This window comes from Rattus norvegicus, chromosome 6 (assembly GCF_036323735.1).
Source record: "Rattus norvegicus strain BN/NHsdMcwi chromosome 6, GRCr8, whole genome shotgun sequence".
In the NCBI taxonomy this organism is placed as follows: domain Eukaryota; kingdom Metazoa; phylum Chordata; class Mammalia; order Rodentia; family Muridae; genus Rattus; species Rattus norvegicus.
Window position 1 is genome coordinate 93081410 of NC_086024.1, and position 144179 is coordinate 93225588.

General features: G+C 42.1%; 1 protein-coding gene, 1 long non-coding RNA gene and 1 pseudogene across 4 annotated transcripts; 1 reads left to right on the forward strand and 2 right to left on the reverse strand.

Annotated features, from left to right (window-relative positions):
- Positions 1-4281: 4281 nt before the first annotated feature.
- On the reverse strand, positions 4282-5006 carry Rpl10al1 (ribosomal protein L10A like 1). The gene has a single exon (NM_001402095.1). It carries the CDS (start codon positions 4975-4977, stop codon positions 4324-4326), a length of 654 nt encoding a protein of 217 aa, NP_001389024.1. The 5' UTR covers positions 4978-5006; the 3' UTR covers positions 4282-4323.
- On the reverse strand, positions 8470-9532 carry Smim12-ps1 (small integral membrane protein 12, pseudogene 1; annotated as a pseudogene).
- LOC120103543 (uncharacterized) lies at positions 47154-115335 on the forward strand. 3 transcript variants are annotated; one of them, XR_010052704.1, is made up of 6 exons: positions 47154-47282; positions 58733-58848; positions 69949-70033; positions 83362-83453; positions 87809-87889; positions 110718-115335. It is a non-coding gene; the product is annotated as an uncharacterized LOC120103543 (long non-coding RNA). The 3 variants fall into 3 exon arrangements; XR_005505990.2 differs by lacking the exon at positions 47154-47282 and adding an exon at positions 48463-48550; XR_010052705.1 differs by lacking the exons at positions 47154-47282; positions 69949-70033 and adding an exon at positions 48463-48550.
- Positions 115336-144179: the final 28844 nt, after the last annotated feature.

Sequence of the window (144179 nt, forward strand, 5' to 3'; positions counted from 1 at the left end):
CTTCTCAGCCATTCCATATTCCACAGTTGAGAAGTCTTTGTTTAGCTCTGTACCCCATTTTTAATAGGATTATTTGATTCTGTGGAGTATAACTTCTTGAGTTCTTTGTATACATCAGATGTTAAAAAAAATATTAGCCCTCTATCAGGTGTAGGATTGGTAAAGACTTTTCCCAAACTGTTGGTTCCTATTTTGTCCTATTGACAGAGTTCTTAGCCTTACATAGGCTTTGCAATTTTATGAGGTCCCATTTGTAAATTTTTGATCTTAGAGCATAAGCCATTGGTGTTCTGTTCAGGATATGTTCCCCTGTGCCAATATGTTCGAAGTTCTTCCCCACTTTCTCCTCTAATAGTTTCATTGTATCTGGTTCAATGTGGATGTCCTTGATCCACTTGGACTTGAGCTTTGTACAGGGCAAGACAAATGGATTGATTTGCATTCTTCTACATGCTGGTCTCCAGTTGAGCCAGCACCATTTGTTGAAAATGTTATCTTTTTCCCACTGGATGATTTTAGCACCTTTGTCAAAAATCAAGTGATCATAGGTATGTAGGTTCACTTCTAGGTCTTCAATTCTATTCCATTGATCTACCTGCCTGTCTCTGTACTCTGCCTGACTGTCTCTGTACCAATACCATACAATTTTTATCACGATTGCTCTATAATACAACTTGAGGTCACAGATGGTGATTCCCCCAGAAGTTCTTTGATTATTGAGAATAATTTTTGCTATCCTGGGATTTTTTGCTTTTTCAAATGAATTTGCAAATTGCTCTAAGTCTATGAAAAATTGAGTTGGAATTTAGATGGGTATTTCATTGAATCTGTAGATTGCTTTTGGCAAGATAGCCATTTTTACTATATTAATCCTTCCAATCCATGAACATGGGAGATCTTTCCATCTTCTGAGATATTTTTTTATTTCTTTCTTCAGAGACTTAAAGTTCTTGTCATACATATCTTTCACTTGCTTGGTCAGAGTAACACCAAGTTATTTTATACTATTTGTGACTATTATGAAGGGTGTCATTTCCCTAATTCCTTTCTCAGCCTGTTCATCCTTTGAGTAGAGGAAGGCTACTGATTTGTTTGAGTTAATGTAATACCCAGCAACTTTGCTGAAGTTGTGTATCAGGCTTAATAGTTCTCTGGTGGAAGTTTTGGGGTCACTTAACTATACTATTATATCATCTGCAAATAGTGATATTTTGACTTCTTCCTTTCCAGATTGTATCCCTTTGACCTCTTTGTTGTCTGATTGCTCTGGCTAAGACTTCAAGTACTGTATTGAATAAGTAGGGAGAGAGTGGGCAGCCTTGTCTAGTCGCTGGTTTTAGTGGGATTGCTTCAAGTTTCTCTCCATTCAGTTTAATGTTGGCTACTGGTTTGCTGTGTATTGCTTTTACTATGTTTAGATATGAGCCTTGAATTCCTGATCTTTCCAAGACTTTTATCATAAAGGAGTGTTGAACTTTGTCAAATGCTTTCTCAGCATCTAATGAAATGATCATGTGATTTTTTTTTATTGTTTACATAGCAGATTATGTTGATGGATTTCTGCATATTGAACCATTCCTGCATCTCTGGGATGAAGCATTTTTGATCCTAGTGAATGATCGTTTTGATGTGTTCTTGGATTCGGTTTGCGAGAAATTTATTGAGTATTTTTGCATCGATATTGATGAGGGAAATTGGTCTGAAGTTCTTTCTTTGTAGGATCTTTGTGTGGTTTAAGTATAAGCAAAATTGTGGCTTCATAGAAGGACTTAGGTAGTGTTCCTTCTCTTTCTATTTTGTGGAATAGTCTGAAGAGTATTGGTTTAGGTCTTCTTTGAAAGTCTGATCTGCACTAAATCCATCTGGTCATGGGCTTTATTTTGGTTGGAAGACTTTTAATAACTGCTTCTATTGCTGGTGAGGATGTGGAGAAAGAAGAACACTCCTCCATTGTTGGTGGGATTACAGACTGGTACAACCATTCTGGAAATCAGTATGGCACTTCCTCAGAAAATTGGACATTGTACTACCTGAAGATCCAGCTATACCTCTCTTGGGCATATCCAAAGGATGCTCCAACATACAACAAAAACACATGCTCCACTATGTTCATAGAAGCCTTATTTATAATAGCCAGAAGCTGGAAAGAACCCAGATGCCCTTCAACAGAGGAATGGATACAGAAAATGTGGTACATCTACACAATGGAGTACTACTCAGCTATCAAAAACAATGACTTCATGAAATTCGTGGGCAAATGGAATAATCTAGAAAATATCATCCTGAGTGAAGTAACCCAATCACAGAAAAACACACATGGTATGCACTCATTGATAAGTGGATATTAGCCCAAATGCTCGAATTACCCTAGATGCACAGAACACATGAAACTCAAGAAGGATGATCAAAATGTAAATGTTTCACTTCTTCTTTAAAAGGGGAACAAGAATATCCTTAGGAGGGAATAGGGAGGCAAAGTTTAGAACAGAGACTGAAGGAACGACCATTCAGAGCCTGCCCCACATGTGGCCCATACATATACAGCCACCAAACTAGATAAGATGGATGAAGCAAAGAAGTGCAGGCTGACAGGAACCAGATGTAGATCTCTCCTGCGAGACACAGCCAGAATAAGGCAAATACATAGGTGAATGCCAGCAGCAAACCACTGAACTGAGAACAGGACTCCCGTTGAAGGAATCAGAGAAAGGACTGAAAGAGCTTGAAAGGGCTCGAGACCCCATATGAACAACAATGCCAACCAACCAGAGCTTCCAGGGTCTAAGCCACTACCCAAAGACTATACATGGACTTACCCTGGGCTCCAACCTCATAAGTAGCAATGAATAGCCTAGTAAGAGCACCAGTGGAAGGGAAAGCCCTTGGTACTGCCAAGACTGAACCCCCAGTGAACGGGCAAAGGGAATAACATTTGAAATGTAAATAAGAAATACCTAATTTAATTAAATGAAAAAATAACTGCTTCTATTTCTTTAGGGGTTATTGGACTGTTTAGATGGTTTATCTAATCCTGATTTAACTTTGGTACCTGGTATCTGTCTAAAAATTTGTCCATTTCATCCAGATTTTCCAGTTTTGATGAGTATAGGCTTTTGTAGTGGGATCTGATGATTTCCTCAGATTCTGTTGTTATGTCTCCCTTTTCATTTCTAATTTTGTTTATTTGGATACTGTCTCTGTGCCCTCTGGTTAGTCTGGCTAAGGGTTATCTTGTTGATTTTCTCAAAGAACTAGCTCCTAGTTTTGTTGATTCTTTGTATAGTCCTTTTTGTTTCTACTTGGTTGGTTTCAGTTCTGAGTTTGATTATTTCCTGCCATCTACTCCTCCTGGGTGTATTTGCTTCTTTTTGTTCTAGAGCTTTTAGGTGTGCTGTCAAGCTGCTAATGTATGTTCTCTCCAACTTCTTTTTGGAGGCCCTCAGAGCTATGAGTTTTCCTCTTAGCACTGCTTTAATCGTATCCCATAAGTTTGGGTATGTTGTGCCTTCACTTTCATGAAATTCTAAATGTCTTTAATTTCTTCATTTCTTCCTTGACCAAGTTGTCATTGAATAGAGCATTGTTCAGCTTCCAGGTGTATGTGGGCTTTCTGCTGTTTTTGTTGTTATTAAAGACCAGTCTTAGTCCATGGTGATCTGATAGGATGCATGGGATTACTTTAATCTTGTATCTGTTGAGGCCTGTTTTGTGACTGATGATATGGTCAGTTTTGGAGAAGGTACCATGAGGTGCTGAGAAGAAGGTATAATCTTTTGTTTTAGGATAAACTGTTCTATAGGTATCTGTTAAATCCATTTGGTTCATAACTTCTGTAATATTTAGGCTTTTAAATATACATTTAATAAGTGATCTTGATAATAAATTTCTTAGAATCACCCCACGACTGGTTAATCTCCTTCTAATCCCCAGTGAGTTCCAAACATACACCACATGTAGAAATTGAGTAAAGCACACACTTAGCTCTTTAGATCCTCATTCCCTTAAGATCATGGTTAATTAACAATTTCAGAGTTCTACATTTGACCTTTCGTGGGACAAGTTCAATCCCCTAGGGCATATGGAGAATGCCAGATGTGGCCAGATAGAATTCCAGCTTTGGGGAGCAGCAACAGGGGGTATCCAGGGCTTTCCAGTAAACTGTCTAAGTTTACTAGTGAGCTCCAGTCAAAGAGTGACTTCATCTTAAAGGAAATGGATAGTATCCTGAGGATACTCAAATTGTGGTGTTTTTGTTGTTGTTTTGTTTGTTGGTTTGTTTGTTTGTTTGTTTGTTTTGGCAGCACTGAGGTTTATTGGAGCATCCTAATACAGATGCTGGGGCTTGCCCATGGTGCTCTTGATGTACAGAGCCCGGACGTTCTGCCAGTTTTTCTTGAGTAAGGACACCAAGAAGTTGACAGCCAGGTGGATGTTGTAGACTAGCTTGTCATCGGTCATCTTCACGTGGCCGACCGCAACAGCCAGACACAGCACCTTCTTCATCTGGAACTTGATTGTGGATTTTACCTCATCCACTTTGGCCACCATGTTTTCATTGTGTGTCATCAGGGAGGGGAACTTGCCCACCTTGTTTAGGCCTGGGCCCAGGATACGTGGGATTTGCTTGATCAGAGACTCAGAGGCCAAAAAGGCATCATACTTCTTGGCCAGCTTTTTGACCAACTTCTTGTTCTTGTTAAGCTTCTTGAGCGCCTCGATGTCCATGTGGGGGATATCCACGACCTTGGCTTCGTCACAGTGCTGCTGGTCCCCCAGGACGCACACGGAGAACTTGGGGCGAGGGGTGGACTTAAGCCTGACGGTGCCCGAGAAGCGTTTGTCCTTCTGAGGGTCGTAGTTCTTCAGGCTGATCTGCAGCTCCACTGTCTCCAGAAACTTGCGGCGCTTACGCTGGTTCCCGTGCAGGACTTCCCGCACCGCCTCGTAGAGGGTGTCGTGTGAAACTTTGCTGCTCATGGCTGCGGCTGTGGGAACCGGAAAAGAAGCAAATTGTTTTTGTTTTTTTTTAATTCATTCTCTCTCCTTCCCTCCCTCCTTCTCCCTCCCCCCCCCCCCTAGTAACACACACAGGTGATAGCTCTTGAAACAGCTTCTAATTCCCTTAGGTTACCATTATCTTCCCTCAGCAGCCCTAACAGTCTTCCCACTGGTGCTAGCACTCGTATGCCCCCAACTGCAGTCTCTCCCTCACACAGTCCCGTTGTCAGCATTGAACATCCCAGTCACTGTCCCCTTATGCTGCAGTAACAGGGCTGCATGTGGTTGTCTGAGATTTCTGAGCTTGTTCAGACAAAGACTGGACCTCTTGGAAAGGTAGAAGACCAAGAGAGCTGCTGAGAAAACAAAAGTAGCAGCTTTCACCCTTGAGGATGGGCGGAGCCCTAAGGTTAGGAGTCCACTGGATGAACTCCAGCTTGAGTGTTTTATAGGGCCCCTGGTCCCTCCCCTTCTCTTACTGGTCCTGTAAGATGACTGCTGTGTGCCTCCCTGCCATTTCTCTTCACAATGTCTTCCGGAAACAAGAAGCAGCCCATCTCAAAAAGCCTGCTTTTGCTTTCCTCATCTGCTATGTCTCTGTCATTCTCCCTCCATTCCAACTTTCTTGGCCGCCTGAATTGGGCTCATCAGTCGGAACGTGAGGCCTGTGTTTACACGGATCCAATCAAACCAACTGTCCATCCCCAGAACTAAAATTGCCAGAAACTTAATAGTGAATGTCTTTACACTTCATAAAATGCTTCATAAAATACATTTACTCATTTAACCCTTCTGGGAAAAAGAAGGGGCTGACACATGCCCGTTGTCATGATTTTAATTATCAACTTGACACAATCTAGAATGACCTGAGCAAAGGAGCCTCGATCAGGGAGTATCTAGATCTCATAGAGTTTCAGGCATTTCTCTGGGGTTACCTCTTGATTGCATAAACTGGGGTGAGAAGACCTGTCAGTATGGGGTGGTGCTATTCCCTAGACAGAAGATTCTGAACTTTGTTTAAAAAAAAAAAAAAAAAAAAAGGAAAATTCGAGCTGGGCACTACCATGTGCACACTAATCCTTTGCTCTCTACTCTGTGGACATAAAATGGCCACTTCTCTCAAGTTCCTGCCCCTGTGATTCCCTGCCATGATGGACTATAACCTGGGACTATAGGTCAAATTAACCTTCTCTCTATTAAGTTGCTTTTGTCAGAGTATTTTACCACAGCAACAGAAAAAAAAAAAAAAACAGAGAAAAAAACTTAAGATATCTACTAAAGCCACTAAAGTTTGTTAAAAGGGACCAGAGTATGAACAGATTAGCTCTTCCCATCCTCCGAGGTGTGAAATTATCTCCAGAGAACATGCTTCAGGCAGAAAGTACCCAGAGCTACTCCGAGTATCAACAAGCATGTCTTCAAGCTGAAGGCAGGTGATAAATTACAGAAGAAGCTGATTGAATTCTGCCAGAGAGATCTTTTTTTTTCCTAAAAAGTACCTTCAGAGACTTGTAGGTGATGAAGCTAGACCTGGGAAATTGATCCCCATTGCCTTCAACACGGAGACTTTGACTTACTTACAAGCCTCACTTTGACTGTAGGCTGATGAGTCAGGGTCATCTCACAGTAAAGAGAAAACAATCAAGTCTTTTTTGGGAATGACAATCTACCTTCCAATAAAGGAAACAAGGCTCTGTAGTATATATATGAGTATATATATTTGACTAAGTTATATATATATATATATATAGTCTAAGATATGTATATGATTAAGCTATATATATTTGACTAAGCTATATATATGACTAAGATACATTTGACTAATATATATATATGACTTATTTAGATATATAAAAGCTATATAATATATGTATTAGTCAAAACAGGATGGGAAAGGAGATATATGCATCTAGAGAAGAAATTTAGATATTTGCACACAGAGCATCTTTAAGTACTTAAAACACTTACTGTGGGAGTGTGGTAAGAATCAGAAGCCCTCAGAGGGACGAAAAAAAGTGAATTTAAAACAGCATGTAGGCCTAAGGAAACAGACCCAAAGGAAATGGGATAATATTTGAATAAATTGGCTTAATCAAGATTAATTCTGTTTATTAACAAGCAGAAGTATTGTAAAAACCGAGTAAGCAGTGGTCTGTAGCCAATTAGGGTGGATGACCTTCTGGGGGAAATGAGCCAGGGTGAAACTGGCCCTCGCAGAAAGGGGAGGGAGAACAATATGGGAGTGCAGCTAACTACAGCAACTCCGCTGATTTCCTCTCCTGCACTTAAAAAAAGAAGAAGAAGAAGAAAAAACTAAGTCGGGAGTGTGACACGTTTGGTTGATGTCCCGGGAGGTTTGCTCTTGTCTGAGGGGACACTGGGGGGGGGTCTAGGAAAGAGGGGGGACGGAGGCGAGAGACTAGGCAGATATGGAAGGAGGGGAAATGTACTAAGTCAGGACGTAATGCATGAGAGAAAAATTAAAATTAAAAAGAAAAAGGAATCACTTCAAGGGACAGAGGGCAGGGTGTTAGAGGGGTGGCTAGAAGGTTTCTTTTAAGTTGTTGTGGAAGGAGTGAAGAGTCTGCATGCTAACACAGTGGGATGTGAGTAGAGGCTTCTACATGTTTTGTTTATTATTAATCATTCCATTCATTTATATCTCAAATGATATCCAACTTCCCAGTTACCCCTTCACAAGCCTCCCATCCCACAATCTCCCTTTCCTCCCTCTCCCTTGCCTCTATGAAGGTGTTCCCCCACCCACCACCTCCAGCATGCTCCTATGGGCATCAAACTTCCACAGGACCAAGGGCCTCTCCTCCCATTGATATCAGACAAGGCCATCCTCTGCTACATATGTATCTAAAGGCATGGATCCCTCCCTGTACACTCGGTGATTGGTGATCTAGTCCCTGGGAGCACTGGGTGGTTTGGCCAGTTAATGTTCTTTCTATGGGGTTGCAATCCTCCTCAGCTCCTCCAGTTCTGCCACCAGCTACGCCACGAGGAACTGAGCTCAGTCTGAAGGTTGGCTCCAAGCATCCACAGCTGCATTGGTCAGTTGCTGGCTGAACTTCCCAAGGAGCAGCCACACCAGGTTCCTGTCAGCAAGTGCCTCTTGGCAACAGCAACAGTGTCCGTCCAGGTTGGTGTCTGCAGACAGGATGGATCCCCAGGTGGTACAGTCCCCAGATGGCCTTTCCTTCAGTCTCTACTCCATTTTTTGTCCTTGTTTTTCCTTTGGACAAGAACATTTCTGGGCTAAAAACTTTGAGATGGCTGGGTGGCCTCATCCCTCGACTGGGGGCTGTGCCTATCAACTGGCGGTAGTCTCTACAGGTTCTATCTCCCCTTCTCTGTTAAAATCATCTCCACTGGGTCCTGGGAGTCTCTCATTTCCCTGGCATCTGGGACCCTCCAGTGGCCATCCCCATTTCCTCATCCCCTCATGCTATGTATTTTTTTTTTACGTGTGCCAGGTGCCACTTTAATTGAGTCCTCACCACAGTGAGGAAGGGTGGAAGACAGTGATTGCTTCCAGGCTAAGCCCCATCGGCCCTGAGGTAACCAACCTCACTCTCCACAGTAGAAACATGCCTTCCTTCCCCTGAGATTCCCATGCCTGAGCCAACACAGGGAAGGATGCACACAGAAAAATAAGAGAAACTCATCAAGGGAGCCAGGGGCATTTCTGAAATTTTTCCAGTGCAAAGACTAGTTGACCTGGAGGTGTCCCTCCTAATGGCAATGATAAACCCCAATCATTCCCAGCCGAGGCCAAGCCCTTCCCCAGGGAGCCTGAGACCAGGGTTCATGCCCCAGGGCTCCTCCCTGCAGTGCTCCCAGGAAAGATCAGCAGCCTGCCCAGCCATGGAGAGAGCCCGCTGAGCAGATGCGTCTTCCTCTTTGCTGGCCCCTACTGCGGCAGGTGTACAGCCATAAAGGACCAGGCAGTACGTGTGTGGCTGTGAGTGCACAGGGGCCGGAGTGAGCAGCAAAGCAAATCAGATGCATGTTCTGAAGCTGGGTGGTGTGGAGGCAGGACATGGCATCTCCCTGTGCACCACAGGGACCTGGGCCCTCCATCAATTCTCCTCTGGGCGGTTTCTGTTCAGGACTGCCTTAGGGGCAAATTCTAGCTTGTCCTTAAGGCTCACCACCTGAGTGTGGTCCTTGCCTAGCATCTCATCCAGCTTTCAGTCCTCTCGGCGCTCCAAGATACTCTTCTCCTCCTCCACAGGCTGGGGATCCTTTCCCCTGATGAACCATTCCAGGTGGTAGCCCACAGCCCCGACCACAAAGGCCACAGGGAAGGTGACATAGGGGGCATAGGTACGCACCACGGTCCAAAGCACAGGCCACATGACATCAGGCAGCCTGGCACCTAATAAAGCCCCGCAGAGCAGCAAGCAGCCACTGTGCTTTGTGCAACAGTTGGGTCCCCGAAATACTCTGCGGCCCAGCCCGAACAACCCGGACCGGCCCCGCGCTGCGCCCGCTAGCCGGGAGCAACAGGAACGTCGGGGCTCCCAGTAGCCCGCGGGGCGCCGCCCAAGGCCCCGCCTACTGGCGTCCAGGCTCTCTCGGGGAACAGTGATTGGCTGAGCTCCGGCCAAGCTGGAGTACTCCCTTAAGTTAGCCGTGTCCTTTCTCAAGGTCATGGGTACTCTCATAGGAAGCTTCTTCAAGGCTGTACTGTCAAGTCAGAGACTCTTCCTATTTTAGATCAAAGGGCAAAAAGCTCAGCCTGAGAGCAAAGATGGGGAGGAAGAAGCTGCCAGAAATTAGCAGCCATAATTAGAAGACCTTGGTTACTTGTGAATCTGTGGGGAAGTGGAGATCAGAACTGTCTAGAACACAGACTGGCATTTATTTAGTCAGTCGTTCTACAGGCTAAACAGTTGAATGCAAATGGGGACTGCCATCGGGAATTTTCTGGATGAAGAGGAAACAGGTAGGCCCACAAAATGTCATGACAGAAGACACTGAGCGCAGGTCCCCTGGAAGGACAGATCCCTAAGCTGGATCTCAGTAGTGACTGGCAGTTCCCTCCAGCAGATCCTGGTAAGCACAGAAGCTCCAGCTTAAGTGGAAACGACAGCACTTGAGAAGTCCTGAGGCATAAGACCAACCTCCGCCAAGAGTCTATGTCAACTGAGGGAGGCAGAGGCAGAGGCAGGTGGGTCTCTGTGAATCTGAAGTCAGCTCTGTCTACTTAGCACTTCCAGATCACACAGAACTACATGCTGAGACCCTGTCTAAAAATAAAATAATATGGGGCTGGGGATTTAGCTCAGTGGTAGAGCGCTTACCTAGGAAGCGCAAGGCCCTGGGTTCGGTCCCCAGCTCCGAAAAAAAGAACCAAAAAAAATAAAATAAAATAAAATAAAATAATATAAAATAAAATACCAAACATTGGAATTAGTTGTGGATTCAAATCTTGACTCTGTGGCCTGCTATTCTGGGAAAATATATTTATAAACTTTTAAAAAGGATTTTAATGATGTGTATGGGGGGGGGAGGTGCGATGGTCGCAGGCACCTGTGGAGGTCAGAAGAGGATGTCAGATGCCCCGGAGCTGACAACACCAGGGGTTATGAGCTGTCAGACATGGGTGCTGAGAACCAAACTTGGCTCATTGCAGAGTGGTGTATTCCCTTAACTACCGAACCATCTCTAAAGCCCTATTTGTATTTTTTTAATAAGAAAATACCCTAGGGCTGGCCAGATGGCCCAGCAGATAAAAGGTATTTGCCACCAAGCTGATGGCCTGAGTTCAATCCTCAGGACCCACATAGTTGAAGGAGACTCTCAACTCCTGAAAGTTGTCCTCTGAATTCCCCCATAAGGTCAATAGCATGTGAGAATCTACTCACACACCCACACACAAAAAAAAGTAATAAAAACTGTTAAGACATCCTCTAAGGTTGCTGTTTAAAACCGTGTTAGTGTGACGAAAGTGCTTGCCACAGTTCTTGGCATCTGCTCAATCAGTGCTTGGTAATGAATGCTTCTGGACATGTTACGATCCCCAAAATCCATGCTTCTTTCTTCAATGTTCGTTCCAATGTTGGTCCATTCATCACTGTGCCATAGATGGATATTCACTCCTGTTAGAAATACGCTGAAATCTAACGACCATTGTAAGCATGTGAAGAGGTTGGAGCTTATTTTAAAAGGGAGCAGGCTGCAAGGACCCCAAATCTATGGGTGAGACTGTAAAGGAGTGTTGGTCTCCCTCAGCTCCTTTTCTTCCTCTTCTATGTATTTTTATTCAACTTCCTGACCCTCTGTATCCCTCTCCTGTCCTCTCTAGTACCTGATTCTGTCCCCTCTATTTCCTCCCCATCCTGTCTCTCTTCCAGATCCTCCCTCCCTCCACCAACCACTACCATTCTGTTCCCCTCTCAATGCAGGACTGAAGCATCCACACTCTGGTCTTCCTTCCTCCTAAGCTCCATATGGTCTCTGGATTGTATCTAGGACATTGTGAGTTTTGGGGCTAATATCCAGTTATCAGTGAGTGCATACCATGTGTGTGTTCTTTGGGTTACCTCACTTAGGATGATAGTTCCATCCACTTGCCTGCGAATTTCATGAAGTCATTGTTTTCAATAGCTGAGTAGTACCCCATGGTGTAGATGTACCACATTTTCTGTATCCATTCCTCTGTTGAGGGACATCTGGGTTCTTTCCAGCTTCTGGCTATTATAAATAAGGCTGCGATGAACATAGTGGGGCATGTGTCCTTGTTATATCTTAGAGCATCTTTTGGTTTTATGCCCAAGAGTGGTATAACTGGGTCCTCATATAGCACTACGCCCAATTTTCTCAGGAACCTCCAGACTGATTTTCACAGTAATTGTACCAGTTCGCAATCCGACCAACAATGGAGGACTGTTCCTCTTTCTCCACATCCTCAACAGCATCCGCTGTCACCTGAGTTTTTTTTGTTTGTTTGTTTGTTTGTTTGTTTGTTTGTTTGTTTGTTTTTTCGGAGCTGAGGACCGAACCCAGAGCCTTGTGCTTGCTAGGCAAGCGCTCTACCACTGAGCTAAATCCCCAACCCCCTGAGTTTTTTATCTTAGTCATTCTGACTGGTGTGAGGTGGAATCTCAGGCTTGTTTTGATTTGCATTTCCCTGATAACTAAGGATGTTGAATATTTCTTTAAGTGCTTCTCAGCCATGCAAGATTCCCCAGTTAAGAATTCTCTGTTTAGCTCTGTAGCCCATTTTTAATAGGGTTATTTGGTTCTCTGGAGTCTACTTTCTTGAGTTCTTTGTATATGTTAGATAATAGCCCTCAATCTAATGTAGGGTTGGTAAAGATCTTTTCCCAATCTGCAGGTTGCTATTTTGTCCTATTGACAGTGTCCTTTGCCTTACAGAACCTTTCCAATTTTAGAGGTCTCATTTGTCATTTGTTGATCTTAGAGCATAAGCAATTGGTGTTCTGTTCAGGAAATTTTCCCCTGTGCCCATGTGTTCAATGCTTTTGCCCACTTTTTCTTCTATTAGTTTCAGTGTATCTAGTTTTATGTAGAGGTCCTTGATCCACTTGGACTCGGGCTTTATACAAGGCGATAAGAATGGATCGATTTGACCCGCGGATCCCGGCCCGCAGCAGCTCTCTGCTCCCAGACCCGGTGAGAGAGAGACCCAACCGCCTGGTCAGGTGGGCACTCCTGAGGCTGCAGAGCGGAAGAGACCACCAACACTGCTCACCCCTGCCCACATCGCTGGCCCAAGAGGAAACTGTATAAGGCCCCTGGGCTCCCGTGGGGGAGGGCCCAGGAGCGGCAGGACCCCTGCCTGAGACACCTCCGGAACCTGAAAGAAACAGACCTGATAAACAGTTCTCTGCACCTAAATCCCGTGGGAGGGAGAGCTAAACCTTCAGAGAGGCAGACAAGCCTGGGAAACCAGAAGAGACTGCTCCCTGCACACACATCTCGGACGCCAGAGGAAAAAGCCAAAGACCATCTGGAACCCTGGTGCACTGAAGCTCCCGGAAGGGGCGGCGCATATCTTCCTGGTTGCTGCCCCTGCAGAGAGCCCGTGGGCAGCACCCCAGGAGCGAACTTGAGCCTCAGGACCACAGGTAAGACCAAATTTTCTGCTGCAAGAAAGCTGCCTGGTGAACTCAAGACACAGGCCCACAGGAACAGCTGAAGACCTGTAGAGAGGAAAAACTACACGCCCGAAAGCAGAACACTCTGTCCCCATAACTGACTGAAAGAGAGGAAAACAGGTCTACAGCACTCCTGACACACAGGCTTATAGGACAGTCTAGCCACTGTCAGAAATAGCAGAACAAAGTAACACTAGAGATAATCCGATGGCGAGAGGCAAGCGCAGGAACACAAGCAACAGAAACCAAGACTACATGGCACCATCGGAGCCCAATTCTCCCATCAAAAGAAACATGGAATATCCAAACAGACCAGAAAAGCAAGATCTATTTTCAAAATCATATTTGATCATGATGCTGGAGGACTTCAAGAAAGACATGAAGAACTCCCTTAGAGAACAAGTAGAAGCCTACAGAGAGGACTCGCAAAAATGCCTGAAAGAATCGCAAAAATCCCTGAAAGAATTCCAGGAAAACATAAATAAACAAGTAGAAGCCCATAGAGAGGAGACACAAAAATCCCTGAAAGAATTCCAGGAAAACATAAATAAACAAGTAGAAGCCCATAGAGAGGAGACACAAAAATCCCTGAAAGAATTCCAGGAAAACACAATCAAACAGTTGAAGGAATTAAAAATGGAAATAGAAGCAATCAAGAAAGAACACATGGAAACAACCCTGAATATAGAAAACCAAAAGAAGAGACAAGGAGCTGTAGATACAAGCTTCACCAACAGAATACAAGAGATGGAAGAGAGAATCTCAGGAGCAGAAGATTCCATAGAAATCATTGACTCAACTGTAAAAGATAATGTAAAGCAGAAAAAGCTACTGGTCCATAACATACAGGAAATCCAGGACTCAATGAGAAGATCAAACCTAAGGATAATAGGTATAGAAGAGAGTGAAGACTCCCAGCTCAAAGGACCAGTAAATATCTTCAACAAAATCATAGAAGAAAACTTCCCTAACCTAAAAAAAGAGATACCCATAGACATACAAGAAGCCTACAGAACTCCAAATAGATTGGACCAGAAAAGAAACACCTCCCGTCACATAATTGTCAAAACACCAAACGCACAAAATAAAGAAAGAATATTAAAAGCAGTAAGGGAAAAAGGTCAAGTAACATATAAAGGGAGACCTATCAGAATCACACCAGACTTCTCGCCAGAAACTATGAAGGCCAGAAGATCCTGGACTGATGTCATACAGACCCTAAGAGAACACAAATGCCAGCCCAGGTTACTGTATCCAGCAAAACTCTCAATTAACATTGATGGAGAAACCAAGATATTCCATGACAAAACCAAATTTACACAATATCTTTCTACAAATCCAGCACTACAAAGGATAATAAATGGTAAAGCCCAACATAAGGAGGCAAGCTATACCCTAGAAGAAGCAAGAAACTAATCGTCTTGGCAACAAAACAAAGAGAATGAAAGCACACAAACATAACCTCACATCCAAATATGAATATAAAGGGAAGCAATAATCAATATTCCTTAATATCTCTCAATATCAATGGCCTCAACTCCCCAATAAAAAGACATAGATTAACAAACTGGATACGCAACGAGGACCCTGCATTCTGCTGCCTACAGGAAACACACCTCAGAGACAAAGACAGACACTACCTCAGAGTGAAAGGCTGGAAAACAACTTTCCAAGCAAATGGTCAGAAGAAGCAAGCTGGAGTAGCTATTCTAATATCAAATAAAATCAATTTCCAACTAAAAGTCATCAAAAAAGATAAGGAAGGACACTTCATATTCATCAAAGGAAAAATCCACCAAGATGAACTCTCAATCCTAAATATCTATGCCCCAAATACAAGGGCACCTACATACGTAAAAGAAACCTTACTAAAGCTCAAAACACACATTGCACCTCACACAATAATAGTGGGAGATTTCAACACACCACTCTCATCAATGGACAGATCATGGAAACAGAAATTAAACAGTGATGTCGACAGACTAAGAGAAGTCATGAGCCAAATGGACTTAACGGATATTTATAGAACATTCTATCCTAAAGCAAAAGGATATACCTTCTTCTCAGCTCCTCATGGTACTTTCTCCAAAATTGACCATATAATTGGTCAAAAAACGGGCCTTAACAGGTACAGAAAGATAGAAATAATCCCATGCGTGCTATCGGACCACCACGGCCTAAAACTGGTCTTCAATAACAATAAGGGAAGAATGCCCACATATACGTGGAAATTGAACAATGCTCTACTCAATGATAACCGGGTCAAGGAAGAAATAAAGAAAGAAATTAAAAACTTTTTAGAATTTAATGAAAATGAAGGTACAACATACCCAAACTTATGGGACACAATGAAAGCTGTGCTAAGAGGAAAACTCATAGCGCTGAGTGCCTGCAGAAAGAAACAGGAAAGAGCATATGTCAGCAGCTTGACAGCACACCTAAAAGCTCTAGAACAAAAAGAAGAAAATACACCCAGGAGGAGTAGAAGGCAGGAAATAATCAAATTCAGAGCTGAAATCAACCAAGTAGAAACAAAAAGGACCATAGAAAGAATCAACAGAACCAAAAGTTGGTTCTTTGAGAAAATCAACAAGATAGATAAACCCTTAGCCAGACTAACGAGAGGACACAGAGAGTGCATCCAAATTAACAAAATCAGAAATGAAAAGGGAGACATAACTACAGATTCAGAGGAAATTCAAAAAATCATCAGATCTTACTATAAAAACCTATATTCAACAAAATTTGAAAATCTTCAGGAAATGGACAATTTCCTAGACAGATACCAGGTATCGAAGTTAAATCAGGAACAGATAAACCAGTTAAACAACCCCATAACTCCTAAGGAAATAGAAGCAGTCATTAAAGGTCTCCCAACCAAAAAGAGCCCAGGTCCAGACGGGTTTAGTGCAGAATTCTATCAAACCTTCATAGAAGACCTCATACCAATATTATCCAAACTATTCCACAAAATTGAAACAGATGGAGCACTACCAAATTCCTTCTACGAAGCCACAATTACTCTTATACCTAAACCACACAAAGACACAACAAAGAAAGAGAACTTCAGACCAATTTCCCTTATGAATATCGACGCAAAAATACTCAATATAATTCTGGCAAACCGAATCCAAGAGCACGTCAAAACAATCATCCACCATGATCAAGTAGGCTTCATCCCAGGCATGCAGGGATGGTTTAATATACGGAAAACCATCAACGTGATCCATTATATAAACAAACTGAAAGAACAAAACCACATGATCATTTCATTAGATGCTGAGAAAGCATTTGACAAAATTCAACACCCCTTCATGATAAAAGTCCTGGAAAGAATAGGAATTCAAGGCCCATACCTAAACATAGTAAAAGCCATATACAGCAAACCAGTTGCTAACATTAAACTAAATGGAGAGAAATTTGAAGCAATCCCACTAAAATCAGGGACTAGACAAGGCTGCCCACTCTCTCCCTACTTATTCAATATAGTTCTTGAAGTTCTAGCCAGAGCAATCAGACAACAACAGGAGATCAAGGGGATACAGATCGGAAAAGAAGAGGTCAAAATATCACTATTTGCAGATGACATGATAGTATATTTAAGTGATCCCAAAAGTTCCACCAGAGAACTACTAAAGCTGATAAACAACTTCAGCAAAGTGGCTGGGTATAAAATTAACTCAAATAAATCAGTTGCCTTCCTCTATACAAAAGAGAAACAAGCCGAGAAAGAAATTAGGGAAACGACACCCTTCATAATAGACCCAAATAATATAAAGTACCTCGGTGTGACTTTAACCAAGCAAGTAAAAGATCTGTACAATAAGAACTTCAAGACACTGAGGAAAGAAATTGAAGAAGACCTCAGAAGATGGAAAGATCTCCCATGCTCATGGATTGGCAGGATTAATATAGTAAAAATGGCCATTTTACCAAAAGCAATCTACAGATTCAATGCAATCCCCATCAAAATACCAATCCAGTTCTTCAAAGAGTTAGACAGAACAATTTGCAAATTCATCTGGAATAACAAAAAACCCAGGATAGCTAAAGCTATCCTCAACAATAAAAGGACTTCAGGGGGAATCACTATCCCTGAACTCAAGCAGTATTACAGAGCAATAGTGATAAAAACTGCATGGTATTGGTACAGAGACAGACAGATAGACCAATGGAATAGAATTGAAGGCCCAGAAAGGAACCCACACACCTATGGTCACTTGATTTTTGACAAAGGAGCCAAAACCATCCAATGGAAAAAAGATAGCATTTTCAGCAAATGGTGCTGGTTCAACTGGAGGGCAACATGTAGAAGAATGCAGATCGATCCATGCTTATCACCCTGTACAAAGCTTAAGTCCAAGTGGATCAAGGACCTCCACATCAAACCAGACACACTCAAACTAATAGAAGAAAAACTAGGGAAGCATCTGGAACACATAGGCACTGGAAAAAATTTCCTGAACAAAACACCAATGGCTTATGCTCTAAGATCAAGAATCGACAAATGGGATCTCATAAAACTGCAAAGCTTCTGTAAGGCAAAGGACACTGTGGTTAGGACAAAACGGCAACCAACAGATTGGGAAAAGATCTTTACCAATCCTACAACAGATAGAGGCCTTATATCCAAAATATACAAAGAACTCAAGAAGTTAGACCGCAGGGAAACAAATAACCCGATTAAAAAATGGGGTTCAGAGCTAAACAAAGAATTCACAGCTGAGGAATGCCGAATGACTGAGAAACACCTAAAGAAATGTTCAACATCTTTAGTCATAAGGGAAATGCAAATCAAAACAACCCTGAGATTTCACCTCACACCAGTGAGAATGGCTAAGATCAAAAACTCAGGTGACAGCAGATGCTGGCGAGGATGTGGAGAAAGAGGAACACTCCTCCATTGTTGGTGGGATTGCAGACTGGTACAACCATTCTGGAAATCAGTCTGGAGGTTCCTCAGAAAATTGGACATTGAACTGCCTGAGGATCCAGCTATACCTCTCTTGGGCATATACCCAAAAGATGCCTCAACATATAAAAGAGACACGTGCTCCACTATGTTCATCGCAGCCTTATTTATAATAGCCAGAAACTGGAAAGAACCCAGATGCCCTTCAACAGAGGAATGGATACAGAAAATGTGGTACATCTACACAATGGAATATTACTCAGCTATCAAAAACAACGAGTTTATGAAATTCGTAGGCAAATGGTTGGAACTGGAAAATATCATCCTGAGTGAGCTAACCCAATCACAGAAAGACATACATGGTATGCACTCATTGATAAGTGGCTATTAGCCCAAATGCTTGAATTACCCTAGATCCCTAGAACAAACGAAACTCAAGACGGATGATCAAAATATGAATGCTTCACTCCTTCTTTAAATGAGGAAAAAGAATACCCTTGGCAGGGAAGGGAGAGGCAAAGATTAAAACAGAGACTGAAGGAACACCCATTCAGAGCCTGCCCCACATGTGGCCCATACATATACAGCCACCCAATTAGACAAGATGGATGAAGCAAAGAAGTGCAGACCGACAGGAGCCGGATGTAGATCGCTCCTGAGAGACACAGCCAGAATACAGCAAATACAGAGGCGAATGCCAGCAGCAAACCACTGAACTGAGAATAGGTCCCCTGTTGAAGGAATCGGAGAAAGAACTGGAAGAGCTTGAAGGGGCTCGAGACCCCAAAAGTACAACAATGCCAAGCAACCAGAGCTTCCAGGGACTAAGCCACTACCTAAAGACTATACATGGACTGACCCTGGACTCTGACCCCATAGGTAGCAATGAATATCCTAGTAAGAGCACCAGTGGAAGGGGAAGCCCTGGGTCCTGCTAAGACTGAACCCCCAGTGAACTAGTCTATGGGGGGAGGGCAGCAATGGGGGGAGGGTTGGGAGGGGAACACCCATAAGGAAGGGGAGGGGGGAGGGGGATGTTTGCCCGGAAACCGGGAAAGGGAATAACACTCGAAATGTATATAAGAAATACTCAAGTTAATAAAAAAGAAAAAAAAAACAACAACAACAACAAAAAAAAAAAAAGAATGGATCGATTTGCATTCTTCTACATGCTGACCTCCAGCTGAACCAGCACCAGTTGTTGAAAATGCTGTCCCTTTTCCACTGAATGCTTTTAGCTCCTTTGTCAAAGATCAAGTGACCGTAAGTTTGTGTGTTCATTTCTGGGTCTTCAATTCTATTCCATTGATCTACCTGCGGGTCTCTGTACCATGCAGTTTTTATCATGATTGCTCTGTAATACAACTTGAGGTCAGGAATGATGATTCTCCCAGAAGTTCTTTTGTTGTTAACAGTAGTTTTCACTATCCTGGGTCTTCTGCCATTCCAAATGAACTTGAGAATTGCTCTTTCTAACTCTATGAAGAATTGAGTTGGAATTTTGATGGGGATTGCAATGAATCTGTAGATTGCTTTTGGGAAGATGGCCATTTTTACCTACATGCTTTTCTTAAGACAATTTCATCATCCATAAAAAGGGTCCTGAAGGGAATAGCCACAAAATATTGGTCAGACAACAACTTAGAAGAAAATTTCTTACCACCCTGCCCTCCATCCCTTGAAGTAATTCCTTTTCTTTTTCATGGCAATTTTTATTCTTCTCTGGTATATTACATCCCAACTGCAGTTTCCCCTCCCCCAAGTCTCTCACCCCCACCTCCCTCTCATCCAGATCCACCACCCCTCCTTCCACACCTCCCCTCAGACAAGAGCAAACCTTCCAGGGACATCAACCAAACACACCACAACAGGCTGCAATAAGACCTTGTACATAACATCACATCAAAGCTGGATATGTCAGCCCATTAGGAGGAACCGGGTCCCACAATCAGGCAAAGGAGTCAGGGACAGCCTACACTCACACTGTTCAGAATCCCACAGGAGCACCTCTGATTATATGTTCTGGTTGAAGTGATTCCTAAAGGCTGAATCATCATATCTGTCTGTCAGCAGGTGGAGCCGTTTTCCTGAAGGTTTTTAAAGCAGGAAGGTAGTGAGAATTGTTCAGCACATTTTTTTTAATGTATTATACTGCAACCTTAGAGACTGTGCTATATGGATCCAAATAGGAAGTCAGGAAAAGCAAGTTAAGGAAAGTCGTGTCCACATAACCAAGGAAATGGCAGCATGGGCTATAGACCAGCTATAGTGATGAACCATCAAGATGTACTGTGGGGGCAGGATTAAAAGACAATACACATCCCAGCACAGAGTTCTGTAACAGCAGTTGCACATTCTGGTCCTTTGTCTCTTTCTGCTTTGACTCTGACCTGTCTGTATTCACCAGTGATGGTTTGATAGTCTGGGATTCCTCAAAGCAGGGCATGGTTTCTATTAAGTTCTCAGGTTCATAAATGAGGTGGGGAAGATGCAGCTTACTCTGAAGGACATAGGCTCTGAACAAGGTGGGTGAGCGCTATCCTGGTGGAGTTGGAATCATCCTGGTCACCGTCTAGTGTCAGAGAACCTAGACCAGAATGTGGAGTGTGTGCAAAAAACAATGTTGATACCACTGAGCTTAGAACAACCAGTAATGTTGCTTCTGGGCCTTCTGGCTGAGATCAAGAGTAGAAGAGCCAGGACTGGCTACTATCACAACAAAAGAGGTAGGATATATGTAATGTAGGATATATCAGCCATAAGAATAAAGTTATGTCATCTACAAGGTGTAGATAACCAGGCTAAGTCAGTCCTAGAAAGTCAATATGTGTTCTCTCATCTGTGGGTCTGGTATATTATAGATACAGATATATGTACAAAGAGTAGAAGTGTCAATGTCTAGGGGAATAAAGAATAATAATAGAAGAGGTAGGGCCCTAGGGGAGAACAGCAGAAAATGGAGGGAAACATACCAATGTACATTATATATTACATTAAAAAGGCCATACATACACTGTACTGTCCATACGCACATACATACATACACTGTACAGCCCAGTGTAATAAGAGAAAAGAGTTGGGATAATATAGAGATGGAAATTGGGATGACTTAAAAGAACTCCATTTTATTCTAGGTATCCATCTTGGCAACCAGTAGCCATGTGTCTCTGACTCAGTTCCTTTAGAGATTAGTTTCTAGTAACGCTGGCTCAGTGACCCCCACCCAAAAATGTTTACCTGTGACCATCTACTTGTTATGATAGGACTAGCTGCTTTTTGTCCTCTGTAACCTGCTTGTCCAGACATTCTGGGACTATTTTAAGGTCACCCTGACTACCTAATCTTAGCAGACAGAACAGCCCTGGCTTGCTTGTGCAGATACTCAAGGACTTCTTGTAGGTTCTACCTTTAAATATCCTTCCCTCACTGCTTATTACTGTGATAGAATAACTCCCCCAAATATGTATCCACATCCTAATCCCTTAAACCAGTAACTGTTTTTGTGGTGTTTTATAAAAAAGATAAGGAAGCCAAGGGTATGTTTGGTATGTGTATGGTGCAGGGAGAAAGAGGGTGCCCCGGCAGGCCCATGCTGAGGCATCCCTTCCCCCTGAGGTACCAGCCATATGACTGATATAATATGAATTAGAGTTTATTTAGGGCATGGGGAGGGGAGTTGGGAAGATAGTAGAGATAGAGAAAGGTAGAGAGAGAGAGAGAGACAGAGAGAGACACAGAGAGAGAGAGACAGAGAGAGACAGAGAGAGAGAGACAGCGAGACAGAGAGAGACAGAGACAGAAACAGAGGATGGGGGAGGAAAAGAGGGAGGGAGGGAAGGAGGGAGGGAGGGAGGGAGGGAGGGAGGGAGGGAGGGAGGGAGGAAGAAGGAAGAGGAGTAGAGGCCAGCAGTGAGCATGTGGAGAGAGAGGAGGAAGGGGAATGATGAAAGAAGGGACAGAGTGGGAAGAGAGGAAGAGAGGAAGAAGAGCAAGAGAATGAGGAGGGGACAAGCAGTCCCTTTATACTGAGTTAGGCATACCTAGCTGTTGCCAAGTAACTGTGGGGCAGAGCCTAGAAGAAATGCTAACAGTAATACCTCACATAGTGAAAGTAAATTAAGGTTACAAGTGAAATTAATGTTGCTAACTGGCCTTAAAGTAAGTGATTATCCCGGATCACCTGGATGGGCTCAGTAGAATCACAAAACCCCTTGACTTTTAGCAAGACCAACCTTGAAGACTTCTGGCCTCCCAAACTGGATAGTGTGTGTTTGTTTCGCCCACATTAGTGATTATTGATTGTAGCAGCAATAGAGATCTAACACCCTTTGGGATGATGTAAATTAAACGAGCTAGCATGTAGGAATGTATAGGAATGCTCTAAGCATACGATAGGGACATCTATCTAAATAACATTGGCCATACCTGGGTTGGAAAATATACAAGTGGACATGTCCTTGCCTGCATAGTCCTCTCAGGTACTACTACTTCAATATCCAGTTTTATAAATTATAGTCAGCACACTGAAATGTAATTATATGCATATACCACTTAAGTTCAACGCAATGTTTCTGCATATGTACCAAGTCCCACTGTCATTTCTCTCCTGCCAGAACCCATCATCTGGTTAGGAAACAACTGAATTAACAACAACAACAAAAAAAAAATCAGAGTTCAATGACTGCAAATGCCACCCTGTGAAATGGAATTGTCATGAGCAGCCATACCATGTCCCAGAAAGGAAAGACTGTTACATTCATGGCTGAGCATCTCTGTTATTAGCAAATGCCATGAATCATGGGGGGAGGGGGGTGAGTCACACCTGTAATCCCAGCACTCAGGAGGCTGGGGAGGAGATTAATGTGACTCCAAGGCAAGTCTGAGCTACAGTCAGTCCCAAGCCAGCCTGAGCTGTAGACCTTGTCTTGACAAACCAATAAATAAATAGATAACCCGAGCCAAAACAAAGAGAGGAGCTGATACTTTAACTAATAACAGAAGGGCACACTTCATTATCAACCGTAATTGTTAGTAGGCTTTAACTGAAATCTGCAAAGTTTAATGAATTCATCGCTACCATTCCCTGAAATACATTCTGCTTTGCCAGGACACCCTTTCCTGTTCTGTACTGCCCAAGTCTCATTGGGAAGACACCCTCTAAGGCTCTCCCTGTATGTCAGGGCTCTCCCTCTACCTGGTGCTCCTCGCTAGTCCCTCTGCTCGAGGTTACCTTATTGATTATTCATTTTCTCTACGGACCCAACCTCAGGCTGTGAGCTCCTTAAGCACAGGAATTGTATCTAACTTGGTGTGTGTTGAATTTGTCAAATCCAAATATCTTCCTCGTGTCTCTTTAAAAAATATATTGAGCTCCTAAAGGGAGGAAATTAAAATTATGAGTCGTAGATGTGACGTGGGCTGGGCAGTGGACCCGGTCATCTTGCTTACACTAAGGACTGAGCCTGGGATAATGGTGATAACCTTGCAATAGACCAACCACTGTGAAAAACTGGATTCAAAGTTTAAAAACTAGCCTCCCTACCTGGGCAATGTGGAAGGATGTATGAGAGTGGGAAAGCTGGCCGTGCCCTTCATCTGGCAACATGGGAGAGCTAACTGAAGAGGTCATGAGGGTGGAGAGCTAGCCCCTCCTCCTTCCTGGCCATTTGGTAGTATGAATGTGGGATAGATTCTCCCAAACCCCTCAATGCCTGTGGCAGGTGGGAGAACTGGCCCAGTCCCCTCACCTGCACAGTGCTGGAGAGTTGGCCCGATGCATGACTGCAGGAGAGCCAGACCTGCCTCTTGCCTGCTGCCACGGGCAGAAAAGCTACCCCACCCCTCACCTGCACAAATCGGGGGAGCTGGCCCTCGTGGCATGGGGTCAGGAGAGCTGGCAGCCTGAACAACATAGCCACCAACCAGGCTCAGATCCAGGCGTTGAGCTGGAGCAGTTCAGTACCTACCTCATCTGTGAGCTACTGAAGCAGAGGGACCAGTCCTGCAGAACCAGAGCTGCAGGACCTCTGTGACACAGGGCAGCAACAAGGCATCCAAGAGGAGTTCTGGTTCAGTTTTGCTGGTGTAGCAGAAATCAGATGATCTCAAACCAGATCCATGAATCATTGCAAAGAAAAACTGGGCATACTGTGTGACACACTGTGAAACTCTGCAGCTTCCACAGCCAATTTTTTTTAATATTACTTTTTTCTCTTCCTTTTTGTTTTGTTGTTGTTGTTGTTGTTGTTGTTCTTTCTTTGTTTGTTTTCTAGGGAGAAGGTTGAAAGGGTGGCGGTCAGACATGGAGGGGCAGAGAGATGAGTTGGGTTGAGATGCATGATGTGAAATTCAAAAGGAATCAATAAAAAGTTAAAAAGAATTTAAAAAAATAATTTAGAAACGGGGTTAATTTCCTCACACAATTCTTATAGAAGGGTATGAATTTGTTTACTGGAAACTTGAACTCCTAGAACACCCACAAGCCCTTCATCACATAAGCAAAGTTTGACTCTCACCATACCTCGAGAAACAACTGAGTGTTGCAAACAGATCACACCAGCAGACTGATGACCCCAGCAGCCTGGGATGGGAGCTGTGCTGTCAAGCAAGGGGACCACTAGCCACAGCACAGCTAGTACACATAAATGTCCATGTGTGAAACACAATCCTGAATTAGAAAATGATGCCACCAATATTGGGTATTTCATGGACAACTTTATATTGATAGCATTCTTGACATGTTTGATGAAATTAAACATACTATTAAACTTTGTGGGGCTGGGATTGTAACTCAGTTGGAAGAATGCTTGCTTGGTGTATACAAAGCCCTGGGTTCAACCCCAACTATCACATAAAATGGATATGATAGAATACATCTGTAATCCCAGCATTGGGAAGTGGAGGCAGGAAGATCAGAAATTCAAGGCCATCCTTAGCTATACAGTGAGTTTCAGACCAGACTGGAATATATAAGAAAATAAAAAATAAATAAGAATTTGCTGGTGTGGTAGTTTGAATATTCTTGGCCTAGGAAGTGAGTGTCACTATTAGAAGGTATGACCTTGTCGGAATAGGTGTGGCCTTGTTGGAAGAAGTATGCCACTGTGGAGGTGGGCATTGAGACCCTCCTCCTAGCTGCCTGAAAACAGTCTGCTACTGGTTTCCTTTGGATGAAGATGTAGAAATCTTACCTCCTCTAGCACCATGCCTGCCTGGATGCTGCCATGCTTCCTGCCTTGATGATACTGGACTGAACCTCAGAACCTATAAGCCAGCCCCAATTAAATTTTTATAAGAATTGCCTTGGTCATGGTATCTCTTCACAGAAATGGAAACCCTAAGACAGCTTGTTCTTATGAATTCAGGGTGTGTGTGTGTGTGTGTGTGTGTGTGAGAGAGAGAGAGAGAGAGAGAGAGAGAGAGAGGGGGGGGGGGGGGAGAGAGAGAGGGAGAGAGAGAGAGAGAGAGAGAGAAATTTACATTACATTTTTGTCAGCTTTCACTGACACTAAGCAGTCGTCACAGACAGGTCACATAGCTTCACAAATCCTCAGTCTGTCAGCGCCCAACCTGGTCTATTTTTAAAAGTCCCACTCCTAGCCACTGGCTGCATAATTCTATAAATGCCTAGAGCACTTGGCACTAGAGCACTGTGTCAAGGCACACAGGAGACTTTGCATACATGTTGACTACACATGATCTACTTTATTTTCTCTACTACTGTACTCTATTACTCAGTAAGTGGATTCTTCTCATGTCCCTGGCTACTATTGAGTAACATGGAGTCCAGTGTTGTACTCATAAAACATGAGTAATTTTGTATTCCTTTTGCTAAATCCCGAGCCATCGGTTTTTATTATATAAAGTTAAGCCCTAAAGAAATATTTTCATTACACTAACATCAGTTGAGAGTTTACTTCCTTTAATGTTGTAAATTAAGAGAGGATTTAATGTCCCCTCTTATCCTATTCACAATTAAATGAATCTCATAAAAACTGGGCCATTCCTGGAATGTTCACAACTTACAAGGCTAAAGGTGTCACTGCCTTCATGACAACCATTTCCCCAGCAATTTATGGTGAGGAAGGCAATGCTTATTCCGGTCAGATTTTACCCGACCACTTAAAACTTTCTTCTTGCTTCTTGGTAATTGTTCCCATTGCATTTACTGAAACTCTTCATTATCTGATGTGTTCACCACAGAGTGTTATTTTTACTGCCATATAAAATGGAAAACATTTTTGAGTTATAATTGGAATAGCTGTCTGGATTCCCATTTGATAAAAAGTAATTTAATCCTGGCTAATAAGGCACATGTAACCCCCAATTTTCCCATGGAAAGGTTTATTCTGCCTCTGAAATATAGTTAATTGTCAAAGGCCATGGGCAGTGATTAATGAACACATCTCTTCCTCTTCTGCCCTTGTGAGGGAAACTGCAGTTTTCTAATGTGGTATTAGATGAGCTGTGATGGTTTCGCAATGCTCTATATTATAAAACAACATCCTGGAAGCCGCCGATCTTACCCGGCACTCAGTTCAAAAGGATGGCGGCTGCCTGAGCCACGACTTGGATTTCTAAGGAAACAGAAAGATAACCTAAGCCACTTTTTTTTCTTTTTACTGACAAAAAAAATAGTTACATCATTCTGTAGAATTCCAAGACCTGAGTTTATTCTCCCAAAGACTAAGCAGAGAGTTATACAGTGAAGATTTGTGTCTGTGCTAATTAGCAGTCTCTGCTTTGGCTCCAGTCTGTAAGCTATCAAATGACAATGAGGACAGAGGACCAGAGGGCTATGGAATCCTCGAAGAAGTGCTTCTTTGACAAATACAGATGTGTAGACTGAAGGATCACATCTGTTCTTCTGGCTATAGCCAGGGCCTAGGACATGCCAGACACTTGAGCCCCTCTCTAGCTCCTGACAGCATCTGCCTAGCTGGGTTTTTCTGATGTTGACTTCATGTAACCATTTTTGTCTTTTAGATTCATCTGCCCATGAAATGAAAAATGAGCGCCGTCCACATATTTTAATTCCTTTTCTAACTGCCTTAGCTATGGTATCTATTGCTGGGAAGAGATTCCATGACCATAGCAACTCTTGAATAGACAACATTTCATTGGGGCTGCCTTACAGGTTCAGAAGTTTAGTTCATTATCGCCATGGAAAGAAGCATGGTGGCACACAGGCAAACACAGTGTTAGAGAAGGAGCAGAGAGTTCTGTATCTGATCAGCAGGCAGAAGAGGGGGAGGGGACTGGGGCCTGACTTGAGAATTTGAAAGCCCAAAGTCCACCCCCTCCATGACCCACTTCCTCCAACAAGGCCATACTTTCTAATGGTGCCAATCCCTGGGGAACTGGTCCTATGAGCACAGGGGCCATTCCTATTCAAACCACAACAGATACAGCTCATTAATTTTTATATTTAGTTGTCTTCTTTTTCACATTGTTTGGTTGGTTAAGGTGGAGGGGGACATCAAATCCAGTTGGTTTTATTTTCTTTTTAAGAATGAAAAGCATCTCAGGAGCCATGTTTCTTTTATGTATTTATTTTATGTGTACAGGTGTTTTGTCGGCATGAATGCCTGTGCTCAGGCTTTCTGAAGGCTAGATCCTGGGCATTGACCACCAAATTCTACAACCTCATACTTTTACACTAAGCTTTTGCCTTTCACACTCAGGTGGGTTTGACCAAAAGCTTCATTTCTTAGCAAATGGGACTGACGTTCAAAGAGACCGATGTTCTGATCCACTTCTGGCCCCTGACAATATCAAAAGGCAGAACCAGATTCCCTATGACCAAGCCGCTACTCTCTCCACTGTGGAGCATCCCTGGCAACATTTCAGAGGTTTTGAGTGTCACTGGATCATTGCTGCGCGTTTCAGCACCGTATCCATAGCATCCACTCCTGTATGTGGAAAGATCACCAAGTAATTGATAGTTCACTAAAATGTAAACATTTAGAGGTTGCCAAAGGCCAACATTATTTTCACATAAACCCAAGTAACCTAGGATCTCGTACTAAAATGCTGTTCAGTCTTTTGCTGGTCACTCTCACCTATGGAGCATTTGGAATATGCACCATCATTCACATGTGTAGAGAACAATTAATCTCCTAGGATTCTCCAACCTGTCCTTGACCATGACAAACATCTGAAAACAGAGCCCACTGTGTAGCCATCACCACCAAGGAAGCTTTTCTCCATACAGTTAAGTCAAGAAAAGTATGTATTAAAAATAACTTTTCGGAATTTAGCGGGAGTCCCAAACCTGCAGATCCCTGCCCCCAGCAGCTCTCTGCTCCCAAACCCCTTGGGAGAGAGCCCTCACTGCCTGGTCAGGTGGGCACTCCTGAGGCTGCAGAGCAGAAGAGACCACAAACACTGCCCACCCCTGCCCACATCCCTGGCCCAAGAGGAAACTGTATACGCACTCTGGGTTCCCGTAGAGGAGGGCCCAGGAGCAGCAGGTCCGCTGGGTCTGAGACACCGCCTGAACCTGAAGGGACCAACCGGATAAACAGTTCTCTGCACCCAAATCCCGGGGGAGGGAGACCTAAACCTTCAGAGAGGCAGACACGCCTGGGAAACCAGAAGAGACTGCACTCTGCACACATTACTGATTCCAGAGGAAAACAAACACCAACTGGAACCCTGGTGCACAGAAGCTCCCGGAAAGGGCGGCACAGATCTTCCTGGTTGCTGCCTCCGCGGAGAGCTCGTAAGCAACACCCCACGAGCAAACTTGAGCCTCGGGACCACAGGTAAGACCAACTTTTCTGCTGCAAGCGACCTGCCTGGTGAACTCAAGATACAGGCGCACAGGAACAGCTGAAGACCTCTAGAGAGGAAAAACTACACGCCCGAAAGCAGAACACTCTCTCCCCATAACTGGCTGAAAGAAAACAGGAAAACAGGTCTACAGCACTCATGACACACAGGCTTATAAGACAATCTAGCCACTGTCAGAAATAGGAGAACAAAGTAACACTAGAGATAATCTGATGGTGAGAGGCAAGCGCAGGAAACCAAGCAACAGAAACCAAGACTACATGGCATCATCGGAGCCCAATTCTCCCACCAAAGCAAACAAGGAATATCCAAACACACCAGAAAAGTAAAATCTAGTTTCAAAATCATATTTGATCATGATGCTGGAGGACCTCAAGAAAGACGTGAAGAACTCCCTTAGAGAAACACAGGAAAACATTAATAAACAAGTAGAAGCCTACAGAGAGGAATCACAAAAATCTCTGAAAGAATTCCAGGAAAACATAAATAAACAAATAGAAGCCCATGGAGAGGAGTCACAAAAATCCCTGAAAGAATTCCAGGAAAACACAATCAAACAGTTGAAGGAATTAAAAATGGAAATAGAAGCAATCAAGAAAGAACACATGGAGACAACCCTGGATATAGAAAACCAGAAGAAGAGACAAGGAGCTGTAGATACGAGCTTCACCAACGGAATACAAGAGATGGAAGAGAGAATCTCAGGAGCAGAAGATTCCATAGAAATCATCGACTCAACTGTCAAAGATAATGCAAAGCGGAAAAAGCTACTGGTCCAAAACATACAGGAAATCCAGGACTCAATGAGAAGATCAAACCTAAGGATAATAGGTATAGAAGAGAGTGAAGACTCCCAGCTCAAAGGACCAGTAAATATCTTCAACAAAACCATAGAAGAAAACTTCCCTAACCTAAAGAAAGAGATACCCATAAGCAAACAAGAAGCCTACTGAACTCCAAATAGATTGGACCAGAAAAGAAACACCACCCGACACATAATAGTCAAAACACCAAACGCACAAAATAAAGAAAGAATATTAAAAGCAGTAAGGGAAAAAGGTCAAGTAACATATAAAGGCAGACCTATCAGAATCACACCAGACTTCTCGCCAGAAACTATGAAAGCCAGAAGATCCTGGACAGATGTCATACAGACCCTAAGAGAACACAAATGCCAGCCCAGGTTACTGTATCCTGCAAAACTCTCAATTAACAAAGATGGAGAAACCAAGATATTCCATGACAAAACCAAATTTACACAATATCTTTCTACAAATCCAGCACTACAAAGGATAATAAATGGTAAAGCCCAACATAAGGAGGCAAGCTACACCCTAGAAGAAGCAAGAAACTAATCATCTTGACAACAAAACAAAGAGAAGAAAAGCACACAAACATAACCTCATATCCAAATATGAATATAACAGGAAGCAATAATCACTATTCCTTAATATCTCTCAACATCAATGGCCTCAATTCCCCAATAAAAAGACATAGATTAACAAACTGGATACGCAACGAGGACCCTGCTTTCTGCTGCCTACAGGAAACACACCTCAGAGACAAAGACAGACACTACCTCAGAGTGAAAGGCTGGAAAGCAACTTTCCAAGCAAATGGTCAGAAGAAGCAAGCTGGAGTAGCCATTCTAATAACAAATAAAATCCATTTTCAACTAAAAGTCATCAAAAAGGATAGGGAAGGACACTTCATATTCATCAAAGGAAAAATCCACCAAAATGAACTCTCAATCCTAAATATCTATGCCCCAAATACAAGGGCACCTACATATGTAAAAGAAACCTTACTAAAGCTCAAAACACACATTGGACCTCACACAATAATAGTAGGAGATTTCAACACCTCACTCTCATCAATGGACAGATCATGGAAACAGAAATTAAACAGAGACGTAGACAAAGAGAAGTCATGAGCCAAATGGACTTAACAGATATTTATAGAACATTCTATCCTAAAGCAAAAGGATATACATTCTTCTCAGCTCCTCATGGTACTTTCTCCAAAATTGACCATATAATTGGTCAAAAAACGGGCCTCAACAGGTACAGAAAGATAGAAATAATCCCATGCGTGCTATTGGACCACCTCGGCCTAAAACTGGTCTTCAATAACAATAAGGGAAGAATGCCCACGTATACGTGGAAATTGAACAATGCTCTACTCAATGATAACCTGGTCAAGGAAGAAATAAAGAAAGAAATTTAAAACTTTTTAGAATTTAATGAAAACGAAGGTACAACATACCCAAACTTATGGGACACAATGAAAGCTGTGCTAAGAGGAAAACTCATAGCGCTGAGTGCCTGCAGAAAGAAACAGGAAAGAGCATATGTCACCAGCTTGACAGCACACTTAAAAGCTCTAGAACAAAAAGAAGCAAATACACCCAGGAGGAGTAGAAGGCAGGAAATAATCAAACTCAGACCTGAAATCAACCATGTAGAAGCAAAAAGGACCATAGAGGAATCAACAGAACCAAAAGTTGGTTCTTTGAGAAAATCAACAAGATAGTTACACCCTTAGCCAGACTAACGAGAGGACACAGAGAGTGTGTCCAAATTAACAAAATCAGAAATGAAAAGGAAGACATAACTACAGATTCAGAGGAAATTCAAAAAATCATCAGATCTTACTATAAAAGCCTATATTCAACAAAACTTGAAAATCTGCAGGAAATGGACAATTTCCTAGACAGATACCAGGTACTGAAGTTAAATCAGGAACAGATAAACCAGTTAAACAACCACATAACTCCTAAGGAAATAGAAGCAGTCATTAAAGGTCTCCCAACCAAAAAGAGCCCAGGTCCAGACGGGTTTAGTGCAGAATTCTATCAGACCTTCATAGAAGACCTCATATCAACATTATCCAAACTATTCCACAAAATTGAAACAGATGGAGCACCACTGAATTCCTTCTATGAAGCCACAATTACTCTTATACCTAAATCACTCAAAGACCCAACAAAGAAAGAGAACTTCAGACCAATTTCCCTTATGAATATCGACGCAAAAATACTCAATATAATTCTGGCAAACCGAATCCAAGAGCACGTCAAAACAATCATCCACCATGATCAAGTAGGCTTCATCCCAGGCATGCAGGGATGGTTTAATATTTGGAAAACCATCAACGTGATCCATTATATAAACAAACTGAAAGAACAAAACCACATGATCATTTCATTAGATGCTGAGAAAGCATTTGACAAAATTCAACACCCCTTCATGATAAAAGTCCTGGAAAGAATAGGAATTCAAGGCCCATACCTAAACATAGTAAAAGCCATATACAGCAAACCAGTTGCTAACATTACACTTAATGGAGAGAAACTTGAAGCAATCCCAGTAAAATCAGGGACTAGACAAGGCTGTCCACTCTCTCCCTACTTATTCAATATAGTTCTTGAAGTTCAAGCCAGAGCAATCAGACAGCAAAAGGAGGTTAAGTGGATACAGATTGGTAAAGAAGAAGTCAAAATATCACTATTTGCAGATGATATGATAGTATATTTAAGTGATCCCAAAAGTTCCACCAGAGAACTACTAAAGCTGATAAACAACTTCAGTAAAGTGGCTGGGTATAAGATTAACTCAAATAAATCAGTAGCCTTCCTCTACACAAAAGAGAAACAAGCCGAGAAAGAAATTAGGGAAACGACACCCTTCATAATAGACCCGAATAATATGAAGTACCTCGGTATGACTTTAACCAAGCAAGTAAAGGATCTGTACAATAAGAACTTCAAGACTCTGAAGAAAGAAATTGGAGAAGACCTCAGAAGATGGAAAGATCTCCCATGCTCATGGATTGGCAGGATTAATATAGTAAAAATGGCCATTTTACCAAAAGCGATCTACAGATTCAATGCAATCCTCATCAAAATACCAATCCAATTCTTCAAAGAGTTAGACAGAAAAATTTGCAAATTCATCTGGAATAACAAAAAACCCAGGATAGCTAATACTATCCTCAACAATAAAAGGACTTCCCGGGGGAATCACTCTCCCTGAACTCAAGCAGTATTACAGAGCAATAGTGATAAAAACTGCATGGTATTGGTACAGAGACAGACAGGTAGACCAATGGAACAGAATTGAAGACCCAGAAATGAACCCACACACCTATGGGCACTTGATTTTTGACAAAGGAGCCAAAACCACCAAATGGAAAAAAGACAGCATTTTCAGCAAATGGTGCTGGTTCAACTGGAGGTCAACATGTAGAAGAATGCAGATTGATCCATGCTTATCACCCTGTACAAAGCTTAGGTTCAAGTGAATCAAGGACCTCCACATCAAACCAGATACACTCAAACTAATAGAAGAAAAACTATGGAAGCATCTGGAACTCATGGGCACTGGAAAAAATTTCCTGAACAAAACACCAATGGCTTATGCTCTAAGATCAAGAATCGACAAATGGGATCTCATAAAACTGCAAAGCTTCTGTAAGGCAAAGGACACTGTGGTTAGGACAAAATGGCAACCAACAGATTGGGAAAAGATCTTTACCAATCCTACAACAGATAAAGGCCTTATATCCAAAATATACAAAGAACTCAAGAAGTTAGACCGCAGGGAGACAAATAACCCTATTAAAAAATGGGGTTCAGAGCTAAACAAAGAATTCACAGCTGAGGAATGCCGAATGGCTGAGAAACACCTAAAGAAATGTTCAACATCTTTAGTCTTAAGGGAAACGCAAATCAAAATAACCCTGAGATTTCACCTCACACCAGTGAGAATGGCTAAGATCAAAAACTCAGATGACAGCAGATGCTGGCGAGGATGTGGAGAAAGAGGAACACTCCTCCATTGTTGGTGGGATTGCAGACTGGTACAACCATTCTGGAAATCAGTCTGGAGGTTCCTCAGAAAATTGGACATTGAACTGCCTGAGGATCCAGCTATACCTCTCTTGGGCATATACCCACAAGATGCCCCGACATATAAAAAAGACACGTGCTCCACTATGTTCATTGCAGCCTTATTTATAATAGCCAGAAGCTGGAAAGAACCCAGATGCTCTTCAACAGAGGAATGGATACAGAAAATGTGGTACATCTACACAATGGAGGAAGGAGTTTGGGAACACCCTATAGAACGTATCAGAGACCTGGGGAGTGAGAGACTCTCAGATCTAAAAGGGGAGGCAACACTAGATGAAAGGCCCTACAATGGGGAGAGGGAGCTTATTGAATCCACTTCTAGCAGAAAGACAGGCATCAAGTGAGGGATGAGGTTGCTATCCCACAGCCAAAACTCAGACCCACAATTCTTCCTGTCTGAAACATATGCAAGGATGGAAATGGAGAAAAGCTTGTAGAAAAGAAGGTCCAGCGACAGGTCCAAAGTGGTTTCTAGCTCAAGGGGAGGCCTTATCGCAGCCTTATTTATAATAGCCAGAAGCTGGAAAGAACCCAGATGCCCTTCAACAGAGGGATGGATACAGAAAATGTGGTACATCTACACAATGGAATATTACTCAGCTATCAAAAACAATGACTTTATGAAATTCGTAGGCAAATGGTTGGAACTGGAAAATATCATCCTGAGTGAGGTAACCCAATCACAGAAAAACACACATGGGATGCACTCATTGATAAGTGGATATTAGCCCAAATGCTTGAATTACCCTAGATGCCTAGAACAAATGAAACTCAAGATGGATGATCAAAATGTGAATGCTTCACTCCTTCTTTAAAAGGGGAACAAGAATACCCTTGGCAGGGAATAGAGAGGAAAAGATTAAAACAGACACAGAATGAACACCCATTCAGAGCCTGCCCCACATGTGGCCCATACATATACAGCCATCCAATTAGACAAGATGGATGAAGCAAAGAAGGGCAGGCTGACAGGAAACAGATGTAGATCTCTCCTGAGAGACACAGCCAGAATACAGCAAATACAGAGGCAAATGCCAGCTGCAAACCACTGAACTGAGAATAGGACCCCCATTGAAGGAATCAGAGAAAGAACTGGAAGAGCTCTAAGGGGTTCGAGACCCCTTATGAACAATGCCAAGCATCCAGAGCTTCCAGGGACTAAGCCAATTCCTAAAGACTATACATGGACTGACTCTGGACTCTGACCTCATAGGTAGCAATGAATATCCTAGTAAGAGCACCAGTGGAAGGGGAAGCCCTGGGTCCTGCTAAGACTGAACCCCCAGTGAACTAGATTTTTGGGGGGAGGGCAGCAATGGGGGGAGGATGGGGAGGGGAACACCCATAAAGAAGGGGAGGGGGAGGGATTAGGGGGATGTTTGCCCGGAAACCGGGAAAGGGAATAACACTCAAAATGTAAATAAGAAATACTCAAGCTAATAAAAAAAATAAATAAATAAATAAATAACTTTCACCCTATTCATGTCTTTCTTCCTAGCTTAACCTTGATCTAAGGAAAAAACGTATATCATTACCATTCTCTCAAAGTTAAATATTTTTTTTTTATTAACTTGAGTATTTCTTATATACATTTCGAGTGTTATTCCCTTTCCCGGTTTCCGGGCAAACATTCCCCTCCCCCCTCCCCTTCCTTATGGGTGTTCCCCTCCCAACCCTCCCCCCATTGCCGCCCTCCCCCCATAGACTAGTTCACTGGGGGTTCAGTCTTAGCAGGACCCAGGGCTTCCCCTTCCACTGGTGCTCTTACTAGGATATTCATTGCTACCTATGGGGTCAGAGTCCAGGGTCATTCCATGTATAGTCTTTAGGTAGTGACTTAGTCCCTGGAAGCTCTGGTTGCTTGGCATTGTTGTACTTTTGGGGTCTCGAGCCCCTTCAAGCTCTTCCAGTTCTTTCTCTGATTCCTTCAATAGGGGACCTATTCTCAGTTCAGTGGTTTGCTGCTGGCATTCGCCTCTATATTTGCTGTATTCTGGCTGTGTCTCTCAGGAGCGATCTACATCCGGCTCCTGTCGGTCTGCACTTCTTTGCTTCATCCATCTTGTCTAATTGGGTGGCTGTATATGTATGGGCCACATGTGGGGCAGGCTCTGAATGGGTGTTCCTTAAGTCTCTGTTTTAATCTTTGCCTCTCCCTTCCCTGCCAAGGGTATTCTTTTTCCTCATTTAAAGAAGGAGTGAAGCATTCACATTTTGATCATCCATCTTGAGTTTCGTTTGTTCTAGGGATCTAGGGTAATTCAAGCATTTGGGCTAATAGCCACTTATCAATGAGTGCATACCATGTATGTCTTTCTGTGATTGGGTTAGCACACTCAGGATGATATTTTCCAGTTCCAACCATTTGCCTACGAATTTCATAAACTCGTTGTTTTTGATAGCTGAGTAATATTCCATTGTGTAGATGTACCACATTTTCTGTATCCATTCCTCTGTTGAAGGGCATCTGGGTTCTTTCCAGTTTCTGGCTATTATAAATAAGGCTGCGATGAACATAGTGGAGCACGTTTCTCTTTTATATGTTGAGGCATCTTTTGGGTATATGCCCAAGAGAGGTATAGCTGGATCCTCAGGCAGTTCAATGTCCAGTTTTCTGAGGAACCTCCAGACTGATTTCCAGAATGGTTTTACCAGTCTGCAATCCCACCAACAATGGAGGAGTGTTCTTCTTTCTCCACATCCTCGCCAGCATCTGCTGTCACCTGAGTTTTTGATCTTAGCCAATCGCACTGGTGTGAGGTGAAATCTCAGGGTTGTTTTGATTTGCATTTCCCTTATGACTAAAGATGTTGAACATTTCTTTAGGTGTTTCTCAGCCATTCGGCATTCCTCAGCTGTGAATTCTTTGTTTAGCTTGAACCCCATTTTTTAATAGGGTTATTTGTTTCCCTGCGGTCTAACTTCTTGAGTTCTTTGTATATTTTGGATATAAGGCCTCTATCTGTTGTAGGATTGGTAAAGATCTTTTCCCAATCTGTTGGTTGCCGTTTTGTCCTAACCATAGTGTCCTTTGCCTTACAGAAGCTTTGCAGTTTTATGAGATCCCATTTGTCGATTCTTGATCTTAGAGCATAAGCCATTGGTGTTTTGTTCAGGAAATTTTTTCCAGTGCCCATGTGTTCCAGATGCTTCCCTAGTTTTTCTTCTATTAGTTTGAGTGTGTCTGGTTTGATGTGGAGGTCCTTGATCCACTTGGACTTAAGCTTTGTACAGGGTGATAAGCATGGATCGATCTGCATTCTTCTACATGTTGCCCTCCAGTTGAACCAGCACCATTTGCTGAAAATGCTATCTTTTTTCCATTGGATGGTTTTGGCTCCTTTGTCAAAAATCAAGTGACCATAGGTGTGTGGGTTCATTTCTGGGTCTTCAATTCTATTCCATTGGTCTATCTGTCTGTCTCTGTACCAATACCATGCAGTTTTTATCACTATTGCTCTGTAATACTGCTTGAGTTCAGGGATAGTGATTCCCCCTGAAGTCCTTTTATTGTTGAGGATACCTTTAGCTATCCTGGGTTTTTTGTTATTCCAGATGAATTTGCAAATTGTTCTGTCTAACTCTTTGAAGAATTGGATTGGTATTTTGATGGGGATTGCATTGAATCTGTAGATTGCTTTTGGTAAAATGGCCATATTTACTATATTAATCCTGCCAATCCATGAGCATGGGGATCTTTCCATCTTCTGAGGTCTTCTTCAATTTCTTTGCTCAGTGTCTTGAAGTTCTTATTGTACAGATCTTTTACTTGCTTGGTTAAAGTCACACCGAGGTACTTTATATTATTTGGGTCTATTATGAAGGGTGTCGTTTCCCTAATTTCTTTCTCGGCTTGTTTCTCTTTTGTATAGAGGAAGGCAACTGATTTATTTGAGTTAATTTTATACCCAGCCACTTTGCTGAAGTTGTTTATCAGCTTTAGTAGTTCTCTGGTGGAACTTTTGGGATCACTTAAATATACTATCATGTCATCTGCAAATAGTGATATTTTGACTTCTTCTTTTCCGATCTGTATCCCTTTGATCTCCTTTTGTTGTCTGATTGCTCTGGCTAGAACTTCAAGAACTATATTGAATAAGTAGGGAGAGAGTGGACAGCCTTGTCTAGTCCCTGATTTTAGTGGGATTGCTTCAAGTTTCTCTCCATTTAGTTTAATGTTAGCAACTGGTTTGCTGTATATGGCTTTTACTATGTTTAGGTATGGGCCTTGAATTCCTATTCTTTCCAGGACTTTTATCATGAAGGGGTGTTGAATTTTGTCAAATGCTTTCTCAGCATCTAATGAAATGATCATGTGGTTCTGTTCTTTCAGTTTGTTTATATAATGGATCACGTTGATGGATTTCCGTATATTAAACCATCCCTGCATGCCTGGGATGAAGCCTACTTGATCATGGTGGATGATTGTTTTGATGTGCTCTTGAATTCGGTTTGCCAGAATTTTATTGAGTATTTATGCGTCGATATTCATAAGGGAAATTGGTCTGAAGTTCTCTTTCTTTGTTGTGTCTTTGTGTGGTTTAGGTATAAGAGTAATTGTGGCTTCGTAGAAGGAATTCGGTAGGGCTCCATCTGTTTCAATTTTGTGGAATAGTTTGGATAATATTGGTATGAGGTCTTCTATGAAGGTTTGATAGAATTCTGCACTAAATCCGTCTGGACCTGGGCTCTTTTTGGTTGGGAGACCTTTAATGACTGCTTCTATTTCCTTAGGAGTTATGGGGTTGTTTAACTGGTTTATCTGTTCCTGATTTAACTTCGATACCTGGTATCTGTCTAGGAAATTGTCCATTTCCTGAAGATTTTCAAATTTTGTTGAATATAGGTTTTTATAGTAAGATCTGATGATTTTTTGAATTTCCTCCGAATCTGTAGTTATGTCTCCCTTTTCATTTCTGATTTTGTTAATTTGGACACACTCCCTGTGTCCTCTCGTTAGTCTGGCTAAGGGTTTATCTATCTTGTTGATTTTCTCAAAGAACCAACTTTTGGTTCTGTTGATTCTTTCTATGGTCCTTTTTGTTTCTATTTTGTTGATTTCAGCTCTGAGTTTGATTATTTCCTGCCTTCTACTCCTCCTGGGTGTATTTGCTTCTTTTTGTTCTAGAGCTTTTAGGTGTGCTGTCAAGCTGCTGACATATGCTCTTTCCTGTTTCTTTCTGCAGGCACTCAGCGCTATGAGTTTTCCTCTTAGCACAGCTTTCATTGTGTCCCATAAGTTTGAGTATGTTGTATCTTCATTTTCATTAAATTCTAAAAAGTTTTTAATTTCTTTCTTTATTTCTTCCTTGACCCGGTTATCATTGAGTAGAGCATTGTTCAATTTCCACGTATATGTGGGCATTCTTCCCTTATTGTTATTGAAGACCAGTTTTAGGCCGTGGTGGTCCGATAGCACGCATGGGATTATTTCTATCTTTCTGTACCTGTTGAGGCCCGTTTTTTGACCAATTATATGGTCAATTTTGGAGAAAGTACCATAAGGAGCTGAGAAGAAGGTATATCCTTTTGCTTTAGGATAGAATGTTCTATAAATATCCGTTAAGTCCATTTGGCTCATGACTTCTCTTAGTCTGTCTACATCACTGTTTAATTTCTGTTTCCATGATCTGTCCATTGATGAGAGTGGGGTGTTGAAATCTCCCACTATTATTGTGTGAGGTGCAATGTGTGTTTTGAGCTTTAGTAAGGTTTCTTTTACGTATGTAGGTGCCCTTGTATTTGGGGCATAGATATTTAGGATTGAGAGTTCATCTTGGTTGATTTTTCCTTTGATGTATATGAAGTGTCCTTCCTTATCTTTTTTGATGACTTTTAGTTGGAAATTGATTTTATTTGATATTAGAATAGCTACTCCAGCTTGTTTCTTCTGACCATTTGCTTGGAAAGTTGTTTTCCAGCCTTTCACTCTGAGGTAGTGTCTGTCTTTGTCTCTGAGGTGTGTTTCCTGTAGGCAGCAGAATGCAGGGTCCTCGTTGCCTATCCAGTTTGTTAATCTATGTCTTTTTATTGGGGAGTTGAGGCCATTGATATTGAGAGATATTAAGGAATAGTGATTATTGCTTCCCGTTATATTCATATTTGGATGTGAGGTTATGTTTGTGTGCTTTCATTCTCTTTGTTTTGTTGCCAAGACGATTAGTTTCTTGCTTCTTCTAGGGTATAGCTTGCCTCCTTATGTTGGGCTTTACCATTTATTATCCTTTGTAGTGCTGGATTTGTAGAAAGATATTGTGTAAATTTGGTTTTGTCATGGAATATCTTGGTTTCTCCATCAATGTTAATTGAGAGTTTTGCTGGATACAGTAACCTGGGCTGGCATTTGTGTTCTCTTAGGGTCTGTATGACATCAGTCCAGGATCTTCTGGCCTTCATAGTTTCTGGCGAGAAGTCTGGTGTGATTCTGATAGGTCTCCCTTTATATGTTACTTGACCTTTTTCCCTTACTGCTTTTAATATTCTTTCTTTATTTTGTGCGTTTGGTGTTTTGACAATTATGTGGCGGGAGGTGTTTCTTTTCTGGTCCAATCTATTTGGAGTTCTGTAGGCTTCTTGTATGTCTATGGATATCTCTTTTTTTAGGTTAGGGAAGTTTTCTTCTATGATTTTGTTGAAGATATTTACTGGTCCTTTGAGCTGGGAGTCTTCACTCTCTTCTATACCTATTATCCTTAGGTTTGATCTTCTCATTGAGTCCTGGATTTCCTGTATGTTTTGGACCAGTAGCTTTTTCCGCTTTACATTATCTTTGACAGTTGAGTCAATGATTTCTATGGAATCTTCTGCTCCTGAGATTCTCTCTTCCATCTCTTGTATTCTGTTGGTGAAGCTTGTATCTACAGCTCCTTGTCTCTTCTTTTGGTTTTCTATATCCAGGGTTGTTTCCATGTGTTCTTTCTTGATTGCTTCTATTTCCATTTTTAATTCCTTCAAAGTTAAATATTTTAATCATAAAGCCAGTTATCAATTTTTCATAAAAACCCTCCACAAAGGATCTGACAGTATATCCCAATAAACACTTTAAGATTTAGTCCTACAAATCCATTACACTGGTTCTTCCTATGTTCTCAATGAAATGGAGAGTAATTGCTCACCACCGTCCATACTCTTGTCTCATTTATATTGTTCTTTCCTCTTTTCTCACAGATAACTGAAAAAAACACTTTAAATTTGTATTTCAAGAGTCTGTGTCCAATAGTACGATCATGTTTACTCAACCTGTTAGAAGACTGTTCTAAATGAACGGGTCTTCTAAGTAGAATGTGTATAAAAACTTCACCTTCAGATCTCTGAAAATCCTAGGGGAGTCAATTTCCAGGTCCTGAGGTGCTATATAATCTTTTTTTTTTAATAATCCCGGTGAGAACAACTCCTCTGAGGCCAGTGTTTTGGGTCTCTGTTCCCTCCTCCTCTTTCTCAGCAGTACTTTTCCAGCTGACAGAAAGAAAAGCAGACCTCATCCTTGCTGGATCTCACATCCTGCATGACTATGCAATGCAGAAACCTCTGGGCAACAAAGAACACTTCAAACATTGCTGTAGAGACAGTGTCTGACTGGTAACATACCATTTCTAAGTCATATGATTTCCAATTCATTGCTTTATTCTAGGTAAGTAAAAATAGAGTGAATCCACTGGGGTGGGGAGGGAGAGAGAGAAAGAGAGAATAAGAAATAAAGAAAGCAGAGAGGGGAAAAGAAAAGAGAAAGAAAGAGGAGAGAAAGGAAGGAAGGAAGGAAGGAAGGAAGGAAGATAGGGAGGGAGGAAGGAAGGAAGGAAGGAAGGAAGGAAGGAAGGAAGGAAGGAAGGCAGGCAGACTCTATTCAGCCCTACTGAAGGATTATGGGTAATCTGTGGGCATCTGACTGGCACTGGTAACAACAATGACTGGGCTGTGGGCAGGGTGTTTGCAAATATAAAAGTGAAAAGGACCCAATGCTGACACTTTGGTTCTAGAGTCAGCATGAGACTTAGGGTACAGAGTTTGTGGATCATGTGTGAAACTCTGGCTTCAATCCAGCATTGTGAAACAATACATGTAGTAACTATATAAGTGGTAATATATATATATATATATTCATCCGGAGTGGCAAGACAAAAATTTTCCAGCTCATTTTATTAATTTTATTAATACCTAATAAATTAACCCAACCTATAATTTTAATCTATATTTTAAAAAATATGTTAACATTTTGACATTTCTAATAAGAAAAATATGTCAAGAAAACTGAGCTTTGGTGTAAATTGCAGTGATATTTAGACTCAAACTTATTAGGTACATTTAAAAGAGCTGTGATAAAATAATTTGAAAACAGGAATGTAATAGTTTAATTTCAAATTTTTCATACTTACATATGTTGTAAGTCACAACTCTCTAGATTGAAAAGTTGTGTCCTTGGCTCTTTGGAAGATGAGCCTTTGGGAGGTAACGAGCTTGACAAATGTCTCTGTTCCTTGACTTTAACAAACTCCAAACCTGACATCTCTTTTTAAACCACCCAGCCTATGTGAGGTATTTTGTGATAGCAGCCCAAACTGACCAACATATACTTTATTTCAGCTATTTAAATCTATGGTATAATTTTTCTAAGTTAGGAACTCAACGGCTCCATCATTAAAGTGCCTGCTGTGCAAACATGAGCACCTGAGTTTGGTTGCTTAGCACCTGTATGAAATGAGGGATGCCATTCACACATCTGTAACTCAGTGTGGGGGGCTGGAGAATGGGGACCAGTAGGACCCTGGATCTCGGTGGTCAGCCAGATCAGGGAAACTAGTGAATCCCAAGTTCAAGTGAGAGACCTGTCTCAAAAGGAAGGTAGAGCAGTTGTCAATCTTTGGTGTCTCCATGAGCAGAAATGTGCATATGCCCAAACACATACAAACACCACACGCATGTCACTTTTTTCAGAACTTAAAATATGAGAAGGAATACTTTTAATGTTTTAAAAATACAATAAGAAAATTCTTGAAAATGCCCTGAGCCAATTCCAAATTTTTTTTTGTTCTTTTCAGTATAATTCCTTGAGTCTGTATTGAATGTCTTTAATAGAAATATCTTAAAGGTTCACAATATCTTGATTAAATCTTATCCCCATGCTGCATCTAAAATTACTTTATAATTCCTATGTCTTTTTTATTTCTACTTAAATATCTCAGACTCACATTTTATAAATGGTAATTCTAATCCTTCAGTGGCACAAAATTCCTTTTCTACCATAGATATGCTTAGCCAACTTGGAGGTATATTATTACTTGTCATAGTAAAATAAAATTAATTATAAACCCAGAGCCCCCAAGTCACTATGCTTCTCTCCCACATGGAGAGAAGAAACACAAGAAAGAATAGAGGAGCACACAAGGAAGAATAGCTGGGGTAACCAGACATCTCTTACTAGAGTTCCTTTGCTCATTCTCTTCCTAGGCCAAAAAAAAAAAAAAAATGCCAATGAACCTTCAGCCTAGATATATTTGGAAATCCCTATGCATCAAGAAGCCTGTAGTTCTCTGAACTGCCCCCCCCCCCCGTCTCTGAGAGTTGGTTGAGCTTTTGTGTCCACCCAGGACAGTATGAGCCACAACCTTACAGGGCAGCCTAAACACCTATATCGACACCTTTGGCCAAGGCTTCTACTCTACCCTCATATATCCAGGTAAATCCAGGGCTGTCAAAAGCCAAGTTCTTGGGGCTGGGGATTTAGCTCAGTGGTAGAGCGCTTACCTAGGAAGCGCAAGGCCCTGGGTTCGGTCCCCAGCTCCGAAAAAAAAAAAAAAAAAAAAGCCAAGTTCTTCCCAACATACTGATGAGAGATACTTACTAATGAAGTGACCTCCAGGCTCAAAACCTTTAGTGGAGAAAGAAAGCAAGGAAAGAAAGGGAAAAGAGGAAGAAAGGGAAGAAAAATATACCCCAAGCTCAGAGATCAAGGCATCTAACAGGGAATGCAAGAGACTGGGAGAGAACATGTTCAACAAAGCATACTGTTCAAATGCTTAGTCATGACTTAAAAATCAGATACAACCTATAGACACAGCAGGGGATGGCAATTAGCGAACCTCTTAATTAGGGTACTTTCTTAACCTTCTAGAATCCATTCTGACTTTTTTTTTCATACAATTGAGAATTCTTGCTGCTTACTAAATACAGAAATGCCCCTGGACAGATGCGAACGAATTTCCACTAACATGTTTGCATTTTACCATCTCACATTCCAGCACAGGGACCCGGGCTCAGTCAAAGTCATGCTGAGGTTCCTGCAAACAAGGGATAGGACAGAAGTGAAGCCAGCATTTTCCTTTCAGATAAATGTATAATTAAAACCCTGATTCATGGATTTGCTAATTGAACTTCCTGCTGTGGACCTAGGACATACTTGGCAGGAAGAGTAAGGAACTGTTCCAGAGAGTTCAGATTGCCTTTTTATATTAAAAGGAAAGAAAAAAGAAAAGGGACTTCAATATGTCTGTCTTAGAGGAGTGATTAGAAATAAAAGAATGTGCCTGAAAATTAGTCCTGTGATATGCTAAAGGAGAAAATGGTCGTAGGAATGTGATAGGTGCAGATGAAGCAGGGAGTACAGTCTACATGGGGGACCTACTCTCTTGCAACTTAAGAGGTCATTAAGCTGAAGGTGTTTGCTACTTTCCATCACAGCATGGCCAGCAATGGCAGCCCTCAGTAACATCCTGCTGTTTATACCCTCCCTGAGATGCCAGGAATTACATCAACAGCTCACACTCTGCTAAGCAATTGGGTTTGCAAGTTCTAGAGGGTGTTCTTGGCCCCAGGAAAGACACCCTAGGCTGCTCCAGCGCAGTGGCCCCCTGGCAGGTCATCCCTGTGTGTTCTTCTCAGATCTGCCTAAATACTTTACTCACTCCAGATTCTGAACTTAAGCTCACTGACTGGATGCTGCAGGGCGACCTCATTCTGTGAACTCTGTCTTTATTATATAGTAAAAACACAATGGATGTTTGTGGAAGTTATAAATAAGCTTATATACTTCCATATTTCTTGTTTAAAAAAAAAATCCCGAACCGGTTTTCATAAAGACTTAGGAGCCAGATCCTGTCGTGAAAGCCCGCTAGCTCAAGGGCAAAGAAAGCCACCAGCTGACCTTCCTCCTCAACAGATGGCCTACAAGGGAAAAAATGTTCTCCCATTCTACATTGTCTTAAAAACCCTTCCGACTGAACGTCCCTCCAGTCTACTTCCTGTGTATCTCTCTATCCAACCTCCTGACTTCCTCTTACTCTCTATGGTTTTTTCCTATGTTTACCTCCTGTCAACGGTTTGCTTGCTCTGTCTCTTAACCTATGGTTAGCTTTATTCGATCTTGTTTACAATAAACAGAAGGTTCTTGGATTAAAGGTGAGTGCTAGGGCTGAGCCACACCACGACAAGAAACATGCTTTTCCGGTACACACTCTCCCGTTTCACAGAATGATCAGATAACCATCAACCATCAACCAACAACCATCTCTGTTCTTGGTTTTATGAAAACTCCACACAACATTTTCCAGCCCATGTACCCTCAAACCATGTATGTGCAGTAGACGAGGCTCCTGGAGCCTAGTCATGATAGAGAAACTTGGGAGAGGTAAGTAGTTCTGGAACATCTCCACATGGCAGTGATAACTGAAAAGAAGACTTGTGCGGGACATGTCGAACCCACTAATACATTTGGAAATTAAGTATTCCTGGGTGGGATCCTCACTGAGAGTAATAATGACCACAAGGAAAAGAACCAGTAGGTCGGTCGTCAAAGCATTAGCACAACAATCCTAGGCAGAGACCTCTTTTTAAAAAATCTTCTTAGGTAAAAAAGTTACCTATTCAAGGGTCAGCAGTTATAACTTGTCTGAAAAAATAATCTTCTTTTAAAATTCTCGGTTTCCTCTGAGTCTAATTTTTCACATTCTGATTAAACATTACTCTGTCTGTTTTTGCCCTTAAGAAATCCTCACACAACTAAAATACCACTTAAAAGAAAATGGTATCCAGACTTGCTATTTACCTTTCGGATTTTTACCTATAATATAAGCACATTTATCTCTCCAGGGATTTGTAGTGTACACTGCATAAATCTCTCACTTTAATAATACAGCCCCATGGCAATTTAAATCTTAGCTATTTTTGAAACATCATATTGGTAAAGTAATCCCACTACATAGGGTTTTCCTTTTCACACATACGCCAAAATGAGATGTACCTGCTAAATTGTACCGCAGGCACAGAATAGCAGCCTGTTGTTATTAAGAAAGGTTGCAGAGATATCTGTTCTGCCAAGCGCCCGCATATTTAAATTTCTAAAAGCCTGAGATGACAGGCTATCTGTGGTGTGTCTAAAGATAAAAGTGCCTCCCTCCACTTTAACCAATGAGAGGCACCCAACACAAGCAATGCTAATCCCCAGCTAGTCTGCCTGCCTTCACAATTGTGCTGCCATTGTGTCTAAGAGGTAGGATTAATTTCCTATAAGACATAAATGGCAACATGGCTGTAAATGTCTTCCCTACCTCTAACATGCAAACATACAGAACTCAGAAAAAAATGTATAATCTCTTCCCTTGTCTAGTGTGGAATCTTCACCCCTGCTAAGGAAGGTTGTGGAGATAGCCTCTCCCTTCACGGAAAAACTCCTCTCATTGTAGAAAGGTCTCCCAAAGTGCATGATTGCATGCGGGACTTTATTATCATGGGGGCATTACGACTGCCTCTTCATCCTTTTCCACTCTTGCTAATCACTCCAGCACTGAATCCAAGGAGCGTAACTATGGAAGAGCGCTACAGGTGACTCATGACCTCGCAAGGATTTCGTCTCCAGCATATAAATTATTTATCGTGTTGTTCCTTCTCATGAGTGTTCGGTGCCGGCCAGCTTTGCGTTAATCCCCATGCAGGTTGAGTGACTGGGCTCAGAATTTCCTTAGACTTCCTCTCTAGCAGTGACTAGCATTAGCACTCACTCATTGCATCGTGAACCTACAGAGAGGCAGAAACCGTGGTTAAGGAGGGCAAACAAGAGTTTTCCCTCACCTCCCCCTTCAAGATGAGCTACAGCCCCAGTTGAAATGAAAATAGAATCCAATAATTAAACTCCTCCAATCAGAAAATATTTACTAAGTATCTACCATGTGTTAAACGCCCTGCTAAATCTTAGAGAAAACAAAGGTTAGAGCGAAGAGCAGTCTTTTAACCAGTCGCGCTCGGACGGGAGTGATTCCACCTGTTCTCCTGAAGACCACAGACAACATCTGAGGGCACTTCTGATATCATAGAAGGGGAAAGAAGGCTACCGGTACCAGGCAAGCAGAGACCACGGCTGCTGCTAAGCAACCAGGACAACACAGGACAGCTGCCCACAACAAAGATTTGTCTCGCTCTAAAGTCAGTACTGCTGAGGTTGGGAGACGCCACCTTAAAATAGAAACGCGACTAAGTGGCAATCTGAAATAGTAACTTATTTTTCTGCTCTCTGATTTTTCCCTCTCCTGTCCACTGCAATTAAGTAAGTAGAATTGGCTCTGTTCCTTGCCTCAGGGTAAACCAAGTGTAAGACAAGAAAACAGAAAGCTACAAGTCTTAGCATGTATGTATGTATGTATGTATGTATGTATGTATGTATGTATGTATCTATTAGGAAGGGAATTTGAGATTAAAGATTTCCTTGCAGAAATTTGAAATGTGAAGGGAATCCCCAAGATAAAAAGATACTCACAAATTAGGGACATTGGCAAGAGAGAGGGGCCTACATGTCTCATGCACAGAGGAACCTGGTTTTGCCTCTTGACCACATGCCCCAAGAAGGAAAAGAAGTGACTGCAGCTTTTTCTGAAGAGCAAGGCTACTGAGATCCAAAACAGAGTGGCATGCCCACAGAGGGTGCCCTGAAAGACAATGGCCGCCTAAGTAACACCCACAGCTGCCTTGATAGCCACAGAGCCTTGGGCAGTATTTGGGGAGAAGGTTGTCTATCACTTTTCATTGCTGTGAAGAATTAACTTAAGGAAAGGACGGTTTGGTTCACAATCGCAAAGGTCTCAGTCCATGGCCAGCAAGCTTCACTGCTTTTAAGTCAGCAGTGAGTTAGACAGAGACAGACGGACATGACAGCTGCCCTCATCACTATCAGTAAGCAGGACAGAAGAGGACAAGGCACCCTTTCAGGGAAAATCCTCAGTGTATTAGGTTACTATTGGTATGTTGAAGCACCACGACCAAAAGCAAGTAGAGGAGGGAAGGGTTTATTTGGATTACAATTCCACATCATGGGCCATCACTGAAGGAAGTCAGGGCCAGAACCCATAAAGGCAAGAACCTGGGGGCAGGAGCTGATGCAGAGGCTATGGAGGAGTGCTGCTTACTGTCTCCCCCTCTGTGGCTTGTTCAGCCATGAACCCAAAACAACCAGCCCAGAAATGGCCCCACCCATCAATCACTAATTAAAACAATACCTACAGACAGATATTATGGAGCCATTTCCTCAACGATGTTTCCTCCCTTCAGTTAATTCTGGTCTGCGACAGGTTGACACAAAAAACCTAGCCAATGCACTCAGTGACCTATTTTCTCCTGTAAGACTCTACTTTGTGGTTTACACTGCCTCCTAATGATGTCATTAGACTATGACCTCATCTGTGGATAATATACTGGTAAGGCTAGAGCCTTGTGATGCATCCAGTTCCTTCCTCAAAACCACGCTGTTAGCATAGAAGCCTTCTCAAACACCTGAATTTAGGAACTAAAGGAAGCTGGGCAGTCAAGATGGCTCATCAGGTAAAAGACCTTTCCACACAAGCCTTATGATCTGAGTTCAATCCCCAGACCCATGGTGAAAGGAGAGAACCCACTCCTGAAACTTGTCCTGTGACCCCACAAGTACACTATGACACTCGTATGCCTAAACTCACATACACACCACACAATTTGCACACTAACAATAATAATGAAGGAAATAACATTGAAAAAAACTAAAGCAGTTTAAATCTGAGAAACAAGAGTAGCACAGAGAAAATGAGGTTTTACGGGGCAAAACTCAGAGGGTAGGATTTCCACAGTCTCTCCTAGGCTCACAGCAAACATCTGCGCTGTACTCATGACACAGGGCAAGCATGGCAGCAATGTGTGTTTCCTCACCTAGAACTCAAGTGGGAGCAACAAAAACTCCTGTTACAAAAAGAATGAGAGGATGAACCAACAGGAGTTCACACTTCATTTTTTTTTTTATTAACTTGAGTATTTCTTATATACATTTCGAGTGTTATTCCCTTTCCCGGTTTCCAGGCAAACATCTCCCTCCCCCCCTCCCCTTCCCTATGGGTGTTCCCCTCCCCATCCTCCCCCCATTGCTGCCCTCCCCCAACATTCTAGTTCACTGGGGGTTCAGTCTTAGCAAGACCCAGGGCTTCCCCTTCCACTGGTGCTCTTACTATGATATTCATTGCTACCTATGGGGTCAGAGTCCAGGGTCAGTCCATGTATAGTCTTTAGGTAGTGGCTTAGTCCCTGGAAGCTCTGGTTGCTTGGCATTTTTCTACATATGGGGTCTCGAGCCCCTTCAAGCTCTTCCAGTTCTTTCTCTGATTCCTTCAACGGGGGTCCTGTTCAAAGTTCAGTGGTTTGCTGCTGGCATACGCCTCTGTGTTTGCTGTACTCTGACTGTGTCTCTCAGGAGCAATCTACCGGCTCCTGTTGGCCTGCACTACTTTACTTCATCCATCTTGTCTAACAGGGTGGCTGTATATGTATGGGCCACATATGGGGCAGACCCTGAATGGGTGCTCCTTCAGTCTCTGTTTTAATCTTTGCCTCTCTATTCCCTGCCAAGGGTATTCTTGTTCCCCTTTTAAAGAAGGAGTGAAGCATTCACATTTTGATCATCCATCTTCAGTTTCGTTTGTTCTAGGCATCTAGGGTAATTGAAGCATTTGGGCTAATAGCCACTTATCAATGAGTGCATACCATGTGTGTTTTTCTATGATTGGGTTACCTCACTCAGGATGATATTTTCCAGTTCCAACCATTTGCCTACAAATTTCATAAAGTCATTGTTTTTGATAGCTGAGTAATATTCCGTTGTGTAGATGTACCACATTTTCTGTATCCATTCCTCTGTTGAAGGGCATCTGGGTTCTTTCCAGCTTCTGGCTATTATAAATGAGGCTGCGATGAACATAGTGGAGCACGTGTCTTTTTTATATGTTGGGGCATCTTTTGGGTATATGCCCAAGAGAGGTATAGCTGGATCCTCAGGCAGTTCAATGTCCAATTTTCTGAGGAACCTCCAGACTGATTTCCAGAATGGTTGTACCAGTCTGCAACCGCACCAACAGTGGAGGAGTGTTCCTCTTTCTCCGCATCCTCTCCAGCATCTGCTGTCACCTGAGTTTTTGAACTTAGCCATTCTCACTGGTGTGAGGTGAAATCTCAGGATTGTTTTGATTTGCATTTCCCTTATGACTAAAGATGTTGAACATTTCTTTAGGTGTTTCTCAGCCATTCGGCATTCCTCAGCTGTGAATTCTTTGTTTAGCTCTGAACCCCATTTTTTATTAGGGTTATTTGGCTCCCTGCGGTCTAACTTCTTGAGTTCTTTGTATATTTTGGATATAAGGCCTCTATCTGTTGTAGGATTGGTAAAGATCTTTTCCCAATCTGTTGGTTGCCGTTTTGTCCTAACCACAGTGTCCTTTGCCTTACAGAAGCTTTGCAGTTTTATGAGATCCCATTTGTCGATTCTTGATCTTAGAGCATAAGCCATTGGTGTTTTGTTCAGGAAATTTTTTCCAGTGCCCATGTGTTCCAGATGCTTCCCTAGTTTTTCTTCTATTAGTTTGAGTGTATCTGGTTTAATGTGGAGGTCCTTGATCCACTTGGACTTAAGCTTTGTACAGGGTGATAAGCATGGATCGATCTGCATTCTTCTACATGTTGCCCTCCAGTTGAACCAGCACCATTTGCTGAAAATGCTATCTTTTTTCCATTGGATGGTTTTGGCTCCTGTGTCAAAAATCAAGTGACCATAGGTGTGTGGGTTCCTTTCTGGGCCTTCAATTCTATTCCATTGGTCTATCTGTCTGTCTCTGTACCAATACCATGCAGTTTTTATCACTATTGCTCTGTAATACTGCTTGAGTTCAGGGATAGTGATTCCCCCTGAAGACCTTTTATTGTTGAGGATAGTTTTAGCTATCCTGGATTTTTTGTTATTCCAGATGAATTTGCAAATTGTTCTGTCTAACTCTTTGAAGAATTGGATTGGTATTTTGATGGGGATTGCATTGAATCTGTAGATTGCTTTTGGTAAAATGGCCATTTTTACTATATTAATCCTGCCAATCCATGAGCATGGGAGATCTTTCCATCTTCTGAGGTCTTCTTCAATTTCTTTCTTCAGAGTCTTGAAGTTCTTATTGTACAGATCTTTTACTTGCTTGGTTAAAGTCACACCGAGGTACTTTATATTATTTGGGTCTATTATGAAGGGGGTCGTTTCCCTAATTTCTTTCTCGGCTTGTTTCTCTTTTGTGTAGAGGAAGGCTACTGTTTTATTTGAGTTAATTTTATACCCAGCCACTTTGATGAACGTGTTTATCAGGTTTAGTAGTTCTTTGGTGGAACTTTTGGGATCACTTAAATATACTATAATCTCATTTGCAAATAGTGATATTTTGACTTTTTCTTTTCCACTCTGTATCTCTTTGATCTGCTTTTGTTGTCTGATTGCTCTGGCTAGAACTTCGAGAACTATATTGAATAAGTAGGGAGAGAGTGGACAGCCTTGTCTAGTCCCTGATTTTAGTGGGATTGCTTCAAGTTTCTCTCCATTTAGTTTAATGTTAGCGACTGGTTTGCTGTATATGGCTTTTACTATGTTTAAGTATGGGCCTTGAATTCCTGTTCTTTCCAGGACTTTTATCATGAAGGGGTGTTGAATTTTGCCAAATGCTTTCTCAGCATCTAATGAAATGATCATGTGGTTCTGTTCTTTCAGTTTGTTTATATAATGGATCACGTTGATGGTTTTCCGTATATTAAACCATCCCTGCATGCCTGGGATGAAGCCTACTTGATCATGGTGGATGATTGTTTTGATGTGCTCTTGGATTCGGTTTGCCAGAATTTTATTGAGTATTTTTGCGTCGATATTCATAAGGGAAATTGGTCTGAAGTTCTCTTTCTTTGTTGGGTCTTTGTGTGGTTTAGGTATAAGAGTAATTGTGGCTTCATAGAAGGAATTCGGTAGTGCTCCATCTGTTTCAATTTTGTGGAATAGTTTGGATAATATTGGTATGAGGTCTTCTATGAAGGTCTGATAGAATTCTGCACTAAACCCGTCTGGACCTGGGCTCTTTTTGGTTGGGAGACTTTTAATGACTGCTTCTATTTCCTTAGGAGTTATTTAACTGGTTTATCTGTTCCTGATTTAACTTCGGTACCTGGTATCTGTCTAGGAAATTGTCCATTTCCTGCAGATTTTCAAGTTTTGTTGAATATAGGCTTTTATAGTAAGATCTGATGATTTTTTGAATTTCCTCTGAATCTGTAGTTATGTCTCCCTTTTCATTTCTGATTTTGTTAATTTGGACACACTCTCTGTGTCCTCTCGTTAGTCTGGCTAAGGGCTTATCTATCTTGTTGATTTTCTCAAAGAACCAACTTTTGGTTCTGTTGATTCTTTCTATGGTCCTTTTTGTTTCTACTTGGTTGATTTCAGCTCTGAGTTTGATTATTTCCTGCCTTCTACTCCTCCTGGATGTATTTGCTTCTTTTTTTTTCTAGAGCTTTTAGGTGTGCTGTCAAGCTGCTGACATATGCTCTTTCCTGTTTCTTTCTGCAGGCACTCAGCGCTATGAGTTTTCCTCTTAGCACAGCTTTCATTTTGTCGCATAAGTTTGGGTATGTTGTACCTTCATTTTCATTAAATTCTAAAAAGTCTTAATTTTCTTTCTTTATTTCTTCCTTTACCAGGTTATCATTGAGTAGAGCATTGTTCAATTTCCACGTATATGTGGGCATTCTTCCCTTATTGTTATTGAAGACCAGTTTTAGTCCGTGGTGATCGGATAGCACGCATGGGATTATTTCTATCTTTCTGTACTTGTTAAGACCCGTTTTTTGACCAATTATATGGTCAATTTTGGAGAAAGTACCATGAGGAGCTGAGAAGAAGGTATATCCTTTTGCTTTAGGATAGAATGTTCTATAAATATCTGTTAAGTCCATTTGGCTCATGACTTCTCTTAGTCTGTCTACGTCTCTGTTTAATTTCTGTTTCCATGATCTATCCATTGATGAGAGTGGGTGTTGAAATCTCCTACTATTATTGTGTGAGGTGAAATGTGTGTTTTGAGCTTTAGTAAGGTTTCTTTTACGTATGTAGGTGCCCTTGTATTTGGGGCATAGATATTTAGGATTGAGAGTTCATCTTGGTGGATTTTTCCTTTGATGAATATGAAGTGTCCTTCCTTATCCTTTTTGATGACTTTTAGTTGAAAATTGATTTTATTTGATATTAGAATGGCTACTCCAGCTTGCTTCTTCTGACCATTTGCTTGGAAAGTTGTTTTCCAGCCTTTCACTCTGAGGTAGTGTCTGTCTTTGTCTCTGAGGTGTGTTTCCTGTAGGCAGCAGAATGCAGGGTCCTCATTGTGTATCCAGTTTGTTAATCTATGTCTTTTTATTGGGGAGTTAAGGCCATTGATGTTGAGAGATATTAAGGAACAATGATTATTGCTTCCTGTTATATTCATATTTGGATGTGAGGTTATGTTTGTGTGCTTTTCTTCTCTTGTTTTGTTGCCAAGACGATTAGTTTCTTGCTTCTTCTAGGGCATAGCTTGCCTCCTTATGTTGGGCTTTACCATTTATTATCCTTTGTAGTGCTGGATTTGTAGAAAGATATTGTTTAAATTTGGTTTGGTCATGGAATATCTTGGTTTCTCCATCAATGTTAATTGAGAGTTTTGCAGGATACAATAACCTGGGCTGGCATTTGTGTTCTCTTAGGGTCTGTATGACATCAGTCCAAGATCTTCTGGCCTTCATAATTTCTGGCGAAAAGTCTGGTGTGATTCTGATAGGTCTGCCTTTATATGTTACTTGACTTTTTCCCTTACTGCTTTTAATATTCTTTCTTTATTTTGTGCGTTTGGTGTTTTGACTATTATTTGACGGGAGGTGTTTCTTTTCTGGTCCAATCTATTTGGAGTTCAGTAGGCTTCTTGTATGCCTACAGGTATCTCTTTTTTTAGGTTAGGGAAGTTTTCTTCTATGATTTTGTTGAAGATATTTACTGGTCCTTTGAGCTGGGAGTCTTCGCTCTCTTCTATACCTATTATCCTTAGGTTTGATCTTCTCATTGAGTCCTGGATTTCCTGTATGTTTTGTACCAGTACCTTTTTTCCGCTTTACATTATCTTTGACAGTTGAGTCAATGATTTCTATGGAATCTTCTGCTCCTGAGATTCTCTCTTCCATCTCTTGTATTCTGTTGGTGAAGCTCGAATCTATAGCTCCTTGTCTCTTCTTTTGATTTTCTATATCCAGGGTTGTTTCCATGTGTTCTTTCTTGATTGCTTCTATTTCCATTTTTAATTCCTTCAACTGTTTGATTCTGTTTTCCTGGAAATCTTTCAGGCATTTTTGCGATTCCTCTCTGTAGGCTTCTACTTGTTTATTAATGTTTTCCTGTGTTTCTCTAAGGGAGTTCTTCACGTCTTTCTTGAAGTCCTCCAGCATCATGATCAAATATGATTTTGAAACTAGATCTTGCTTTTCTGGTGTGTTTGGATATTCCGTGTTTGTTTTGGTGGGAGAATTGGGCTCCGATGATGCCATGTAGTCTTGGTTTCTGTTGCTTGGGTTCCTGCGCTTGCCTCTCGCCATCAGATTATCTCTAGTGTTACTTTGTTCTGCTATTTCCGACAGTGGCTAGACTGTCCTATAAGCCTGTGTGTCAGGCGTGCTGTAGACCTGTTTTCCTGTTTTCTTTCAGCCAGTTATGGGGACAGAGTGTTCTGCTTTCGGGCGTGTAGTTTTTCCTATCTACAGGTCTTCAGCTGTTCCTGTGGGCCTGTGTCTTGAGTTCACCAGGCAGGTCACTTGCAGCAGAAAAGTTGGTCTTAACTGTGGTCCTGAGGCTCAAGTTCGCTCGTGGGGTGCTGCCCACGAGCTCTCTGCGGCAGCAGCAACCAGGAAGATCTGCGCCGCCCTTTCCGGGAGCTTCCGTGCACCAGGGTTCCAGATGGCATTTGGTGTTTTCCTCTGGCGTCAGAGATGTGTGCAGAGTGCAGTCTCCTCTGGTTTCCCAGGTGTGTCTGCCTCTCTGAAAGTTTAGCTCTCCCTCCCATGGGATTTGGGTGCAGAGAACTGTTTATCCGGTCTGTCCCTTCAGGTTCCAGTGGTGTCTCAGGCGCAGGGGTCCTGCCGCTCCTTGGCCCTCCCCCAAGGTAACCCAGAGGCCGTATACAGTTTCCTCTTGGGCCAGGGATGTGGGCAGGACTGGGCAGTGTTGGTGGTCTCTTCCGCTCTGCAGCCTCGAGAGTGCCCACCTGACCAGGCGGTGAGGTCTCTCTCCCATGGGGTCTGGGAGCAGAGAGCTGCTGCGGGCCGGGATCCGTGGGTTTGGGACTCCCGGTAAACACAGGAAGTGCCCGGTCCTAGGAATTTTGCCTCTGTGTGTCCTGAGTTCACCAGGCAGGTCTCTTGCAGCAGAAAAGTTGGTCTTACCTGTGGTCCCGAGGCTCAAGTTCGCTCGTGGGGTTCTGCCTACGAGCTCTCTGCGGCAGCAGCAACCAAGAAGATCTGCGCCGCCCTTTCCGGGAGCTTCCGTGCACCAGGGTTCCAGATGGCGTTTGGTGTTTTCCTCTGGCGTCAGAGATGTGTGCAGAGTGCAGTCTCTTCTGGTTTCCCAGGCGTGTCTGCCTCTCTGAAGGTTTAGCTCTCCCACCCATGGGATTTGGGTGCAGAGAACTGTTTATCCGGTAGCTCCCTTTGAGTTCACATTTCTTAAGTCACATGTGTTCACATTCCATTGGCCAAAACAGGTCATGTGATAGTGCCAAATCTCAAGGTAGGAATGAATGTCTTTCATTAGGAAGACAGAGTAAATTATACCAAGTTGCTATTATGCTAGTATGCATCATAAACAGCAAACATCATACATAATGTAACTGTGAGTTGAACTGAGACTAAATATGAGAAACCCAGCAATGAAGAAGAGCAGAATAAACTGAGGTGGGAATAGAGAAAAGAATTGAAGTTTCCTATGGCCTACTGTGCCCAGGAACTAAATAGCTGTCCACCTATTGGCGTAGATAGTGAGCACACAAACTCAATAGATAGGTTAAGTTGCCCATCATCACTCCGGACCTGGTTTTAAAATTTACTTTCAAGGAGCCAAAACCATCTAATGGAAAAAAAGAGAGAATGGAGGTCAGCATGTAGAAGAATGCAGATCGATCCATTCTTATCAAACCCTATACAAAGCTTAAGTCCAAGTGGATCAAGGACCTCCACATCAAACCAGATACACTCAAACTAATAGAAGAAAAAGTGGGGAAGAATCTCGAACACATGGGCACTGGAGAAAATTTCCTGAACAAAACACCAATGGCTTATGCTCTAAGATCAAGAATCCACAAATGGGATCTCATAAAACTGCAAAGGGAAAGGACACTGTGGTTAGGACAAAACGGCAACCAACAGATTGGGGAAACATCTTTACCAATCGTACAACTGATAGAGGGCTTATATCCAAAATATACAAAGAACTCATGAAGTTAGACCGCAGGGAGACAAATAACCCTAAAAAAATGGGGTTCAGAGCTAAACAAAGAATTCACAGTTGAGGAATATCGAATGGCTGATAAGCACCTAAAGAAATGTTCAACATCTTCAGGCATAATGGAAATGCAAAGCAAAACAACCCTGAGATTTCACCTCACACCAGTGAGAATGGCTAAGATCAAAAACTCCAGCAACAGCAGATGCTGGCGAAGATGTGGAGAAAGAGGAACACTCCACCATTGTTGGTGGGATTGCAGACTGGTACAACCACTCTGGAAATCAGTCTGGAGGTTCCTCAGAAAATTGGACATTGCACTACCTAAGGACCCAGCTATACCTCTCTTGGGCATATACCCAAAATATTCTCCAACATATAACAAAGACACATGCTCCACTATGTTCATAGCAGCCTTATTTATAATAGCCAGAAGCTGGAAAGAACCCAGATGCCCTTCAACAGAGGAATGGATACAGAAAATGTGGTACATCTACACAATGGAATACTACTCAGCTATCAAAAACAATGATTATGAAATTCATAGGCAAATGGATGGAACTGGAAAATATCATCCTGAGTGAAGTAACCCAATCACAGAAAAACACACATGGTATGCACTCATTGAAAAGTGGATATTAGCCCAAATGCTCGAATACTCTAGATGCACAGAACACATGAAACTCAAGAAGGATGATAAAAATGCAGATGCTTCACTCCTTCTTTAAAAGGGGAACAAGAATACCCTTAGAAGGGGATAGGGAGGCAAAGTTTAGAACAGAGACTGAAGGAACGCCCATTCAGAGCCTGCCCCACATGTGGCCCATACATATACAGTCACCAAACTAGATAAGATGGATGAAGCAAAGAGGTGCAGACTGACAGGAACTGGATATTTATCTCTCCCGAGAGACACAGCCAGAATACAGCAAATACATAGGCGAATACCAGCAGCACACCACTGAACTGAGAACAGGACCCCATTTAAGGAATCAGAGAAAGGACTGAAAGAGCTGAACGGGCTTGAGACCCCATATGAACAACAATGCCAACCAACCAGAGCTTCCAGGGACTAAGCCACTACCCAAAGACTACACATGGACTGACCCTGGGCTCCAACTTCATAGGTAGCAATGAATAGCCTAGTAAGAGCACCAATGGAAGGGGAAGCCCTTGACCCTGCCAGGGTTGGACCCCCAGTGAACAGGATTTTTGGGGGAGGGCAGTAATGGTTGGGAGGATGGGGTGGGGAACACCCATATAGAAGGGGAAGGGGAGGGGCTAGGGGGATGTTGGCCTGGAAACTGGGAAAGGGAATAACATTTAAAATGTAAATAAGAAATACCCAATTTAATAAAGATGGAAAAAAATTTACTTTCTTCCCAACTCATGGCACAAATGAGTAAAACTTTAAAATGAAAGAATGGGAGGATATTTGTGGGACAAAAAAGAAACTAAGAGTAGAATCAAGTGGACAGGATTTTCATTGTACAAGAGTAAAATCCCACTCTGGTTTGAACGCAGCTGAACTGGAGAGATGTAGCAAGTAAAGATTTGGTAGACAGGACAGTAGTACCCTAAACAGAGACAATAGATTGAATCAAGGTATCTTCTCATTAATAACAGAGCAATGCGAGACAAGTTATAATAGACACTTAAGTTGAGCTCTCTCATTTGTGAAATTGAAAGGTGTGGGGAAGGGGACCCAAGAGTAGATGGTGTTAAAACTCTGTTATAGAGGTAATGCACAGAAGTCTAATAGCTGTGAAGACAGAGGTCATGCGGAAGTGCTCGCTGTGCAAATGTGACAACCCAAGTTCAAAGCCTAGTACACATGTAAAATGCCAGATACAGAAATACACACGTACAATCCTAGCACTCCTGCAGGGAGATAGACAGGGGAGGAGAAACAGCCATAAGCTACCAGGCTGGCTAGTTACTCAATGCAGTGACAGAAAGAAGAGAGACCCTACTTCTAAAAACAAGGTGAAAGGCAAGAACTGACTTTCAAAAGTTGACTTCTGAATGTCATGTTGCATGTCATTGCACACACACATACACTGCCACCCCTGCCACCAGCACATGTACATGCAAAGCAGAAGCTAATAGATGTTAAGAAAAATTCATTTACTGAACACTTCAAGGACCCTTGCTTTATTAAATTTCCTTCCCAGCTCCAGGCAACAAGAAACTAAGCTCACAGCAATTATAACCACCTGACTGCAAGACTAGAGAAAGATCCCAGCCCTCCCCTCATTCTGTTCAACCAGACAAAACCTCCTGATCTTCTGTAAGTAGCTATCATCACTGATAAAATGAATAGGGTTGCAGAAAAATGATTATGATAAGGATGTGTTATACAGAATGAGAATGGAGAGGGTGACAGTAAGAAAAGACAACCAGAGAGTGTTCATGACTGATTGGGTGAGAAAACTCATAAGGGGGAAGGCTGTGCATCCATAGAGGAAGGAATATTTAAGAGTCATCTCCAGGGTTGATGGAAAGACATAGGTCTCTGAGTGTTTAGGGTATAAAATCCCCACTGACTTCCTTTAGAAATAGACTCTTGAAATCATTTGAGTGGCTCAAATTCTGCCCCCTTCACCTCTTATGGGTAACAATGGTTCAGTGCTCTTTAACAAAAGAGAATTTAGGCCATTTTAAAACCCTCTAATAACCACATATGTGGGAGTTTTCAGTCTAGTGAATTAACTAGATATGCTTTAGGTACAGTTTTAAGGGGCCCACTGATAATGTCAAGTACCCGTGGTTGTACAGAATGAGTGTGAGTAGTTATCAAATTTTACCTAGATTTGCCTCCTGACTCAATGGTAAAAATAAGAAAAGACTTTTCAATAGTTTTAGATAGACAGACAGACAGACAGACAGACAGACAGACAGACAGACAGACAGACAGATATGGAGAGAGAAGGAAGGAGAGTTTATATAAAGAGAGTGTGTAAAGGGAGGGAAAGGGAGGGGAGGGGAGCAGGAAGAGAAGGAGGAGGTGAAGGAGGAGGAGGTGGAGGAGGAGGAGGAGGAGGAGGAGGAGGAGGAGGAGGAGGAGGAGGAGGAGGAGTGAGAATGAGAATAGATAGGATTCTGGTCTGATTGCCCATTGGGTGACTTTTATCCACAGTGGGAGGCAGACTACCTGGTCTAGTCCTCTCTGTGGGCATCAGTGGGGATCATTTACAGACACTGAAATGTTGATGAAGAAGCATGTGCATACGGATATGGATATAGACACCCCTGCTCCTGGTGGCATAGAGCAAAGGCTGTTTTTGCAGATGGTATCTCTCTTCTGCACATCCCTAATTTTAGAATCATTTATTAATCATAAAATTCTGATCTTGGCTAAAAGACAAACTGTTCCACTTTTAACTGTTCTTGTGTTTAAATTAACCTTCAGCCTGGTCATTTATAGCCCATTTGTACCCTTGCTGGAGCTAATTGTAGGTACCGTGCAAGGTCAGTCTTACCTAGAGAGTTCAATTATGATTTGTACTATTTCTTAAATCCCAGCTCTGCGCTATAGAAAGACAGACAGAGGCTGTAAGAGTAACAGCTGCAATGCTTTCTACCCCAAAGAACAACCCATTTATCCCAAGCAGATGACCCAGTTATTACAGCAAAGCCTCTGGAAGAAGAAAGCCAATGGCAGGAGATACAAGCAGATTGCCTAAGCACTCTGACTTCGGCGGTGGGAAGCACAATGAGAAGAAAAGGGTCTTTTTAGAGAAAAGATCCAAAAACAATCATCCTGGGTAAAGGAAGGGGATGGAACAGGAGGAAGACAGAGCAGTAATAGAAGGAAAACCCAGAGGCTAAAGTCGTACTCAGTAATAACTATTGCACACCGTTTTGTTGTGTCTTGAGAAGAGTTAAGACGTAAAGCAAACATGAGCCGGGTAAGCTCCGTTGGGGTGTTAGATCGTATGTGAGTCCTTTTAAAGCTCGGGCTTCAAGAAAAATGATCAAAGGCACCCACAAGTATGGAACATTTTGTTAAATCTGTGTCATGTGTTTCTGCAAGATGAAGACTATGAATTACAGTCTAGCTCTTATAATAGTACTTAAAGGGCTCCTTTTAAAGGGATAACACATGAGAAGATTAGATGCATTGGCTTCATTTCTTAATTATTTTCTCTTGGAAATGTTTGAGGCCCTCTATTAAATTCACATAAATATATAATAGCTTCTTGAAACCAATCAAAAACAAGAGTGCCACTAAATTTGAGAGATATTAAGCATTTATTTTTAATTCCTTCTGACGGTAGACACCCTAATTTAAAGACACCTTCTGTACTAGATTTTGTGTGTCAACTTGACACAAGCTGGAGTTATCACAGACAAAGGAGCTTCCCTTGAGAAAAGGCCTCGATTAGGTCCAGTTGTAGGCATTTTCTCAATTACCGATCAAGGATGGGAGGGGCCCATTGTAGGAGGTGCCATCCCTGGACTGGTAGTGTTGAGTCCTATAAGAAAGCAAGCTGAGGAAGCCAGGGGAAGCAAGCCAATAAGTAACATCCCTCTGTGTCCTCTGCATTAGCTTCTACTTCGTGACCCACTTGAGTTCTAGTCCTGAACTTCTCTGGTGATGAACGTCAATGTGGAAGTATAAGCTGAATGAATCCTTTGCTCACCAATTGCTTCTTTTTTTTTGTTTGTTTAGTTTTTTGGTTTTTTTTTCATCTTTATTAACTTGGTTATTTCTTATTTACATTTCAATTGCTATTCCCTTTCCTGGTCTACAGGCCAACATCCCCCTAACCACTGCCCCTCCACTTCTATGTGGGTGTTCCCCTCCCCACCCTCCCCCCATTACCGCCCTCCCCCAACAATCACGTTCACTGGGGGTTCAGTCTTGGCAGGACCCAGGGCTTCCCCTTCCTCTGGTGCTCTTACTAGGCTATTCATTGCTACCTATGAGGTCAGAGTCCAGGGTCAGTCCATGTATAGTCTTTAGGTAGTGGCTTAGTCCCTGGAAGCTCTGGTTGCTTGGCATTGTTGTTCATATGGGGTCTCGAGCCCGTTCAGCTCTTTCAGTCCTTTCTCTGATTCCTTCAACGGGGGTCCCATTCTCGCTTCATTGGTTTGTTGCTGGCATTCACCTATGTATTTGCCGTATTCTGGCTGTGTCTCAGGAGAGATAAACATCCTGTTCCTGTCAGCCTGCACCTCTTTGCTTCATCCATCTTATCTAGTTTGGCTATATATTATGGGCCACATGTGGGGCAGGCTCTGAATGGGCATTCCTTCTTCCTCTGTTCTAAACTTTGCCTCCCTGTCCCCTCCCAAGGGTATTCTTGTTCCCCTTTTAAACAAGGAATGAAGCATCCGCATTTTGGTCATCCTTCTTGAGTTTCATGTGTTCTGTGCATCTAGAGTAATTCAAGCATTTGGGCTAAAAACCACTTATCAATGAGTGCACACTGTGTGTGTTTTTCTGTGATAGGGTTACCTCACTCGGGATGATATTTTCCAGTTCCGTCCATTTGCCTACGAATTTCATAAAGTCATTGTTTTTCATAGCTGAGTAATATTCCATTGTGTAGATGTACCACATTTTCTGTATCCATTCCTCTGTTGAAGGGCATCTTGGATCTTTGCAGTTTCCGGCTATTATGAATAAGGCTGCTATGAACATAGTAGAGCACGTGTCTTTTTTATATGTTGTGGCATCTTTGGGGTATATGCCCAAGAGAGGTATAGCTGGGTTCTGAGGTACTGAAATGTCCAATTTTCTCAGGAACCTCCGGACTGATTTCCAAAATAATTGTACCAGTCTGTAATCCCACCAACAATGGAGGAGTGTTCCTCTTTATCCACATCCTCGCCAGCATCTGCTATTGCTGGAGATTTTGATTTTAGCCATTCTCACTGTGTGAGGTGGAATCTCAGGGTTGTTTTGATTTGCATTCCCTTATGCCTGAAGATGTTGAACATTTCTTTAGGTGCTTCTTAGCCATTCGATATTACTCAACTATGAATTCTTTGTTTAGCTCTGAACCACATTGTTAATAGGGTTATTTGTCTCCCTGCAGTCTAACTTCTTGAGTTCTTTGTATATTTTGGACATAAACCCTCTATCAGTTGTAGGATTGGTAAAGATATTTCTCCAATCTAGTGGTTGCCGTTTTGTCCTAACAACAGTGTCCTTTCCCTTACAGAAGCTTTGTAGTTTTATGAGATCCCATTTCTGGATTCTTGATCTTAGAGCATAAGCCATTGGTGTTTTGTTCAGGAAAATTTCTCCAGTGCCCATGTGTTCAAGATTCCTCCCCACTTTTTCTTCTATTAGTTTGAGTGTGTCTGGTTTGATTTGGAGATCCTTGATCCACTTGGACTTAAGCTTTGTACAGGGTGATAAGCATGGATCGATCTGCATTCTTCTACAAGCTGACCTCCAGTTGAACCAGCACCATTTGCTGAAAATACTATCTTTTTTCCATTGGATGGTTTTGGCTCCTTTGTCAAAAATCAAGTGACCATAGGTGTGTGGGTTCATTTCTGGGTCTTCAATTCTATTGCACTGGTCTATCTGTCTGTCTCTTTAACAATACTATACAGTTTTTATCACTATTGCTCTGAAATTCTGCTTGAGTTCAGGGATAGTGAGTCCCCCAGAAGGCCTTTTATAGTTGCGGATAGTTTTAGCTATCCTGGGTTCTTTGTTATTACAGATGAATTTGCAAATTGTTCTGTCTAACTCTCTGAAAAATTGGATTGGTATTTTGATGGGGATTGTATTGAATCTGTAGATTGCTTTTGGTAGAATGGCCATTTTTACTATACTAACCCTGCCAATCCATGAGCATGGGAGATCTTTCCATCTTCTAACGTCTTTTTCAATTTCTTTCTTTAGAGGCTTGAAGTTCTTATCATATAGATCGTTCAAAAGCTTGGATAAAGTCACACCGAGGTACTTTATATTATTTGGGACCATTATGAAGGGTGTCATTTCCCTAAATTCTTTCTCGGCTTGTTTCTCTTTTGTGTAGAGGAAGGCTACTGATTTATTTGAGTTAATTTTACATCCAGCCACTTTGCTGAAGGTGTTTATCAGGTTTAGTAGTTCTATGGTGGAACTTTTGCGATCACTAAAAGATACTATAATCTCATTTGCAAATAGTGATATTTTGACTTCTTTTCCGATCTGTATCTCTTTGATCTGCTTTTGTTGTCTGATTGCTCTGGCTAGAACTTCGAGAACTATATTGAATAAGTAGGGAGAGAGTGGACAGCCTTGTCTAGTCCCTGATTTTAGTGGGATTGCTTCAAGTTTCTCTCCATTTAGTTTAATGTTAGCGACTGGTTTGCTGTATATGGCTTTTACTATGTTTAGGTATGGGCCTTGAATTCCTATTCTTTCCAGGACTTTTATCATGAAGGGGTGTTGAATTTTGTCAAATGCTTTCTCAGCATCTAATGAAATGATCATGTGGTTTTGTTCTTTCAGTTTGTTTATATAATGGATCACGTTGATGGTTTTTCCTTTATTAAACCATCCCTGTATGCCTGGGATGAAGCCTACTTGATCATGGTGGATGATTGTTTTGATGTGCTCTTGGATTCGGTTTGCCAGAATTTTATTGAGTATTTTTGCATCGATATTCATAAGGGAAATTGGTCTGAAGTTCTCTTTCTTTGTTGTGTCTTTGTGTGGTTTAGGTATAAGAGTAATTGTGGCTCCATAGAAGGAATTCGGTAGTGCTCCATCTGTTTCAATTTTGTGGAATAGTTTGGATAATATTGGTATGAGGTCTTCTATGAAGGTCTGATAGAATTCTTCATTAAACCCATCTGGACCTGGGCTCGTTTTGGTTGGGAGACCTTTAATGACTGCTTCTATTTCCTTAGGAGTTATGGGGTTGTTTAACTGGTTTATCTGTTACTGATTTAACTTCGGTACCTGGTATCTGTCTAGGAAATTGTCCATTTCCTGAAGATTTTCAAGTTTTGTTGAATATAGGCTTTTATAGTAAGATCTGATGATTTTTTTAATTTCATCTGAATCTGTAGTTATGTCTCCCTTTTCATTTCTGATTTTGTTAATTTGGACACACTCTCTGTGTCCTCTCGTTAGTCTGGCTAAGGGTTTATCTATCTTGTTGATTTTCTCAAAGGACCAACTTTTGGTTCTGTTGATTCTTTCTATGGTCCTTTTTGTTTCTACTTGGTTGATTTCAGCTCTGAGTTTGATTATTTCCTGCCTTCTACTCCTCCTGGATGTATTTGCTTCTTTTTTTTTCTAGAGCTTTTAGGTGTGCTGTCAAGCTGCTGACATATGCTCTTTCCTGTTTCTTTCTGCAGGCACTCAGCGCTATGAGTTTTCCTCTTAGCACAGCTTTCATTGTGTCCCATAAGTTTGGGTATGTTGTACCTTCATTTTCATTAAATTCTAAAAAGTCTTAATTTTCTTTCTTTATTTCTTCCTTTACCAGGTTATCATTGAGTAGAGCATTGTTCAATTTCCACGTATAGGTGGACATTCTTCCCTTATTGTTATTGAAGACCAGTTTTGGGCCGTGGTGGTCTGATAGCACGCACGGGATTAATTCTATCTTTCTGTACCTGTTGAGGCCCGTTTTTTGACCAATTATATGGTCAATTTTGGAGAAAGTACCATGAGGAGCTGAGAAGAATGTATATCCTTTTGCTTTAGGATAGAATGTTCTATAAATATCTGTTAAGTCCATTTGGCTCATGACTTCTCTTAGTCTGTCTGTGTCTCTGTTTAATTTCTGTTTCCATGATCTGTCCATTGATGAGAGTGGGGTGTTGAAATCTCCTACTATTATTGTGTGAGGTGAAATGTGTGTTTTGAGCTTTAGTAAGGTTTCTTTTACGTATGTAGGTGCCCTTGTATTTGGGGCATAGATATTTAGGATTGAGAGTTCATCTTGGTGGATTTTTCCTTTGATGAATATGAAGTGTCCTTCCTTATCCTTTTTGATGACTTTTAGTTGAAAATTGATTTTATTTGATATTAGAATGGCTACTCCAGCTTGCTTCTTCTGACCGTTTGCTTGGAAAGTTGTTTTCCAGCCTTTCACTCTGAGGTAGTGTCTGTCTTTGTCTCTGAGGTGTGTTTCCTGTAGGCAGCAGAATGCAGGGTCCTCATTGTGTATCCAGTTTGTTAATCTATGTCTTTTTATTGGGGAGTTAAGGCCATTGATGTTGAGAGATATTAAGGAACAGTGATTATTGCTTCCTGTTATATTCATATTTGGATGTGAGGTTATGTTTGTGTGCTTTTCTTCTCTTGTTTTGTTGCCAAGACGATTAGTTTCTTGCTTCTTCTAGGGCATACCTTGCCTCCTTATGTTGGGCTTTACCATTTATTATCCTTTGTAGTGATGGATTTTTAGATAGATATTGTGTAAATTTGGTTTTGTCATGGAATATCTTGGTTTCTCCATCTATGTTAATTGAGAGTTTTGCAGGATACAGTAACCTGGGCTGGCATTTGTGTTCTCTTAGGGTCTGTATGACATCAGTCCAGGATCTTCTGGCCTTCATAATTTCTGGCGAAAAGTCTGGTGTGATTCTGATAGGTCTGCCTTTATATGTTACTTGACCTTTTTCCCTTACTGCTTTTAATATTCTTTCTTTATTTTGTGTGTTTGGTGTTTTGACTATTATGTGACAGGAGGTGTTTCTTTTCTGGCCCAATCTATTTGGGGTTCTGTAGGCTTCTTGTATGCCTATGGATATCTCTTTTTTTAGGTTAGGGAAGTTTTCTTCTATGATTTTGTTGAAGATATTTACTGGTCCTTTGAGCTGGGAGTCTTCGCTCTCTTCTATACCTATTATCCTTAGGTTTGATCTTCTCATTGAGTCCTGGATTTCCTGTATGTTTTGGACCAGTAGCTTTTTCCACTTTACATTATCTTTGACAGTTGAGTCAATGATTTCTATGGAATCTTCTGCTCCTGAGATTCTCTCTTCCATCTCTTGTATTCTGTTGGTGAAGCTTGTATCTACAGCTCCTTGTCTCTTCTTTTGGTTTTCTATATCCAGGGTTGTTTCCATGTGTTCTTTCTTGATTGCTTCTATTTCCATTTTTAATTCCTTCAACTGTTTGATTGTGTTTTCCTGGAATTCTTTCAGGGGTTTTTGTGACTCCTCTCTATGGGCTTCTACTTGTTTATTTATGTTTTCCTGGAATTCTTTCAGGCATTTTTGCGATTCCTCTCTGTAGGCTTCTACTTGTTTATTAATGTTTTCCTGTGTTTCTCTAAGGGAGTTCTTCACGTCTTTCTTGAAGTCCTCCAGCATCATGATCAAATATGATTTTGAAACTAGATCTTGCTTTTCTGGTGTGTTTTGATACTCCATGTTTGTTTTGATGGGAGAATTGGGCTCCGATGATGCCATGTAGTCTTGGTTTCTGTTGCTTGGGTTCCTGCGCTTGCCTCTCGCCATCAGATTATCTCTAGTGTTACTTTGTTCTGCTATTTCTGACAGTGGCTAGACTGTCCTATAAGCCTGTGTCAGGAGTGCTGTAGACCTGTTTTCCTGTTTTCTTTCAGCCAGTTATGGAGACAGAGTGTTCTGCTTTCGGGCGTGTAGTTTTTCCTCTCTAGAGGTCTTCAGCTGTTCCTGTGGGCCTGTGTCTTGAGTTCACCAGGCAGGTCACTTGCAGCAGAAAAGTTGGTCTTACCTGTGGTCCCGAGGCTCAAGTTCGCTCTCGGGGTGCTGCCCACAAGCTCTCTGCGGCAGCAGCAACCAGGAAGATCTGCGCCGCCGTTTCCGGGAGCTTCCGTGCACCGTCTCCTACTATTATTGTATGAGGCGTAATATGAGCTTTGAGCTTTAGTAAGGTTTCTTGTATTTATGTAGGTGCCCTTGTATTTTGAGCATAGATATTTAGGATTGAGAGTTCATCTTGGTGGATTTTTCCTTTGATGAATATGAAGTGCCCTTCTTTATCATTTTTGATGACTTTTGGTTGAAAATCAATTTTATTCGATATTAGAATGGTTACTTCAGCTTGCTTCTTCAGGCCATTTGCTTGGAAAGTTGTTTTCCAGCCTTTTACTCTGAGGTAGTGTCTGTCTTTGTCTCTGAGGAGTGTTTCCTGTAGGCAGCAAATTGCTGGGTCCTCATTACATATCCAGTTTGTTAATCTGTGTCTTTTTATTTGGGAATTGAGTCCACTGATGTTGAGAGCTATTAAGGAATTGTGATTGTTGCTTCCTTTTATCTTCTGATTTGGAGGTGAGGTTATGTTTGTGTGCTTGTCTTCTCTCTGTTTTGGTGCAAAAGGATTAGTTTCTTGCTTTTTCTAGGGTATAGCTTGCTTCCTTGTGTTGGGCTTTACCATTTATTATCCTTTGTAGCACTGGATTTGTAGAAAGATACTGTGCAAATTTGGTTTTTTCCATGGAATATCTTGGTTTCTCCATCTATATTAATTGAGAGTTTTGCAGGAAACAGTAACCTGGGCTGGCATTTGTGTTCTCTTAGGGTCTATATGACATCTGTCTAGGATCTTCTGGCTTTCATAGTCTCTGGTGAAAAGTCTGTTGTAATTCTGATAGGTCTGCCTTTATATGTTACTTGACCTTTTTCCCTTACTGCTTTTAATATTCTTTCTTTGTTTTGTGCATTTGGTGTTTTGACTATTATGTGATTTGGAGGAGTTTCTTTTCTGGTCCAATCTAATTGGAGTTCTGTAGGCTTCTTGTATGTTTATGGGCATCTCTTTCTTTTGGTTAGGGAAATTTTCTTCTCTGGTTTTTTTTAAAGATATTTACTGGTCCTTTGAGCTGCGAGTCTTCACTCTCTTCTATACCTATTATCCTTAGGTTTGATCTTCTCATTGTGTCCTGGACGTCCTGTATGTTTTGGGCCAGTACCTTTTTCCGTTTTACATTATCTTTGACAGTTGTATTGATGATTTCTATGGAATCTTCTACTCTTGAGAGTCTCTCTTCTATCTCTTGTGTTCTGTTGGTGATGCTTGTATCTACGGCTCCTTGTCTCATCCTTTGGTTTTCTATATCCAGGGTTATCTCCTTTTGTGCTTCCTTTATTGTTTCTATTTCCATTTTCAATTCCTTCACCTGTTTGATTGTGTTTTCCTGTAATTCTTTCAGGGATTTTTGTGTTTCCTATCTAAAAGCTTCTACTTGTTTACTTGTGTTTTCCTGTATTTCTCTAAGGGAGTTCTTTATGTTTTTCTTAAAGTCCTCCATCATCATGATCAAATATGATTTTAAATCTAGATCTTGCTTTTCTGGTGTGTTTGGATATTCAGTGTTTGCTTTGGTGGGAGAACTGGGCTCTGATGATGCCATACGGTCTTGGTTTCTGTTGCTTGGGTTCCTGTGCTTGCCTCTCGCAATCAGATTATTTCTGGTGTTACCTTGTTTTGCTGTTTCTGACAGTGGTTTGACCTTCCTGTAGGCCTGTGTGTCAGGAGTGCTGTAGACCTGTTTTCCTGTTTTCTTTCAGCCAGTTATGGGAACAGAGTGTTATGTTCTCAGGTGTGTATTCATTCCTGTCTCCTGGCTTTCAGCTGTCCCTGTGGGCGAGAACCAGAAGGGCCAGCCCCTACCTCTTCTAGGTCCCTGTGTGCAAGGGTCCTAGATTGCACTAGGTGTTTTCCTCTACAGTCAGAAATGTGTGCAGAGAGTAGTCTCCTCTGGTTTCCCAGGCATGTCTGCCCCTCTGAAGGTCTAGTTCTCCCTCCCACGGGATTTGGGTGCAGGGAGCTGACCAACTTGCTTCTTGGTCATGATGTTTTGTGCAGGAATGAAACACTGACTAAAACACCTCTTAAATCTCTTTGATAAAGCCACACCTGGCTCAGCACAGACTACTAGCATCAGCCCCCAGTATCAGAAATTTCAGTGTCATCAGCACCCCAGTATCTTCTTAAAATTACCCTCTCCACTTCTTGGCTCCCATAAGCTTTCACAGGTGAAGTTTCATACCATATGATTAGAATATTAAGAAATGACTGGATAACGCAAGAGTATTCAGCAACCTTTTTTGTCTTGAAACAAGATCTTACCATGTAACCCAGACTAGCCCCAATCTTATAATCCTCCCACCTTAACCTTCCATGTGTTGAAATTTCTGGTATGTACTTCCACCCCCAGGCCAGCAGGCATTTTCTTTCTTCAAGGGAAACAGAGGAAGAAGAAATGCATCTTAAGAGACATGGAACAGTCACACAACAACTTTGACATTTTCATGACACACAGCACCATCTGGTTATTCGTCACATTCTGGGAGATGAGAATTCCCTGTTATTAAGAAAAGTAATCCTCCCAGGATTACCTTACTGCTGGAGTTTATTATGCTTTAGATCTTAAATATCCCCCAAATACTCATGTGTTGAAGGCATGATTCACATTGATAATGTTTTTCACAGGTGATGGGATCTCTAAACTGGGGTCCAGAGGAGAGACGTGAGCCAAGCTACCACCGACTGAAACTTCACTGAACCATTAGCCAAAGTAAACCTTTCCTCCTTTTAAGTTGTTTACCTCAGGAATTTTGTCAGGGCAACTAAAAGCTAACTCACACGTAGTCTATCCCTTACTCTGATGGATTCAGCTGAATTGCTTGAATAATATAAAATTATAACCTAGTTAATTCTCAAACTTAAAAACTCATTTCAAGAGAGCTATAATATTACTCTTTCCCCTATCAAGGAATTCACATGAGAATTTCTGCTCAATAATTTAACAATGATGACAAGAAAATTGCCATTTCTAGTGGCTTTATATATTTCAGCAAAAACAGCTTCATCCCAAAATCTTAGAAACATATTTTTAAAAAGAGAAGCATAGATTCAAGCTAACTGAAATCCAATTATTTCCACTGAGACAGTAGAAATGACATGTGTTGTGCTGGACTGAGTAGTGCTTACAGAAGAAATCCCATTTCTCCCTTCCATTAACCCTAGTATCAAAACTGTACCTGGCTCAACTCAGCTCTTCTGGCTCAAACTGTCCTCCAAGCTGACTGATTCAAATTGGCTTCTCTTAGCTTCTCTTAGCTTGCTCTGCTTGGAAAGACTACCTCTGAACTCCACAAACTCCACTAAACTGAACACCTCTGAACTGAACTGAACTGAACTGAACTGAACTGAACTGAACTGAACTGAACTGAACGAAACTAAGTACAACTGAATTGAACTGAACTGGACTGGACTGGACTGGACTGAACTGAACTGAACTGAACTGAACTGAACTGAACTGAACTGAACTAAACTGAACTGATCTGATCTCTCTCTCCCCTACTTGTCTTTAAGTAATCTCTCTTTCCTGTCTGTTTTCATGAGAGTCGGGCCTATCTGATCTCTAACTCATTCTGTCAAATCTTTCTCTGATTCATCACTTTGTCTACCCCTGAGACATCATTGTTTGTTTAGAATTAATGGTGTGTACTAAAGGTATGTCTGTATTCCAGCCAGAGGGATTAAGGGTATATGTCATGTCAGCATTCCAAAATGTTATGTAATTCCTTCCCAGAGCATCCATGTTGCTGATAAAAATTCCTATATATCTTCCCTCTTTCTGTTTAAGCTAATAATCATATACAGTTTAACTATTACAATGGGCTTGCAACTCCAAACAGAGGGGAAAGGCAAATAAGCCTAAACAGACAAATTGACTACTAGTGTTCCAGTGATGTTTAACAACCAACTCTCAAGAAATGGCAAATCTAGCCAGAAGGTGATTATGCATGACTTTAATCCCAGTACTGTGGAGGCAGAGGCAGGAGGAACTCTCTGAGTTCAAGGCTGGCCTGGTCTACAGAGCTAGTTCTAGGACAGCCAAAGCTACACAAAGAAACCTTGTCTCAGAGGGGTGGGGGGGGAGGTAAACCTTCCTATAGCATTTTGCTGGTTTCCATGATATTAATTTTCCTACAATGGGCTTCTCTCATCTGCTTACAAAGCTTCTTTATGTGCAGGCTCTGGTACACCTCTACATGAAAACCACAGCCGTTCCCTGAGGTGCTATGACATGAAGTTTTTGCCTTAAGGAAAAAAAACTCCCCTGGACTTTGATATACTATACCTTTTACTTTTGTACTTCTGTGTATTATTGTGTTCTTATTTCATATATTTCTGAACTCAAACTTTGCTTTAAGCTTCATTATCCTCAATGTACTGTGCTTCAAAGCATGTAACTTCAATTTTCATAAAAATCTATTTCTTACATAAGTTGATATGTGAGTCTATTAATGTTCACTCGTTCAGCACTTGCTGTCTAACTTCTTCTCAATCTCGTAAATATGAAATGGAAGGAGAGCAGGAAGCATGCACAAGACCATTTTTATATATTTACATAATGAAAAGTCTTAAGTAATGAGAACAAAAAGTCAAAAGGGAGCTCAATACAAGGCAGCTCAGATCATCTTGATAGATGGACCATCTTGCAAAGAGTCTGCTAAAATGGCGGTTGGAACAGCAGATTTCTCTTTAAAAGGTGGTTGTTTTGTTTTGTTACTTGAGACAAGACTTTAGCCCAGGCTGGTTTTTCATTTGTATGTAGCTGATAATGGCCTTGAACTCTTGATCCTCCTCCCTGTACCTTCTGAATGCTCAGATTACAGGCCCACAATGCCATACCCACCTAAGATGATTTTTTAAGACAGTCTTTAAAAATGAGCCAGACATGGTGACTCATGCCTCTAATCCCAGTACCTGAGAGGCAGAGGCAGGAGGATCTCTATGAGTTCCAGGCCAGCCTGATCCTCAAAGAGTCAGGGCTGTTACACAGAGAAACCCTGTCTCAAAGAACAACACAAAACAAAGTTTTAAAATATTTTAATGTGCTCATCAGCACAGTGTACTGTGTATACTGTGGTGTGAAACATGTATCAGAAATCAGACTTTTCTGGACTTCCTCTAAAGGTGCACGTGATCAGTCACTCACTCACTCTTTCACTGTACAAAATGGCTCAGAGCTGCCATCAGAGCATGTCCCTCACATAGAGAAATTCAGTTCTTGGATTCCTTCATAATCACGCTTTACAACGTAGAATTCTCCTACTTGATGACCTACCTTACTTACCAGACTTGACTCCAAGTGACTTTAGAATTCCAAAAGAGCAAATGCAACCTCAAAGAATAAGGATTGTCAGCATTTCAAAAGCTTCCCAAGCCAGACATGGTGGTTCCTGCCTGTGACCCCAGCACTCTGGAGGCTGGGCTGAAGGCCTGTATCTCTTAACCAGCCTCGCTGTGATCAGGATGAATGGGATTGAGGGAAAAGGGAGAAAAGTCAAAAAACTATCTTGAGCAGCAGCTGAAATATGGAGAGCCTCCAAGAAATATGGAACCCTCTGAATGACTCCAGAGTCATTTGCAAGAACAGGGGTAGGTCTATGTCCATTGTGTGACAATTATCCAACAAATACTGAATTTAAAAAAAGCTGTAAGCTAGAAAGATGACTCAGTTGGCAAAGTACTTGCTGTGCAAGCATGAGGACTTGGGTTCAGATCCTCACTGCTCATGTAAAATCCAGGCCAGGTGGCACATAGGTAGAACCTCAGTCCTAAGGATTGGGTAAAACAGGAGGATTCCAGAGTTTTGGTGGATAGCCAGCTTAGCTGAAACACAAGGTTCTGGGTTTGGTAAGAGATCCTGTCTTTGTTTCCATTGTTGTGAAGAAACACCATGACTAAGGCAACTCTTATTTAAAAAAAAAAAAAACAAAGAAACACTTAATTGGGACTGGCTTGCAGGTTCAGAGGCTCAGTCCATCATCAGGTGGGAGCTTGGTATAGTCCAGGCAGGCATGGCAAGGGAGGAGTTGAGAGTTCTACGTCTTCATCTGAAAGCCTCTAGGAGAAGACTGACTCTCTCAGGCAGCTAGGAGGAGAGACTCAAAACCCACCTGCACAGTGACACACTTCCTCCAATAAGGAAACACCTACTCCAACAAAACCATTCAAACCACCACAGATGCCCATCTCAAAGAAGGGGGGAAGGGAGGAATAGAAAACAACATCTAAAAATTACTTCTGTCCTCCACATGCACAATCACACCTGCATGCACACACATACACACACACACACACACACACACACACACACACACACACACATGCTCTACATGCCCATTCACTAGCTGAGCACACCTGCACACACATACATGCTTATACATGCATAATATAGAAATAAATTTTACATGAATAGTATAGAAATAAATTTTATTTCTATTTTGACTATTAATTGCATCTCACAATGTACTGCATTCAATTTTTTGGTCAGGAAGGGGCAAATAAAATTCTTTGTTCTTTTATCTCATAACCCGGAAGTCTCTGAGAACTTTTATACCTTTACTCCATTTCGAGGGTTTAACTGACGACAGTCAAGTCCAGGCCTTAGCACAGATGTGTCAGCAATAATAATAATGCGCATGTAATTGAGTAGAAAGAAGTGACTTCTAGACAAGAAAACAATATTCCAAGAAGAACGCATGATTCAAATGCAGGACTAAGGGAATGCAATCAACCCTCTTCTTAGCTGAAATGATAGCAGTTGTATCCATAAATTGGAAGTTTCACATAGGAAAAATAAGCAGTCTCAGTGCTTAATTTAATCTCTGCATCTTTGCATAGCATCATAGGCAGCAATGTTTCCATTCTGCTCATGATTCACTATGTGACCAGTGGGCCATTGGGTCCCACGATCAAGACAGTCCTGCAAAAGTGAACACAGAGGAAAGACAAGGAATATAACACAGCCAGGCATGCAGCCATGAACAAGCTTACTCAGTCCAGGCCCAAGAAAGAGGCCTACACCTACACTGGACTATGTGCCCCACCAGAACATCCCAGAGAGGAACCTGGAAAAACATAGCTTAAACAATCAAGGACAAAGTGTAGGCTCCCCTCACACGGCTTTCCCACTGATTTAACACCTTCAATAAGACAGCCTTCTTGAACAGACTTTGCTAAGCAGAGCCCAGAACCTGTAAGGCGCATTCTCAGCACATGTATTTCTCAGCACAAGCTTCTGGGAAATGATAAAGTGCATACATTGCAAATATAAGGGTTATATAAATACTTAACAATTGAAGCATCTCTACTGCTCTACCCACAGAAAGCCATTACCACTGTCTTTATGACAGAAGGTTTAATGTAGCTGAATCCTGCTCAACTGTAATATTCACTCGAACACTAAGGTCCAATTTTATAGTGGCAATTTTTCATCCCAAATCACAGTCACAACCCAATCCAGTTCTAGTATTCTGATGCCATATCTTCCATGAAATCGCTCTCCTTCAGCCTTACCTACTTTCCAGCTCACTGCCTTCCTAAATCCCCAGAGCCCAGCCTGGTGCTCAACTTATGGTATGCACTCAATAAATTATGAAAGGATGGATGAACAGTTCAAAATTACAGCCTCTGTCTCCTCTGAGAGAGGCCCTAAACAAGAGAGATAATAATGGCAGCACCAGATGAGGCAGGCACTTCAAGTACATTAACACTAATCCTAACCATCCCCTTACAAGGCAGGTAAACTCAGCTACATACTCTCTTCCATTCAGGGAGCTGAGGCTTAGAGTCAATGAATAACGATGTTACCCAACTTGAAATTATCAGTTTCCAGATCTGGGATATAAACATAGTCTATTGGTCTCTGACATCAGAATTCTTGACTAACTTTGGAAAAGGACAGGTATAGTTCCTAGACCTAAACCTAGACCGAGACCTAGACCTAGACAGACCTAGACCTAGACCTAGACCTAGACCTAGACCTAGACCTAGACCTAGACCTAGACCTAGACCTAGACCTAGACCTAGACCTAGACCTAGACCTAGACCTATGATGCTTATTACTGTCATGATGTAGAAAGTTTGCTTAAAGGGATCCCTCACCTACCATGTAACAACCATCAATTTTTCAACTCTTGTTGTGAACGTTGTTTAACCATAACATCATCTTCCCACCCTTCCAATTGCAGAAGTAGTGGAGCCTCAATCCTTTATGTCCATTTGGTGTTCCCATCAACTCAAAGAGGAAAACCAAGTAAGAAACAACAGGCTTTAGAGACAACTTGGGGCAGTTCTTGTCTTGCGAGCATGAGAAACTGCATTCATTCATCACAGTCAGGCATGTTAGAGCATGATTGGAATACCACTACTACAGAAACAGATTCCTGGAGCTTGCTGGCCAAGGCTACTGGTAGACCTTAGGCCAGTGAGTGAACTTATCATTCAAAACAAGATAGTTGGCTCTCAGGAATGACACGTGAAGTTATCTTCTAGCCGCCAAATATATGCACACACATGCACATATACACTACCTGTAACTCCCTTCATTCTCTTCATGTTCCGTGGCCAAGCCAAACAACTGTAAGCTATCAGAAAAACACCTTACTATATATGTCTTCATTAGGGTTTTACTGCTGTGAACAGACACCATGACCAAGGCAACTCTTATAAGGACAACATTTAATTGGGACTGACTTATAGGTCAGAGGTTCAGTCCATTATCATCAAGACAGGAGGGTGGCAGTGTCCAGTAGGCATGGTTCAGGCAGAGCTGAGAATTCTACATCTTCATCTGTAGGCTGCTAGCAGAATACTGACTTCTAGGCAGCTAGGATGAGGGTTTTATAGCCCACACCCACAGTGACTCAGTGGAGTTGTCCAATGAGGCCATGTCTTTCAATAGTGCCACTCCCTGGGCTGAGCATATACAAACCATCACACTCTATTCAAAATTATCCCTCCCTTCCTTACTCTACGTTCTCTATAGGACAGTCTTCAGTTCTCATAGAAATAGCCACTGGAAGACCTGCAAATTAACAGAGGAGTCACATCTTATAGAGACTTTTACTTATATTTTTACTTATATATTTACTTATATTTATTATGTATAACTGTAAGGATAATTTTATTTATTTAACTTGTTGATTTTAGAAACTAAGTAAATATACTATACAAATAATTGATACATAAATTATATACAAACCAGAGCTGGTAAGATGGCCCAATGGGTAAAGGCTTTTGCCATGCAAACCTAGAGACCTGAACTCAATCTCCGGAGCCCACCGAAAGGTGGAAAGAGAAAAGGGGCCATGCAAAATTGCCTTCACATGTGTTCTGTAGCACACACATTAACAATTAATAAATCTTATTAGTGACTACATACCATGTGTGTTCTTTGATGTCTGGGTCACCTCACTCAAGATATTTCCTAGTTCCATCCTTTTGCCTAAGAATTTTATGAAGTTATTGTTCTTGATAGCTGAGTAGTATTACATTGTATATATGCACCACATTTTCTGTATCCATTCTTCTGTTGCAGGACATCTAGGTTGTTTCCAGTTTCTGGCTATTATAAATAAGGCAGCTATGAACATAGGGGAGCATGTGACCTTGCTATATTTGGAGCATCTTTTGGGTATATGGCCAGGAGAGGTATAGCTGGGTCCTCAGGTAGTACTATGTCCAATTTTCTGAGGAACTGACAGACTGATTTTCAAAGTGGTTGTACCAGCTTGCAGTCCCACCAACAATGGAGGAGTGTTCCTCTTTCTCCACATCCTCGCCAGCATCTGCTGTCACCTGCATTTTTGATCTTAGCCATTCTGACTGATGTGAGGTGGAATCTCAGGGTCATTTTTATTTGCATTTTCCTGATGACTAAGGATGTCAAGAAGTGGGATATCATTTGAGATGTAAACAAATGGAATGATTAATAAAAAATTTAAAAAATAATAATCAATAAATCTTAACTCCTACATGAAATAAACAACACATAGGTAAATGTAGATACAGACGCTGCCACATCTCACTCCCTCTGCCTATGAGACTATTTCCAGGCATAACCTATATCATTCTTTTCTGATGCATGATATTTTTCTGATCTATGATAGACACCTTTGCAACATTTAAAAAAAAGACATCTTTGTTGCTGTGACATCGTGCTCCAGGGTACACTCCAAAATCAGAGATTGGCATCAATCCTTAAGGAGAAGCAATGTCACCCAATTACCTGCCCAGACAGAACCAATAAATCCAGGAATAAACACAATTCAGGGTGTGGAGGTCTCTGCTACATTAGGAAAGAAAGAGCAACTCATCAGAAAGTCACGCTGAATGACCAGCCCCATCACTCACAGCCATGTCTACTTTTATTCTTCTTCATTTTCATTCATTTCTCCAGGTATCTTCTGTGCTTTTCATTGCCCCTTCCCAGACTTCAGAGAAAGTCACAGTACCAGAAATAGACATTAATAACATCTTCAAATCTCTCTAGAGATGTCTTCTTTCCTTTGGAGGTTCCTTGTTCCCTTCCCTACCTTCTCATAAGCACACAGTGCTTTAAAGGAGAAATGGGACATTTTTGACACATCGATATCGTGGGTCATTCTCAAGCTCCTCTTCCTTTGGTTGATCAAAGTTATAGGCATCTCAGAGATGCCACCTGGTTGAATGCTGATCTGGGCATTCTAAGCAGAAAGGCAGTAAATATGTCTGAAGATGGCTACCCTGGCCCAACAAGCAAGCTGGGGAAAAGAGCTACTCCATAGCCCCTGGTTCACCAACACCCAGCAGCATCTCATAAGCAAGATGGTTTTCATCCCACTGATTGCTTTTTTTTTCTTTACTTTTCAAAAACTTTAAGTAATGTTCACTATTTTTTATAAGCAAAATCACTTTAGATGCTGTAGAAAAAGGAGACCAACTTAATCTAATAAATGGACACCAAAAAAAAAGTGGAGGAAGAAAATATTTTTTTGACACAGGGTTTCTCTGTGTGGACCTGGCTATCCTAGAACTCACTCTATAGACCAGGCTTGTCTTGAACTCAGAGATTTCCCTTGCCTCTGAGGAGGAATCTTCTTAATGTGAAGAAGAAAGCCAAAAGACTCAAGACTAGAATTAAACTCGGTCAGGAAGTCAAAGTCTTGAGTAGGGAAAGGCTGTAAAGGTTTGATTGAAATTCCCGTTGCCGGTTATATTTATATGCCCATTCAGGTACTCATAAAGGAAGGGCATTTTTATTAAGAACACTGTAGATCACTTTGAATACATTTCCCTGTACTTTGCGTTGCTCCGTCCTCCCTCTTCCTATAATAATAGAAATTAAAGGGCAGAGGCATCAGGTAGCAATGATGGATTTTCACAGCTATTTGGCTTGTGCAGCAACAAGGCTTAATATTATTTTAGTGATTCGAGCTATTTGACCTAGAAGGATCAGCCTGTTCAATACATGCAGTGGTAGTGCTGAGGAATTAGCTTTCTTAGCCTGGGGCAATCGATAGATTGACAAACTAGCCTTTTTTTTTTAAGTCCAAGGCTTATTTTATGGGAATATTAAGCTTTTGGTGTTCCCGCATCAACAGGACCCCAATCCTGCACAAAAGATTTCACAGCTGAAAGCCCTCACCAAGGCCGGTTATGTCTTTAAAGAGGTTCCCCATATATACAGAACCAACCAAAGGGAGTGGGTAGCTAATAGACACAGCCATTCATGTGAAATCACTATGGACAGATTTAAAAATACATAAACACAACCTTGAACATCTGAGACAGAGAGAGGTACTTTGTGTGAATTATCCTGTGGCTCTTGCAACTTCAAACAATGCTCCTCTAGCTATTTTGAAAATGTTATGTGAGAAGCAAAATAAGAAGCAAGTAAAAGGCGAAAAGCTGTGATAATGGGTAAAAGTGCTCCTCTGCCATTTCCCCAGTCTCACACAGAGCTGTCATAACCCGGCCATAGTCCTCCGATGTCCAGAGGTGGAAAAGTACTTAAGGTTCACGGGAAGCTTGCCTGGGACTGTGGAGAACCTTCTAGCAAAGCATTCTTTTTTACAGTTGGAAAGGATGAAGAAGAAGAAAGCGACTGGGGTGCAGATCCAAAACAGTGCTGCTTAAATGAATTCTCATAGGAAGCTAATACAGAGCACCAGGGCATCCAGTCATTAAAAGCTAAGGGGGTGGAGTATCTTGCATTGGAAAAGGGGACTGCTTTCTCAAGGAAAAAAAAGTATGTATACGTAATATATATTATATATACATATATATTCCTCCCTTGAACTCCTGAATAATTCTGGGCATTGCCGTTTCCGATAATGTATACCGCTGGCCCCACTCTCTCAGGTTTTTAAATATTCCCTATTGAAAAGACAGAGCCCATGCGGTGAATTTTGATTAAAAACTCGTATCATGGCTTTCCTAATATCAACCTGGTGTTTTCAAAGGGTACTGTAATTCCTAGCTGGAGAACTATAATATTTCAAACAAAGGATATGATAAATTATAAAGCAGGCAAGAAATTATTCGATTAAAAAAGACAGTGTGAGCTATTTCCCTCTGGAACATACTAATAGCCCCCCAACTGATCCCTCTGGTGTCTAGGCAGGGTGAAATCGAGCTTTTCCAAGCAATCCACAGCAACGCCCGATGCCAGAGAACGGAGCTGGAGGAGGCAAATCAGAGCCCTGGAGGAGCAGGCACAGCAGTAACTAGGAGCATTGATTACACTCCAAATCAATGCGAGATGCTGACAGGGCGCGGTGGTAGGAAAAGCCCGTCAACCAAATTGCGTCTCCTGAGTCCTGCCCGTCAGTAGGTGTTACTATTCATACATGCAAATCAACAAGAACAAGCACAGAACAGAGATTAGAGCAAGAAGGGGGCAGAAGACGGCTGGAAGAAAAAGACTTCAGCTCAGCCTGCAGATCAGAGTGGCAAGCATTATCATAAACATAAAAACCCTCAAATCCCCCACCCATTCAAGTTCACAGGTGCTTTGCTTTAGGGAAAAAAATTAAAAAGTAAACCTCAGATTCCTTTGCATTAAAACTGCCTAGATTCTGTTTTATCGTTGAACAGCTGTTCTTTCAAGTTCTGGCTAAGCCTCCTAAATCTCTATCTTGATTAGTCTAATTATGCAATGGGGGAATCTACTTAAAATCTAAGAGCAACCTTGTATTGAGCTCTGCATTTTGTCCCCCAACACACACACATCATTATGCTGTTTCATGAGTCTTAGCTTGTGCAAGCCTGGGAAGCAAGCCTCTGAGAGCAAGCAAATCTAAGAGCATAATGATATGTGGAACAATTACTGTGTCCTGGAGACGTCAGCAGAGGAAACCCCAGAAGAAGATTCCTGCGAGCATGAGGTTTTCCCACATGGTCTCCATGCTTGCTCTTCCTACGATGCTTTTTTTGAGATGTGAAAACTGACTTTGCGATAGACTTGTCCATATTCAGGAGCCCTCCAAATGATTTACCAGCTCAGAGACAACGTGAAACTCCATAACCAACATCAAAATAGAAATTCTCCTCACAACACTCCTCCATTGTTGGTGGGATTGCAGACTGGTAAAACCATTCTGGAAATCAGTCTGGAGGTTCCTCAGAAAATTGGACATTGAACTGCCTGAGGATCCAGCTATACCTCTCTTGGGCATATACCCAAAAGATTCCTCAACATACAAAAGAGACACGTGCTCCACTATGTTCATCGCAGCCTTATTTATAATAGCCAGAAAATGGAAAGAACCCAGATGCCCTTCAACAGAGGAATGGATACAGAAAATGTGGTACATCTACACAATGGAATATTACTCAGCTATCAAAAACGAGTTTATGAAATTCGTAGGCAAATGGTTGGAACTGGAAAATATCATCCTGAGTGAGCTAACCCATTCACAGAAAAACACACATGGTATGCACTCATTGATAAGTGGCTATTAGCCCAAATGCTTGAATTACCCTAGATGCCTAGAACAAACGAAACTCAAGACGGATGATCAAAATGTGAATGCTTCACTCCTTCTTTAAATGAGGAAAAAGAGTACCCTTGGCAGGGAAGGGAGAGGCAAAGATTAAAACAGAGACTGAAGGAACACCCATTCAGAGCCTGCCCCACATGTGGTCCATACATATACAGCCACCCAATTAGACAAGATGGATGAAACAAAGAAGTGCAGACCGACAGGAGCCGGATGTAGATCGCTCCTGAGAGACACAGCCAGAATACAGCAAATACAGAGGCGAATGCCAGCAGCAAACCACTGAACTGAGAATAGGTCCCCCGTTGAAGGAATCAGAGAAAGAACTGGAAGAGCTTGAAGGGGCTCGAGACCCCAAAAGTACAACAATGCCAAGCAACCAGAGCTTCCAGGGACTAAGCCACTACCTAAAGACTATACATGGGGGGTTGGGGATTTAGCTCAGTGGTAGAGTGCTTGCCTAGGAAGCGCAAGGCCCTGGGTTCGGTCCCCAGCTCCGAAAAAAAGAACCAAAAAAAAAAAAAAAAAAAAAAAAAAAAGACTATACATGAACTGACCCTGGACTCTGACCCCATAGGTAGCAGTGAATATCCTAGTAAGAGCACCAGTGGAAGGGGAAGCCCTGGGTCCTGCTAAGACTGAACCCCCAGTGAACTAGACTGGTGGGGGGAGGGCGGCAATGGGGGGAGGGTTGGGAGGGGAACACCCATAAGGAAGGGGAGGGGGGAGGGAAAGGGGAAAGGGAATAACACTTGAAATGTATATAAGAAATACTCAAGTTAATAAAAAAAAAAAAAAGAAATTCTCCTCACAGGAAAAATCCACAGTAGGGCGTGAAGGCTCCGGGAACCTCCGGAAGTGCCCATAGGGAGAGCATGACCAGCCTGGGTAACCGTAGGGCCATCACCAAGTCTCAGCATAGAGCTCAATCAGAAACACATCGAACAGCCAGAAGATGCATGTCACTCTCATGCAGCAGAGCCCCCGGAAATGAGAAGAGAGACCTAGGATAGATGCAGAATGACCACCACACTCCTTTCCAATTCTATCAATGAAAACTGCTCCACTGGAAAATCTTTGCCAGCTGTGAGGGGCTTTGCAGAGCTAACAGCCCTTCATTTTCACATGCTTTCATACACGCTGGTTCATTTGCTCTCATCTTCTGTAAGAACTTCTCCCAACCAGAAACCCACTGTCACAATGAATAGAAAAAAAAAAACCCTCTGGAACCCTGAAGAGGGCTCTGTGGCTCCCAGGGATGAAACCACTATCCCGAGAGAGCACGGGAATAGACCTATGGCTCCAGCCGCACATGTAGCAGAGGATAGTCTTGGTCTTGTCCGGCATCAATGGGAGGAGAAGCCCTTGGCCCTGTCAAGGCACAATCTCCCAGTGTAGGGGAATGTCAGGGCTGGGAGGTGGGAGGGGGTGAGGGAGCATCCTCATAGAAGCGGGTGTGGGGGGGCTGGGGGGGAGGAATAGAGGGTTTCTGGAGGGGAAACCCGGAAATGGAATAACATTTAAAGTGTATATAAAAATTCAATTAAAAAAAAAAGCCCAGTGGCCTGAGTTAAGCCCCTGGGACACACATGATAGAAGGAGAGAACTGATTCCTTCAAATTGTCCTCTCACCTAAACTGTAGCACCTGTGTCCGTACACTTACATACACGAATAAACACATAACAGTTACCATTTGCTGCATAGCCAGGAAATGTGCCAATTATTTTTTGCCCAGAATGCCAAGTGTTCTAAACCTAAGCACTATCAGTATTCTCTTTAGAGCTGAAAATGGTGTCCTACATAGCTAAAAGAAAGCTCTGGAGTTCTCAAGATTCAGAATTAGTCTTTGATGAAAACCAGATTTGTGGTAGTTTGGATAGAAATGGCCCCCACTGGCTCACATGTTTGAATGCTTGGCCATAGGGAGTGGCACTGTTAGGTGGGACCTTGTCGGAGTAGGTATAGCCTTGTTGGAGGAAGTGTATCACTGTGGGGTGGGCTTTGAGGTCTCTTGTGCTCAAACTATACCCAATGTAAGACAGTCTCCTTCTGTGCCTGCAGATCAAGATGTAGAACTCTCCTCCTCCAACATCATGTTTGCCTGCATGCCGCCATAGCCCACAACAGTGATGATGGTCTGAACCTCTGAAACTGTAAGACAGCCCCAATTAAATGTTTCCCTTTATAAGAGTTGCAACAGTCACTGTGTCTTTTCACAGCAATGGAAACTCTAGGACAGCATTTTAAGAAAATGTATATATGCTTTTCAAAATCTGGAAGATGATCCACATCGTGGAGGAAGTAGGATAGAGTCTAACAGCCATGTGTCACACATCTCCCAACATCTCAGATCAGTCACATCGGTGTTCCAACGTCAGTGCTAGAGATCAGACCATTTTCAATAGAAGAGGTAAAGACTGTGTACAATTATGTTTACTTAGTTTGTGTACAGGTTTGAGCATCCCATGGTACACCCCCATCAGCTGGGTCCCAACGATTCAACTCAGATCGTCAAGCTTGGCAACAAGTACTTTAATCCACTGAGCCATCTTGCCTGTCCAAGCACAAACCTTTTTAAAAATGAAGTTTGAAATAAGCCAAGAGAAATAGAGTGTTCAGATCGGGATCCTGGCAGTAAAGCAGAGAGCAAAAGGACCAAGCATCTCAAACTCATCTCTACCACTCAATACAAAATAAAACTCAACTCACTGTGGGGCAACATCTCTGGTCTCACTCATATCTGACTTGGAGGATATTTAGATGGGATTTGACACATTAGACATTAAAGTTGATGTTGGAGTGAACTAAGCCTTTGTGGAGTGCTGGGACTGGCTAAGTATCTGTCAGCATACCTAAGAGACTAGTTCTTGAACCTCCACACACAAGAAAAGTATGCAAATACTTAAGCCCTTTATATAAAATGGCATCATAGATAGTATTTACATGTAACCTATGTATCACATCCTCATATATTTTAGGTCATATCTGGATTACTTATAATACCTAATGTAATTTATATATCATGGCAATTGGTGATATATTGTATTATTCAGAAAATAAATGACAAGGGTCAAAGTCCGAAGTGAGTTCAATACCTAAGCAGCACTGATAGCCTAACTACATTTTCAATCTGTAGTCGATTGGGATCTATGACCATGGAGACCGTGGATATACAGGACCCACTGTATTTTTGAGTGAGAGAAGGTCATTCATGGGTGGGGCTGGAGTCCATGAGTGGTATTTCACGGTCTGAACATTTGTGCGTCCCTCAAGTTCCTATGTTAAAGTCCTCCTCCCTGATGTGATGTTATTGCAACATGAAGTCTTTGGGGCAATCATTCATCGAGGGCTGAGGCTTCATCCCTGGCATTAATGCACATACGCAAGAAATCTCACAGGGCTAACTTATCCCTTCCCTTGGGGGAAAACACAGCTAGAGGTACCTTATATGGTTGGCAATATTTTAATTGACTATTTCAAAACAGTTAATATAAATACTGTGTAAGTGAATCACCCTGATCGGATCACTGTATTTATATGAGTGCATTTAAGCTCTACATTGTAGCTTATAAATATAGATAATTGCTGTGTCAGTTACAAGTATAAATTCTTTAGAAGGAAATTACTGTTCCAATCTATTTCCATGAAAAGATCATTTCCCTCACTCTTCCTATTGATTTTGCCTACGACTGTAGCATTCTTTCTAGATCAGTCTCAGACTTACCTTCACCTTCAAGTGAAAGCAGTTGCTTTTGTAAAGAATTTATTTTAAATGATTTCTTTCATACAATTAACATTCACTGTGGTTGTTTTCAAATATGTCCACAAATTATCTGATACACTTATCTCTGTTGCAACTCAATTCTCCCAGGAGTATGTAACTGCATTTAATGGAGTATGTAGCTATATTTAATGGCTGTTGCGGGAGCCAACAACATCCTGAGTCAATGTCTACCATTGATATGAGCATGGCCATGTCAAAGACCCCAATGCCTCAGACATAAGGGAATAACAAAGCTTTCTCTTCCCTTCCCTTCCCTTCCCTTCCCTTCCCTTCCCTTCCCTTCCCTTTTCTTCCCTTCTTTTCCCTTCCCTTCTTTTCCCTTCCTTTCCCTTCCCTTCTCTTCCCTTCTTTTCCCTTCCCTTCTTTTCCCTTCCTTTCCCTTCCCTTCTCTTCCCTTCCTTTCCCTTTCCTTCTTTTCCCTTCCTTTCCCTTCCCTTCCCTTCCCTTCTCTTCTCTTCCCTTTCCTCCTCTTCCCTTGGCCAGTGTGCAGATAATTGACACTGTTCAGAAAGTACTCATCATAGCTTCCTTCTCCCTGACATTAACAGCCTGAGATTGCTCCCCTAGAGAGAACCCACAACCAAGACTACCTAAACCTGCCTCCTTGTTCAGCTATGTACAGTAAACCTGCCTCCTTGAATCAAATGTGCTGAGTTTCAGAGCTGCTGTTGGTAGTGTCCATCAGAGCACATGACCCACATGATCCCAGCTTTTCTGTACATGTGTCTTCAGTACTTTGTGACCCCAGTCAGGGCAGCCCCCAAATCAAGTAGACCGAGGCAGTTGCTTTTCTCATAGCTGTGACAAGATTTCTGACAAAGGTTTGAGAGTACAACTCTAGCTGTGACAGCAGGAGCATTGGGCAGCTGGTCACATTGTGCACCCAATCAGGAAGAGGGAGATGAATACCAGCATGCAGCTGGATTCTTCCTTTTCTCTTTTTTTTACTTAGTCCGGGACCCCAGCTCTTACAAGGGTGCAGCCCACATTCAGGATCGGTATTCTCTTCCCAGTTAAACCTCCCTGGAAACACCTACAAGTATGCGCAGAGCTAACTAACCCCCTTAGGTGATTCGAACCCTGTCAAGGTGACAGTGAAGATTAACAAAGAAACAGACACACTGTGATAGAAATGATGAGGTTATCAGAGCAGACACTGTGGCTAACCTACCTCTATCTATCTATCTATCTATCTATCTATCTATCTATCTATCTATCTATCTATCTATCTCTCTTAGAAAAGCAATCATCCATTTCTAAGAATATCTACCCAATTTATAAATGGTGACCTCATGACAAAGAAATAACATCTTCTTTCAACCTCATAAACTTTCTGAGCATGGGTGGGAAGCCCTATGAGTAGATGCCCTATGAGTAGATCATTCTGCTCCATGTAGGCTTTCAGAAGATAGCAGTCCTGGCCAGTGGGACCTCAGGAAAAAATCCCTGAAACAATACCGACCAGTAAAGCCTCTCTCATTCTCAGCCCACAGAAACTCTGTAAGATGATAAATATTGGTCTTAAGCCACAGAGCTTGGAGGCAATTCATTACACAACAACAGATAGCTCACAAATTCACCATTACAAAAGAAACTGTATCTGACATCTGCCCTGTGCAAGATGTGTGCCCAGGACCCCATCTGTATACACATAGCACCAGTCCATGCTTTCTCTTCAATGGCATTCATAGACCCACAGGAAAGTCTGGGTAGCAGAACTTTCATGCAGACTTAACAACAAGCTCATTTAGGAAACAGGTTTTCCCTGCTCCACTCTTTTCATCCATTTGCAAGTCTCTGGCGCTTCACAGCCAAGTGTGCCATCATCACGGGTGTCTCTGGGATCTGACGCTATGCCACATTCATGCTTTGTCCTGCTCGTTTCCCGCTAAGTGAGACTAAATGAGAGACATAACAATATTTTCAAATAAGCAAACAGACAAATTCTTGGAAGAAAACTGTCATCTAATTTTAGTGGCAGCACAAAACTAAGTTTTTCACTAACAGGGCACAAATGAATGTTCCCTGGCACCTGCTTATTCCAAATGTTATGTCTCCCTAGCTCATCGTTAACAATCCAGACCAACATCCAAGATTGTGAACAGGAAGAGAATACAAATTTCAACAGAGTGCCTGTGCCTGGAAGTGGCACAGACCATCCTACAGCTATTTAGAAAATCCCACTCCAGGTCCTAACTCTCAGGCACTGAGCTGACAGCTCTTTCTTACCCTTGGATGGTTCTCTCTTTTTTGTCACTAATTTATTTATTCACTTTGCATGGCAGTCACAGTCCCCTACCCTCCTTCCCTTCCAGTCTGACCATTACAACCCCCATTATCCCCTCCCCTTCTCCTCAGAGAAGTGGAAGCCCCCCCTTGGGTGCCAACCTGCCCTGGCACATCAAATGGCAGCAGAACTAAATACATCCTCTCCCAGAGGCCAGAAAAGACAGCCCAGCTAGGGGAAAGGTATTAAAGGGAGACAATAGAGTCAGGGACAGTCTCAGATCCAGTGGTTAGAAGACCCACATGAAGACCAAGAAGCACACCTGCTACAAATGTGTAAGAGGCCATGCATGCACCTTGGTTGGTGGTTCAGTCTCTGTGAAACCCCATGAGTAGAAATTGAAGAAATGGCCAACCAATGACTGGCTCCCTTGAGACCCCTCCCATGGGAGAAAGCTAGTTCCTGACACTATTAATGATACTCTGCTATACTTTCAGACAAGAGCTGAGCATAACTGTCTCCTGAGAAGCTTCATCCAACAGCAGATGGAAACAGATGCAAAGACCCATAGCCAAAGGGTAGGTGGATCTCAGGAGTCTTGTGGAAGAGTGAAGGGAAGGACTGAGGGAGCAGGACTCAAGGACACCCCTGGATGTTTCTCTTTTAAGGCAGCTTGACAGTGTCTGCCTCCCTGTTCTCCTGCACTTTTCTCTGAGACACTCAATAAGTCGATGTCCTTCTTTCCTTTGCCAACACATGTAGGATCCAACCAGAACCTCTCTCCAGGTCATGAGTCTCTGCAGTCTAATTGGCAAAGACAGGGGAGCTTTGGTTCCAGATTTCATACCATGGACATGTATAGGTATCTATGTGTCTGGATAAACTGCCCATTCCTACACAATAGACTAAAAAGAAAATAAACTAGAAAGAGGTGGGAAGGAAAGAAGGGGGTGATAGAGAAGAAAGAGGGAGGGAGAGAGGGACAACAAATGGATGAGCAATCCCTCAGTTTTAAATCCAGCTGTTACTGCATTTAAAGGGAGTGGTACACAAAGCACTCAGCACTTTTGACAAGAAGCAGAGGGTAGTGTTGGGCCATTGGATAGCCTCCATTGAAAGGGTAGTGTTTGTGCCATTGTTTAGCCTGTTTTGAATCCTGGTTTAGCCATTTCTCAGGTTTGTGACACTTAGAGAATAGGATATGTTCCTGGGAACCTGGAGCCACTTAATCTCTTTAAGCCTCAGGTTCCCAGGTCCCCAACTCCCAAGGTAATAGGGATTTTAGATGCCAGGAGGCTGCCCTGCATGCGTCCTCTGATCTCTCTTTCTGGAAAGCTGGGGAAAGCATTGACTGATAACAGATGGGCCCAATGACAGCAACAAGGTCAATACTACTGACAGAACAAAACTTAAGTATCTGAACCTGGCAAGAACGCCCAACAATAAACTCTGAGCTCTTCTAACCCTTAAGTGTACATCCATATAGACAGACAAACAGATATGCATTTGGTAATTAATTCCTGCTGGTAGCAGCAGAGAATTAAGTAAGAATTAGTTGTTAGAGATCCTTTCTCTATTGCCCAAAGCCTCACCTCTCACTGGCCAGGTAAGAGGGAAGCCTGGAGCAATTAACTCTTTGTGAACCAGGAAAAGGAAGTCATGTTCACAGAAAGAAAAACTTTTACAAAGGCAGTATTCTAAGAAATATACACATTTATTCATACACAGAGACATGTTGGGCCTGGCCACATGTCTTGTCAACTCCACAAGTAATACACACCTATAAGTATACATACTCATATATACACACACACACACACACACACACACACACACACATGTACATATACATATACATCATATACATACACATATATATACATGGATGGAGCTAAAGCCCCCACAAGCAAGTTCCACACTCATTCTGGATGAAAAGTAAGCTCCAACTTTTATCTCCAAGAAAAAACTTTATATTGTTCTATTGCTGAATGAAAGAAACCCAAGTCTGGAAGAAAAGGCCCTGTCCTTGTCAGTAGGAAGAAGCCCTGCTGTTAAGAAAGAACCTATGTCCAGACAAGAGAGCCTGCCTGCTGCTCTCTGCTCTGCTCTGCTCTGCTCTGCTCTGCTCTGCTCTGCTCTCTCCGCTCTGCTCTGCTCTCTCCGCTCTGCTCTGCTCTGCTCTGCTCTGCTCTGCTCTGCTCTCTCCGCTCTGCTCTGCTCTCTCCGTTCTGCTCTCTCCGCTCTGCTCTGCTCTGCTCTCTCCGCTCTGCTCTGCTCTGCTCTCTCCGCTCTGCTCTGCTCTCTCCGCTCTGCTTCTATTCTGACTCCATTCTGATTCTCTGCTGCGTCTGCTCGGACTGTGATTGTCCCCAGCTCTTGTGCTTTTTCAGGATACATGATCACATGGTAGTCGAAGCATCTTTTTTAAAAGGTTCACAACAAGTTCAAACATAAACTCAAATCATAAATTGAATAAGGAGTTACAACAGAGATGTTTATGTGTTTTTCTATTAAGCCTAGTTATCTAACTAAATATTCATTATCTGCCATTAGCTTCGCAGGCTCATTAAGAGTTTTAAACAACAGTTCTTATGTCTAAGTTAGCATGGTTTTGTCAAGATACAAATCATTTCCTAGTGTCTCATTAGTGTCAAAGTTTTGTATAGATAAATATAGTCAATATTTTAGCTCTTGTCCTTGCACCTACAATAAATGGTTCATTTTCAGCTTATGACTTTTAGTTATTAAATAATGGTTTCACATCAAGATTAAAAGGAATGTTTTCCCTAATTGTAAATCCATCTCATGCCTGCTTTCTATCTTAGTACAGTTAGCTTATGACACAGGAAGGTTTACAGAATCCTAACTGCAGCTTTCATATTGCAAAGGGTTCAAACTTACTTGTATAAATTTAGGAATTCTATAGAATCATTAGGGATTATGAAATCATCAATTTGTCTACATAGCATTGCTACAAAAGCATACATCTTCATTGATCTGCAGGAAACCTGCCAAATAGTGTGAGCTAATGCTCAGGAGTCCTTAGGCTGTGTAAGAGTGACAAGAAAGGCAGATCACCCACAAGTAGCAATCCTGAGATGAGGTCTCTTGGGACCTTGTCTCTCAGAGCTCATCCATCTTAGTCTATACAGAAAGTGGGCTACCTCCAGGAAGGCCACTTGCTAGCCTTAGCCTCACCTAGATGGCTCCTTAGTTAGAGGAGGCAGCCTATGTAAAGCACTAAGCACTAAGGTCTGACCTACTACCTGTGCTTAAGGGACATTAGGGGCTACTGATCGCATGACTACATGAAAAGCAAAGTTCCTTCCTCATAACCAAGGAATATATTCTCCTATTCTCCATGCTTTACTATTTGCAGCATCCCATATAGTCATCGACACTAGCTTTTAAAGAGACTGTCCCGTTTGAGGGAAGACAGCTTGGAACACGACTGGGTTTAGTCGGGCAGACCACAAATAGAGAAGAACTGTGGATTTAGCTAGTGCCACTTCTGATGAGAATCCGACTCCAAGTGAAAGAAGGGCAGGAGCCTGATCAGTGCACTTCCACTACAGGATAGCTGTGCACTCAACAGGCCTCCAGGAAGTCTCTCAGCCAAAGTCACTCATCAACGAAGTCCTGTGTCTCCCAGAAAGAATCCTACCTTAGTGTCTCTCCTCATTTAGTCATTTCTGGGAGCAACCTTTGGGATGTCCTTGACAGAAGAGTATTGGGTCACAAGGCTCAGCAGCTCACACTTGACAAGTATGTTTCCTATAGTCAGAGACCTTATAAGTGAATCTTGCCATATAATGGAACCTGGGAGTTAGTTTTTGAAAAACAAAAGTCTTCTTCCTATGCGGTTACAAACTCCTTCGGCTCTTTCAATTCTTTCTCTAGCTCCTTCATTGGGGTCCCCATGATAAGTCCAGTGTTTGGCTGTGAGCCTCCGACTCTGTCATGCTCTGGCAGAGCCTCTCAGGAGACAGCTATATCAGACTCCTGTCAGTAAGCTCTTCTTGACATCCCCAATAGTGTCTGGGTTTGATGTTTGTATATGGAACGAATCCACAAGTGGGTAATTTCTGAATGGCCTTTCCTCCAGCCTCTGCTCCACACTTTGTCCCCATATTTCCTTTAGACAGGAACCCTTCTGGGTTAAGAATTTGGAGATGAGTGGGTGGTCCCACTCCCCAACAGGTGCACTGCCTAACCTCTAGATATGGTCTCTAAAGGTTCTCCCTCCCCTTTTTTTGGGCATTTCAGCTAATCTCATCCCTCTTGGGTCCTGAGAGATTCTTGCTTTCCTGGCATCTGAGACTTGCTGGTGGCTAATCCCAGTTCTCCATCCCCAATTGCTTCAAATTCTTGACCTTCTGTATATCATCCCCTTCTCCTCCCATACCTGATCCTGGCCCCCTTTTTCCCTCTCCCCCTCCTCTCTTCCTCCCAAGTCTCTCCTACCCTCTACTTCTCTTGAGTATTTTGTTCCCCATTCTAAGCATCCACATTCTGGTCTTCATTCTTTTTGAGCTTCATATGGTCTGTGAATTGTATCTTGTATATTCCGAGCTTTCAGGCTAATAACCACTTATCAGTGAATACATATCATGTGTGCTTTTTTGTGTCTGGGTTATCTCACTCAGGATGATATCTTCTAGTTTCATCCATTTGCCAAAGAATTTCGTGAAATCATTGTTTTTAATACCTGAGTAGTAGTACTCCATTGTGTAAATGTGTCACACTCTCTGTATCCATTCTTCTGTTGAAGGACGTCTGGGTTCTTTCCAGTTTCTGGCTATTATAAATAAGGCTGCTATGAACATAGTGGAGCATGTTCTTTGTTGTATGTTGGAGCATCTTTTGGGTATATGCCCAGGAGTGGTATAGCTGGGTCCTCAGGTAGTACTATGTCCACTTTTCTGAGGAACCACCAGACTGATTTCCAGAGGGGTTGTACCGGTTTGCAATCCCACCAACAACAGAGGAGTATTCCTCTTTCTCCACATCCTTGCCAACATCTGCTGTCACCTGAGTTTTTGATCTTAGCCATTCTGACTGGTGTGAGGTGGAATCTCAGGGTCATTTTGATTTGCATTTCCCTGATGACTTAGAAAAGGGAGGAAAGATTCATGCATCACTCACTCTAGATGCATGAAGCAAACTTCAACAAGCTCCAACAAGCAAAGAGTTCAAAGTTCCAACAACTTCACACATACACGCGCATACATACATGCATACATACATACATACATACATACATACATACATACATATTGGGTAGATGGAGCAAACTCCAACAAGTAGGCTCCAACAACATTATATTTATTTCTCCCACAGCAAAATCTTTCAAGCAATATAGAATTACAATGTGATTACATCCTCTTTTTCTTTTAGTAAGTGACTATAAAAAAACAGTGTATGCCCCAATACTTTTACAAGAAATAACATTACGTAGTACAGGTAAAAAAAACAAATTATTCCTGGGAACCAGTGTATATTTGTAACTAAGCAACTTGTTAAAGATTAACAAAGTGTGAGAAAGCAAGGTAATTTTCTCAACCAGTTTTTCTTACAACAGGCAGCAATTTGCAGTTACAAAGAAAAGATTAATTATTTTATTGTTTATCTTAAAAGATAATCTTGTAAGAATCTTAAAAGAATCATAAATTTAAACTTATATAAAGACAGTCATTTCTACTTTAAATCCTCAGAATACACATCTACTCATTAGAAATTTTTATTAAATCATACCAGGAAGCTGAGGGCAAAATGGGTATAAGAAATCAATCATCAGGTTTCTAGCTGGCGCCCAAACCTCGCTGATCCCGGCCCACAGCTCCCTGCTCTCAAACCATGTGGGAGAGAGAGCTGATCACCCAGAAGTGTAGGCAATCATGAGACTACTGGGCAGGAGAGACCGCCACTTCTGCCCACCTTTGCCCACATCCTTGGCATAAGAGGAAACTGTATATTGCCTCTGGGCATGGGAAGATTGGAGCAGTCAAGCTGCAGGAACCCTGCAGTCCAAAGTGCCCACAGATCTGAAAGGACCCAGTCAAATAGCTCCCTGCACCCAAATCCCATGGGAGGGAGAACTAGACCTTCAGAGGGGCAGACACGCCTGGGAAACCAAAGGAGACTACTCTCTGCCCACATTTCTGACTCAAGAGGAAAACACCTAGTGCCATCTGGATCCCCTGCGCACAGGGACCTAGGAGAAGTTGGGGCAGGCCCTTCTGGTTCCCACCCACAGGGACAGCTGAAAGCCAATGGACAGGAATAACTACACGCCTGAGAGCAGAACACTCTGTTCTCATAACTGGCTGAAGGAAAACAGGTCTACAGCATTCCTGACACACAGGCCTACAGGAAGGTCAAGCCACTGTCAGAAATAGCAGAACAAGGTAACACCAGAGACAACCTGATGGCAAGAAGCAAGCACAGGAACCCAAAGAGCCCAATTCTCCCACCAAAGCAAACACTGAATATCCAAACACACCAGAAAAGCAATATATAGACTTAAAATGACATTTGATCATGATGATGGAGGACTTTAAGAAAGACATAAAGAACTCCCTTGGAGAAATGCAGGAAACCACAAGTAAACAAGTAGAAGCCCTTAGAAAGGAAACACAAAAATCCCTGAAAGAATTACAAGAAACCCGGCCCGCAGCAGCTCTCTGCTCCCAGACCCGGTGAGAGAGAGACCCAACAGCCTGGTCAGGTGGGCACTCCTGAGGCTGCAGAGCAGAAGAGACCACCAACACTGCTCACCCCTGCCCACATCCCTGGCCAAAGAGGAAACTGTATAAGGCCTCTGGGCTCCCGTGGGGGAGGGCCCAGGAGCGGCAGGACCCCTGCCTGAGACACCGGCCAGAACCTGAAAGAAACAGACCTGATAAACAGTTCTCTGCACCCAAATCCCGTGGGAGGGAGAGCTAAACCTTCAGAGAGGCAGACAAGCCTGGGAAACCAGAAGAGACTGCTCCCTGCACACACATCTCGGGCGCCAGAGGAAAAAGCCAAAGACCATCTGGAACCCTGGTGCACTGAAGCTCCCGGAAGGGGCGGCACAGGTCTTCCTGGTTGCTGCCGCTGCAGAGAGCCCGTGGGCAGCACCCCACGAGCGAACTTGAGCCTCGGGACCACAGGTAAGACCAAATTTTCTGCTGCAAGAAAGCTGCCTGGTGAACTCAAGACACAGGCCCACAGGAACAGCTGAAGACCCGTAGAGAGGAAAAACTACACGCCCGAAAGCAGAACACTCTGTCCCCATAACTGACTGAAAGAGAGGAAAACAGGTCTACAGCACTCCTGACACACAGGCTTATAGGACAGTCTAGCCACTGTCAGAAATAGCAGAACAAAGTAACACTAGAGATAATCTGATGGCGAGAGGCAAGCGCAGGAACCCAAGCAATAGAAACCAAGACTACATGGCACCATCAGAGCCCAATTCTCCCATCAAAACAAACATGGAATATCCAAACACACCAGAAAAGCAAGATCTAGTTTCAAAATCATTTTTGATCATGATGCTGGAGGACTTCAAGAAAGACGTGAAGAACTCCCTTAGAGAACAAGTAAAAGCCTACAGAGAGGAATCGCAAAAATGCCTGAAAGAATTCCAGGAAAACATAAATAAACAAGCAGAAGCCCATAGAGAGGAGACACAAAAATCCCTGAAAGAATTCCAGGAAAACACAATCAAACAGTTGAAGGAATTGAGGATGGAAATAGAAGCAATCAAGAAAGAACACAGGAGCAGCAGCTCTCTGCTCCCAGACCCGGTGAGAGAGAGACCCAACCGCCTGGTCAGGTGGGCACTCCTGAGGCTGCAGAGCGGAAGAGACCACCAACTCTGCTCACCCCTGCCCACATCCCTGGCCCAAGAGGAAACTGTAGAAGGCCTCTGGGCTCCCGTGGGGAAGGGCCCAGGAGCGGCAGGACCCCTGTGCCTGAGACACCGCCGGAACCTGAAAGAAACAGACCGGATAAACAGTTCTCTGCACCCAAATCCCGTGGGAGGGAGAGCTAAACCTTCAGAGAGGCAGACAAGCCTGGGAAACCAGAAGTGACTGCTCCCTGCACACACATCTCGGACGCCAGAGGAAAAAGCCAAAGACCATCTGGAACCCTGGTACACTGAAGCTCCCGGAAGGGGCGGCACAGGTCTTCCTGGTTGCTGCCGCTGCAGAGAGCCCGTGGGGAGCACCCCACGAGCGAACCTGAGCCTCGGGACCACAGGTAAGACCAAATTTTCTGCTGCAAGAAAGCTGCCTGGTGAACTCAAGACACAGGCCCACAGGAACAGCTGAAGACCTGTAGAGAGGAAAAACTACACGCCAGAAAGCAGAACACTCTGTCCCCATAACTGACTGAAAGAGAGGAAAACAGGTCTACAGCACTCCTGTCACACAGGCTTATAGGACAGTCTAGCCACTGTCAGAAATAGCAGAACAAAGTAACACTAGAGATAATCTGATGGCGAGAGGCAAGCGCAGGAACCCAAGCAACAGAAACCAAGACTACATGCCATCATCGGAGTCCAATTCTCCCACCAAAACAAACATGGAATATCCAAACACACCAGAAAAGCAAGATCTAGTTACAAAATCATATTTGATCATGATGCTGGAGGACTTCAAGAAAGACATGAACACACTTAGGGAAGCACAGGAAAACATTAATAAACAAGTAAAAGCCTACAGAGAGGAATCGCAAAAATCCCTGAAAGAATTCCAGGAAAACACAATCAAACAGTTGAAGGAATTAAAAATGGAAATAGAAGCAATCAAGAAAGAACACATGGAAACAACCCTGGATATAGAAAACCAAAAGAAGAGACAAGGAGCTGTAGATACAAGCCTCACCAACAGAATTCAAGAGATGGAAGAGAGAATCTCAGGAGCAGAAGATTCCATAGAAATCATTGACTCAACTGTCAAAGATAATGTAAAGCGGAAAAAGCTACTGGTCCAAAACATACAGGAAATCCAGGACTCAATGAGAAGATCAAACCTAAGGATAATAGGTATAGAAGAGAGTGAAGACTCCCAGCTCAAAGGACCAGTAAATATCTTCAACAAAATCATAGAAGAAAACTTCCCTAACCTAAAAAAAGAGATACCCATAGACATACAAGAAGCCTACAGAACTCCAAATAGATTGGACCAGAAAAGAAACACCTCCCGTCACATAATTGTCAAAACACCAAACGCACAAAATAAAGAAAGAATATTAAAAGCAGTAAGGGAAAAAGGTCAAGTAACATATAAAGGGAGACCTATCAGAATCACACCAGACTTCTCGCCAGAAACTATGAAGGCCAGAAGATCCTGGACTGATGTCATACAGACCCTAAGAGAACACAAATGCCAGCCCAGGTTACTGTATCCAGCAAAACTCTCAATTAACATTGATGGAGAAACCAAGATATTCCATGACAAAACCAAATTTACACAATATCTTTCTACAAATCCAGCACTACAAAGGATAATAAATGGTAAAGCCCAACATAAGGAGGCAAGCTATACCCTAGAAGAAGCAAGAAACTAATCGTCTTGGCAACAAAACAAAGAGAATGAAAGCACACAAACATAACCTCACATCCAAATATGAATATAACGGGAAGCAATAATCACTATTCCTTAATATCTCTCAATATCAATGGCCTCAACTCCCCAATAAAAAGACATAGATTAACAAACTGGATACGCAATGAGGACCCTGCATTCTGCTGCCTACAGGAAACACACCTCAGAGACAAAGACAGACACTACCTCAGAGTGAAAGGCTGGAAAACAACTTTCCAAGCAAATGGTCAGAAGAAGCAAGCTGGAGTAGCCATTCTAATATCAAATAAAATCAATTTTCAACTAAAAGTCATCAAAAAGGATAAGGAAGGACACTTCATATTCATCAAAGGAAAAACCCACCAAGATGAACTCTCAATCCTAAATATCTATGCCCCAAATACAAGGGCACCTACATACGTAAAAGAAACCTTACTAAAGCTCAAAACACACATTGCACCTCACACAATAATAGTGGGAGACTTCAACACCCCACTCTCATCAATGGACAGATCATGGAAACAGAAATTAAACAGTGATGTCGACAGACTAAGAGAAGTCATGAGCCAAATGGACTTAACGGATATTTATAGAACATTCTATCCTAAAGCAAAAGGATATACCTTCTTCTCAGCTCCTCATGGTACTTTCTCCAAAATTGACCATATAATTGGTCAAAAAACGGGCCTCAACAGGTACAGAAAGATAGAGATAATCCCATGCATGCTATCGGACCACCACGGCCTAAAACTGGTCTTCAATAACAATAAGGGAAGAATGCCCACATATACGTGGAAATTGAACAATGCTCTACTCAATGATAACCTGGTCAAGGAAGAAATAAAGAAAGAAATTAAAAACTTTTTAGAATTTAATGAAAATGAAGATACAACATACCCAAACTTATGGGACACAACGAAAGCTGTGCTAAGAGGAAAACTCATAGCGCTGAGTGCCTGCAGAAAGAAACAGGAAAGAGCATATGTCAGCAGCTTGACAGCACACCTAAAAGCTCTAGAACAAAAAGAAGCAAATACACCCAGGAGGAGTAGAAGGCAGGAAATAATCAAACTCAGAGCTGAAATCAACCAAGTAGAAACAAAAAGGACCATAGAAAGAATCAACAGAACCAAAAGTTGGTTCTTTGAGAAAATCAACAAGATAGATAAACCCTTAGCCAGACTAACGAGAGGACACAGAGAGTGCGTCCAAATTAACAAAATTAGAAATGAAAAGGGAGACATAACTACAGATTCAGAGGAAATTCAAAAAATCATCAGATCTTACTATAAAAACCTATATTCAACAAAATTTGAAAATCTTCAGGAAATGGACAATTTCCTAGACAGATACCAGGTATCAAAGTTAAATCAGGAACAGATAAACCAGTTAAACAACCCCATAACTCCTAAGGAAATAGAAGCAGTCATTAAAGGTCTTCCAACCAAAAAGAGCCCAGGTCCAGACGGGTTTAGTGCAGAATTCTATCAAACCTTCATAGAAGACCTCATACCAATACTATCCAAACTATTCCACAAAATTGAAACAGATGGAGCACTACCGAATTCCTTCTACGAAGCCATAATTACTCTTATACCTAAACCACACAAAGACACAACAAAGAAAGAGAACTTCAGACCAATTTCCCTTATGAATATCGACGCAAAAATACTCAATAAAATTCTGGCAAACCGAATTCAAGAGCACATCAAAACAATCATCCACCATGATCAAGTAGACTTCATCCCAGGCATGCAGGGATGGTTTAATATACGGAAAACCATCAACGTGATCCATCATATAAACAAACTGAAAGAACAAAACCACATGATCATTTCATTAGATGCTGAGAAAGCATTTGACAAAATTCAACACCCCTTCATGATAAAAGTCCTGGAAAGAATAGGAATTCAAGGCCCATACCTAAACATAGTAAAAGCCATATACAGCAAACCAGTTGCTAACATTAAACTAAATGGAGAGAAACTCGAAGCAATCCCACTAAAATCAGGGACTAGACAAGGCTGCCCACTCTCTCCCTACTTATTCAATATAGTTCTTGAAGTTCTAGCCAGAGCAATCAGACAACAAAAGGAGATCAAGGGGATACAGATCGGAAAAGAAGAAGTCAAAATATCACTATTTGCAGATGACATGATAGTATATTTAAGTGATCCCAAAAGTTCCACCAGAGAACTACTAAAGCTGATAAACAACTTCAGCAAAGTGGCTGGGTATAAAATTAACTCAAATAAATCAGTTGCCTTCCTCTATACAAAAGAGAAACAAGCCGAGAAAGAAATTAGGGAAACGACACCCTTCATAATAGACCCAAATAATATAAAGTACCTCGGTGTGACTTTCACCAAGCAAGTAAAAGATCTGTACAATAAGAACTTCAAGACACTGAGGAAAGAAATTGAAGAAGACCTCAGAAGATGGAAAGATCTCCCATGCTCATGGATTGGCAGGATTAATATAGTAAAAATGGCCATTTTACCAAAAGCAATCTACAGATTCAATGCAATCCCCATCAAAATACCAATCCAATTCTTCAAAGAGTTAGACAGAACAATTTGCAAATTCATCTGGAATAACAAAAAACCCAGGATAGCTAAAGCTATCCTCAACAATAAAAGGACTTCAGGGGGAATCACTATCCCTGAACCCAAGCAGTATTACAGAGCAATAGTGATAAAAACTGCATGGTATTGGTACAGAGACAGACAGATAGACCAATGGAATAGAATTGAAGACCCAGAAATGAACCCACACACCTATGGTCACTTGATTTTTGACAAAGGAGCCAAAACTATCCAATGGAAAAAAGATAGCATTTTCAGCAAATGGTGCTGGTTCAACTGGAGGGCAACATGTAGAAGAATGCAGATCGATCCATGCTTATCACCCTGTACAAAGCTTAAGTCCAAGTGGATCAAGGACCTCCACATCAAACCAGACACACTCAAACTAATAGAAGAAAAACTAGGGAAGCATCTGGAACACATGGGCACTGGAAAAAATTTCCTGAACAAAACACCAATGGCTTATGCTCTAAGATCAAGAATCGACAAATGGGATCTCATAAAACTGCAAAGCTTCTGTAAGGCAAAGGACACGGTGGTTAGGACAAAACGGCAACCAACAGATTGGGAAAAGATCTTTACCAATCCTACAACAGATAGAGGCCTTATATCCAAAATATACAAAGAACTCAAGAAGTTAGACCGCAGGGAAACAAATAACCCTATTAAAAAATGGGGTTCAGAGCTAAACAAAGAATTCACAGCTGAGGAATGCCGAATGGCTGAGAAACACCTAAAGAAATGTTCAACATCTTTAGTCATAAGGGAAATGCAAATCAAAACAACCCTGAGATTTCACCTCACACCAGTGAGAATGGCTAAGATCAAAAACTCAGGTGACAGCAGATGCTGGCGAGGATGTGGAGAAAGAGGAACACTCCTCCATTGTTGGTGGGATTGCAGACTGGTAAAACCATTCTGGAAATCAGTCTGGAGGTTCCTCAGAAAATTGGACATTGAACTGCCTGAGGATCCAGCTATACCTCTCTTGGGCATATACCCAAAAGATGCCTCAACATATAAAAGAGACACGTGCTCCACTATGTTCATCGCAGCCTTATTTATAATAGCCAGAAAATGGAAAGAACCGAGATGCCCTTCAACAGAGGAATGGATACAGAAAATGTGGTACATCTACACAATGGAATATTACTCAGCTATCAAAAACAACGAGTCTATGAAATTCGTAGGCAAATGGTTGGAACTGGAAAATATCATCCTGAGTGAGCTAACCCAATCACAGAAAGACATACATGGTATGCACTCATTGATAAGTGGCTATTAGCCCAAATGCTTGAATTACCCTAGATCCCTAGAACAAACGAAACTCAAGACGGATGATCAAAATGTGAATGCTTCACTCCTTCTTTAAATGAGGAAAAAGAATACCCTTGGCTGGGAAGGGAGAGGCAAAGATTAAAACAGAGACTGAAGGAACACCCATTCAGAGCCTGCCCCACAGGTGGCCCATATATATACAGCCACCCAATTGGACAAGATGGATGAAGCGAAGAAGTGCAGACCGACAGGAGCCGGATGTAGATCGCTCCTGAGAGACACAGCCAGAATACAGCAAATACAGAGGCGAATGCCAGCAGCAAACCACTGAGCTGAGAATAGGTCCCCCGTTGAAGGAATCAGAGAAAGAACTGGAAGAGCTTGAAGGGGCTCGAGACCCCAAAAGTACAACAATGTCAAGCAACCAGAGCTTCCAGGGACTAAGCCACTACCTAAAGACTATATATGGACTGACCCTGGACTCTGACCCCATAGGTAGCAATGAATATCCTAGTAAGAGCACCAGTGGAAGGGGAAGCCCTGGGTCCTGCTAAGACTGAACCCCCAGTGAACTAGACTATGGGGGGAGGGCGGCAATGGGGGGAGGGTTGGGAGGGGAACACCCATAAGAAAGGGGAGGGGGGAGGGGGATTTTGCCCGGAAACCGGGAAAGGGAATAACACTTGAAATGTATATAAGAAATACTCAAGTTAATAAAAATAAATAAATAAATAAATAAATAAATAAATAAATAAATAAATAAAAAGAAAGAACACAGGGAAACAGCCCTGGATATAGAAAACCAAAAGAAGAGACAAGGAGCTGTAGATACAAGCTTCACCAACAGAATACAAGGGATGGAAGAGAGAATCTCAGGAGCAGAAGATTCCATAGAGATCATTGACTCAACTGTCAAGGATAATGTAAAGCAGAAAAAGCTACTGGTCCATAACATACAGGAAATCCAGGACTCAATGAGAAGATCAAACCTAAGGATAATAGGTATAGAAGAGAGTGAAGACTCCCAGCTCAAAGGACCAGTAAATATCTTCAACAAAAACCATAGAAGAAAACTTCCCTAACCTAAAAAAAGAGATACCCATAGACATACAAGAAGCCCACAGAACTCCAAATAGATTGGACCAGAAAAGAAACACCTTCCGTCACATAATTGTCAAAACACCAAACGCACAAAATAAAGAAAGAATATTAAAAGCAGTAAGGGAAAAAGGTCAAGTAACATATAAAGGCAGACCTATGAGAATCACACCAGACTTCTCGCCAGAAACTATGAAGGCCAGAAGATCCTGGACTGATGTCATACAGACCCTAAGAGAACACAAATGCCAGCCCAGGTTACTGTATCCAGCAAAACTCTCAATTAACATTGATGGAGAAACCAAGATATTCCATGACAAAACCAAATTTACACAATATCTTTCTACAAATCCAGCACTACAAAGGATAATAAATGGTAAAGCCCAACATAAGGAGGCAAGCTATACCCTAGAAGAAGCAAGAAACTAATCATCTTGGCAACAAAACAAAGAGAATGAAAGCACACAAACATAACCTTACATCCAAATATGAATATAACGGGAAGCAATAATCACTATTCCTTAATATCTCTCAATATCAATGGCCTCAACTCCCCAATAAAAAGACATAGATTAACAAACTGGATACGCAACGAGGACCCTGCATTCTGCTGCCTACAGGAAACACACCTCAGAGACAAAGACAGACACTACCTCAGAGTAAAAGGCTGGAAAACAACTTTCCAAGCAAATGGTCAGAAGAAGCAAGCTGGAGTAGCCATTCTAATATCAAATAAAATCAATTTCCAACTAAAAGTCATCAAAAAAGAGAAGGAAGGACACTTCATACTCATCAAAGGAAAAATCCACCAAGATGAACTCTCAATCCTAAATATCTATGCCCCAAATACAAGGGCACCTACATACATAAAAGAAACCTTACTCAAGCTCAAAACACACACTGCACCTCACACAATAGTAGGAGATTTCAACACCCCACTCTCATCAATGGACAGATCATGGAAACAGAAATTAAACAGTGATGTCGACAGACTAAGAGAAGTCATGAGCCAAATGGACTTAACAGATATTTATAGAACATTCTATCCTAAAGCAAAAGGATATACCTTCTTCTCAGCTCCTCATGGTACTTTCTCCAAAATTGACCATATAATTGGTCAAAAAACGGGCCTCAACAGGTACAGAAAGATAGAAATAATCCCATGCGTGCTATCGGACCACCACGGCCTAAAACTGGTCTTCAATAACAATAAGGGAAGAATGCCCACATATACGTGGAAATTGAACAATGCTCTACTCAATGATAACCTGGTCAAGGAAGAAATAAAGAAAGAAATTAAAAACTTTTTAGAATTTAATGAAAATGAAGGTACAACATACCCAAACTTATGGGACACAATGAAAGCTGTGCTAAGAGGAAAACTCATAGCGCTGAGTGCCTGCAGAAAGAAACAGGAAAGAGCATATGTCAGCAGCTTGACAGCACACCTAAAAGCTCTAGAACAAAAAGAAGCAAATACACCCAGGAGGAGTAGAAGGCAGGAAATAATCAAACTCAGAGCTGAAATCAACCAAGTAGAAACAAAAAGGACCATAGAAAGAATCAACAGAACCAAAAGTTGGTTCTTTGAGAAAATCAACAAGATAGATAAACCCTTAGCCAGACTAACGAGAGGACACAGAGAGTGCGTCCAAATTAACAAAATCAGAAATGAAAAGGGAGACATAACTACAGATTCAGAGGAAATTCAAAAAATCATCAGATCTTACTATAAAAACCTATATTCAACAAAACTTGAAAATCTTCAGGAAATGGACAATTTCCTAGACAGATACCAGGTATCGAAGTTAAATCAGGAACAGATAAACCAGTTAAACAACCCCATAACTCCTAAGGAAATAGAAGCAGTCATTAAAGGTCTCCCAACCAAAACGAGCCCAGGTCCAGACGGGTTTAGTGCAGAATTCTATCAAACTTTCATAGAAGACCTCATACCAATATTATCCAAACTATTCCACAAAATTGAAACAGATGGAGCCCTACCGAATTCCTTCTACGAAGCCACAATTACTCTTATACCTAAACCACACAAAGACACAACAAAGAAAGAGAACTTCAGACCAATTTCCCTTATGAATATCGACGCAAAAATACTCAATAAAATTCTGGCAAACCGAATTCAAGAGCACATCAAAACAATCATCCACCACGATCAAGTAGGCTTCATCCCAGGCATACAGGGATGGTTTAATATACGGAAAACCATCAACGTGATCCATTATATAAACAAACTGAAAGAACAGAACCACATGATCATTTCATTAGATGCTGAGAAAGCATTTGACAAAATTCAACACCCCTTCATGATAAAAGTCCTGGAAAGAATAGGAATTCAAGGCCCATACCTAAACATAGTAAAAGCCATATACAGCAAACCAGTTGCTAACATTAAACTAAATGGAGAGAAACTTGAAGCAATCCCACTAAAATCAGGGACTAGACAAGGCTGCCCACTCTCTCCCTACTTATTCAATATAGTTCTTGAAGTTCTAGCCAGAGCAATCAGACAACAAAAGGAGATCAAGGGGATACAGATCGGAAAAGAAGAGGTCAAAATATCACTATTTGCAGATGACATGATAGTATATTTAAGTGATCCCAAAAGTTCCACCAGAGAACTACTAAAGCTGATAAACAACTTCAGCAAAGTGGCTGGGTATAAAATTGACTCAAATAAATCAGTTGCCTTCCTCTATACAAAACAGAAACAAGCCGAGAAAGAAATTAGGGAAACGACACCCTTCATAATAGACCTAAATAATATAAAGTACCTCGGTGTGACTTTAACCAAGCAAGTAAAAGATCTGTACAATAAGAACTTCAAGACACTGAGGAAAGAAATTGAAGAAGACCTCAGAAGATGGAAAGATCTCCCATGCTCATGGATTGGCAGGATTAATATAGTAAAAATGGCCATTTTACCAAAAGCAATCTACAGATTCAATGCAATCCCCATCAAAATACCAATCCAATTCTTCAAAGAGTTAGACAGAACAATTTGCAAATTCATCTGGAATAACAAAAAACCCAGGATAGCTAAAGCTATCCTCAACAATAAAAGGACGTCAGGGGGAATCACTATCCCTGAACTCAAGCAGTATTACAGAGCAATAGTGATAAAAACTGCATGGTATTGGTACAGAGACAGACAGATAGACCAATGGAATAGAATTGAAGACCCAGAAATGAACGCACACACCTATGGGCACTTGATTTTTGACAAAGGAGCCAAAACCATCCAATGGAAAAAAGATAGCATTTTCAGCAAATGGTGCTGGTTCAACTGGAGGTCAACATGTAGAAGAATGCAGATCGATCCATCCTTATCACCCTGTACAAAGCTTAAGTCCAAGTGGATCAAGGACCTCCACATCAAACCAGACACACTCAAACTAATAGAAGAAAAACTAGGGAAGCATCCTGAACACATGGGCACTGGAAAAAATATCCTGAACAAAACACCAATGGCTTACGCTCTAAGATCAAGAATCGACAAATGGGATCTCATAAAACTGCAAAGCTTCTGTAAGGCAAAGGACACTGTGGTTAGGACAAAACGGCAACCAACAGATTGGGAAAAGATCTTTACCAATCCTACAACAGATAGAGGCCTTATATCCAAAATATACAAAGAACTCAAGAAGTTAGACCGCAGGGAAACAAATAACCCTATTAAAAAATGGGGCTCAGAGCTAAACAAAGAATTCACAGCTGAGGAATGCCGAATGGCTGAGAAACACCTAAAGAAATGTTCAACATCTTTAGTCATAAGGGAAATGCAAATCAAAACAACCCTGAGATTTCACCTCACACCAGTGCGATTGGCTAAGATCAAAAACTCAGGTGACAGCAGATGCTGGCGAGGATGTGGAGAAAGAGGAACACTCCTCCATTGTTGGTGGGATTGCAGACTGGTAAAACCATTCTGGAAATCAGTCTGGAGGTTCCTCAGAAAATTGGACATTGAACTGCCTGAGGATCCAGCTATACCTCTCTTGGGCATATACCCAAAAGATTCCTCAACATACAAAAGAGACACGTGCTCCACTATGTTCATCGCAGCCTTATTTATAATAGCCAGAAACTGGAAAGAACCCAGATGCCCTTCAACAGAGGAATGGATTCAGAAAATGTGGTACATCTACACAATGGAATATTACTCAGCTATCAAAAACAACGAGTTTATGAAATTCGTAGGCAAATGGTTGGAACTGGAAAATATCATCCTGAGTGAGCTAACCCATTCACAGAAAGACAAACATGGTATGCACTCATTGATAAGTGGCTATTAGCCCAAATGCTTGAATTACCCTAGATGCCTAGAACAAACGAAACTCAAGACGGATGATCAAAATGTGAATGCTTCACTCCTTCTTTAAATGAGGAAAAAGAATACCCTTGGCAGGGAAGGGAGAGGCAAAGATTAAAACAGAGACTGAAGGAACACCCATTCAGAGCCTGCCCCACATATGACCCATACATATACAGCCACCCAATTAGAGAAGATGGACGAAGCAAAGAAGTGCAGGCCTACAGGAACCGGATGTAGATCGCTCCTGAGAGACACAGCCAGAATACAGCAAATACAGAGGCGAATGCCAGCAGCAAACCACTGAACTGAGAATAGGCCCCCGTTGAAGGAATCAGAGAAAGAACTGGAAGAGCTTGAAGGGGCTCGAGACCCCAAAAGTACAACAATGTCAAGCAACCAGAGCTTCCAGGGACTAAGCCACTACCTAAAGACTATACATGGACTGACCCTGGACTCTGACCCCATAGGTAGCAATGAATATCCTAGTAAGAGCACCAGTGGAAGGGGAAGCCCTGGGTCCTGCTAAGACTGAACCCCCAGTGAACTAGACTATGGGGGGAGGGCGGCAATGGGGGGAGGGTTGGGAGGGGAACACCCATAAGGAAAGGGAGGGGGGAGGGGGATGTTTGCCCGGAAACCGGGAAAGGGAATAACACTTGAAATGTATATAAGAAATACTCAAGTTAATAAAAAAAAAGATATAAGAATTTTAAATATTAAAAATAAATAATTGTACTTACTGTAAAAAAAATAATTACAGGAAAGCACAATCAAACAGGTAAAGCAACTGAAAATGAAAATAGAAGCAATAAAGAAAGGACAAAGGGAGATAGTCCTAGAGATAGAAAACCGAAGGAAGAGACAAGGAGCCGTAGATACAAGCATCACCAACAGAATACAAGAGATAGAAGAGAGAATCTCAGGAGCAGAAGATTCCATAGAAATCATCGACACAACTATCAAAGATAAAAGGGAAAAGGGAAAAAGCTACTGGCCCAAAACATACAAGAAATCCAGGACATAATGAGAAGATCAAACCTAAGGATAATAGGTATAGAAGAGACTGAAGACTCCCAACTCAAAGGACCAGTAACAAAATCATAGAAGAAAACTTCCCTAACCTAAAGAAAGAGATGCCCCCCGGCCCATACCTTCCTGCTCCCAAAACCCCTGGGAAAGAGAGCTCATCGCCCAGACAGGTGGGCACTCCTGAGACTTCAGGGCAGGAGAAACTGCCAGTACTGCTCAACCTTGCCCACCCCCTTGCCCAAGAGGAAACTGTATAGGGCCTCTGGAAACAGGAAGACAGGGGCACTCAAGCTGCAGGTGCCCTGTGGTCCAGACTGCGCTCGGATCTGAAGGGACCCAGTCAAACAACTCCCTGCACCCAAATCCCATAGGAGGGAGAGCTAGGCCTCCAGAGGGCCAGACACGCCTGGGAAGCCAGAGGAGACCACTCTCTGCCCACATTTCTGACTCTAGAGGAAAACGCCTAGCACCATCTAGGCCCCCTGTACACAGGGCCTTCTGGTTGCTGCCCTCACGGAAAGCTGAAACATAGCCCCGAGGAGCAATTTCAGACCCGAGACCAGAGGTAAGACCAACTTTTCTGCTCCAAGTGACCTGCCTGGTGGACTCAGGACACACAACCAAAGAAACAGCTGAAGACCAATAGACAGGAAAAGACACACCTGAAAGCAGAACACTCTGTTCCCATAACAGGCTGAAAGAAAACAGGAAAACAGGTCTACAGCACTCCTGACACACAGGCCTATAGGACTGTCTACCCACTGTCAGAAATAGCAGAACAAGGTAACACCAGAGACAACCTCATGGCGAGAGGCAAGAGCATGAACCCAAGCAAGAGAAAGCAAGACTATGCCTCTCAAGAAAGAAATTGAAGAAGATCTCAGAAGATGGAAAGATCTCCCATGCTCATGGATTGGCAGGATTAATATAGTAAAGATGGCCATTTTACCAAAAGCAATCTACAGATTCAGTGCAGTCCCCATCAAAATACCAATCCAATTCTTCAGAGAGTTAGACAGAACAATTTGCAAATTCATCTGGAATAACAAAAATCACAGGATAGCTAAAACTATCCTCAACAATAAAAGGACTTCTGGGGAGAATCACTATCCCTGACCTCAAACAGTATTACAGAGCAATAGTGATAAAAACTGTATCCTATGGTACTGAGACAGACAGATAGACCAATGGAATAGAATTGAAGACCCAGAAATGAAACCACACACCTATGGGCACTTGATTTTTCACAAAGGAGCCAAAAACATCAAATGGAAAAAAGATAGCATTTTCAGCAAATGGTGCTGGTTCAACTGGAGGTCAACATGTAGAAGAATGCAGATCGATTCATTCTTATCACCCTGTACAAAGCTTAAGTTCAAGTCGATCAAGGACCTCCACATCAAACCAGATACACTCAGACTAATAGAAGAAAAAGTGGGGAAGAATCTCAAACACATGGGCACTGGAGAAAATTTCCAATTTGGTGAACAAAACACCAATGGCTTACGCTCTAAGATCAAGAATCGACAAATGGGATCTCATAAAACTGCAAAGCTTCTGTAAGGCAAAGGACACTGTGGTTAGGACAAAACGGCAACCAACAGATTGGGAAAAGATCTTTACCAATCCTACAACAGATAGAGGCCTTATATCCAAAATATACAAAGAACTCAAGAAGTTAGACCGCAGGGAGACAAATAACCCTACTAAAAAATGGGGTTCAGAGCTAAACAAAGAATTCACAGCTGAGGAATGCCAAATGACTGAGAAACACCTAAAGAAATGTTCAACATCTTTAGTCATAAGGGAAATGCAAATCAAAACAACCCTGAGATTTCACCTCACACCAGTGAGAATGGCTAAGATCAAAAACTCAGGTGACAGCAGATGCTGGCGAGGATGCGGAGAAAGAGGAACACTCCTCCATTGTTGGTGAGCCGGATGTAGATCTCTCCTGAGAGACACAGCCAGAATACGGCAAATACATAGGTGAATGCCAGCAGCAAACCACTGAACTGAGAACAGGACTCCCGTTGAAGGAATCAGAGAAAGGACTGAAAGAGCTGATGGGGCTTGAGACCCCATATAAACAACAATGCCAACCAACCAGAGCTTCCAGGGACTAAGTCGCTACCCATGGACTGACCCTGGGCTCCAACTGCATAGGTAGCAATGAATAGCCTAGTAGGGGCACCAGTTGAAGGGAAACCCCTTGGCCCTGCCAAGGCTGGACCCCTAGTGATTGGTATTTTTGGGGGGAGGGCAGTAATGGGGGAGGATTGGGTGGGGAACACCTACATACTAGGGGAGGGGGAGGGCTTAGGGGGATGTTGGCCCAGAAACCGGGAGAGGGAATAACATTTGAAATGCAAAAGCATCATAACCTAGCTTCACTAACAATTTTATTTTTCCAAATGCTTTCTAAGGGTGATGGTCATCGATGACAATCTACATCTCTAAATTCTTTCCTAGGGTGTACTTGAGTTATAATCTGCTCCAGCAGCAATGCCTGAGAAAGATCGAGCATTATTATTGTGAGTGCCAGTAATGTTGGCCAGTGAGTGGCTGAAACACCTTAGAGTTTCCATACAATTCTTAGATTATGAGGGATGTGAAGGCAACAAGCAGAGCAAAACACCACAGAGTTTTTTCCAGGACACGTAGTCCTAGGGGCTGTGCCTCTCCAAGTCACACCCATTGTGGTTGTACTAACCAGTGACTGCATTCCGTGAATCCTAAAGCCATTTCTTGTTCCTCCTATGTGGCCCTCGATAGACCAGACCATGTGTATTGGTTTGTATATGCTTGGCCTACTGGGAGTGGCACTACTGGAAGGTGTGGCCTTGTTGGAGTAGGTGTGCCCTTGTGGGGCTTTAATACCCTTATCGTAGCTGCCTGGAAGCGAGTATTCTGCTAGCAGCCTTCAGATGAAGATGTAGAACTCTGAGCTTCTCCTGCACCATTCCTGCCTGGATGCCGCCATGTTCCTGCCTTGATGATAATGGACTGAACCTCTGAACTTGTAAGCCTGCCCCACTTAAACGTTGTCCTTATAAGAATTTTCTTGGTCATGGTGTCTGTTCTCAGCAGTAAAACCCTAACTAAGACACCAAGTCTCACAAAATACAAATGGTAAAACATAACAGAGGAAAACACCTAACGTCCACTTCTGGCATCTACAGTCACATGTACAGAGAGCCAGCCATTATGCATAAATAGAGGAATTCCTTTTTCAAGCATCCATAGGAATTTGTCTAGGGTGTATTTTTCCATACCCAGTAAGGCTGTACTTGTTTCACATTTACTCCTGGGACCCAAGCGATACGTAATACTTAGATCAGGGATTATTTATCCCGTGTGTTTGTTAGGTTTGAATGTTCATCTAGTCTTGAATGGCAGACTGATCGCCGAATTGAAATCTTGCATAACTTTTTTTCAAATAACTTAGTTAGCTCCTGCACTTAGAGCGGCAGTAACTCGTTGCTCCCAACCTCTCCTCCTCCAGGTGGAAGAGCTGCATCACTCCTCAGACCTCTCAGGCCAGGCGTGTCAAACTCAGACAAAAGCTCTTCAGAGACCAGCGCGGACTTGAGCCCCGTCGGGCCACTTTTTATTCTCACACCAAATAGCATGGGAAGAAGAAAGAATTCATAAGACACTTGCTGTGTGTCTCACTTTGCTCTATGTTAACATTACTCTAAGGCACCTACTGTGTGCCTCACTTTTCTCTATGGTAATATTATTCTAACACATCTACTTTGTGCCTCACTTTGCTCTACATTAATATTACTAAACATGTTTGTTCCGTTTTCATGATTGCCCTCACGAGGAGCCATTTGACATTTTCCCCCAATCACTCCCCTCCCTCATCAAGTTTAAGAACAAGAAATTATGGGGCTGGGGATTTAGCTCAGTGGTAGAGCGCTTACCTAGGAAGCGCAAGGCCCTGGGTTCGGTCCCCAGCTCCGAAAAAAAGAACCAAAAAAAAAAAAAAAAAAAGAACAAGAAATTTACTATTTAGCTGCACTTTGTCCATAAATCTAAAATCTTTTTTTACCTCTTACTACCCAGTTTTCCCATCCTTCAAGGCAATGTAACCTTCGCTGAAAATACTGTTATCAGCCACAGTATGTATTTGACTTGATTCAAGCAACAATGTCGTGATGTAAATATCATTCTGAACCAGACTACCTGGGTTGAATCCAAGCACGACCATTCCCTCAGGTTTGATCATGGACAATTAACACAACTGCACCTCAGTTTCCTCATTTACAAATGGAGATGATAATAGTGACAGTGATCCCACAAAGGTCACTGTGACAACTTAGTCAGGATGATGGGTTTAGAATGGTTCTTCGTATATAGGAGTCATTACTGTTGCTGTATTATTAGCAATACCCCCCAAAAAAGTTAAGCTGGGACTGGAGAGATGGGTCAGCAGTTAAGGGCACTGACTGCTCTTGCAGAGGTCCTGAGTTCAATTCCCAGCAACTACATGGTGGCTCACAACCATCTGTAATGAGATCCAATGCTCTCCTCTTCTGGTGTGTCTGAAGACAGGGACAGTGTACTCACATTCGTAAATAAATAAATAAATAAATCTAAAAAAATAAGCTAAATATTTGTAAGTGCAGCTTAACAAAGCAGGCTCATGCCTTTGGATAGAGAGAAGGTGATTGGTCTAAGTCCACCCCTTTTGTAAAAGCAGAAACTGTAACTGAAGACCAGAGCTCCAAGACATCAAAATAAGAATTTCCTGTTCATGTCATGTTTCCTTATATCTTGATGATCACAGAGGACACCTCTGTCCAGACCAGCTCTTGGCATGGAATGACAACCATGGACAAAATGTTCTCTTGTCTTTTTTCCAAAAATTGTGTGTGCCACAAGCCAGTACCTTGGCCTATCTCCCTAAACAAACAGTAGTGTTTTGCCCAGAGAAGAGAGCACTGAGTTCCTTCCTTTTGTCTTGGGTCTTGTCTGATCTTACTCAAAGTCTAAATGGTCTAGTCTAAGAATGGAAACTTGATACCAGACACCAGTGTGTCAGACTGTGATAGGAAGCCTATCGCTCTCCACTCCTGTCCTCCATTCCATTTGTCCTTAGACCCAAGCCCTCTTTACACTACCCACAGTTCAGTGAGAGGTAGCAGTCACTGCAGCCATAAGCCCAGGACCACGTAAGTCCACATCTCACCCACCCTTCCTTATCTAACAACTTGAGTCAAGATGAATGAGCACACACCTTGCTGCACTGCTACAGAAAAGTAGCCCCAGTCCTGTGCTCATCCGAAGACAAGGGCCAGCCAGACTGTAAAGAGAGACAATATTGCCCCTTGCCAGCCTCCACCAGAGGAGCAGGGATGGGCAAGAAAAGATCCAGTCAGTTCCTTGACTTCATCCTATGTTTCTTTAACCTGAAAATGTTGAGTAATAACTAATGTCCTCAGAATATGACAGTGATGGTGGGATATATATTTGATGTGAGACAAAACAGTGCTTCTGGTCAACAAAGGTCTTAGACTGACAGCCAGTCATGTCTTATGTGAGCATTTTATAACAGTGGAATAATTCATACATTTTAAGACTTTGTACATTTATTCTATTGTGAATATATTGCCTTTGCTTTAAATTGATTTTAAAACAATTTTAATGGATGTTTATGTCTCCTCATAAGGGCAAGCTGTCATTATTTAGCAATTTCTCTCTCGTTGAAGAGTTAAAACGTTTCCCATTTTCACATTACATAAACTGCTACCAGTCACCAGGCCATCTTATAAATCATTTTTGTGTGACTTTCTAATTGTTTTAATAAAATAAATTTCTAGAAGCAGAAACACAGAACCACATTGGGAAAATGTTTTAAAGTACTCAAACATATCATCAAACCTCGGTGGAAAGATACTATCAATATTTTCTCCCACCATCAATGTCTAAAAAGGAACTCTTCAACTATGTGCCTCAGTTTCTTTATGTGAAAAATGAAAAAATAGTGTGTTTCTAAGAAGGACTTTGTGAAATTAACTTTAAATTAGAGGGTTTTTAATGTGTCCATGCTCTTGGCACCTACAACCTTAATGATCAATTTTCAAAATGTTTGCTAATTTGTTACCTTTTTTAAAATATTGATTTGTGAGTTGGTCATGGTGCTGTACATCTTTAATCCCAGCACTCAGGATACAGAGGCAGGTAGATCTTTATGAGTTCAAGACAAGCCTGTTCTACGTAGCGAACTCCAGGATACCCAGGGCTACATAGAGAGACCTATCTCAAAAACCCAAAAGACAAAAAAAAATTTTATATAAAATTAATACATTGCTGCTTTAATCTTATATATATACTTTAATTTGTATATCTGTTTATTGTTGGTTGAATATTTCCATGAGTATTTCTTCTTTTCTGACATCTCTATTGATGTGTCTTGTTTGTAAATGGAGAACTCCTAAAAAAAAAAAAAAAAACTTTTTGATTCATTAAAGATTTTTAAAACAGCTGCAAACTTTTTAATGTAATATTTTAATTGATTATTTGGGACTTTCACATAATGTACCCAATCCTTCCAGGACTTCCCCCCCCAAAAATATGATCAAACAATAAAAGTGTCCAATTTGTGCTGTCTGTATAGTCAGTGGAGCATGGTCAAACTCCCCAGTGACCACCCCCTTAAAGAAACGTGAGTCCTTCCCCACCCCCTCCAGAAGCATCTATTATGAAGAGCTATTCTTCATCTTCATCACAATTTTTAAGAGGCCTCTTGAATGACTTTCTGTCTAGATTGTTACCTTGGGGGGATGGGGTAGGGTTAACAGAAGCCAGCCCCAGTGTATGTCTCTCTCTGCTCACTGCCTGTGGATCAGGTTGTCAAGTTCTCAGCTATTACTCCAGCGCCATGCCGGTCTGCTTCCTGCTATGACTGTAAACTAACCCTGTAAAACGATAAGCAAGCTCTCAATTAAATGCTTTATTTTATGAGAGTTGCCTTGGTCAGTGTGTCTCTTCACAGCAACAGAGCCGTAACTAAGACACTGGAGGAGTGCTTGAAACAGGCAGACTCTAGGGCCCAGGAGTTACAAGCCTAAATTAGGATGTCTGGGAAAGACCTCAGAGCTGGCCTTCTGAAAGGCTGCCCCGGGGACTCTCAGAAGGTATTAGGTGATGGAAGAACCATGCTTTGAAACACTAGAGTCTGTTTGAGGGTCCTGGGCTCAGAACCTCACTGTTTTCGGTTTGAGCCCTTTTAGATCCTGCAGGCTGAGTCAGGTGTGGCTAATGCTGTGAGATTTTGCACAAGTCAAACTGATGCTAGTGTCTGCCTTGCAGGAACATAAGTGATAATTATTGACTAGTGTAAAGTTGGGATATACTAGAATTTGTGAGCTTCAAAGATATATTTAAAACGTCGACAGCTGGAACCATGCCCATGATCTGAGCTACCCAGGGAGGCCATGTTGATGTGCGTGGTCTACACTGCAGGGAAATCTGAGGCGGGCTGAATGCCAAGCAAGTAACACAGGTCACATATTAACTGAAACTGCTTCCAATTCCTACAACCTTCAGAAATCTTTAAGAGTTTGGCAGAACTGAACCCTCTTACTTCAGACCGACACACACACACACCATGTGTCCTGGTGTAGTATTAATATAATAAATCTCTTATCTAATACATCAACTTAAGGCCTTTCTCTCAAACACCCCTTCATCATCTCCCTCCCATCAAAACCCAACATTGCGGATCCTCAATTTCATCTGTATGATACCTGCCTGAAAGAATCATTCCAAGAATAAACAGGATTATATGTGTATGTGCATGTGTGCATGCATGTGTGAATGTGTGTGTATGTATGTGTGTATATATAATATGTATATATGTATATATATTTTAACAGTTTCTAGCAATGGAAAAAATGACAGTTGTTACATCAATGAGAATTTATACAATTGGGATGGAGGAAACAAATATCTGTGGTAATAACTTATAATTACACAAAGACAGTTCACAAATTAATTTCAGTAGAAGCATCCTATTTGACTTTCTTATTGCTGATGACATTATCCTGGAAAGAAAGACCAATGCCATTTTTCTAGGTTCTTGTCGCTACCAGAAATGAGACAAAGTAAGGAATTTGAAGGCATTTGCTTTATTTATTTAATTTATTTTTATTAGATATTTTTATTTACATTTCAAATGTTATTCTCTTTCCCCGTTTTCCATCCATAAACCCCCTATCCCATCCCTATCCCCCTTCTTCTATAAGGGTGTTCCCTCTCCCTAACCAATCCCCCTTCTCAACTCCCCATCCTGGCATTCCCCAACACTGGGGACTTCAGCCTTGGCAGGACCAAGGGCTTCTCCTCCCATTGGTGCCCAACAAAGCCATTCTCTGCTACATATGCAGCTGGAGCCATGGATCTGTCCATGTGTCCTCTTTGGATGGTCGTTTAGTCCCTGGGAGCTCTGGTTGGTTGGTATTGTTGTTCTTATAGGGTTGCAAGCCCCTTCAGGGCACTAACTGCTCTTCTAGAGGTCCTGAGTTCAATTCCCAGCAACCATATGGTGGCTCACAATCATCTGTAATGAGATCTGATGCCTTTTTCTGGTGTGTCTGAAGACAGCAATAGTGTACTCAATATAAATAAAAATGTTTTAAAAAATGTACACCATCACTGTCTGGCTAATTTATTAACTTCTAATAGACATTTGCTTTAGAGTACAAGAACACACAGGGAGTATCAGCTCTTCAAGGGAGTTGATGGCACAGGACTTTAGATTCTGCTCATCATACAAGCAAACTTTAAAGCAGGAGAATATTGGGGCTGGAAAGGTGATAGCTCAGCTGTTAAGAGCACTTTATGCTCACTAGAGAACCCAGGTTCTATTCCCAACACCCACACGGTGGTCATGCTGTCTGTAACTCCATTCCCAGAGGATCCAACACACAGGATGCCCATGGTACACACACATACATGCAGGCAACACACACACACACACACACACACACACACACACATAAACACATATAATTAAATTTAATTTGAATATAAAAAATTCAAGAAGACTGTTATATATAAGTTAAATAGGGAAAGGGTAAGAAATTCCAAGAATGTGTTGGAATTCTTTTCCAGAATAAGGTTTATTCCCCATTTTTATCCTTAAGTGGAGGGTTTGGATCTGCCATGCCATCAGAAGGATGGGAGGATGGTCTCTTCTACAAGGTCACCCATGTAGAAATGTCATTACAACACAGCAAAGGGCAGTTGGTTAGTGGTTGTCTTGTTCAGCCATGCCAGTCCCAACCAGCCTTGTTTCTATTTGAGTGGTCACTCAATGCCCTGCTGTAATACAGCTCTGCAGTCGCCTAGGTAGTTTGCTCGGCACCACCATACCTGTCTGGTCTACCTAACTCTAAACACAGAAGGGAAGCAGGAAGAAAAGCTATTGGTGCTCTAGCTCAAATGGAGCCAACGGAAGCTTCAGCAACGCTACAAACCTACATAGCTACTACGAGGTAGGAGCTTTGATTCTAGGTAGTAAACAAAAGAACCCAAAATCTACGAGAGAAACTCTGATAGTCCTCTTGTGTTCTCTATGGTGAGTCCTCTTATGTTCTCTTTTTTCTCAGACTTTGAAAGAACAATAAGCAACCGGGAAACAAAACTGACAATAATTATTTTTCCAGAATCTTGGCTTATGGAAACTACTCCAAACACACTTACTTACCAACTTACTTTCAAAGTTATCTACAGTGTAAAAGGAACCATCAAGACACTTTTAAAATCTCTGTGCTACCAAAGCTACTCATGACGCTTTACTTATTTTTAATTACATTTATTTATTTAGTGTATGGGGTTGGGGTGCACATGTGCCACCGTGCACATGGGGGAGTCAGAAGACAACCTGAGGGAGTTCGTCTTCTCCTTCTACCATGTACACCCTAGGGAGCAAGCGTAGGCTGTCAGGCTTGCTGACAAGTGCCCTTCTCCTCTAAGCCATCTTGCTGGCCCTTCATGACACTCAAAATATCCTCTCCTAGGCTGGTGAGAGGGCTCAGCAGGTAAAGTACTTGCCACACAAACTAAGACCCTAAGTTTATTCCACATAAAAGTGGATTAAAAAGGAGACAATTGACCCACAAAATTGTCTTCTGATCTCCACATACATGCTAAGGTGGGCTCGAACACACACACACACACACACACACACACACACACACACACACACACACACACACACACACCAGAACACATATACACATAAATAATATTTTCAAAGTTTTTCTTCTAATCTCCCAGTCTGTCGTTTACAGAGCTTACACCTCACCCCTGTCCTCCTTTCAGCTCCCAGGTTTTGTCTCTACTGCATTAAACATATTTCCAGAACATTCACAGTAAGATTTTAGACCCAAATTATCCAAATGAAAATCCTCCGTGCTGAGGCATAAGCTAATGAAAACAGATATTATTTTATTCAATTCCCTAAACTCCTGACGTGGAAGGTACTAGTCAGGACTATTTTTCTTGATGTTTCTCCACAGTGAAAAATATTACCCAAATAATCGTAACACTGAAATAATAAAAAGTGTATCACTCTTCACAGATCAATACTTCATCTGAATCCAGGCTGGAGCTGTGTCCCTAGCTTTTTGTTGGGACCATTCATAGTTCAGCACTTCATAATTACATACAATTAACAGCCCGGAGGCGGAGAGGCAGAACGCCTAGGAAGCACTGACAACCACAAATCCGTTTCGCAGGAATGTACAGTTGTTGGGATTTTTTTTCTCTATTGATTTTCTTTATTGTTATTTTGCTGGCTGCCTATTAACATGCCTCTGGGGACTCTTTCCAAGATGTAACATTAACAAGTAAACACTTTGAGATTGCCAGCCATGCCAGATGACTTCCTTTCCAAGGCACAGAGAGGAGATGAACTGACACGTTGTTATGCGGCAAAACAGAATTATGCAGAAAATGCAAAATTATGCAAAATATCTATGCAGAGCATATCCCTGAAGAATAGAAGGCGTCATTGATTAAGACTAGGAAAGAAAGGAGGAATATATCTGAATATTACTGCCTGCTAAAGAATCTTGTTCGTACAAGGGCATCATAGGTATTTCAATGCAGGAGACCGGACTGTCTGCCCTGAGACTGACAGACCAAATGAAAGGACAAGGCCCTGGGGAATACAAGAAATAGAAATCTGCACGGAGGGTGGGGATACAAAGATGTGACTGGTGCAAGACTCACCACAGGATAATGAGAAAGTCATAAAACCAACAGCAGCAACATGAACCCAGCCAACATTTACTGAATTGCCACATTACAGTCCTTGTTGTGAGCACTTCCCTTCTACTTAGCTTTCTCCTTCCATGATGATAAAAAAAAAGAAAAGAAAAACTCACTGGACAAAGCCCACTGGAGGAGGAAAAGCTTTATTCATGGCTTGTACCTCTAGATAACAGTCCACCATTAAAGGAAGTCAGAGCAGGAACTGGAGCAGAGAGCATAGAGGAACACCGCTGGCTACCTTCATTTCCTTAGCTTGCTCAACCTGCTCTCTTTTTTCCCTTTTTGGTTTTTGCAGCTCTGACTGTCTTGAAACTCACTCTGTCGACCAGGCTGGCCTTGAACTCAGAGATCCATCTGCCTCTGCCTCCCAAGTGCTGGGACTAAAGGCGTGCGCCACCACTTCTCGGCTTCAACCTGCATTCTTAATACAAGTCAGCACCACCTACCCAGGAGTAGCACTATGCATAGTGGCCTGGGCCCCCACAGACATTTCCATATGCCAGTCAAGGCAATTCTTCACTTGTCACCCCCTTTTCCAGGTGACTGTAGTTTACATACACAAAAAACACTAACAAGCACAACCCTGCACACGCTCATTAAATTCTCATGACCATTCTGTGAAGTGGCCAACACAGTCATCCCGTTTTACTGTCAAGGACACTAAAGCTCAGAGAAGTTAAGTTATTTGCCTATGATTACACAGGGAATGAATGAGCAAATAACAACAACGACGATGACAATAATAATAATAATAATAATAATAATAATAATAATAATAATAATTTGAACCTTGAAGACTATATCTTTGCTTTCAGCTGCTAAAGAATGATATTAGGGCTGGTAAGAGAGCTCAGTGAGTGAAGGTGCTTGCCTTGAAAGCCTCACAACCTGAGAGTTCAATCCCTGCCACATAAAGATGGAAAGAACCAAATCCACAAAATGGACCCCTGACCTCCACATGCACACACACACACACACACCACCACCACCACCACCACCACCTTCATCATCATCATCACACCCACACAATCATAAATATGAATTTTTTTTAAAAAGTAGGTCTCCACCATTGGGGAATTCTAGAACATGATTCTCAATCTCCAAGCTCGCCAAGCCTTCTAAGGCAAATGAAAACAATAGGCATCTCCTTATGAAAACAGATCTTAACGTGTGTCAAACTTGGCAAGTGACATCAAAGGCACAAAGGACTCCTTAAGGATCTCTGTTTTAGATGGAACAGGAAATAACACTGACACTTGAAACTGACTCTTGAAACCCACGGATGTGATAAATCAAAGTCACCCTGCGTGGGGTGTGGCGTTTCACAGGATGTGTGCTCCAGCTCACCTCTTTGCAAGAAGATCTGAGAATAACCCCTTCCTTTTGTTCCCAAAGACATCCTGGCATTGAACCAGAAAGCAGAAAGCAGAAGCACTCCCACCAGCCAAGACTACCCCACACAAGGCACAGAGAAAAGTGTCAGTCATAATGCCAGGCTCAGTTGCCCAGTAACCAAGGTAAGCAGACCCTCCTCTCGAAAAAGCAGAAACAACTGAAACCCTCGTGTTAGAAATTTTGACAAAGGAGCCAAAACCATCCACTGGAAAAAAGATAGCATTTTCAGCAAATGGTGCTGGTTCAACTGGAGGTCAACATGTAGAAGAATGCAGATCGATCCGTGCTTATCACCCTGTACAAAGCTTAAGTCCAAGTGGATCAAGGACCTCCACATCAAACCAGATACACTCAAACTAATAGAAGAAAAAGTGGGGAAGCATCTCGAACACATGGGCACTGGAGAAAATTTCCTGAACAAAACACCAATGGCTTATGCTCTAAGATCAAGAATCGACAAATGGGATCTCATAAAACTGCAAACTCATATAAGGCAAAGGACACTGTTGTTAGGAAAAAACGGAAACCAACAGATTGGGAAAAGATCTTTACCAATCCTACAACTGATGGAGGGCTTATATCCAAAATACACAAAGAACTCAAGAAGTTAGACTGCAGGGACACAAATAACCCTACTAAAAATGGGGTTCAGAGCTAAACAAAGAATTCACAGCTGAGGAATGCCGAATGGCTGAGAAACACCTAAAGAAATGTTCAACATCTTCAGGCATAAGGGAAATGCAAATCAAAACAACCCTGAGATTCCACCTCACACCAGTCAGAATGGCTAAGGTCAAAAACTCCAGCAACAGCAGATGCTGGCAAGGATGTGGAGAAAAAGAACACTCCTCCGTTGTTGGTGGGGTTGCAGACTGATACAACCATTCTGGAAATCAGTCTGGAGGTTCCTCAGAAAACTGGACATTGAACTACTTGAGGACCCAGCTATACCTCTCTTGGGCATATACCCAAAACATGCTCCAACATATAACAAAGACACATGCTCCACTATGTTCATAGAAGCTTTATTTATAATAGCCAGATGCTAGAAAGAACCCAGATGCCCTTCAACAGAGGAATGGATACAGAAAATGTGTTACATCTACACAATGGAATATTACTCAGCTATCAAAAACAATGACTTTATGAAATTCGTAGGCAAATGGTTGGAACTGGAAAATATCATCCTGAGTGAGGTAACCCAATCACAGAAAAACACACATGGTATGCACTCATTGATAAGTGGCTATTAGCCCAAATGCTTGAATTACCCTAGATGCCTAGAACAAATGAAACTCAAGACAGATGATCAAAATGTGAATGCTTCACTCCTTCTTTAAAAGGGGAACAAGAATACCCTTGGCAGGGAATAGAGAGGCAAAGATTAAAACAGACACAGAAGGAACTCCCATTCAGAGCCTGCCCCACATGTGGCCCATACATATACAGCCACCAAACTAGGTAAGATGGATGAAGCAAAGAGGTGCAGGCTGACAGGAACCGGATGTAGATCTCTCCTAAGAGACACAGCCAGAATACGGCAAATACATAGGTGAATGCCAGCAGCAAACCACTGAACTGAGAATAGGACCCCTATTGAAGGAATCAGAGAAAGAACTGAAAGAGCTGATGGGGCTTGAGACTCCATATGAACAACAATGCCAACCAACCAGAGCTTCCAGGGACTAAGCCACTACCCAAAGACTACCCATGGACTGACCCTGGGCTCCAACTGCATAGGTAGCAATGAATAGCCTAGTAAGAGCACCAGTGGAAGGGGAAGCCCTTGGCCCTGCCAAGACTGAACACCTAGTGAACGTGATTGTTGGGGGGAGGACAATAATGGGGGAAGGATGGGGAGGGGAACACCTACATTGAAGGGAAGGGGGAGGCATTAGGGGGAAATAAAAGAAATACCCAATTCAATAAAGATGGGGGGGAGAGAAATTCACTTACCAGGGGCTATAACCGATACCCAGTGATCATACCTGCTTGTGGTTTTGCTACCATAGATCACCATTTTCTCTGATGGAAAGGCACACACAGTGGTTTGCCTAAAGTCCTACTATACAGGAGGCTGAGGCTGAAGGATCATGTGATCCTGAAGTTCAGGACAGGCAGGAGAAAGAAGAGCCCCCTCTGATAGACTCCATGTTTGCTTCATACAGGAAGATGGGGAGGTCCTACAGTTACACTTTTTCCTGTGCATTTAGCAGAGTCTCTGACTGCTGCTGACTCACACTGTCTAGACCTCAATACTTCGCTGAGATGACACCGCATTCCTGGGCTGAGCCCCTGGGGAGGTTTGATTTACTTTTTGCTCAGATATTACCAGAACCAACACAGTCACATTCAGCCCTTTCCGAGAGTTGTCGAGAACTCGTACATCCTGTCCACTTGAACTCTTAGAGGCAACAATAGACCTCTGGGTGAGCAAAATACAATCTACGCTGTCTGGAAGTCCATCAAAGTTCCACAGCCTTCACAGTGGTTAGCTTGAAGTCCTACACAGAAGAGGCTGAGGCTAAAGGGTCACATGAGTCCCAGAATTCTGGAGTTCTAAGCCAGCCTGGACAACATAGTAAGTTTTTTTTTTTAAGGTGGTGGAGGGATTGAACTTTCCATTCAAGTTCATCGATTCCTTTCTTTGCAAAGGGAGCTTAAGTTGCCAAGGGCCCATAAGGCAGCCCCCACCCCCCACTTCACCCTCCCCATCCCCCACCCCACCCCGGCTGCTAGTGTCTCCTGCACCAAGCTCACACACAGTGTACTGAGCTTTGTCTGTCAAGGGAATGTGTTGTCCCTTAATCAGCTGTCTGGACCTAACAGCCGAGGTATTTACTCAGGGTCACCTGGTTTCTACTGAAATGGATCAGACCTCCTACAGAATGGATGAAAAGGGTAAACACCGTCCAGCTAAGACAGTTCAGTGTTCACCTCACTGAAACACTCTGTAATTGCACATGGGTAAGGAAGGAAACAGGGAGGGCAGGATTGTGCGGTGATTAAATACAGAATAATTGTTGAAAATATTTGCATTTGTCTAAACACTAACTTTTTAAGACTGTCATTTACAGCAAATTGTTGGATATGAATTTTCTGGCAGCAATAATCAAGCATTTTTCATAAAATGGCTTATTTTGCAAGAAAATCACCAACTAATGGCAGAAAAAACACCCCGTTCTAAATACAATGAAGCATGAGGAGGCAGAGTCTAGATTAAAACGGTTCTCACGCTGCGGGTACAGCCTGGAGTCCTGAAATGATGTCGCAGGGAGCTGCTGCTGAGGCGTTAATGGGCCCCACGCGGGTCTTTAGAGTGGCTTCCTCGCGGGGCATCAGTAATATCTGGGCTGAGGGGGTACCGGGGGAAGTAAACAGGGCTGAGCTCCCAGGAGAACAAAAGCGCTCTGCACCAGAGGAGATATGCAGGCTTCCGCCCAATCCTGGGCTGTTCGCTGGGCTGTTCGCCTCTCGAGGGAAGAGTCCTGCAAAAGGCCACAAAAACCACAAGCCCCTTCAGGAGCTCAGAGAACTCCCGAAATCCACAATCTTGTTCTCCTGTGGCCACTGTGTCTCTGAGACAAAAACAAGAGGGTGGCACAGGGTTTCTCTGCAACCTCAAAAGTTCCCTCTGAACTGCCACTGTCTGCTTAATAGCTTGTATCCACTCAACAACAGTGTGTGTGTGTGTGTGTGTGTGTGTGTGTGTGTGTGTGTGTGTGTGTGTGTGTGTGTGTGTGTGTGTGTGTTGGGGGAGTGTGACTGTGAAGCCAGTATCTACGTGATTAATTGCTAGGGTGATGGGGGTGGGGGCTTTGTCTTTAAAATGTCACTAGCAAATTGTTCAACTGAATTATCAAATCCAAATCCTTTTTAAAGGGCCCCTCTGATTTTCAGTAACCCCTGAGGTAATGTGTTCCAGTGTGAACTACAGACATTAGAGCCCTCTTTTGTTTTTTCTTTTTTATTCACTTTGCATCCTGATCACAGCCCCCATCCCTTCTCTCCTCCAAGTCCTGCCCTTACAAATCCCTCCCCTGATACCTCCTCAGAGAATGGGGAGCCCCCCCTTGAGTACCACCCCACCCTGAGACATCTAGTCCCAGAAGGGCTAGGCACATCCTCTCCCACACTGAGACTTAAAAGCCCTTTGACTTGTGTGACTTTTCCCTTCCAGGTCAAGTCTAGCACGTGCAGTGTGGGTGTCTTACGGAGTCTACATCTTCCCATTATTGACTTCCTTTAGCCCTCAAAGTCACCTGTAAGGCAGCCCCACCCCGTGTGTCGACTGTCCTTCTGTCCCAGTGTCCTCTGTCCTGTTCTCCTCCATGCCAAGTGGCATTCTCTCCCCCTGCCCCCCACAGCACCAGCAAGTGACACCTGAAGTAGACCATTTCCAATCCTCTCCCAGTTTCTCCCTGCATTTTTTTCCAGATGCACTTCAGGAGTTAACCCACATTCACCAAACCGTTGCTGGGATCTGTGACCTGCAATGTTCTACCTGAACCGTCATTTGCCCCCTTGGAAAATGAACTGATCCCTTTGGCTTCAAATATATATATAAGACTAAGCATCTAAGACTCAGCATTAGTGGGAAGCATCTTTTATTTCTTTAGTGGGGCCTCACCTCCCTGTCACCTAGTGCCACCCACGCCCTCACTCGTGTAACTGAGAATGAGGATGGTGTTTGCTGCAGAGCATGCATTGACCACACAGGCTAATGCTGCCTGACTTAATAAACTAGGAGTCCAACAGGCTTAGTTCTTTACTGTTGGGGAAGAGGGATAATAAGTGCACACATACACTCTCTGAAGACACAATGATACCTTTGCAGAAATGGGATGGAATCACTTGAAGCATCCAGCCTGATGATTCCAGCCATGAGGAGAGAATGGTCCAGCACCAAGTAAGTCAGCCCTATAGTGGGAGGTGAGTCACGGGCTCTCTTCTCATCCACTGCGTTCAGTGGGATGATGAGTCGGTTTGCAGACCCAGCATGAAAGAAGCATGATCCAATGCACTCAGCTTCTGCAGGTCCTGACCCTCACATGGTGGCCTGGAAACTGCATGGATGAAGCAGAGTAGTAATAGTACAATATCCTGGGTGAGCCAGGGCAGGAAGAGCTCTCCTCTATCTCTCTTCCCCTACACTTGACCTGACTGCCATGGGTATCTATACTCAAACTCTGACACATACCAAAGTCCTCTGTGGGGACAATAATTCAAAAACAATGGCCATATGAGATGACTTCGGTATACCCCTGAGAGGCCCTCTGAACAGCAGATATTTAGCCCAGACATACTGCCTTTCCATCAGATCCCAGTTAGTCTGTGGGTGATGAGGAACAATAAATAAATCAACTGGTTTTGAAATTTCTATCTCAATAGTCTCATCTATAAAATGGGATCATAATACCTGAGTTTGAAGAATTTAATGAGCAAGCGATACATTTAACACAGTGTGCTCACTCCACAATACCTGTGACTCTTGCCATTAATCCACTTCTTTTACTGACAAAAGTCAAAGTCCCTTCTCTTCTCTTCTTCCTCACCCATTTCTGCTTCCAATTTCCTTCTCCCTTCCCTTCCTTCTGCTTCTCCCTTTCCTTCCGTCCCCACCCTTTCCTACATCCAGCAAAGTCAAGGACCTTTTCTGAAATCACACTTGAAAAAGGAGTTAATGGTTCCCCTACACACACATACACCTTCTACAGCAATGTATACCACACCACACACACACACACACACACACACACACACACACACACACACACACACACCTCCATCCTCTGTCCCATTTGCTCAGTTCCCAACAGCAATCCCATGATTGTGGTCTCCAAACTAGAAACTTGTTAACTCATCAGCAAGAAGAATGCTCTCCAAGACATGTCCCTCAGTTAGGGTGCTCTAAAGAAGTCATCTCATTCAGTGTCTGCTTGTTAATATTCTCTGTCAGATTTAGGGGTGGGGATGGGGGGCTTAGAAACCACTCAGGAGACATACCTATGGATATGTCTGAGAATACATTACTGAAAGGTTCTTCCTATCTCAACAGGAAGATCCAGCCTGAACGTGGGCAACATCATTCCATGGCTATGCTCTCAGACTGAATCAAAAAGGAAGCCATTGAGCACCAGTGTCAGTGTCCCAGCTCCTGCCTGAAGACTCATGCAAGCATCCACCTCATGTTCCCACCGTGCCTTCCATGACAGGACCGACTGTGTTTCCCACTGTGAGATAGCTTCCTCACTTAATTTGTTTTTATCAGCTATTTTGTTATGCCAACAAGAAATAATAATCAATATACACCGTGTCCCAGGATAGCGAAGCATTCTAGTAGCTTCAATTTGACCAAGATTTACCCAGAAAATAAATTATTTAGAAAATGATAAACTATGGTAGGTAAGAAGGACACTTGTTTTTGTTTATATAAATTCTCTGGGCCCAGTTAAGACTTGTTTTATTGTTTCAGCTTCATTGGAATTTGCCATGCTTTTGGACCTTGTTTTGCTGTCCACGTATAGAATCTATGGTTAATAGTTCTGTCTCCCAGTATATTTCTGCTGTAGTAATGGAAAAACATTTTGATGAAACTGCTTTGCCAGCATGAGGGTTTCAAAGGTACATAAGGGTTAGCTGGCCCTTCCTTGCCCTGCTGTGGTGACCAGAATAACGGTCCACAATAGGTTGTGCACATCCAATTCCCCAGAGCCTGTGCACATGAAACCTAGCATGGAGGAGGAAGTGTTTCTAGGACTGTGGACCTTGAGATGAGATATTTCTTGACTTCTTTGCAAAGGCATTTAAGCTAATCATAGGCTTTAAAACTAGGCACTCCTGTGGCTGGAGAGATGGCTCAGTGGTTAAGAACACTGGTTGCTCTCCCAGAAGATCCACATTCAGTTCCCAGCACCCACATGGCAGCTCACAACCATCTGCAACTCCAGTTTCAGGTGATCCAACTCCTCTCCTGGACCCCGTGAGCACCAGGCATATACATGATACCCATACCATACATACATGCATACAAAGACTAAAAGTGGGGAATCACTCATAGCCATGGTTACCCCCAAGGTGCCCTAATACATAAAAAAGACACGTGCTCCACTATGTTCATAGCAGCCTTATTTATAATAGCCAGAAGCTGGAAAGAACCCAGATGCCCTTCAACAGAGGAATGGATACAGAAAATGTGGTACATCTACACAATGGAATATTACTCAGCTATCAAAAACAATGACTTTATGAAATTCATAGGTAAATGGTTGGAACTGGAAAATATCATCCTGAGTGAGGTAACCCAATCACAGAAAAACACACATGGTATGCACTCATTGATAAGTGGCTATTAGCCCAAATGCTTGAATTACCCTAGATGCATAGAACACATGAAACTCAAGACGAATGATCAAAATGTGAATGTTTCACTCCTTTTTTAAAAGGGGTAACAAGAATACCCTTGGCAGGGAATAGAGAGGCAAAGATTAAAACAGAGACAGAAGGAACACCCATTCAGAGCCTGCCCCACATGTGGCCCATACATATACAGCCACCCAATTAGACAAGATGGATGAAGCAAAGAAGTGCAGGCTGACAGGAGCCGGATGTAGATCTCTCCTGAGAGACACAGCCAGAATACAGCAAATACAGAGGTGAATGCCAGCAGCACACCTCTGAACTGAGAATAGGACCCCCGTTGAAGGAATCAGAGAAAGAACTGGAAGAACTTGAAGGGGCTCGAGACCCCATATGAACAACAATGCCAAGCAACCAGAGCTTCCAGGGACTAAGCCACTACCTAAGGACTATACATGGACTGACCCTGGACTCTGACCTCATAGGTAGCAATGAATAGCCTAGTAAGAGCACCAGAGGAAGGGGAAGCCCTTGGTCCTGCTAAGACTGAATCCCCAGTGAACTAGATTGTTGGGGGGAGGGCGGCAATGGGGGGAGGGTGGGGAGTGGAACACCCATAAAGGAGGGGAGGGGGAGGGTTTAGGGGGATGTTTGCCCGGAAACCGGTAAAGGGAATAACATTCGAAATGTAAATAAGAAATACTCAAGTTAGCCGGCCCGCAGCAGCTCTCTGCTCCCAGACCCGGTGAGAGAGAGACCCAACCGCCTGGTCAGGTGGGCACTCCTGAGGCTGCAGAGCGGAAGAGACCACCAACATTGCTCATCCCTGCCCACATCCCTGGCCCAAGAGGAAACTGTATAAGGCCTCTGGGCTCCCGTGGGGGAGGGCCCAGGAACGGCAGGACCCCTGCCTGAGACACCGGCCGGAACCTGAAAGAAACAGACCTGATAAACACTTCTCTGCACCCAAATCCCGTGGGAGGGAGAGCTAAACCTTCAGAGAGGCAGACAAGCCTGGGAAACCAGAAGAGACTGCTCCCTGCACACACATCTCGGACGCCAGAGGAAAAAGCCAAAGACCATCTGGAACCCTGGTGCACTGAAGTTCCCGGAGAGAAGAGACAGAGAGCCCCTGGGCAGCACCCCACGAGCGAACTTGAGCCTCAGGACCACAGGTAAGACCAAATTTTCTGCTGCAAGAAAGCTGCCTGGTGAACTCAAGACACAGGCCCACAGGAACAGCTGAAGACCTGTAGAGAGGAAAAACTACACGCCCGAAAGCAGAACACTCTGTCCCCATAACTGACTGAAAGAGAGGAAAACAGGTCTACAGCACTCCTGACACACAGGCTTATAGGACAGTCTAGCCACTGTCAGAAATAGCAGAACAAAGTAACACTAGAGATAATCTGATGGCGAGAGGCAAGCGCAGGAACACAAGCAAGAGAAACTAAGACTACATGGCATCATCGGAGCCCAATTCTCCCACCAAAGCAAACACGGAATATCCAAACACACCAGAAAAGCAAGATCTAGTTTCAAAATCATATTTGATCATGATGCTGGAGCACTTCAAGAAAGACATGAAGAACTCCCTTAGAGAACAAGTAGAAGCCTACAGAGAGGAATCGCAAAAATGCCTGAAAGAATCGCAAAAATCCCTGAAAGAATTCCAGGAAAACATAAATAAACAAGTAGAAGCCCATAGAGAGGAGACACAAAATCCCTGAAAGAATTCCAGGAAAACACAATCAAACAGTTGAAGGAATTAAAAATGGAAATAGAAGCAATCAAGAAAGAACACATGGAAACAACCCTGGATATAGAAAACCAAAAGAAGAGACAAGGAGCTGTAGATACAAGCTTCACCAACAGAATACAAGAGATGGAAGAGAGAATCTCAGGAGCAGAAGATTCCACAGAAATCATTGACTCAACTGTCAAAGATAATGTAAAGCGGAAAAAGCTACTGGTCCAAAACATACAGGAAATCCAGGACTCAATGAGAAGATCAAACCTAAGGATAATAGGTATAGAAGAGAGTGAAGACTCCCAGCTCAAAGGACCAGTAAATATCTTCAACAAAATCATAGAAGAAAACTTCCCTAACCTAAAAAAAGAGATACCCATAGACATACAAGAAGCCTACAGAACTCCAAATAGATTGGACCAGAAAAGAAACACCTCCCGTCACATAATTGTCAAAACACCAAACGCACAAAATAAAGAAAGAATATTAAAAGCAGTAAGGGAAAAAGGTCAAGTAACATATAAAGGCAGACCTATCAGAATCACACCAGACTTCTCGCCAGAAACTATGAAGGCCAGAAGATCCTGGACTGATGTCATACAGACCCTAAGAGAACACAAATGCCAGCCCAGGTTACTGTATCCAGCAAAACTCTCAATTAACATTGATGGAGAAACCAAGATATTCCATGACAAAACCAAATTTACACAATATCTTTCTACAAATCCAGCACTACAAAGGATAATAAATGGTAAAGCCCAACATAAGGAGGCAAGCTATACCCTAGAAGAAGCAAGAAACTAATCGTCTTGGCAACAAAACAAAGAGAATGAAAGCACACAAACATAACCTCACATCCAAATATGAATATAAAGGGAAACAATAATCACTATTCCTTAATATCTCTCAATATCAATGGCCTCAACTCCCCAATAAAAAGACATAGATTAACAAACTGGATACGCAACGAGGACCCTGCATTCTGCTGCCTACAGGAAACACACCTCAGAGACAAAGACAGACACTACCTCAGAGTGAAAGGCTGGAAAACAACTTTCCAAGCAAATGGTCAGAAGAAGCAAGCTGGAGTAGCCATTCTAATATCAAATAAAATCAATTTCCAACTAAAAGTCATCAAAAAAGATAAGGAAAGACACTTCATATTCATCAAAGGAAAAATCCACCAAGATGAACTCTCAATCCTAAATATCTATGCCCCAAATACAAGGGCACCTACATACGTAAAAGAAACCTTACTAAAGCTCAAAACACACGTTGCACCTCACACAATAATAGTAGGAGATTTCAACACCCCACTCTCATCAATGGACAGATCATGGAAACAGAAATTAAACAGTGATGTCAACAGACTAAGAGAAGTCATGAGCCAAATGGACTTAACAGATATTTATAGAACATTCTATCCTAAAGCAAAAGGATATACCTTCTTCTCAGCTCCTCATGGCACTTTCTCCAAAATTGACCATATAATTGGTCAAAAAACGAGCCTCAACAGGTATAGAAAGATAGAAATAATCCCATGCGTGCTATCGGACCACCACGGCCTAAAACTGGTCTTCAATAACAATAAGGGAAGAATGCCCACATATACGTGGAAATTGAACAATGCTCTACTCAATGATAACCTGGTCAAGGAAGAAATAAAGAAAGAAATTAAAAACTTTTTAGAATTTAATGAAAATGAAGGTACAACATACCCAAACTTATGGGACACAATGAAAGCTGTGCTAAGAGGAAAACTCATAGCTCTGAGTGCCTGCAGAAAGAAACAGGAAAGAGCATATGTCAGCAGCTTGACAGCACACCTAAAAGCTCTAGAACAAAAAGAAGCAAATACACCCAGGAGGAGTAGAAGGCAGGAAATAATCAAACTCAGAGCTGAAATCAACCAAGTAGAAACAAAAAGGACCATAGAAAGAATCAACAGAACCAAAAGCTGGTTCTTTGAGAAAATCAACAAGATAGATAAACCCTTAGCCAGACTAACGAGAGGACACAGAGAGTGCGTCCAAATTAACAAAATCAAAAATGAAAAGGGAGACATAACTACAGATTCAGAGGAAATTCAAAAAATCATCAGATCTTACTATAAAAACCTATATTCAACAAAACTTGAAAATCTTCAGGAAATGGACAATTTCCTAGACAGATACCAGGTATCGAAGTTAAATCAGGAACAGATAAACCAGTTAAACAACCCCATAACTCCTAAGGAAATAGAAGCAGTCATTAAAGGTCTCCCAACCAAAACGAGCCCAGGTCCAGACGGGTTTAGTGCAGAATTCTATCAAACTTTCATAGAAGACCTCATACCAATATTATCCAAACTATTCCACAAAATTGAAACAGATGGAGCCCTACCGAATTCCTTCTACGAAGCCACAATTACTCTTATACCTAAACCACACAAAGACACAACAAAGAAAGAGAACTTCAGACCAATTTCCCTTATGAATATCGACGCAAAAATACTCAATAAAATTCTGGCAAACCGAATTCAAGAGCACATCAAAACAATCATCCACCATGATCAAGTAGGCTTCATCCCAGGCATGCAGGGATGGTTTAATATACGGAAAACCATCAACGTGATCCATTATATAAACAAACTGAAAGAACAGAACCACATGATCATTTCATTAGATGCTGAGAAAGCATTTGACAAAATTCAACACCCCTTCATGATAAAAGTCCTGGAAAGAATAGGAATTCAAGGCCCATACCTAAACATAGTAAAAGCCATATACAGCAAACCAGTTGCTAACATTAAACTAAATGGAGAGAAACTTGAAGCAATCCCACTAAAATCAGGGACTAGACAAGGCTGCCCACTCTCTCCCTACTTATTCAATATAGTTCTTGAAGTTCTAGCCAGAGCAATCAGACAACAAAAGGAGATCAAGGGGATACAGATCGGAAAAGAAGAGGTCAAAATATCACTATTTGCAGATGACATGATAGTATATTTAAGTGATCCCAAAAGTTCCACCAGAGAACTACTAAAGCTGATAAACAACTTCAGCAAAGTGGCTGGGTATAAAATTAACTCAAATAAATCAGTTGCCTTCCTCTATACAAAAGAGAAACAAGCCGAGAAAGAAATTAGGGAAACGACACCCTTCATAATAGACCCAAATAATATAAAGTACCTCGGTGTGACTTTAACCAGGCAAGTAAAAATCTGTACAATAAGAACTTCAAGACACTGAGGAAAGAAATTGAAGAAGACCTCAGAAGATGGAAAGATCTCCCATGCTCATGGATTGGCAGGATTAATGTAGTAAAAATGGCCATTTTACCAAAAGCAATCTACAGATTCAATGCAATCCCCATCAAAATACCAATCCAATTCTTCAAAGAGTTAGACAGAACAATTTGCAAATTCATCTGGAATAACAAAAAACCCAGGATAGCTAAAGCTATCCTCAACAATAAAAGGACTTCAGGGGGAATCACTATCCCTGAACTCAAGCAGTATTACAGAGCAATAGTGATAAAAACTGCATGGTATTGGTACAGAGACAGACAGATAGACCAATGGAATAGAATTGAAGACCCAGAAATGAACCCACACACCTATGGTCACTTGATTTTTGACAAAGGAGCCAAAACCATCCAATGGAAAAAAGATAGCATTTTCAGCAAATGGTGCTGGTTCAACTGGAGGGCAACATGTAGAAGAATGCAGATCGATCCATGCTTATCACCCTGTACAAAGCTTAAGTCCAAGTGGATCAAGGACCTCCACATCAAACCAGACACACTCAAACTAATAGAAGAAAAACTAGGGAAGCATCTGGAACACATGGGCACTGGAAAAAATTTCCTGAACAAAACACCAATGGCTTATGCTCTAAGATCAAGAATCAACAAATGGGATCTCATAAAACTGCAAAGCTTCTGTAAGGCAAAGGACACTGTGGTTAGGACAAAACGGCAACCAACAGATTGGGAAAAGATCTTTACCAATCCTACAACAGATAGAGGCCTTATATCCAAAATATACAAAGAACTCAAGAAGTTAGACTGCAGGGAAACAAATAACCCTATTAAAAAATGGGGTTCAGAGCTAAACAAAGAATTCACAGCTGAGGAATGCCGAATGGCTGAGAAACACCTAAAGAAATGTTCAACATCTTTAGTCATAAGGGAAATGCAAATCAAAACAACCCTGAGATTTCACCTCACACCAGTGAGAATGGCTAAGATCAAAAACTCAGGTGACAGCAGATGCTGGCGAGGATGTGGAGAAAGAGGAACACTCCTCCATTGTTGGTGGGATTGCAGACTGGTAAAACCATTCTGGAAATCAGTCTGGAGGTTCCTCAGAAAATTGGACATTGAACTGCCTGAGGATCCAGCTATACCTCTCTTGGGCATATACCCAAAAGATGCCTCAACATATAAAAGAGACACGTGCTCCACTATGTTCATCGCAGCCTTATTTATAATAGCCAGAAAATGGAAAGAACCCAGATGCCCTTCAACAGAGGAATGGATACAGAAAATGTGGTACATCTACACAATGGAATATTACTCAGCTATCAAAAACAACGAGTTTATGAAATTCGTAGGCAAATGGTTGGAACTGGAAAATATCATCCTGAGTGAGCTAACCCAATCACAGAAAGACATACATGGTATGCACTCATTGATAAGTGGCTATTAGCCCCAATGCTTGAATTACCCTAGATCCCTAGAACAAACGAAACTCAAGACGGATGATCAAATATGAATGCTTCACTCCTTCTTTAAATGAGGAAAAAGAATACCCTTGGCAGGGAAGGGAGAGGCAAAGATTAAAACAGAGACTGAAGGAACACCCATTCAGAGCCTGCCCCACATGTGGCCCATAAATATACAGCCACCCAATTAGACAAGATGGATGAAGCAAAGAAGTGCAGACCGACAGGAGCCGGATGTAGATCGCTCCTGAGAGACACAGCCAGAATACAGCAAATACAGAGGCGAATGCCAGCAGCAAACCACTGAACTGAGAATAGGTCCCCTATTGAAGGAATCAGAGAAAGAACTGGAAGAGCTTGAAGGGGCTCGAGACCCCAAAAGTACAACAATGCCAAGCAACCAGAGCTTCCAGGGACTAAGCCACTACCTAAAGACTATACATGGACTGACCCTGGACTCTGACCCCATAGGTAGCAATGAATATCCTAGTAAGAGCACCAGTGGAAGGGGAAGCCCTGGGTCCTGCTAAAACTGAACCCCCAGTGAACTAGTCTATGGGGGGAGGGCGGCAATGGGGGGAGGGTTGGGAGGGGAACACCCATAAGGAAGGGGAGGGGGGAGGGGGATGTTTGCCCGGAAACCGGGAAAGGGAATAACACTCGAAATGTATATAAGAAATACTCAAGTTAATAATAAAAAAAGGGGGGGGAAATATTCATAGGAGAGGATATGGAAGCAAAGTTTAGAGCAGTGACTCAAGGAATGGCCATTCAGAGCCTGACACACTTGTGGCCCATATATATACAGCCACCAAAACTAGATAAGATTGATGAAGCTAAAAAATGCAAGCGGAAAGGGACTGGATATAGATCTCTCCTGAAAGACACATCCAGAGCATGTCCAATACAGAGGTCAATGCTAGCAGCAAACCACTGAACTGAGAACAGGACCCCCTTGGGGGGAATTAGGGGAAATATTGAAAGAGCTGAAGGAGCTTGCAACCCCATAAAAACAACAATGCCAACCAACCAGAGCTTCCAGGGACTAAGCCACTACTGAAAGAGTATACGTGGACTGACCCAGGGCTCCAAGTGCATAGGTGGCAGAGAATAGCCTTGTTGGGGCACCAGTGGGAGGGGAAGCCCTTGGTCTTGCCAAGGTTGAACCCTCAGTGCAGGGGAATATGGGGGAGGGCAATAAGGGGGATATATTGGGGGAATACCCATATGGAGGTGTGGGGGGCTTAAGGACAGGAAACCAGGAAAGGGAATAACCTTTGAAATGTAAGTAAAGAAATATATAATGAAAAGTTTTTTAAAAAGAAATATTACTCTACTGCTAAACTGATTCCCTAAGAAAGGAGACTGTGTGTCTGAGTGCAGCAGGCTGATACTGTTCTGCTAAAGACACCAAATAATTACCCAAACAAAGCTAGACGTGTCACCTGGTTGAGCCAGGTATGTTGGTACACACCTACAGTCCCAGCACTTGGAAGGCTAAAATGTGAAGGGGCCAGCCTGGGCTACACAGTAGGACATCTGGTTGAAATTTCATCACCCAATGAAAAGAAACTATCATGTGTGGCTATGACAGACAATCTCAGGTCTCTCCCTGTTTGGGATGGACAGAAACGGGGCTCAAGGTGAGATGAGAAAGATTATAAAGCCAAGAACCCCAAGTCCAGCCCATGGGGCTGGACTTTAATTGTCAGTCACTATTAATTGGACAAAAGTGCCTGGAGGCTGAGTCTGTTTATTTCTTCAAAGTCATACAAACTCAAGCTCGGCATCGTACAGTTAATATAGGTTTGAGGTTGGTTCCCTTAACACTTAATGTGTGACCGATCTCCCTTTCCAGGAGATCTTAATCAAACTATTAGCACATACGGTGAATCCCCCAAACTGGATGCTTTTACAGCAGAGGCAAAAGCTACCACTGTTAGAGTTCAGATTTAGGGAAGTTTCTGCATAATTGGCTCTGTAATGGGAATTTTCTCGGTAACATTTGTTCTTTTCAAAAACCAACTGAGCTCACAGAATTGCATCTCATAGCCTCCCTTTGGGTTTCGTGATGCAGGTAAAAAAAAAGTTACAAATTTGAAGGAGAACTCACTTTTTTTTTCCTTCTGGGACTATGCACTGGTCACATTTTCCTTTTCATATTTGGCAAACTGACAGATGACAGAGCCCAGGGTGATTGCAGTGAGAGACCTCCTGAATTACCATTCCAAGTAAATTAATGCATAGCTAACCTTACTTAGCCTTCTTCCAGTGAGTATAGCCAAGCATTCTCATTAATTTGGGGCAAAACAGAAAGGCACCTTCTGGGAAGTTTTGTCTAAATATAATCAGAGCATGCACCAGAGAAATCAAACCATATGCACATCTGGAGACTTCTGAGTCAGTGTTATGTGACTGCACACTTATTTCATCGATCTAGGATAAAGCAGCAGCTTGGTGGAGCTTGCAGCCCTTCAGTGAGTGAGTGGGATTTTTATTAAGACACAAATGTCAGGGAAAGCTTCTTTCTACTCAACCTGACTAACTTATCCAAAATCAGACCACCGAGAGAACGTTCTCTGAATGTCACTACTGTAGGATTCAGGCCCTTTCCCAAATTCTATCCCAAATTCCCAAGCCCTGTTTTGCTAGTCCTAACACCAATAAAATGTTCTCCCAGACAGTAAGTAGGTGAGAACACCAAGTGCACAGCCTGACACAGTCTTCCTGTGGGTGCCGAAAGCTTCAAAGAAAACAGCATCATCGCAGTCCATAATCAACGTGTGCTTCAGCTTGTGGAGACCCCTTCAAAACAGACTTGCAACTTAGAAATAAACCATAAGTCATACAATGTTAACTAAAAAAAATGTATCAGATTAGCTAAATGTCAAGACAAAAATTGCAAATGGCAGTTTCTTCTACTTCTCTACTGGAAAACACTACCCTCGAATTACACAAAATCTATTCTTGAATTTTTTAAGTCTTTAAAGCAAAGCATTGCCTTGTTTGAATGTGTCCCTCCCCACAAAATCCCTGCATTGGGAACTTAATCTTCAATACAACAGCATGAAGTTAGGGTGTTTAGGGAGGTGGGGTCTTGGGGAGGCCACGCCCTCATGGATGGACTTGTTGATGCTCCTATACAAGGACTGTGGGCATGAGCTCCCTCCTCTGCGGCATGAATTCAGAGCTTATTTGTCTTTTGTGACTCCATTTTCCATCTTATGTGGACACAAGTAGAAGGCCGTAGCAGGATGTGGAAAGATTTTTCAGTGAAGACCAATTATTGCTCCTAAAGAGAGGATCTGGGCTCAGTTCCCAGCACCCATATGCAGGCCACAACCAGCTCTTACTCAGTTCCAGCGGCTCTAGTACACTCCTTTGACCTCTGGATACTTTTGCACACACATGGTGCACATATACACATAAAATAAAACGAATAGCATTTTTCTTTAAAGAAAAAAGGGAGGGCAGTGCCTTGGTCTCGAACTTACCAAGTTCCAGAAATGTATGAGAATAAACTGGTATACTTTATCTTACCCAGTGTCTTCATTGAGTCCCCAGTGACACCTAAGATTAGGGATACTTGAGCTGCTATTGACTAGAGGTGCTAAGAGCTGAAAGGGAACTCAATAGAATATCACTTTCAGTGGGTAAGTGCAACTGGGTCATTCATATAGCAGGTCAACTGAAAATAGTCAAGTCACGCTCACCACCTAGCCTTGCCCTGCTGGAATCACAGCTGGAGAGATGGATGGGCACCAGCCTGCATCCATGCCACAAATGCTTGAGGATCTCGTCTCCTTCATGTTTTCATTCATAAGACCTCTCCTCCTCCTCCAAATTGTCCCCATCGGCTGTCTATTCTATGCTGTGCGGTGGTGTGAAGGTTCTGTACCAATTAGAGAAAACAAATACAGTTTAATATCCAGGAAGGACTCATAAGGACATTTTAAACCATTATTATTTTAATCAAACAGTTATTTTGTAAAGAATTGGGTCAAGTAGGCAAAAATTCAAAGGTGACCTAGGTCCAATGAAATGTATGGCAAAGGAGCAAATCCAGCCAAAACATGAACATTTCATTTCCATGTGAAAATACCTCCACCATGTCCACTCCATTGGAATTGAGCCTGTTTTCCTTTAACTGAATCTCAGGGCACTACTTAGGGATTGGAATGCGTTATCCCAACACATATTCCAATACATTAAAATAAAAAGTAAAAATAAGTTAAATAAAAAATATGTGTGTTTAAAAAAAAAACCTCTCCTCCTCCTCCTCCCCCTCCTCTTCCTCCTTCTTCTTCCTCTCTCTCTCTCTCTCTCTCTCTCTCTCTCTCTCTCTCTCTCTCTCTCTCTCTCTCTCTCTCTCCTGAATTGATAAAATAATAGTCCAAATGATGGTCAGGATGGCACCAGCAGGGCCATTCAGGTGCACAAATACCAGTAAACGAACTCAATCATTTTTCACTGAGTAAATGTGAAAACGATTGGGCATTGTGACAAAGCCTATGAGATGCCAACTAATGCAGCCATGCTTCATCAAAAGACAGACCTGGGGTGCTGGAGAGATGGCTCAGAGGTTAAGAGCACTGTCCGTTCTTCCAGAGGTCCTCAGTTCAATTCCCAGCAACCACATGGTGGCTCACAACCGTCTGTATTGAGATCCGACGTCCTCTTCTGGCCTACAGGCATACATGCAGGTAGAAAGCTGTATGATGTATACATAATAAATAAATATTATAAAAAGAACACAGACCTGAAGACATCTAACCACACAGAAAATGTTCCTCCATAGGTAGAGAAGACTGGGTCTTACTCTGCTAACACATCGGGTAACTGGAATAGATTATTTTAATTTTCTGGACTTTGAGGGTCTAACTTATAAAATGAAGTAATGAAACAAGATCATTGGCAAGATTCTTTACGGCATTTCCCACTTACAAATCAGGATTTGGCGAGTGTGAAGCCACAATCTCCTTGTAAGCACTAGCGTGGAGACCATACCAAATATTAGGGAAACGCTTGTTCTATGCCTAGAAATACTCCTGAGTTGACCAGGGGGTCCCACGTAGATGGAGGAAGATTTCTTCTAGCTTAAGCGATAGAAACCATCTAGCAAAGAATAAAGGATGTGGCTCTTTCTAATCCCTATATTTCTCCCTTCTCTAGTCCAACGCTGCCTGAAGTAGTTTCTAAAATAGGATGAAACTGCTAGAAGCCAAAGTCACTTCAACTAAGACTGTTAGCAAGAATGGCTGGAAAACATAAATTCTGCAGTATGCTTGGACTGTAGTGTCTGCAAAGTGACCTGTATGGTGTAGCTACATGGCTTTTTATTACCTAGTAAAATCTGCACCTTAAAACTCTTGGCAAAGCCTTCATTTGGCAATTCAGACTTCTTTCTCTTGGCTCAGATATAGAATCAGTGTCATTGAAAAACATGTTAGGTCCTTGCTCTCTGTGGTAGACACACTGTTCTCCTAGTGCTCTGTGTTTAACTTAACTGCTACCTGAATGAGGAAGCCACCAGTGAATGGAAGTGCTGTTGCCATGGTGACATAGAGAAGCAGTTACAGAGACAAATATAGATATAGATATATAGATATAGATGATATAGATAAAGAATAGAGATGTATTAGTTTAAGAGTCAAACTAGGATCAACTGATTTCTCTTTTGCATCTGGGTGTCTACTTTAATTTATGTGTTCATACAATCAATGCAGAAGTGATTATGTAAAGTTGAAATGTTTTCTAAAATGCATTGTCTATGTAGAAATGAAACACGGGGCAGTATTTCAACTCACCACTGGTTTGGTAATTTTAATTTATGATGGAAAATCTCGCAGTTGTGTTTGTTTTGTTGGATTTGTTCAGAAACTCTCTCTATATGAGTGTGTGTGCTGGATTTAAGGATTTTTTTTCTTCTTTACATACGGCTCACTTGTTTCTAGAAGAGTAGAGTCCTGAAGCAGAGTGCTTACTCGTTTTATAAGTTCCCCTTCCATCTAAAACGTGATAATCTATGATCTCACAAGCCTGGGATTTCCACGGTGTGATAACTTGCAGGGCAATGCAGTCCACAGCTGAGGACTCAGCTCCAGTTCATGTTTGAGACGTGAAGAGAATCCACTTTATCGGCTGTATTTATCACGTGGTGTGTTTCTATTTTTAGCAGCTAATGGGTACAATGTCATAGTATTTAGCACTAAAAGTAGAACATTTGTTACTTTGTAAACCAGGGATAAACCTTGAAAACATGCTAAGTGAAAGAAGCCTCAGTAGGGAGGCCACGGAGTTTGGGTGAAATAATGCCAAAGGTGGAGTCTGTAAATGGGCTTGAGCACTTCTGAATAGAGTGAGTGACAATGTTGACAGATTTTGCTGATGGCTATATTAGTCATTTATAGTTATTAAACTGCTGGAATTTATTTCAGAGGTAGATGTGCTGACTAATTTTTTTTCCAAGCAGAACTACTTGTCTTTATTTCTTTTTTTTTTTTAGGTCTCCCTTTTTTTTATTATTATTATTAACTTGAGTATTTCTTATATACATTTCGAGTGTTATTCCCTTTCCCAGTTTCCGGGCAAACATCCCCCTCCCCCCTCCCCTTTCTTATCGGTGTTCCCCTACCCAACCTTCCCCCATTGTCCCCCTCCCCCCAACAGTCCAGCTCACTGGGGGTTCAGTCTTAGCAGGACCCAGGGCTTCCCCTTCCACTGGTGCTCTTACTAGGATATTCATTGCTACCTATGAGGTCAGAGTCCAGGGTCAGTCCATGTATAGTCTTTAGGTAGTGGCTTAGTCCCTGGAAGCTCTGGGTGCTTGGCATTGTTGTACATATGGGGTCTCGAGCCCCTTCAAGCTCTTCCAGTTCTTTCTCTGATTCCTTCAACGGGGGTCCTATTCTCAGTTCAGTGGTTTGCTGTTGGCATTCGCCTCTGTATTTGCTGAATTCTGACTGTGTCTCTCAGGAGCGATCTACATCCGGCTCCTGTCGGTCTGCACTTCTTTGCTTCATCCATCTTGTCTAATTGGATGGCTGTATATGCATGGGCCACATGTGGGGCAGACTCTGAATGGGTGTTCCTTCAGTCTCTGTTTTAATCTTTGCCTCTCTCTTCCCTGCCAAGGGTATTCTTATTCCCCTTTTAAAGAAGGAGTGAACCATTCACATTTTGATCATCTGTCTTGAGTTTCATTTGTTCTAGGCATTTAGGGTAATTCAAGCATTTGGGCTAATAGCCACTTATCAGTGAGTGCGTACCGTGTATGTCTTTCTGTGTTTGGGTTAGCTCACTCAGGATGATATTTTCCAGTTCCAGCCATTTGCCTACGAATTTCATAAAGTCGTTGTTTTTGATAGCTGAGTAATATTCCATTGTGTAGATGTACCACATTTTCTGTATCCATTCCTCTGTTGAAGGGCATCTGGGTTCTTTCCAGCTTCTGGCTATTATACATAAGGCTGCAATGAACATAGTGGAGCACGTGTCTTTTTTATATGTTGGGGCATCTTTTGGGTATATGCCCAAGAGAGGGGTAGCTGGATCCTCAGGCAGTTCAATGTCCAATTTTCTGAGGATCCTCCAGACTGATTTCCAGAATGGTTGTACAAGTTTGCAATCCCACCAACAATGGAGGAGTGTTTCTCTTTCTCCACATCCTCGCCAGCATCTGGTGTCCCCTGAGTTTTTGATCTTAGCCATTCTCACTGGTGTGAGGTGAAATCTCAGGGTTGTTTTGATTTGCATTTCCCTGATGACTAAAGATGTTGAACATTTCTTTAGGTGTTTCTCCGCCATTCGGCATTCCTCAGCTGTGAATTCTTTGTTTAGCTCTGAACCCCATTTTTTAATAGGGTTATTTGTTTCCCTGTGGTCTAACTTCTTGAGTTCTTTGTATATTTTGGATATAAGGCCTCTATCTGTTGTAGGATTGGTAAAGATCTTTTCCCAATCTGTTGGTTGCCGTTTTGTCCTAACCACAGTGTCCTTTGCCTTACAGAAGCTTTGCAGTTTTATGAGATCCCATTTGTCAATTCTTGATCTTAGAGCGTAAGCCATTGGTGTTTTGTTCAGGAAATTTTTTCCAGTGCCCATGTGTTCCAGATGCTTCCCTAGTTTTTCTTCTATTAGTTTGAGTGTGTCTGCTTTGATGTGGAGGTCCTTGATCCACTTGGACTTAAGCTTTGTACAGAGTGATAAGCATGGATCGATCTGCATTCTTCTACATGTTGCCCTCCAGTTGAACCAGCACCATTTGCTGAAAATGCTATCTTTTTTCCATTGGATGGTTTTGGCTCCTTTGTCAAAAATCAAGTGACCATAGGTGTGTGGGTTCATTTCTGGGTCTTCAATTCTATTCCATTGGTCTATCTGTCTGTCTCTGTACCAATACCATGCAGTTTTTATCACTATTGCTCTGTAATACTGCTTGAGTTCAGGGATAGTGATTCCCCCTGAAGTCCTTTTATTGTTGAGGATAGCTTTAGCTATCCTGGGTTTTTTGTTATTCCAGATGAATTTGCAAATTGTTCTGTCTAACTCTTTGAAGAATTGGATTGGTATTTTGATGGGGATTGCATTGAATCTGTAGATTGCTTTTGGTAAAATGGCCATTTTTACTATATTAATCCTGCCAATCCATGAGCATGGGAGATCTTTCCATCTTCTGAGGTCTTCTTCAATTTCCTTCTTCAGTGTCTTGAAGTTCTTATTGTACAGATCTTTTACTTGCTTTGTTAAAGTCACTCCGAGGTACTTTATAGTATTTGGGTCTATTATGAAGGGTGTCGTTTCCCTAATTTCTTTCTCGGCTTGTTTCTCTTTTGTATAGAGGAAGGCAACTGATTTATTTGAGTTAATTTTATACCCAGCCACTTTGCTGAAGTTGTTTATCAGCTTTAGTAGTTCTCTGGTGGAACTTTTGGGATCACTTAAATATACTATCATATCATCTGCAAATAGTGATATTTTGACTTCTTCTTTTCCGATCTGTATCCCCTTGATCTCCTTTTGTTGTCTGATTGCTCTGGCTAGAACTTCAAGAACTATATTGAATAAGTAGGGAGAGAGTGGGCAGCCTTGTCTAGTCCCTGATTTTAGTGGGATTGCTTCAAGTTTCTCTCCATTTAGTTTAATGTTAGCAACTGGTTTGCTGTATATGGCTTTTACCATGTTCAGGTATGGGCCTTGAATTCCTATTCTTTCCAGGACTTTTATCATGAAGGGGTGTTGAATTTTGTCAAATGCTTTCTCAGCATCTAATGAAATGATCATGGGGTTTTGTTCTTTCAGTTTGTTTATATAATGGATCACGTTGATGGTTTTCCGTATATTAAACCATCCCTGCATGCCTGGGATGAAGCCTACTTGATCATGGTGGATGATTGTTTTGATGTGCTCTTGGATTCGGTTTGCCAGAATTTTATTGAGTATTTTTGAGTCGATATTCATAAGGGAAATTGGTCTGAACTTCTCTTTCTTTGTTGTGTCTTTGTGTGGTTTAGGTATAAGAGTAATTGTGGCTTCGTAGAAGGTATTCGGTAGTGATCCATCTGTTTCAATTTTGTGGAATAGTTTGGATAATATTGGTATGAGGTCTTCTATGAAGGTTTGATAGAATTCTGCACTAAACCCATCTGGACCTGGGCTCTTTTTGGTTGGGAGACCTTTAATGACTGCTTCTATTTCCTTAGGAGTTATGGGGTTGTTTAACTGGTTTATCTGTTCCTGATTTAACTTCGGTACCTGGTATCTGTCTAGGAAATTGTCCATTTCCTGAAGATTTTCAAGTTTTGTTGAATATAGGTTTTTGTAGTAAGATCTGATGATTTTTTGAATTTCCTCTGTATCTGTTGTTATGTCTCCCTTTTCATTTCTGATTTTGTTAATTTGGACGCACTCTCTGTGTCCTCTCGTTAGTCTGGCTAATGGTTTATCTATCTTGTTGATTTTCTCAAAGAACCAACTTTTGGTTCTGTTGATTCTTTCTATGGTCCTTTTTGTTTCTACTTGGTTGATTTCAGCTCTGAGTTTGATTATTTCCTGCCTTCTACTCCTCCTGGGTGTATTTGCTTCTTTTTGTTCTAGAGCTTTTAGGTGTGCTGTCAAGCTGGTGACATATGCTCTTTCCTGTTTCTTTCTGCAGGCACTCAGAGCTATGAGTTTTCCTCTTAGCACAGCTTTCATTGTGTCCCATAAGTTTGGGTATGTTGTACCTTCATTTTCATTAAATTCTAAAAAGTTTTTAATTTCTTTCTTTATTTCTTCCTTGACCAGGTTATCATTGAGTAGAGCATTGTTCAATTTCCAAGTATATGTGGACATTCTTCCTTGATTGTTATTGAAGACCAGTTTTAGGCCGTGGTGGTCCGATAGCACGCATGGGATTATTTCTATCTTTCTGTACCTGTTGAGGCCCGTTTTTTGACCAATTATATGGTCAATTTTGGAGAAAGTAGCA

Bases quoted from the DNA above. Each gene is read 5' to 3' on its own strand.
- Rpl10al1 (NM_001402095.1), bottom strand. From the start codon at position 4,977: ATGAGCAGCAAAGTTTCACACGACACCCTCTACGAGGCGGTGCGGGAA.